We start from the raw sequence: 144,179 nt of genomic DNA, 5'->3' as shown, positions 1-144,179 counted from the left end.
GAAAATCAAATCAAATCAAATTGTATTTGTCACATACACATGGTTAGCAGATGTTAATGCGAGTGTAGCGAAATGCTTGTGCTTCTAGTTCCGACAATGCAGTAATAACCAACAAGTAATCTAACCTAACAATTCCACAACTACTACCTTATATACACAAGTGTAAAGGGATAAAGAATATGTACATAAAGATATATGAATGAGTGATGGTACAGAACGGCATAGGCAAGATGCATTAGATGGTATAGAGTACAGTATATACATATGAGATGAGTAATGTAGGGTATGTAAACATAAAGTGGCATAGTTTAAAGTGGCTAGTGATACATGTATTACATAAAGATGGCAAGATGCAGTAGATGATATAGAGTACAGTATATACATATACATATGAGATGAGTAATGTAGGGTATGTAAACATTATATTAAGTGGCATTGTTTAAAGTGGCTAGTGGTACATTTTTACATAATTTCCATCAATTCCCATTATTAAAGTGGCTGGAGTTGAGTCAGTATGTTGGCAGCGGCCACTAAATGTTAGTGGTGGCTGTTTAACAGTCTGATGGCCTTGAGATAGAAGCTGTTTTTCAGTCTCTCGGTCCCTGCTTTGATGCACCTGTACTGACCTCGCCTTCTGTATGATAGCGGGGTGAACAGGCAGTGGCTTGGGTGGTTGTTGTCCTTGATGATCTTTATGGCCTTCCTGTGACATCGGGTGGTGTAGGTGTCCTGGAGGGCAGGTAGTTTGCCCCCGGTGATGCGTTGTGCAGACCTCACTACCCTCTGGAGAGCCTTACGGTTGTGGGCGGAGCAGGTGCCGTACCAGGCGGTGAGACAGCCCGACAGGATGCTCTCGATTGTGCATCTGTAGAAGTTTGTGAGTGCTTTTGGTGACAAGCTGAATTTCTTCAGCCTCCTGAGGTTGAAGAGGCGCTGCTGCGCTTTCTTCACAACGCTGTCTGTGTGGGTGGACCAATTCAGTTTGTCCGTGATGTGTACACCGAGGAACTTAAAACTTTCCACCTTCTCCACTACTGTCCCGTCGATGTGGATAGGGGGGTGCTCCCTCTGCTGTTTCCTGAAGTCCACAATCATCTCCTTTGTTTTGTTGACGTTGAGTGTGAGGTTATTTTCCTGACACCACACTCCGAGGGCCCTCACCTCCTCCCTGTAGGCCGTCTCGTCGTTGTTGGTAATCAAGCCTACCACTGTAGTGTCGTCCGCAAACTTGATGATTGGGTTGGAGGCGTGCATGGCCACGCAGTCGTGGGTGAACAGGGAGTACAGGAGAGGGCTCAGAACGCACCCTTGTGGGGCCCCAGTGTTGAGGATCAGCGGGGTGGAGATGTTGTTACCTACCCTCACCACCTGGGGGCGGCCCGTCAGGAAGTCCAGGACCCAGTTGCACAGGGCGGGGTCGAGACCCAGGGTCTCGAGCTTGATGACGAGTTTGGAGGGTACTATGGTGTTAAATGCTGAGCTGTAGTCGATGAACAGCATTCTCACATAGGTATTCCTCTTGTCCAGATGGGTTAGGGCAGTGTGCAGTGTGGTTGCGATTGCGTCGTCTGTGAACCTATTGGGTCGGTAAGCAAATTGGAGTGGGTCTAGGGTGTCCGGTAGGGTGGAGGTGATATGGTCCTTGACTAGTCTCTCAAAGCACTTCATGATGACGGAAGTGAGTGCTACGGGGCGGTAGTCGTTTAGCTCAGTTACCTTAGCTTTCTTGGGAACAGGAACAATGGTGGCCCTCTTGAAGCATGTGGGAACAGCAGACTGGGATAAGGATTGATTGAATATGTCCGTAAACACACCAGCCAGCTGGTCTGCACATACATAAATGTATGTGTTTATGCAACAAATGTTGTGCAACGTATCGCATCAATTCGTTCTCTAATCAAACCAAAGTGTTTCAAATAAACCTTTCATTGCTGTATTGTATCGGAGCACATCCCTAGGGGACCAAATACATAAAGTGCTTTCATTTCTAAAGGGTAAACATATGTATGAATTTTTTTTATTTTTAAGGTGACATTATTTACTGTCTCTTCATATGATCCCGAATCCAAAATGCCGGAGTATACTATAGAGCAAAATTAAACATTTTGGCCTCACTGTCCAAATAAATACTAAGCACACACCATGCCTGGTAAAACATGGACTTATCCCCTCCCCTTATTTTGAGGGCTGAGGACATCTGACAAACTTTTATTTTGGAGTGTCCGTTTAAAACTAGCTACTTTCTTTGACACAATTTGATCAGCTTACCTGATATGGTGGTTCCAAACTGCACCCTGACTAACAAAATGGTTATGATGAATATAATCTGGGTCACCTACACAAAAGATTAGGAAATGTCATTTCATTATTAGTTAGCTACAGAACGAAATGTGTTTTCACATGCCAAAATCTAGGTTTAGGACACATTGGGAGTCTGTACCTACACAGAGGGCTTCCTTTAGCCAGTAATAACAGGCGTTCGTCCGATAATTTAAAAAAAATGCCAATAAATAAAAGTGGCACCGTACAATTGTCCAGGAGAAGAAAAAATCAAATTTCTAAATTTGCCTATTAGCTTTTTAGCCTATTCATTGATGGATTCACCAGTCTACGTACATACATTTGACTGATCATGCTTAATTTGCATAATTTTGTGGAATTAAATTGGTGCATGTGTACACTATATTCCTTATGTATCTTTTTTTTATCACACACGTACAGAGCCATTGAGTGGAAAATATGTCAGACTCTGCAAGAGCTACTGCTGCAGCATCTTGCTGTGCTTTCAAGACAACTGGGAACTCAGAAAAATATGAGGTCATTTCATGACGTCAGTGATCTTCAGGTCGTAAAGTCAGTGCTCTACAGGCCCCAGTTAGATGACGTTCAATTTTTTTTTCCCCAGGCAGGCTTCATCAACGTGTCAAACATCACTTTGCAACGAGCTGGAGGGTCATTTTTAAAAACATTTATTTTGAACATGTATCATGTATTTTGAAAACATACTTAACTGTTTAAAACCAGAACGTTTTAATACATTTTACGAGGCATGTTTTACCTTGCTTCAGATTAGCCTATTAGATCTCCTCTTTCTACATTTCTAACGGATATTTTCATCTGTCACATGAAACCGCTTGACTGTGCAGTGCCCTCTCGACAATGGTGTTTTCCCGCCAATTGCATTATGGAACGAACATTCCTGCGTAGCCTACTTACTGCCCTGTGTGCATTACTGCGCTTATAATCTTAAGAAATAATAGTTTATCAAAGCTAAGCTAAATGTTCTGATCTGTTGCATCAGACTCATTGCTTTTTAACGTCTTTGTTTTATGTAGCCTAGGCCTTCTGGCCTACTGGTTGAACTTGGGATCTATCTTCCCACAAATGTCCAGACTCTGGAATAGACGATCTTTCTCGACAAGCTGACCAATATAATAGGTAACCTAAACTTTTCTACTATAGTAGATTCACATAGGATAGTGATTTTGCTGTTCATTAACTTACTCATTTTGTTGGCTGAGGAAAAGTAAATGTCGACAGTTATTCTAACATGTTCAAAGTGCACATCAGAATTTGGTAAGATTTGGCCGCATTTTCCTAACATAAACCCTGCTACACAGACTCGCGATGTTGTGTCCCAAACTAACGTTAAGCAAGCAAAAATCAAACCGCTATGCAAGCTAACTACGTAGCTAGCACGATATTTACCTTGATTGAAGGTCGATTCATCTTCATAGTGTAGTATACTATGCTGTTACTAAGCAGTGATGTAGTACGACAGTGTTACGTTACTACACCTAATAGGAAATGCACATGCGCACTAGTGTGCCCGGGAACTGTAGAGCATGAGAGGTTTTGACTAAACGAAAACTAACTGTACTCCCGTCTCCTGCCTGGTCATTTCTCCACAACACAAATATTACACATAGTTTGTCGCCCTACAGAGCTAGCAATTTTGCAGAGTCGTTGTTACTGTAATTTATGTTATGTTTCAGTCAACTAGCTAAACATTTACAACTTTTTGTATATATATTTTGCGACACTAGATGATTGACTAGTAAGCCTTCAGGGTTGTTACTAGCTACCGACTGCTAACACGGAATTCTGGGATTTGTAGTGCAGACAAACTACAACCAGAGATATTAGCAAAAATAGAATAATGAGCCAGATTCAGTTTCTACAGGAAGCTCAGGGACCGGCAGTGGTAATTTACTCATCGATTAAAAATGTAATCTCAATACAGTTTTCTGTTCCCAAAACTAGAATATGTTACGAACAGAGTAGATTAAGTTATGTAGACTTTACCTTTTTAGAAACTGTAGGAGTTATTGTTACATATGGAGGTAGATATCACACTATTAAACAATAGACAGGTGTACATTAGAAAATAGTATAAGAAGGCAGACATGAGTGCATTTGCCATTCTGGTAAATACAGGAAACCAAAGATTAGCAGATGGCCAAAGCCATACGTGCCTTGAAGTGCATTTATGGAAAGAGCAGGACACTATTATGAAGATAAAATAGAGAGGAAATGCCATAAGTGCTTAGGGTAAAGGCCATAAGTGCTTAGGGTAAGATAGACATATATTAATTTTAGGAGACAAGAGGGTCCTGCCTCCATTATAATCTAATCAAGAGCGGATACAGGCGTTATTGGGCGTAAACAAGCAGGAAGCCTGAAATGAAGGATAATGGTGGCAGATGACCTAAGAGAAGTAATTTAATTAATGTATGTAATGATCTCATGTGTGTGTATTGGTATAAAGAGAGAGCCAGTGCTCTGGGAAGCTTGTGATACATTGTATTAAAAGTCTTTATTGATTTTACAAGTTCTTATACGAGTGTTATATTTCTGAGACGATTATCCACGACATATTTGGCGAGCTTAGCCAGGAGGGACAGGGACTACGGAATGGCGTTCGGGGCTGGTGATAGTTTCTTTGGACAATCTTGCAAACAATGTGGCCACAACTATAAAAAGGTAAGCTTGTTCTTACATAGTTGAAATGTTTGTATGGATTGCTTCAGAGATCCTGTCTCAGCGAGAAGGGCGCCACGTAAGTCTCTCTTTCAAATTTCCTAAAAAGAAACCAGTAAATACTAAAGAACTTTTGAATTCAATGAATTTGCATGTATGTGTAATTTGGGGAATTGTATTAAATATAAATGTATGCGCATGTGTAGAAACTTAGTGATTAGAAGCTGTGAACTTTGCGGGTGTCAGGCGTTTAGCGGAGCGGGCATGCACTCGTTCTGATCGGACCGTTCGAATGTATGGCTTAAATGATGCGGTTGTTTGCGCCATCTGGCTGAGATGCCTGGCTATAATGTGGGACAGCCCATACGGTCAAAACAGATAATGTAGGTCGAAAATCCTGTAATACCTCTTCAATAAAATTAGTAGAAGGAACGCTTGGACAGGTTACTTATGGATGTGGCTCTAAAAAGAGAGAGCTGCATAAATAAGTAGTTAGGAAGCCACGATACCGCCCTTTAAAAAGGAACATTTTAGAAAGGGGTCTGCTTGGGTGGGATATTCATGGCAGGAGGGTCTGTGGGTGAATATTTAGGACGCAGGAAGAACGCTGGCCTGATTGTGCGGGGTTCAACTGCAAAAGAAATCCTGCGGATAAGAAACGCTCCGTCTAGCTAAACGGGGGTGGAAAATCGGTAGGTCACGCCACGATATTGCTCTAATACGGAATAGAGATCAGTATTGGGTGGGTGAATAGGATATGAAGACAGGCTGGCCCGATTAGGTAGTAGTCTCGTCATATCGTAAAAATCCCATAAGTATAATTCCGGTTTATGTTGAGGAAGTGAATTAAATTAGTAGGAATAACTATGGGTTGTTTTAAGTAAAAACGAAGAGTATGCGTGAATAAGATGAATGAGAATTCTTTGTGATGAATGAGCAGATTAGGAAAAAATTGGAAAATAGTGTGTGTGTGTCTGTGACCAACTGCTGGTAGGAAGAGGAATGCGCAAGCCTCTCTGACAGTTAACTGAGTGTAATTTGAGAAGGAGAGTGCATTTAACTCTCACAGGGAAGAGGAACAGCAAGAGATCAGCTGCTCTGTACCCACAGAGACTGCAGTCTAAAAATAGCCTGAAGGACAGAGAGGGGTGTAAAAATACTGAGGCTTGTTTCACTAAAACCATGAATCAGGAATTATATAGTAAAATAAGTTAAATGACAATGGAAAGAAAGTGTAGACATTATAACTAGCTAAATTATAAGGAAACATTTATTAAATTGTATTTAATACACTGAATAAAGTTAAAGTGATAAAATAAGCAAATTAATAAAATGAATAAATAATGATATCTGTAAAGGAAAAAACACAGAGATATTTGAAGTACTGTACTAGAATAAGACATTAAGTCATCTGTAGTATTCAGAAATAATGTCTGTACTATATATAGAGTAGGCTTTGATAGGAGAAATTAAGTGATGTGACAAATGAATTATTATCTGGGAAAGGGGATTAGCTCTACCTTGGAAAAGTAGTAAATAAAAGGTGTATAACAGAAGTGGAGTATTTAGGAAAAATAAATAGTGGCATGAAAACAAAAGGACTGTTTCTCCCTAGCATAGAGAGATGAGGGATTTAAAAAAGCCATGGAGTCATTGAAAGAAGCGCACCTTAGTTCTACCGAATTCGGATTGAATATGAAAAAACTGGAAAATGGAGGACGCCATTACCCGGTAACATTATATAATCAGAAAATACATTACGATGAATGACAAATATGGTTCCGCTCGTCCTCGCAGACGTGCGGGTGATTAGCAGAACTATTGACAATATCTAAGAACCAATAAGAAAATAGCTCCCTGTTTTGCATATGGTGATATCGCGTATGGGGAAAATGAGTGTACGGTGACACTGGAACTTAGTGCGGTAGCAGGAAATGCCGCTATACAAGAGTTTGTATCCTTGTCAAAATAACAAACAACTAATCGGTTTGAGGTTAGTAAGAATGGAATTTTCACTTGGCGGTGTATAGTCTCTGATCGAACAATGAGTGGTTCATAGAGATTACAGTTTATATGTGGTCAAGAAGAAGTATTAGATCACGTTTGATTTGACATCTAGTAGAGTACAGATGGAATTTTAATTGTTAGACATTCTATACCGTCATTCTCTGAAACTGTTAAGACGCTTATAGAATAAAATCTATGTATAAGTAATACTATTGGTTTGCTGATTAAAAGGTAACATTGTGAATATTAACGATATGGGTTTAATCTTCTCTGGTCAAAATGTCATTGGAGACTGCATTACTGTGGAAAACAGTTAGTTAAAGTCAGCCGCTTTAAAAATAAAAATATCTGGATAAGGCTAAAAATGGAGTTCTGGATAAGTGAGTCCAGTCCCTTTGTGTTCTTGGCCTATGGTTCACTAGTAAGTACACCATGTACCGGGAATGAATATGCATTAGTGGATATATTGGAAGGGTTTTTTCCAATTCAGTTTCAAATTGGGTATGCAGAAGGATGGAAATGTTTTTTGAAAAATGTATTTAAGTTGTTTCTAAAGAAAGGGGAGCGGAACATTTTTAATGGTGTCAAAATGCCCTGAATCCTAAGAATTTCCTGTGAAAGACTGATCACCTTCACTAGAAATTGTTGGAACAGGTGGGATTTAATTATAAAATGATTAAGAAACACCAGTCTCTATTCAAAGTGTATAATTACTTTGAAAATCTATTATTTCCCTGGGGAAATTATGAAAAGTTGTACTCTTAAATTGACTAAGGTATTCAAATAGGTTTATTTTTTGATATAACATGGGTTCATAGGTAAAATTATCAGTTCCCTGGGGTTATGGTCTTTGGGTAAATACACAAATGTGCTTTGTTCATTCTGCATATAAAAAGTGATGAAAGTTACTCCAAAGGGTTTATTGGAGTGTGGGTCTCTGAGGGTTATGTTGATAACTACATAATCTGTAATTCGTCTGAGAGATCACCAGTAGAATAAGGGAGTTATCATGGAAGGTGACGTCAGAATGCTTTAAGGCATGGGAGAGAATATCACCACAACAAGTGGGTGTGGAGCTCAAACCCACCCTAACCGACTGAATAGTGAGGGAAAACTGTGTCTGATGACCTGTGAACTGTATCTAAAAATAGACATGCTGAAATGATATGGGCCAGGGAGAAGAAAGACTAAAAGGAATTGGGGTACTGACCTTTTATTACCAGGCCACTCATGAGAGAAAAACTGAGACAAAAGGGCTATTTGGAAAATAGATATTACTGGTAATGAAAGTGTTTAGTATAAATGTTAATTATTAAAGGGATGATGTGTATTGAATAGATAAGGTCAAATTTGAGTTAAAGTAAACACTAAGGACTGTTATCCTGAATATTGGGTTGGAAAATGTATTTTAAAAAGAACGGTTTAGTTATTTGGATATAGAACTGTTTAAATTTAATAGGCCTAGGGAAGCTCTGGAAACTAATCCTGAGACAAGGTGGTTGACAAAACTTACAGAATATTAGATTAAAGGTTTTTTGTTTCTTTTGTTTTATAATGCCATTGGAATTGTAATGATAAAATGTAATAATATAAGTAATTGAATAAAAAGGTAGTCTGTTGTGCGATGATACCCATGGATGAAGAAGAAGGCCCCGTGTGGCTCAGTTGGTAGAGCATGGCGCTTGCAACGCCAGGGTTGTGGGTTCGATTCCCACGGGGGGGCAGTACAAAAAAAAAAAGTATGAATGTATGTACTTGTAAGTCGCTCTGGATAAGAGCGTCTGCTAAATGACTTAAATGTAAATGTAAGAAAGAGACCAACAATAACATTGGCATAGAATGAAACGGATGGACGTGTTCCCCAGGTTTTAATTACATTACAAATAGTGGTAATTTATTGCAAATGAGCAGTTATTATAATTTATTTCTCTTTTTCTCGTTTGGTCAATTTATTTTTGTTTTGAGGAACATAAGGTTGTGTATATGTTCCTGAGGAGGGAATGATATAAAATTGATTAAAATTGATTTGAGAATGTTTTAAGTATGTATCAAACAATGGCTGTTATGGGTTAGAAAAACTGTGACTACATTGGAGATATGAGGGGGCTCATAAATGAAGGTTATGGTAGTTGAAGGGGTGTTATTTCTAGAAACTATGTATATTTTTAGAGGAGATAGCTGGCTGTGTAAAATATAGGGACAATTCTAAAGTAAATAGAACAATTCACATACCTAAATTATAGTAAAAGTAATAAGTGGTGACATTTTGAACACTAGAGCAAAAGTTTAAGAAACTTATGACTTAGTTTTGTTAGGATTGGATATTCTTTCAACTGGAAGACACTTGACTGATTACATGTTATTTTATAGCAGTTGCTGTAGGGACCATCATTTGACTATCATTATGAATATTTCTGTGGCAGGAGGCCAGGTATTTGAGGCAGAATGTTTACATAGGGCTGTTATTTAAAAATTAAGATTTAGTGATCTTGCTATAAGAAGAAAGTCTGTTGTCAGGAAATAACCCATGTGTTAGTGTGTATGTCCTCAGGAAAAAACAGCCAGAAATGGAAGGGCTTGGGCTGAATTCTGGAGACTGAGTGTACATCAAGATACACCAGGCTGGGGGTATACTTCTTACAACACTGCAGTGGTAAAGATCTTCATGTCTCTCTTTGATGGGTGCATAAGTCTCACGAGAAGTGAGGTCCAGCTGAATAATGGGTGAGCTTGAAAACACCATGACAGAGGACGTGGAACCAGAGAGAGAGAGAGAGAGAGAAAGACTAGATTCCACTATAGACATACTGGGTTGAGTTTGGGGGCTACTTGTTTTATTTTTTTAATGCATCATGTGAAAAATAATAGATGATAGGATATTGTACTCTAAACAAACATGTTAAAGGCATTGATGTGAAAGCATGTACAGTGTTGAATTACGTCAAGAAGAGATAATGTTGATTAAGGTTATGCACATGATTATCAGTTGAAATGGAGCAGATGGGAAACGAAGTAAAAAATGACATGACTTGGGAACACCTCTTAGAACCTGGGGCCGAAAGGGGAAGACTGGGTGGAAGCATGAGGAAGCTTTTTAGGGCTTTTATTTTTGTGGAGTCCAGCAGAAAAGTATCCTGGAGGCATAGACAGGTAAAGAGAGAGTGGGAATTGTCATGGTCTCAGATTTCAGTTTTCATGAATATATTTATGCATAACACATAACATTGTCAATGCTGTTATGTTTTGTCTTTTGCTTTCCAAGTCTTATGTTTAGGAAACCAGAAGGAGAGGAGTTTGCCAGCTTTAGCTGGAATGTCTGTTGTGATGAGTGATGGAAGTAAGAGGATGTATTGTGTAATCATAGAACAGAGGCCATAAGTCTCTAAGTCTGAATGCCTCACAGAAAGAAGGCAGAAACCTGAACCAGGACGAGAGGTTCCGCGTCTGATGATCCAAGGGGACCAGAAGGACCTCTCCCAGTGACACCAGGAGATCTAGTCTATGTTCGAGTGTTCCGAAGGAAGTGGGATCAACCGAGGAGAGAAGGACCCTATGAGGTGGCCAAAGCAACAAGAACGGCCGTCCAAGTGAAAGGAAGCCAGACGTGGTACCATCTGAACCACTGCACCTGAGTCCCAACAGAGAGAAGGACACAACCATATAGAGATGAGGACACAGAGGATGCTGATTCACCAGGAGGGAGCCCGGAGGGAGCAGGAGCAGCGGAAGCGATCGAGACGCCAGGGAGGAGCCAAGAAAACAGCAAATCAAGTGAAAGCCAAAATGCGACAAGTGCACCGACTAATGCACCCAGAAGAGGAGGAGAGGCCTCACAAGGAACAGAATGAGAACATCTCTTCCCTAAAATTGAAACCCTTCCAGATGGAAGCCAGTCCGGCCTGAGGAGGGAGCCTCAGGGGAAGAAAGAGGAAGAGAAACCTCACGAGAAACAGAAGGGGATTTCCCCACAATTGACTTTTCAACTCTTGAAGAGTCTCCTTTACAGACAATTGAAGTTAGAACAACAAAAGAATAATGACATTGACATAACAGAAGTAACAGTGAGTGCTAGTTTAGAAACAACAGACTCATGCACAATCAAGATGTATGGCGGAAGCAGGAAGAGAAGAGAGGAACCAGCCAAACAATCCAAAAAGACTGACAAGGTTAGAATCTCTGTTCCACCTCAACTCATAACAGAAGCAGGAGAACAGAAGTCTATCTCAATCATAAGGATCAAACCCTTACCGGAGATTGCACTCTGTGGATGGACACATCACCAAACAAAGGGAGAAGTCGTTTGGGACCCGAAAGGATGTGACCTGACATTAATCAAAGAAAAAGACGAGTAGGTGCTCATCATGAACAAGATTGAACCAGTGGAAGGTGAAGACCTACCCCTGCACCTGAACAGGAAGAACCTGTGACAACGACAACAACAAGGGTGGCGGCTGCTGTGACGACCACAGTAGCTACCACTAAGATGACATCGACTGCCCTTACCAAGCAGACCACCGTACCCACAAAGCAACCTGAGACATCAGAGTCAGGAGAGTTTTTTAATGACATTTGGAACTTTCTGATAAACTCTAATGATCTACCTCAAGATAAGAACATTGTAAAAGCGACAGAACTAGATGTATCAGAATCAGAACCACTCAAGGACAGCACACGAGAAGAAGTAGTGAAGAACGAGTTGTACGAATGGGCTAAGTATATGGCAAACAAACACAGAATGGACAATTGTATTTTGTGTAGAAAATCACCTTTGTCTGATCTTTTAATAGTCTCTGAACCGGCATCATTTAAAAACTGTAAGTTGGAAAAATGACCATTGTACCAATAGAAAGTATTCTATTCCCTTGTGTGACATAGAATGTAGGATTGCTCTGGGTAAGCACTAGGGGTAAAAATATGTTGAATGAGACCATGCTGGGAGACAATGATTGTGCTGCCTATAACATTAGAACTGAATTAAATGGACCTCAATTAGACAGAAGTACCGTGGTTAAAGGAAAATATGAATGTTTTTACAGACACCACACCGAAGGAATTGATGTAGGAAACACCACTGTAGAATGTGATACTATTTGGGTGTTAGAGAATGCGGGAGTTCGTAAAAGTAATGATAAAGGGTTGATTATGAATAGAAAAGGGTTGTGTGGTCACATAACTCAGGTTGCGCCATCTCTTACTATGTTGAAAAATCAAGACGGGTATTGCTGATAGTTTCTGGATGTGTGGAAAAAACAAACTGTTGAATGTAGTGCCTGATGGATGGATTGGTCTTTGTGCCTTAGTTAAAGAAATTAAACAGGATACTATTATTAAATCACCCCATGATGACTATGTTAAACCTAGAGTTAAAAGGGCTTATGAGAAGGATCCTGAGGTATACCTTGATGCAATTGGACAGCTTAGAGGTGTACCTCGGGATTTCAAGGCCAGAGATGAGGTTAAATCAGGATTTGAATCTATATTCTTGTGGATAACACCAAATAAGAACTTAGAGTGGATTCATTAACTATACTGACTCGGGGAACAGGTACAGGCTACCAGTAAAATGACATGGCAAAATAGACAGGCTCTCAATTGGCTCTTAGCGGAGAAGGGTGGAGTTTGTGTCATGTTTGGGGATGACTGTTGCACCTTTATTCCCAATATTGCTATGGCCAAACTCAAAGGATTACGAGCAGAAGTAAAGGCTAATGCTGGTTTAGACTCTCATGTATGGGATTGGTTGGACCTAGCATTAGGAAAGTGGGGAGCCATGTTTGCTAGGATGGCCATCATGTTGGGAGGAGGGTTGTTGGCTTTGGGTATTGTATTTTGTTGTGTTTTACCCCTAGTAAAGTCAATTGTGGTTCAGACAACAGTTAAACAGATGTCTGTAAGGAGAGATGACCCTCCTGTGGTGATTGATCCTGTACCGGGAAGCCCAGGCAATTATACCAATAAGTATGGAAAGCCTTGCAATGCGGTTGGAGGACCTCTTGACTGCCCCTTTGGTAACCCTAACTATCTCTATGAAGTGATTGGGGGGGGTGGTCATGCGTGTCACGGCTCCCTGTATATGTTCAATTACCCAGTTCAGATGAATGTTTACTCATACATGTCCACAAAAAGTGTCATTTGCGTCACAAATGCAAGTGGTGTACAAAAATTAATGAGGATGGTCATTATCATCACCCAGAACCTTTTTTCTGTGCAAAGTGTCAAAGAGGAGATTGTCTTAGTTGTAAGGATGAGGACTGTGCTCCTAGATAATGGGGTTTTAGCATATCTATTTTGCCTAATGCTTTGTGTTCTTTGTATGTTTGTTTGAATTTTTAGATATATATCGATGAACATATATATTTTCTTTTAATTAAAGTTAGTTTTGCCTTCTAAAAATAGGATCATGTTAAAGTATAATGGTTGATTATAAGTGTTTTTTATTAACTAGATCTTTCACTCCTATTTTATGTTATTAATTGGAGATGTTTGGTCTAGTTGGGTTTTGTAAGTGTATTATGTTTCAAATTGGATTTTTTATTCCTGTCTGTGTTTATGTATTGGAGATGTTTGGTCCAAGTGATTTGTAAGCTTTATTTTGATAATGTTTTAGTCAATTGTTGGTATTGATATCTACTCTCTATATGTCATTTTAGTGTAGTTTTTGAGGCTAATTACCCTCAAGAGGGGGGATTATGTAGGAGTTATTGTTACATATGTAGGTAGATATCACACTATTAAACAATAGACAGGTGTACATTAGAAAATAGTATAAGAAGGCAGACATGAGTGCATTTGCCATTCTGGTAAATACAGGAAACCAAAGATTAGCAGATGGCCAAAGCCATACGTGCCTTGAAGTGCATTTATGGAAAGAGCAGGACACTATTATGAAGATAAAATAGAGAGGAAAGGCCATAAGTGCTTAGGGTAAAGGCCATAAGTGCTTAGGGTAAGATAGACATATATTAATTTTAGGAGACAAGAGGGTCCTGCCTCCATTATAATCTAATCAAGAGTGGATACAGGCGTTATTGGGCGTAAACAAGCAGGAAGCCTGAAATGAAGGATAATGGTGGCAGATGACCTAAGAGAAGTAATTTAATTAATGTATGTAATGATCTCATGTGTGTGTATTGGTATAAAGAGAGAGCCAGTGCTCTGGGAAGGGGTGTGATCTGCGGATCACCCCCTTGTGATACATTGTATTAAAAGTCTTTATTGATTTTACAAGTTCTTATACGAGTGTTATATTTCTGAGACGATTATCCACGACAAAACTTTGGTAAAAGTGCGTTGTTTAGATGCGCATTTCAGAGTAAGCGTTCCATAACGGAAAAACGCAAATATATTCAAAAACGCCCCAATAGGATCTCACTATCTCGTGCTTGTCCTGCCGAATATGATTAATTTGCTTATTTTGTGAATGGGTGGAAGAAGGTCACCTAGCTGTTAGTGTTGGACTAGTAACCCAGCCGACAAGGTTGATTTGCCCTTGAGCAAGGCACTTAACCTTAATTTGCTCCAGGTGTGCTGTACTGCCATGGCAGACCCTATAAAGCACCACATTTCACTGTACATATCCTGTGCATGTGACAACAATTAAACATCTTATTTAAAATCTTTGATAAAGGCTAGAGTACCCACATGGACCTTTCTCCAACAGCTTCTGCTATAACTGCATCCCACATTTAATTTAAGTGCATGTTTCACTTTCAATCACTTCTAACCTGACAACACATATTTACTTTTCTATTTGTTTAATGTAATGTTAAGAATGTAGTCCTGACAAAATAGAAATATATCCAGAATGCACCCTAAGTTATAAAGATCTGTGTGAGTTGGTTAGGTGAGCATTATTCTCTTCCGCCCGACATTTCACTTGAACCATATTGAGCAGGAAAACAACAAGAACGCTATTGTCCTTTCATGGAGTTGGGGAGATAGTCAAAACCACTTTCAAAAGTACTCATTCCTAAAATATGTCCTTGCTATATATAAAACACTTGTCTTATTATATTCTCAGAATCTATCTAAACCCCTACTCACTCTAGCCTGGTCCTATACTGCATGTGTCACAAAGAGTTGGTTAAAGAACATTCAGCACGGGACCAGGCTACCACCCCACCAACCCAAGCCTTGTCCCATTTTGTATTATATGTGCTGTAGCCAACTCTTCCACACAGAGAGGAGTTGGCTACAGCACAAAAAGGCTAATCCTACCCCAACCCACCCGTTCTTATGCAATTCAAACAGCTAGGGTTCAGTGATCATATTCAGTTGTTATTGTGTCCATTTGTATAATCACAGAGGCCTTTCCCAGCCCTGTTTGGCAGTATGACAGTCAGTGCCTGTAGCCATCTCTCTATCAGTCTCCCTGAGAGGGTCCCTGCTACTGATCCAAAGGGTTCAGTTGGAGAGACGTTCTAGAATGCTTGATTTGATATGAAGTTCGTCATCTCATCAGACAAGGCCTGTATTCATGAAATATCTCAAAATAGGAGTTCTGATCTAGGATAAGTTTAGCCTTTTAGATCATTATGCATAAGATTACATATGGGGGGGTGGGCTGATCCTAGACCAGCACTCCTACTCTGAGATGCTTTATGAATACATGCTCTGGACTGCATATGTATAATTGGTCTCGTCGTCGTATCCAATCCCTCAGTTCTTCATCTAGTTTAGTCCTCTGCCTTGGCCTCCATCTCTCCATCCTCGTCATCTCCGTCCACCTCAGCGTTCTCTCTCTCCAGTTGCTCCAGCTGGCGGGCCAGCTCTGTCTCATCTATGTCGGTCACAACCTTCGCCTGGAGGGGAGGAAAACATATAAGACATTAACACATGGACATTGAAAGCGCAATGTCCTGAACATTGTTGCTGCTTTTAATACTGTTTTAATGTGAGATCTCTGGCGAGTAAGACTTCCAAAGCATGTATTACATATGGCAGGAGTTACAATTTTCTGTTTTACATGAAACTTCTACCACCCCACCTTGGACTTTCCATTGTCCCCCTCTTCCTAGTGTATTAAAATACAGCAAACATATGATTTTATGTAAATTGTGACAATAAGGTTATTGTACTGACCTCCATCTGGATGTTAAACACTCCTCGCTTCTCCTCAATCTTCTCTTTGATGGCAGCCATGGCCTGGTTGAGGACAGAGAGACCCTCTGTGCGCTCCAGTGTGGTGGTGGTCATGACGTAGCGCGGCGGCGCTATCAGATTAATCTGTCAGAGACCCAAAGAGACACAATGTTGTGATGCATATAGCCTTTTCCCTGACACAGATATTGGACTAAAAGTCACTTTCAGTGGATGCTTTTGTCTTTTTTAATAAAAAAAATGTATGTAAATACAGTACAAGTCAAGAGTTTGGACACACCTACTCATTCAAGGGTTTTTCTTTATTTTTAACATTTTCTACATTGTAGAATAATAGTGAAGATATCAAAACTATGAAATAACCAATATGGAATCAGCTAACCAAAAAATATATTTTATATTTGAGACTATTCAAAGTAGCCATCCTTTGCCTTGATGACAGCTTCGCACACCATTGGCATTCTCTCAACCAGCTTCATGAGGTTGTCACCTGGAATGCATTTCAATTAACAGGTGTGCCTTGTTAAAAGTTAATTTGTGCAATTAATGTGTTGTGACAAGGTAGGGGTGGTATACAGAAGACAGCACTATTTGGTAAAAGACCAAGTCCATATTATGGCAAGAACACCTCAAATAAGCAATGAGAAACGACAGTCCATCATTACTTTCAGAAATGAAGTTCAGTCAATGCGGAAAATTTCAAGAACTTTGAAAGTTTCTTCAAGTGCAGCCGCAAAAACCATCAAGCGCTATGAAACTAGCTCTCATGAGGACCGCCACAGGAATGTCCCAGAGTTACCTCTGCTGCAGAGGATAAATTCATTAGAGTTACCAGCCTCAGAAATTGCAGCCCAAATAAATGCTTCACAGAGTTCAAGTAACAGACATCTCAACATCAACTGTTCAGAGGAGACTGTCTGAATCAGGCTTCATGGTCGAAGTGCTGCAAAGAATCCACTACTAAAGGACATCAATAAGAAGAAGAGACTTGTTTGGGCCAAGAAACACAAGCAATGGACATTAGACCAGTGGAAATCTGTGCTTTGGTCTGATGAGTCCAAATTCGAGATTTTTGGTTCCAACCGCAGTGTCTTTGTAAGACGCAGAGTAGGTGAACGGATGATCTCCACATGTGTGGTTTCCACCGTGAAGCATGGAGGAGTACAGGGTCTGAATACTTACGTAAATGTGATATTATAGTTTTTTTTTTTAAATATACATTTGCTAAAATGTCTAAAAACCTGTTTTTGCTTTTTCATTATGGGGTATTGTGTGTAGATTAGAAGCATATCAGAAGCTTCTAAAGCCATGACATCATTTTATGGAATTTTCCAAGCTGTTTAAAGGCACAGTCAACTTAGTGTATGTAAACTTCTGACCCACTGGAATTGTGATACAGTGAATTATAAGTGAAATAATCTGTCTGTAAACAATTGTTGAAAAATTGACTTGTGTCATGCACAAAGTAGATGTCCTAACCGACTTGCCAAAATTATAGTTTGTTAACAAGAAATTTGTGGAGTGGTTGAAAAACGAGTTTTAATGACTCCAACCTAAGTGTATGTAAACTTCCGACTTCAACTGTATACACACACACTACCGTTCAAAAGTTTGGGGTCACTTAGAAATGTCATTGTTTTCTATGAAAACATACATGAAATTAGTTGCAAAATTAACAGGAAATATAGTCAAGATGTTGACAAGGTTATAAATAATGATTTTTAACTGAAATAATTGCTTTCGTCAAAGAATCCTCCATTTGCAGCAATTACAGCCTTGCACACCTTTGGCATTCTAGTTGTCAATTTGTTGAGGTAATCTGAAGAGATTTCACGCCGTGCTTCCTGAAGCACCTCCCACAAGTTGGATTGGCTTGATGGGCCGTTCTTAGGTACCATACGGTCAAGCTGCTCCCATAGCTCAATAGGGTTGAGATCCGGTGACTGTGCTGGCCACACCATTATAGACAGAATACCAGCTGACTGCTTCTTCTCTACATTTACATTTAAGTCATTTAGCAGACGCTCTTATCCAGAGCGACTTACAAATTGGAAAGTTCATACATATTCATCCTGGTCCCCCCGTGGGGAATGAACCCACAACCCTGGCGTTGCAAGCGCCATGCTCTACCAACTGAGCTACACGGGACCGTGTAGTTCTTGCATAGTTTGGAGCTGTGCTTTGGCTCATTGTCCTGTTGTAGGAGGGTATGGCATAGCGTTGCAAAATTGAGCGATAGCCTTCCTTCTTCAAGATCCCTTTTACCCTGTACAAATCTACCACTTTACCACCACCAAAGCACCCCCAGACCATCACATTGCCTCCACCATGCTTGACAGATGGCGTCAAGCACTCCTCCAGCATCTTTTCATTTTTTCTGCGTCTCACGGATGTTCTTCTTTGGGATCCGAACACCTCAAACTTAGATTAGGCTGTCCATAACACTTTTTTCCAATCTTCCCCTGTTCAGTGTCTGTGTTCTTTTGCCCATATTAATCTTTTCTTTTTACTGGCCAGTCTGAGATATGGATTTTTCTTAGCAACTCTGCCTAGAAGGCCAGCATCCCGGAGTCGCCTCTTCGCTGGTAACGTTGAGACTGGTGTTTTGCGGGTACTATTTAATGAAGCTGCCAGTTGAGGACTTGTGAGGCGTCTGTTTCTCAAACTAGACACTTCAATATACTTGAGCTCTTGCTCAGTTGTGCACCGGGGCCTCCCACACTTTCTATTCTGGTTAGAGCCAGTTTGCGCTGATGGATGCTGATAATGGACCTCTGTACGCCTACGTAGATATTCCATTCCAAATCAGCCATTTCCAAATACAATAGTCATTTACAACATTAACAATGTCTACACTGTATTTCTGATCAATTTGATGTTATTTTAATGGACAAAAAAATGTGCTTTTCTTTCAAATACAAGAACATTTCTAAGTGACCCCAAACTTTTGAACGGTAGTGTGTGTGTGAACTTGTTTTCCTCCAGTGTTTGTAAACATTGTAAATGTAAACAAACACTGTATAGCCTCATAACATGGTTAAAACAATGTGTGTCCAAAAATGGATGTAGCACCTACCCCTTTTTTAATTTTTTATTCTATCAAATGTGTGCGAGTTTGAGCATGTGTCCATTAGGCCTATGGATTCTAATGTACTTGTCCTCTTGCTCAGTTGTGCACCGGGGCCTCCCACTCTTCTTTCTATTCTGGTTAGAGACAGTTTGCGCTGTTCTGTGAAGGGAGTAGTACACAGCGTTGTACGAGATCTTCAGTTTCTTGGCAATTTCTCGCATGGAATAGCCTTCATTTCTCAGAACAAGAATAGACTGCCGAGTTTCAGAAGAAAGTTCTTTGTTTCTGGCCATTTTGAACCTGTAATCGAACCCACAAATGCTGATGCTCCAGATACTCAACTAGTCTAAAGAAGGCCCGTTTTATTGCTTCTTTAATCAGAACAACAGTTTTCAGCTGTGCTAACATAATTGCAAAAGGGTTTTCTAATGATCAATTAGCCTTTTAAAATTATAAACTTGGATTAGCTAACACAACGTGCCATTGGAACACATGAGTGATGGTTGGTGATAATGGGCATCTGTACGCCTATGTAGATATTCCATAAAAAATCTGCCGTTTCCAGCTACAATGGTCATTTACAACATTAACAATTTCTACACTGTATTTCTGATCAATTTGATGTTATTTTGATGGACAAAAAATGTGCTTTACTTTCAAAAACAAGGACATTACTAAGTGACCCCAAACTTTTGAACGGCGGTGTATGTCAGAGCGGCATTGGACGAAGATACAGTGGCATAGTATAGAATACAGTATATACATATGAGATGGGTGATGCAGTATGTAAACACAATTAAAGTGACTACGATACCGTAGAATAGTGTGGAGTGCAGTTTACATATTGTGATGACCCTCCTGCTCTGTCTGCCGTATTCTTTCGCTTTGCTCTTGTTTTCCTTATTAGGATGTTGGCGGGCAGGGCTGGGAGGGTCGTCAGCGACATGGGACACACCTGGGCCAGGGTGTGTTCCCGGATAAATGCACCAATTCCCCATTCATTGGGGAGACTCTCCATGCAGACACATTTATAGATTTTTGGTTGTGGCATTTTTGTGGCCGTTTGGTTGCTTTGGCACCTTTCAACACCCCTCATTATCACATTTATGCACACAAACACTCACACTACTGATTACTGACTACACACACCATTGTTAATTGTATTTAGTTTACTTCAGTTAAGGAATAACAAAATATATTTTTGTTATCTCCACGAGCCGGTTTGTGATGAGAAATGCTAGATATGGAAACATTACTAAAGTGGCTAGTGATCCATTTCTAAAATTGGCAGTGATTCCAAATCTTTGTCTATAGGCAGCCGCCTCTGATGTGCTAGTGATGTTTCACAGTCTGATGGCCTTGAGATCGAGAGACTGAAAAGCAGCTTCTGTCTACAGACCCTGGTTCGATTCCAGGCTGTATCACAACCAGCTGTGATTGGGAGTCCCATAGGGAAGCGCACAATTGTCCCAGCGTTGTCTGGGTTTAGGGTTTAGGCCGTCATTGTATATAAGAAATTATTTTTAACTGACTTGCCTAGATAAAGGTCAAATCAAAACATGTCATTAAATAAATTGTCTTTGTTATAGGACTGTAATTTGTTGCAATGCTTTTTTGTCATTTTATTGGCAATGACATGTGACTTGGATCATTACCGTCATTGAGGGTCCTCCCAAATGTGAGTAAAATGATGTCCTCTGTTTAATGGGGTGATTGTAGTCTATTCGGGTGGGAGTGGCTACTATTTTGATAACAGGTGAAACAAAAACAACTGGATCGCCAACCCTTAGCTTCGTCCAGCAACTACGCATTTGTATTAACATTTATTTGATCAATTCTGACTTTTACAGGTTAATATAAACGTAGTTTATAGCCTATCCTGGAAATGTGAGTCCTATCTATCCTCTCTGTTTGTTTTGGTACCCAGTGCCTGAAAAACAATGAACGTGTGCTTTTAATGTATCATAATAAATCTGCGATTGTCAGATAGTCAGATAGTCCAATTGAATGGAGAAATCGAATGGGATATTGCGCTCACTTGTCAGTAAACTTGTGGACTGTTTAGTTCTATCCAACAAAGACGTGATAAACCCGAATCAGAACGTATATTGTGACACAATAAGACGCTTTTATTATGCGTTCTGGTTTCATGTCCTTGCTCTTATTTCTGACATTGTCTGCCCAGATTTTGATATTTGCCTCTACGATCAACATCCTGCGAATTGTTCCAGCCTTGGATTTGCTGACGTTTAGTCTTCATCTGCTCATGCTCGAGCAGAACCAGCCAGCCCAATTGCCAACATGGCTGTAAATATTTATTATGTATACATTTTTATTTTATGTATTCATAATTTCATACCCAAAGCCGCAGTCGAAAGGAGCTTCTCCGACTTCAAAAGATGTGCAGCCGAGGAATGCAGTGGTAAGTACTTGGCGCTAAACTCAAGCGAACTTTCAGGATGCTTCCATCTTTCCATAGCTAGCTAGCTTGACCGGCGTTGTCATTTCAAAGGGATAAACTCGGCTAACCTAGCGCAACTGTCGTTAACGTTAGTTGTAAATACTGTAATGAAACAGTTAGTTAGCAGGTCTCGAACCCTCGACCTTCTAGCCCGAAGTCCAGCGCGCTATCGACTGTGCCGCAAAAGCATGCTCGTGCGGCAGAGTCGATTTCCGCGCTTATAACCCCAGGGTCGTTACACTACTCCCTCCTTTCAAAGAGCGCGCCCTCGCGCTAGCTTGCGACTTACGTCTTACAGGAACGCGCTCACCGGCCAAGCGCACACACACTGTCGTGGATGCAAGGTCCGATCACTTCTGACACCAATGTAATGAAACAGTGTGGAGCAGGTCTCGAACCCTCGAACTCCTTGCCCAAGGTCCGGCGCGCTATCGACTGTGCCGCAAAAGCATGCTCGTGCGGCAGAGTCGATTTCCGCGCTTATAAAGCCAGGGTCGTCACACTACCAATGCATAATAACCTAAGCTTGCTTAGTTGTAGCCGAAGCGAAGTCTCAGCCTGTGTTGGCTACTGCCTGACTAGTTGCCAAATTCTGAAACTATATTAACTGTGTTTCTGTAGTAACTACGTTAGTAGCTTGCACAAGCTTTCGGCCTATATATTTTCTTGAACCCAAAGGCAAAGCCACACAAGGGCCCATAGCTAATCCAAACTTGTGAACATTGACTAACTAACTACATGACAACTTGCCAATTGATCTGACAGTCTTCTTAGTTAACTAACTAGCTAGCTACACACAATAATAGAGATGTGAGCTTAATTGTAATCAACTACTATAGTTACTTACTAAACTGACCATAAATATATCATACTTCTGTGTTAGCTTAGGAAGCAAATTGCAAGATGATGTATAGGCCTGGTTAGCTATAAAGCTAGCTATTGTTGACATAAAATACTGGCATGTCATTAACCCCTCTGCTTGCAAGTTCTTCTCTTTTTACATCTACCTTATCAAGGCAAAAATAATATTCTATTTAGCCTTAATGCTTGGCTTTCCTTTTGGATACTCTGGCTCTGTAAATGGAGAAGCAGATAAAACAAGGCTTACTTTAGTGATGTGTATTCTATTCACGCCCTGATTGTGCATGGGGCACATAGGGTGGACGCTGAGGTAATGGGCTGGAATCTTTGGTAGGCGTGAAACAACTGATCTTTGAATCATTCCTCTCCACAGTGCTCCTGTGTCGGGGCAAAGCTTTCAACAATTTCACTGGACCAGACTGTCGGTTTCTGTCATTTAAAAAAGGAGAGACTAATTATGTCTACTATAAACTCTCAGGCCAAAGGACAAATATATGTGCAGGGAATGTAAGTATGAATTAATATTAAATTAGAGTACCTGTCAAAAGTTTGGACACACCTACTCATTCAAGGGTTTTACTTCACTATTATTCTACAATGTAGAAAATAGTAAAGACATCAAAACTTTGGAAAACACATGGAATCATGTAGCAACCAAAAAAGTGTTAAACAAATCAAATATATTTCAGATTCTTCAAAGTAGCCACCCATTGTCTTGATGACTGCTTTGCACAGACTTGGCATTCTGTCAACCAGCTTCATGAGGTAGTCACCTGGAATGCATTTCAATTAACAGGTGTGCCTTCTTAAAATGTTATTTGTGGAATTTATTTCCTTCTTAATGCGTTTGTGCCAGTTGTGTTGTGACAAGGTTGGGGTGGTATACAGAAGATTTGGTAAAAGACCAAGTCCATATTATGGCAAGAACAGTGCAGTCGCAAAAACCATCAAGCGCTATGATGAAACTGGCTCTTATGAGGACTGCCACACGAAAGGAAGACCCAGCGCTACCTCTGCTGCGAGTTAACTGCACCTCATATTGAAGCCCAAGTAAATGCTTCACAGAGTTCAAGTAACAGACATAGCCCAACATCAACTGATCAGAGGAGACTGCGTGAATCAGGCCTTCATTGTTGAATTGCTGCAAAGAAACCACTACTGAAGGACCCTAATAAGAAGAAGAGACTTGCTTGGGCCTAGACACACGAGCAATGGACATTAGACTGGTGGAAATCTGTCCTTTGGTCTGATGAGTACAAATTTGAGAGTTTTGGTTCCAACCTTCGTGTCTTTCTGAGATGCAGAGTAGGTGAACAAATTATCTCCGCATGGGTGGTTCCCACCGTGAAGCATGGAAGAGGTGTGGGGGTGCTTTGCTGGTGACACTGTCTGTGATTTATTTAGAATTCAAGGCTCACTTAACCGGCATTCTGCAGTGATATGCCATCCCATGTGGTTTGTGCTTAGTGGGACAATTATTTGTTTTTCAGCGGGACAATGACCCAACACACCTCCAGGCTGTGTAAGGGCTTTTTCACCACATTCACCCGACCTCAACCCAATGGAGATGGTTTGGGATGAATTGGACCACAGAGTGAAGGAAAAGCAGCCAACAAGAGCTCAACATATGTGGGAACTCCTTCAAGACTGTTGGAAAAGCATTCCTGTTTCAACAACACAACAAGCATTTTGCTACACCCGCAATTACATCTGCTAAACACGTGTATGTGACCAATAAAATTTGATTTGATTTGGGCTTCTTTGAAGAATATCAAATATATTTACATATTTTTTGGTACACTTTTTTGGGGTTACTACATGATTCCATATGTGTTATTTCATAGTTTTGATGTCTTCACTATTATTCTACAATGTAGAAAATAAAGAAAAACCCTTGAATGAGTCGGTGTGTCCAAACTTTTTACTGGTACTGTATGTGATTACATTGCAGTCGAGAAGGAATGTTGAAGCTTTTTCTGTTTTGTTAACATGTTTCATTCTCTGTTTTGTTTCCATTTATTACAATGGGCTGGTAACCATTTTGGTTACTTCAATAAGGACCAACTCGTAATCAATCACATATACACTGAAAAAGAATTGGAGATTCCTGCTGAGGTAAGTCAATAAATAGATGTAGGCCTAGTTCACTACTGCCAATGCATCATCATTTAAAACATTGTCTGGAATGACTGAACTTCTTTCTGAAATAGGTAGTATGACTCAAACAATGTTTTTTTTTTCTTTTCAGGAAACCGACATTGTTTGCTTTGACACTGGACACGATAAGTTTGACAGTTATGCCATTGATTCACTGTTAGGTTCCTCTTTATTGTTAACAGACAAGGAGGAATCTGTGCAAGTAACCACAGAGACTTTGTACCTAAACAAAAGTGCTGAGAGCACCACGGTGGAAGTGGATGAGCCTCCACCTGAAGTGACACTGTTAGAAAATGATGAGATTGATAGGGATGTACCTGAGGACATTGATAAGGTTGTAGAGGTTCCAGATAATGATGATCTGAGACATTTTGAGGCTTTAGAGTCCTCTCTGCCTCAGCCTGAAACTCTTGACACAAAGGGAGTGGAATCTAACACTGTACTTGAGACCACAGCTGAGAGGATCAAAAATTGCCTTCAGAAAGATCAGCAGAGGACAGAGGACTCTGTGCCATACAGTGTTGTTGAACCAGAGGAAGGTGAGATCAAAGAAACCCCCTCAGAACCTGAATCCAAAGATGATCCTGAGTTAGAAAATGCACCTGATGGTTTTTCAGAAGTCAGACCTATTCCTGAGTTAAACACCACACTAGGAATAACTTTTGATGCTGTCACTTCCAATGATAAGGACACTTGGAAGGTGACTCCATATGACGACAAAAGTGACAAGACTGAATATCAGCAGGATGAGGAAAGTGATTATCATCTCAGGGAAACTCCATTGCTGGCTTTTTCTGAAGAAAGTTCTAATTTGGAACACGAGAACATTCCGGAATCTGATCAGACAGATGAGGAAGACAGTCTATCAGAGGTACCTCATACACAGAAACAGGACTCCAAGGACAATAACCTGTGGTCTGCATTTGGTGATACCGTTTTTAACATTGTCAGTGGTGGGGAAAGAATAGCTTATGTTGCCGGTTCAGAGGAAGATGACGAGGAGGATGATGATGAAGGTGAGATTACACCAGAGGAGCCTCCCAAAATTGAAGAACCCAAGGAGTCATTTGGCTGTTCTACTTCCTCTGAGCTAATCTTTGAGGAACCTGCGGACTCTAATTTCAGTGAGGATGCTGTCAAAGTACCTGATGAGGATTCTCAGACGTTGCAGTTTGAGGATGAATCTGAAGAAGGTGACATCGAACCTTCAACACCTCCTGCTGATGAGGCGAGTCCCTTTGAACACACTGAGGCTTTAGCAGAGAATCTTACAGAAGATGACAGCCCAGTCCCTAAACAGCTCTCACAGACAGACATGCTCTCAGACTTTGATAGTAAAATTAACGAATCAGAGCAGAAACAAGCTGTTGAAGAACTCCCCATACAAAAAGAGGAGTCAATAGATTTTTCACAAGTAGAGAATACATTTAAACAAGGTGGTACAAAGCTTTTCAGACTATTTCAAGAACCATACCAGAAGGTCCCAGATCCAAGTAAAAACACAATGGTGAAAGAGAGCCATCAAGAACTCCCCATAGAGGAGGAGGATTCAATACACCTAGAGGGGGAAGAGATTGAGGAAGAGTTGCTAGAGGATGAAAATGCAGTATTGTCTTCATCCAAAACTGAGCACACTGATGAAAATGACACAGAAAGTCTATCTGAATTTGGGTCAGAGCAACCCAATAATTATACACAAACCGATGTTGTATCCAGTGATGTGTTGGATGTGGTCCAACACGACGAGGCTATTGACATAGAACCTGAGGTGCATGAGACTGAAAATGATGCTGAAAGCCCCACACCCTCACTTAAAGATAAAGTTCTGGATCCCCTTCCAAACAAAGAGGCGGAATACAGTGACAATGTGTTGAGGCTGACACTATTGCGAGACCGCTGCAAGGAGGAGGATATGGAGCGCCTCCAAAAGATTCTAGGTCCTCAGAACCTCTTTAGGTTGGAGTTCCTTTTTTTTGACCTGGAGCTGAAGGCTGCCCGGCGGTCCCAGACAAACGTCAGTGAGGACATTGAAACGGTGCTGGAAGCCATTTTGGAAGCCTCTGAAACCCCAATCCTGGATGAGATTGAGAGGATCCTGGATGCCCATGAGAATGCTGACCTGCAGCAGGAGGCTGGTGAGTTTCTTGAAGAAGCTTCCATCTTGGACGACTTCCAGGAATTGGTGTTCACCCTGCGTCAGAAGTACTCAACGGCCAGAAACAGTGTTCCCATGGCAGTGGGCAGTCAACTACACCCTGACACAGGTAATAATGCTTTTTTTTCAGTTTATGTTCAAGTCAGAGTATAGGAGGATTAAAACCTTTTGTTAAATAAATATTTGGAAAGTCTCATACATTGCTAATGACATGATAATAATGCCTGGAGATGTGGTTTGCAGAATAAGCTGTATTTAAGAAATGCCCAAGAAGTACAACAAAGTAAATAGTAATCTGTTGACAGAACAAATACACTTCCTGACAATGCCAGTTAGATTGCAATGCATGAACATTTACTCACTGTTTGAACCTCTCTGAATGTTTCAAAAGATGGGGATATGTCTGAAAATACCTTGGACATGGTACTTAGCGTAGACATGGATCACCCTCCCTCAGGTAGGTGTTCATTATACTTCCCTACTTTTGAAATTGTGGTGAGATGTAAACTTATGCATTAACCTAATTTGCTTGTGCTGTATTTCCAGGATCTCTGGAGTCACCTCCTGTCACTGATTTCCATGAAGATGAGCAGAGTGGTTCATCATTTGTATCAGTGCTAATTTTATCTGGTCGTCTCGTCACCCTGTTTTATGAGTATCTTGGAATATATGGTGTTATGGTAAGTGACTTCATGTATTTCTCTCTTGTGAATGGGCTTTCCTTCCTATTGTAATTGACTAATTGCCTGCATGTAGTGCTTAGGACTCAAGTATTCATACTTATTTTATTATTGCTGGGACAATGCATGTATTATTTTTATTTGGGGGGCGGCATTTGCCATGCTGACAGCGTTACCCAACCTTTCCCCTTTTTTCAACTGGTAGTTGAGTACAGCACCGTTTCCGTTAAATTAAACGTTCCAGAACGTAAAAACGTACTAATTGCAGCCCAGGTTCAGTGATCCTTTCCCATTTTTTTGTTGACTTGTTCTAGTGAAGTGTAGACTGAAGTTAAGTGTCCACCGCCAGTGTTTTGCTTATTGAGTGGGATATAAATGATACCCCCGCTCGTTTTACCAGGCTTTGTGCGTTTTGCTTAGAAAGTAATCACGTTCAGAACTCTAAAAGGAGGCTAGTAGACATGTTGTTGGCGAAGCAGAGCCAGCATTGGCAAGCTGACCTTCAAGTTTAGGTTATAGTAGCTAGAAAGATAGGTACATATTGTCCTCTCCTGGGTAAAGAGAACCACGATGAAGGATCCTCTCCAGTAGTTGACTACGTTGATCAGTTGGTGAAAAGAGGATTTTCGGGTTTAAGCAAACGAGTTGCATTGCAGGTCACAAGCCAAACTAACTAGATAGCCAGCTCAACTGTCAAAGTAACGTACAGTAGCGATGGATTCGGAAGAAACAACCCCTTTACCCACTTTGCCCCTGACGACAGAATCTGATCAACTGTCTGTCTTGTACTGTCTTGTACTTCGATATGTAAGTAGTTGGCTACAATGTAGCTAGCTGGCTAGTCAAGTCTTAGGCCGCCACATGGCTGGCTGGCTAGCTACATTGAAACTGAATCTTGTTGGCAACTTCATTTGGCCTGTCCTCTTCCTCATTTAAAAAATGTCTCACTTTCCAGACTAGCAGTATCCGTTCTTCCTATATCTGGGTCTAAGATCGAGAGGTGCCTTCAAGTTGTTGAATTTTGCTTTGACAACTTCCCCTTACATAACTATCACTTGAGGTTACATACCATTAAAATCTACATGTGGCTCATGTCTAGTGATATGTTATGTAATCATCTGTTTTGTTTATTGGCCATTTTACAGGGTGACAGGCTACATGATGCAATCTTTTGCACTCTAAATCCACATAGGCCTAAGGCTTGTTAGTTAGATCCACTCTGTGGTGATTAATTTAGCCAATCCCTGAATTTCACTGAGCGACTGCGATGGAAGTTCTTAATTGTGCAAAGGTCACCATGGTTGGACAGTGGTAGGGCCCCAGTCCAATCCAATCCCCATTAATTACATAAGGTCAAGGCAAATCCTCTCTCTATTGATTTTGATCAACAACTAGGTTATAGGCTACGTCTATTTCTAAACCCACCTTGATTTGATCTGAAGATATGCCTCTGCATTGACTGAGAGGGTGCTCAGTGGGATAACCATTAGCCATGCTTGTAAACAGAACACTGGAATTCCTGATGGTTTAGTTCAATGTTTTTAACATCACTTATTTTCTTCTGTCATCTCAGCCCAGCTATTACCCAACTTATTTGCTCAGCCTGACATGTGCTGTAGTAACACTGATTGGACCTGTCTCTCCCCGGATGGTCACCAGCCTGCCAGAGCACTGGAAGCCAGGTCCAGACTTCTACGGCGTGTCCTGTGAACCCATGCTGGTCACTGCAGGTGCCGGGGTCATCGGCTTCCTCTTCTGGAGGAGCATTCTATCTGTAAGTCGTTGTTGCACAGTTACTGCTTTCATAATTTCATTATCTGATTGCTTTATGTTATTCTATGATGTATTGTATGCTACCGTTGAGAAGGCTGTTTGCTGCCACTTTTCTTTTCCTTTTCACAGGTCAAAAGCAAGTCATATCTAAGTAAGTTCTTCTCTCAGGCTATTTAGGGTGCATAGTGAATCCTCATTCATATTGCTTACAGGCTGGTGTTCTTGTCATGTGTAAACCATGTCTGATTTCATACTCTTGTCATGGTTTTTATTCGCTACTGAAAAAGAGATGGTGGACAGGATGAAAAAGCTTGAACAAGAGAAGAAGGAGATACTCCAAAAGGTCGCTGAACTGCAGCAACAGGTAAGTTGCAGAGACTTTTCACTGACTAAGATCCAGACTTTTGAGTTCAATGTGAATTAAGGGACATAATGTTTTGACAGTATATTTCTACTGGGTTCCCCTCAGGGTGAAGAACTTAAAGAAAAGCAAAAGCTGTCTGAAAAATCTGCCACTTTATCTCTGGAGAAGATCCAGGAATTGGAGGTGTGGAGCCGTCTTCATCGACCTGGCCAAGGCTTTCGACTCTGTCAATCACCATATTCTTATCGGCAGACTCAATAGCCTTGGTTTCTCAAATGACTGCCTCGCCTGGTTCACCAACTACTTCGCAGACAGAGTTCAGTGTGTCAAATTGGAGGGCCTGTTGTCCGGACCTCTGGCAGTCTCTATGGGGGTACCACAGGGTTCAATTCTCAAGCCGACTCTTTTCTCTGTATATATCAACGATGTCACTCTTGCTGCGTGTGATTCCCTGATCCCCCTCTACGCAGACGACACCATTCTGTATACATCTGGCCCTTCTTTGGACACTGTTAACTAACATCCAAACGAGCTTCAATGCCATACAACGCTCCTTCCCTGGCCTCCAACTGCTCTTAAACGCTAGTAAAACCAAATGCATGATTTTCAACCGTTTGCTGCCCGCTCCCGCCCGCCCAGCATCACTACTCTGGACGGTTCTGACCTAGAATACGTGGACAACTACAAATACCTAGGTGTCTGGCTAGACTGTAAACTCTCCTTCCAGACTCATATTAAACATCTCCAATCCAAATTCAAATCTAGAATCGGCTTTCTATTTCGCAACAAAGCCTCCTTCACTCACGCCGCCAAACTTACCCTAGTAAAACTGACTATCCTACCAATCCTCGACTTCGGCGATGTCATCTACAAAATAGCTTCCAACACTCTACTCAGACTGCATCCAGTTTGCTATCACAGTGCCATCCGTTTTGTTACCAAAGCCCCTTATACCACCCACCACTGCGACCTGTATGCTCTTGTCGGCTGGCCCTCGCTACATATTCGTCGCCAGACCCACTGGCTCTAGGTCATCTATAAGTCTATGCTAGGTAAAGCTTCGCCTTATCTCAGTTCACTGGTCACGATAACAACACCCACCAGTAGCACGTCCTCCAGCATGTATATCTCACTGGTCATCCCCAAAGCCAACACCTCTTTTGGCCGCCTTTCCTTCCAGTTCTCTGCTGCCAGTGACTGGAACCAATTGCAAAAATCGCTGAAGTTGGAGACTTTGATTTCCCTCACCAACTTTAAACATCAACTATCTGAGCAGCTAACCGATCGCTGCAGCTGTACATAGTCCATCTGTAAATAGCCCACCCAATCTACCTACCTCATCCCCATATTGTTTTTATTTTATTTACTTTTCTGCTCTTTTGCACACCAGTATCTCTACTTGCACATTATCTGCTCATTTATCACTCCAGTGTTAATCTGCTAAATTGTAATTATTCGCTCCTATGACCTATTTATTGCCTACCTCCTCATGCCTTTTGCACACAATGTATATAGACGTTATTTTTTTCTACTTTGTCATTGACTTGTTTATTGTGTTATTGGCTTGTTTATTGTTTATCCCATGTGTAACTCTGTGTTGTTCTCTGTGTCACACTGCTTTGCTTTATCTTGACCAGGTCGCAGTTGCAAATGAGAACTTGTTCTCAACTAGCCTACCTGGTTAAATAAATGTGAAATAAATAAAAAATATGGTGTAATTTGAGACTCTACCTTCAATGCACCATGTAAAGTGTTGGTCCCATGTTTCATGAGCTGAAAAAAGATCACAGAGATGTTCCATAGGCACAAAAAGCTTTCTTCTCTTAAAATTAGTGCACACACATGTATTTACATCCCCATTTCTCCTTTGCCACGATAATTCACCCACCTGACAGTTGTGGCATAACAAGAAGCTGATTAAACAGTATGATCAATACACATGTGCATCTTGTGCTGGGGACAATAAAAGACTACTGTACAGTGATGTTACACAACACAATGCCACAGATTAGATTAGCGCCTAATGAATTTTTTTAAATTGACTGATTTCCTTATATGAACTGTAATTCAGTAAAATCTTTGAAATGTGAAATGTCTGTTCAGTGTATATGGAAAGATTATCTGAGCTATATGCTACTACTGCTACTGCCGGTGTGTTTGTGTGTATAGAGCAGTTGGCCTATGATGTCATGTCCTGTCTGTCACTCTTCGGAACATTCTAGAACACACACACTCACCCACCACATCACATCAAGGAATAAAAATAAGAATCCTTGCATCACATCACTCTGCAGTGTTCCGGACTCACATTAACCAACTGACTAGATCAATGATCCAAACTGATACATTGAGAAGATTGAAATATTGTTAACCTAAACATTTTCATCCGCATGCTACCTAGCAGTAGCCACCACAGCTATTTTGAAATGGCCGTGTCAGCCAATCAGCTCCGTTGTTGCTCAAACGGGGACATGCCATTCCATAATGGCTGCTTTGTCTACTGCTAGCTAGCATGAGGACGGAAAGGGCATGTTGCCGGAAAACGAGCAGTATTTCAATCTTTTCGATGTATCAGTTTGGATAAAAGTAACATTTGGAGAACAGTGTTATATCCCATCACTGCACTGAGGCAGCAGGTGGCCTAGTGGTTAGAGTGTTGGGCCAGTTACCAAAAGGTTGCTAGATCAAATCTCTGAGCTGACAAGGTAAAAATCTGTTGTTTCTCCCCTGATCAAGGCAGTTAACCCACTATTCTTAGTCTGTCATTGTAAATAAGAGTTTGTTCTTAACTGACTCGCCTAGTTAGACAAAATGGAGGTACTTTTTCAGACCCATATCTCACACCAGCTCCGCAGGGTCTTAATCTAACCATGATGGCGTTCCCTCTCATTTTGTCCGGCACTGAGCAAATTTCAGTCCTAGTACTTTCCCAAACTAACTGATCTTAGAAGTCTGGATAGTTGAAGGGAATATGGAGGTAACTACACCGAGCAGAATGGAAGGCCATATTGCTTTCACCCATTCATGCATCAGTGTCCTTGTATCCAACTGGGACAGAGGCTAGGATTCAATCCAAAAAGCTAGCTCGCTGCCCTCTATATACGTTTTTACTCACCTAGACCAAGGTTAGTGACACAAGTATAGACAATATGGTTCTAGCTCTATCTAGCCAATAGAGAATGATAGAGATCTTTATATATACTGAATATACAAAAAGTTAAGAATACCTGCTCTTTCCATGACATAGACTGACCAGGTAAATCCAGATGAAAGCTATGATCACTTACTGATGTCACTTGTTAAATCCACTTCATCAGTATAGATTTAGGGGAGGAGACAGGTTAAAGGATTTTTAAGCCTCGAGACAATTGAGACATGGATTTTGTATGTGTTACATTCAGAGAGTGAATGGGCAAGACAAAACATTTACATGCCTATAAAACGGGGTATGTTATTAAGTGGCGGTTTCCCGTGTGTATCAAGAATGTCCACCACCCAAAGGACATCCAGCCATCCTGACACAGCTGTGGAAAGCAATGGAGTCAACATGGGCCAGTATCCCATGCCCCGATGAATTTAGGCTTTTCTGAGGACAAAAGGGGGGGATGGGGTGGGACTTCCTATAGGTTAAGGTAAGATCACAGAATTCCATACAGGTCACCAGGGGGGATCAGCCAATGAATTATGCTCATGAGAAAACATTCCATATCTGCAGCTGGCAGTAAACCACCAACCTTGGCTTTATACCTGTTCAAACACACTCTTGTTGGCAGTGTGCACTCTTTCAGTTTGTTTGCCAACTCATAGACGTAGTAGAAGAAGAAAATGGACTACTTAAAAATGGAGATGGCCTCAATGGCGCTGCCCGTGCTCTTGCAGACACCATAATGGGCCAGATACAATGATACGATGTCTATCTAAGTATATGGTTACGGAGAATAGTCCCATATGAGATTGTTAGGTCACGTCATCCCCTTTCGTGTTGTCGTCGTGGCAACAGGTCGGGAACAGCTCCTGAGTGAAGGCAAGGCATGCAGCCGTGTCTGCCCGTCTCCGTAGTTCGTCAGTTTTCCATCCTCGTAGTCCAGCAGCATTCTGATGCGGGAGTGGTGACAGTGGCCAGCCACCGCTTCCAGGTGTAACAGTATAACTTTAGTCCGTCCCCTCGCCCCGGGCGCGAACCAGGGACCCTCTGCACACATCAACAACAGTCACCCATGAAGCATCGTTACCCATCGCTCCACAAAAGCCGCGGCCCTTGCAGAGCAAGGGGAACCACTACTTCAAGGTTTCAGAGCAAGTGACGTCACCGACTGAAAGGCTGCTAGCGCGCACCACCGCTACCTAGCTAGCCATTTCACATCGGTTACACAGGCACCCATTGTGCCAGGTGCTCAGCTGGCGCTCATCCAGCTGGAGGCTCTAGGGAAGATCGTTCATTCCCACCATACACCGTTTCCCCTTTTCCTTCCTGGGGATGCCCTCGTACGTTCTCCTGGGAGAGGAGCAGGTGATCGTTGGCCGTGCAAGGGTCAAAGGTCAGAGTGCAGCGGTCTGAGGAGGAGGGCGAAGGGAACATGTGAGAAGACAATTAGGTGTACATAATATCTATGATAGTTTTATGTTAAAGTAAGGAACAACCACATACATTCGCTGAGGTCCTGCTTCCCAGCTAGGTTACATGGAGCAGCTGGACTGGGGATCACAGCCAGGATGGTGCACTTATCCTGGGCTGAACCTACTGAAGTGGGTTGGGGGAGGGGAAGAGAAGGGAGATTGGTGGAGAGACACAGAGACATATTTTAAAAGATTGGAGATTACTATCCCTAACAATAAAATCCTTCATACATTGAGGTTAGGTTACCATGCTTGTCCTGCCCCACAGCTGTAGACACAGCCTCCTCCAGGTCCTCAGACACTAGCTGGAGATCCCTTACAGGATGTCTGTCACCCCACTGAGCCCCTCCTACAGTTTAGGGGTCACACCCACTTGAATGTCCTTCATATGACGAACCTCCTACAGAGCAAATGAGGAAAATATGATATATTATGATTTATGTTAGTAACAATACAATATGGGAATTTTATCCCAAAGCTACCTACAGCTAACATATATATTTATGTATGTGATCTATGTAAATAAAGGAATATAACACAGCTGTAATGTAAGACCTGTGATGTAAGACCTGTGATGGTCTATTTCTATCTGAATGTAACACCTCAATCAAGCATGTTAATTGATCGTTAAGTCATGTTTGTCAGGTAAACGGTCATTAGTGGCCTATATAAGCCTCATACAGGCCATGTGTAGACATTACCTGTTGATAAGACAGACTATTTTCATGATCATGGGAGGTGTGAGAGAATTCCTGCTCTTTGTGTTGACTGTGGGGGTTGTGAAAGGTTGGTTCACTAATGTTTTATTTGGATTGAAGGGATTTGTTTGGGAAATATGCTCAACTTTATCAGTGTGAGATTAAAATTTGACTGTCTGTTTGTTCCGCATTAGTCATCTGCTATTATTAATATATGTAGCTATTTTGTGTCAACTCAACTTCTGTCAACACTTTCTCCTCAGTTTCTTGTTACCCTGTTGGAAAGTCCCAGAAGCAAGATCAAGTCTCTCTGCAGAGGAGACTTGGAGGTAAGTGTTTCTTTCCACAACCCTTCTAGCTTTGTACTGTGTCTATGGTGCTGCTGTGTTTGACACTCATTCAACACCATAGAGTAACTCAGTTGTCTAAATAATGTTGTCAAACCCTTTGATTTGGTCATTTTGCTTGTGTACCTTAACCTACGTTTTTCAGAGCTGTCATCAAATGACGTCTCCATTGTGCATGCCCTGGCCTTGCTCCGATCCATAGGGTCTGACGCTAAACAAGACAGAGAAGGTACGGCCTGAAACATAAACTTTTAAATCTGTGTTGGGTTCATGTTGCTCAACATTCGAATGGCAATTTGGCCTAGACCGTGTTGAACAGCTGTGTTGCTGTAGAATACCCAACTGTTCCTTTATGTTTTCTCTCTAGAGTATTTCGAGACTAATGAAGTAGAATCCCAAGCTTCTCCAAACCATGGTAGCTCTCCGGCAAATGATGCCCTGTCCTCTGACGACGCTACCTCTGAAGCTGCCACTGGCCCGTCCTCTGACGACGCTACCTCTGAAGCTGCCACTGGCCCGTCTGACGACGCTGACGCTGCCACTGGCCCGTCTGACGACGCTACCTCTGACGCTGCCACTGCCCCGTCTGACGACGCTACCTCTGACGCTGCCACTGGCCCGTCTGACGACGCTACCTCTGAAGCTGCCACTGGCCCGTCTGACGACGCTACCTCTGACGCTGCCACTGGCCCGTCTGACGACGCTGCCTCTGACGCTGCCACTGGCCCGTCTGACGACGCTACCTCTGACGCTGCCACTGGCCCGTCTGACGACGCTACCTCTGAAGCTGCCACTGGCCCGTCTGACGACGCTACCTCTGACGCTGCCACTGGCCCGTCTGACGACGCTACCTCTGACGCTGCCACTGGCCCGTCTGACGACGCTACCTCTGACGCTGCCACTGGCCCGTCTGACGACGCTACCTCTGAAGCTGCCACTGGCCCGTCTGACGACGCTACCTCTGACGCTGCCACTGGCCCGTCTGACGACGCTACCTCTGACGCTGCCACTGGCCCGTCTGACGACGCTACCTCTGACGCTGCCACTGGCCCGTCTGACGACGCTACCTCTGAAGCTGCCACTGGCCCGTCTGACGACGCTGCCACTGGCCCGTCTGACGACGCTACCTCTGACGTTGCCACTGGCCTGTCTGACGACGCTACCTCTGACGTTGCCACTGGCCCGTCTGACGACGCTACCTCTGAAGCTGCCACTGGCACGTCTGACGACGCTACCTCTGAAGCTGCCACTGGCCCGTCTGACGACGCTACCTCTGACGCTGCCACTGGCCCGTCTGACGACGCTACCTCTGACGCTGCCACTGGCCCGTCTGACGACGCTACCTCTGAAGCTGCCACTGGCCCGTCTGACGACGCTACCTCTGACGCTGCCACTGGCCCGTCTGACGACGCTACCTCTGACGTTGCCACTGGCCCGTCTGACGACGCTACCTCTGACGCTGCCACTGGCCCGTCTGACGACGCTACCTCTGACGCTGCCACTGGCCCGTCTGACGACGCTACCTCTGAAGCTGCCACTGGCCCGTCTGACGACGCTACCTCTGACGCTGCCACTGGCCCGTCTGACGACGCTACCTCTGAAGCTGCCACTGGCCCGTCTGACGACGCTACCTCTGAAGCTGCCACTGGCCCGTCTGACGACGCTACCTCTGAAGCTGCCACTGGCCCGTCTGACGACGCTACCTCTGACGCTGCCACTGGCCCGTCTGACGACGCTACCTCTGACGCTGCCACTGGCCCGTCTGACGACGCCACCTCTGACGCTGCCACTGGCCCGTCTGACGACGCTACCTCTGACGCTGCCACTGGCCCGTCTGACGACGCTACCTCTGACGCTGCCACTGGCCCGTCTGACGACGCTACCTCTGACGCTGCCACTGGCCCGTCTGACGACGCTACCTCTGAAGCTGCCACTGGCCCGTCTGACGACGCTACCTCTGACGCTGCCACTGGCCCGTCTGACGACGCTACCTCTGACGCTGCCACTGGCCCGTCTGACGACGCTACCTCTGAAGCTGCCACTGGCCCGTCTGACGACGCTACCTCGGCAGCTGCGACCGGCCATTCTGACCATGCCATTGAGGAACTGTTCTCTTCTGCATCTGAGCCCCCGTTGACCACAAACATGGATATCTGATGTGGGACATGGTGCTCGGGGTCCATGCAAGAGTTCATGGGTATTCTAGTCCAGGTTGTTTGTGTGTAACTGCATTATCTTGTTTTGGCTCAATTAAACGCTAACTGTAATACTTGTGTCCTCAGTATTGTTTTGACGGTTCCTACTTGGAGTTGAGGAATATGACCTGACATGAGTAACTGGTGATGGCAACATTTATGTTGCATTATAACCATGCTTTGGCATCAGATATGTTTACTTTGACCCCTGTGCTTAAATCACCATTTGCCTTAAGCTACATTTGGTCAAATTATGCTAGTAGCAGCACATGATGTGGAATGGGTTCTAGTTCATTTAAACTTGATGGTTTTGGAACTGAGGGTTGGTACATATGAGGCTGCTAGAATCGGGGTCAATGGTGTCAGTGCTAACTAATATCACGGTTGTCAACTTGCATTTAAATGACTCTGCTGGGTGTCTTCTCTCGTAACTGACTTGGTTTCCTATTAGTGAATGCTTACATGTTAAACCAGCTCTCGTATCATTAGCCCATCGTTTTGGCGGTGTGTCTTCATATCCCAGTGCCAATCCAAACTTTCAGGTTTAAATAAGTCAATGCTAACCTGTCTTAGCTGGCAGGCTGCTATCAGGTCCAGGCTCTCCCAGAGTTGCTTGTAGCGCCGCTAACCTAGGGTTTGAGGGCAGGAACAGTTTGACCAGAATTTCCCACCCACTCCGATTTACATGGGATAAACCATTGGAAGAAACCGGTAAATTTCTATGAGAAGCGTGAGGAAGTCTGTTCATACAGGCCATCTCTAGCCGCATGATGAACGCTCAGGGTGTGCGTCGTAGCAAACCGTACTTAGTCGCCATGAATTCAAAAAGCACGTACACGCAACCTTTAAATGCAGTTAATACAGCAACAAAATTGGCTCCAACGTTTGAGCTACCGGTAGGTATCTGCTGTAATTCAAACATTTCTGTGGCACTGCTTTACTCATTTATGCCAACCAAATCCAGATAGCAAATGTTCTGAAAGATGTGTGGTATTATGTGGTATTTCATACTTTTGATGTTCTACAATGTAGAAAATTGTAAAAAATAAAACCCTGGAATGAGTAGGTGTGTCCAAACTTTTAAATGGGACTGTATATATTGTAACAGTGTAATAAAATACCCAAGAATAAAGCTATATACAAGGAGTTCCAGATCAGTGTGCAGGGGTACGAGGTATTTGAGGTAGATATGTACATGAAGGCAGGGTAAAGTGACTAGGCATCAGGAGAGATAATAAGAGCAAAATAAAGAACAGTGTAGCAGCAGCATATGAGTGTGAAGGTGTTTGTTTGTGAGCGTGTGTAATGTGTACGCATGTGTGTTTGGGTTGTGTCGGTTTGTGTGTGTGGGTTTTGTGTGGGAGTGTGAATGTAGTGTGTGTGTGTGCATATGGTTTGTATACAGTCTAGTGATTGTGGGTAGGGTCAGAGCAAGACCCTTTAACAGCCCTGTTGATGTGGATGGGGACTTGCTCTCCCCTCTTGCTCCTATAGTCCACGATCAGCTCCTTGGTCTTACTGACATTGAGGGAGAGGTTGTCCTGGCACCACAATGCCAAGTCTCTGACCTCTCATCGCCTTCGTGTCGTCAGCAAACTTGATGATGGTGTTGGAGTCGTGTGGCCACACAGTCATGGGTGAACAGGGAGTACAAGAGGGGACTAAGCACGCATCCCTGAGGGCCTCCCGTGTTGAAGGTCAGTGTGGCAGAGGTGTTCTTGCCTATCCTCACCACCTGGGGCCGGCCCGTCAGAAAGTCCAGCATCCAGTTGCAGAAGGAGGTCTTCAGTCCCAAGGTCCCTAGCTTGGAGGTGGAGATGGTGTTGAACGCTGGGCTGTAGTCAATGAACAGCATTCTCACATAGTTATTTCCCCTCTTAATTGAGATTGCTTAATCTGTGGATCTGTTGGGGAGATATGCAAATTGGAGTGGGTACAGGGTGTCTGGGATGATTGTGTTGATGTGGTCATGACCAGACTTTCAAAGCACAGATGTGAGTGCTACAGACAGGTTACCTTGGAGTTCTTGGGAACACGGACAATGGTAGTCAGCTTGAAATATGTCGGGATTACAGACTGTCCTGTGAGGATCCAAATAGGTCAGATCAGGTTTGCAATGAATGACTTCAACAAGATCCCTTCTTTTTTAACCTTTATTTAACTAGGTAAGTCAGTTAATGAACAAATTCTTATGTTCAATGACGGCCTACTGGGGAACAGTGGGTTAACTGCCTTGTTCAGGGGCAGAACGACAGGTTTGTACCTTGTCAGCTCGGGGATTCGATCTTGCAACCTTTCAGTTACTAGTCCAACGCTCTAACCACTAGGCTACGCTGCCGCCCCCTCTCTCCCGCAGAGGGGGGAGGAGGGAACTGGTGGGGGTTAACAACTCACGCCCTTTTGCTTTGTTTCAAGAATACTTTTTCCCGACGAAATTCTAACACGTTCAGAAGCAACTACTGGAACAATATATCTAACATAAAACGTGGGGAATGGTCAGAGGTGATCTAAAGAACACTAATGTTGTTTTGTTAGTTATGTAGTCATTATAAATGTTATAAAGGAAATACTGTAACATGGAAAGTACACCCACTACATATGTGAAGTGTCCCTCCAATGTGTTGTGCATGAAATGGAGAAGAACAACAGTAGAAGACTTGTTGGACGATGACTGTTAAGAATGATGATATGAGAGGGACTTCCGCCAATGGCGAAGCTCTAACAAGACGCATCTGCGTAGTGTTCTCGAACTTTCAAACAGTTTTAAGGCATTTTGACATTGTTTAACTGTTCGTTAATAGTGAGTTGGAAGTTAAAACATTTATTGTATCGCCAAAACAAAATATGCCAAATATGTCAAAGCCTCAGACGAGGCATGGAAAAATGCCCCTCTCTGACAGCCCTTCATCGGCCTCGGCGGATGCTAGCTCGGGAAGAAGCACCAGCATGGTTCAGAATGGAGATGGACAAGGGTATAACAAAAATAAATCCAAGAGACACTTTCTGAACCCCTCAGCAAAATTGATGTACTGGTCGATAAACTCCACGAAGACCATAAAGTCACAAAGGGACGAGTGACAAAGTTAGAAAAAGACCATGCTGACCACCAGGCTGCCATCCTGGACGTCCGTGAGGAAGTGGACCAAAAATACAAGAAGTTGGAAGACTCCATCGCTAAACTCGAGGAGAAATTTGATTATTATGAACATTTCCAAAGGCACTCGAATTTGAGACTTCAAGGTTTCCCGGAGGTCATGGAGGGAAGAGACGCGATCTCCTTTCTACAGGATTCCCAAAATTCTGGATCTACCCCCTCCCGCGCACCCACTGGAGATTGGAGATACTGGAGATACTCGGCCTTGTCTCAGGATAGTAAGTTGGTGGTTGAAGATATCCCTCTAGTGGTGTGGGGGCTGTGCTTTGGCAAAGTGGGTGGGGTTATATGCTGCCTGTTTGGCCCTGTCTGGGGGTATCGTCGGATGGGGCCACAGTGTTTCCCGACCCCTCCTGTCTCAGCCTCCAGTATTTATACTGCAGTAGTTTATGTGTCGGGGGGCTAGGGTCAGTCTGTTATATCTGGTGTATTTCTCCTGTCTTATCCGGTGCCCTGTGTGAATTTAAGTATGCTCTCTAATTCTCTCTGTTTCTCTCTCTCTCTCTCTCTCTCTCTCTCTCTCTCGGAGGACATGCCTCAAGACTACCTGGCCTGATGACTCCTTGCTGTCCCCAGCCCACCTGGCCGTGCTGCTGCTCCAGTCTCAACTGTTCTGCCTGCGGCTATGGAACCCCGACCTGTTCACTGGACGTGCTACCTTATCCCAGACCTGCTGTTTTCAACTCTCTAGAGACAGCAGAAGCGGTAGAGATACTCTGAATGATCGGCTATGAAAAGCCAACTGACATTTACTCCTGAGGTGCTGACCTGTTTCACCCTCTACAACCACTGTGATTATTATTATCTGACCCTGCTGGTCATCTATGAACATTTGAACATCTTGCTCATGTTCTGTTATAATCTCCACCCGGCACAGCCAGAAGAGGACTGGCCACCCCTCATAGCCTGGTTCCTCTCTAGGTTTCTTCCTAGGGAGTTTGTCCTAGCTACCGTGGTTCTACACCTGCATTGCTTGCTGTTTGGGGTTTTAGGCTGGGTTTCTGTACAGCACTTTGTGACATCAGTTGATGTAAGAAGGGCTTTATAAATACATTTGATTGATTGACAGTGATGAGCTTTGAGTGCACTATGGTGTTGAACGCTGAGCTGTAGTCAATGAATAGTATTCTCACATAGGTGTTCCTTTTGTCCAGGTGTGAAAGGGCAGTGTGGAGTGCCATAGAGATTGCATCATCTGTGGATCTTTTGGGGCGGTATGCAAATTGGAGTAGGTTTAGGGTTTCTAGGATAATGGTATTGATGTGAGCCATGACCAGCCTTTCAAAAACACAGACGTGAGTGCTACGGGTCGGTAGTTATTTAGGCAGGTTACCTTAGTCTTCTTGGGCACAGGGACTATGGTGCAATGCTTGAAACATGTTGGTATTACAGACTCAGACAGGGAGAGGTTGAAAATGTCAGTGAAGATGCTTGCCAGTTGGTCAGCGCATGCTCGGGTACACATCCTGGTAATCCGTTTGGCCCTGTGGCCTTGTGAATGTTGACCTGTTTAAAGGTCTTACTCTCATCAGCTGCGGAGAATGTGATCACACAGTAGTCCGGAACAGCTGGTGCTCTCATGCATGTTACAGTGTTACTTGCTTCGAAGCGAGCATATAAATAATTTAGCTCGTCTGGTAGGCTCGTGTCACTGGGCTGCTCTCGGCTGTGCTTCCCTTTGTAGTCTGTAATAGTTTGCAAGCCCTGCCACATCCGACCAGCATCGGAGCCGGTGTAGTATGATGTGATCTTTGTCCTGTATTGACGCTTTGCCTGGTTGATGGTTCGTCGGAGGGCATAGCGGGATTTCTTATAAGCTTCCAGGTTAGAGTCTCGCTCCTTGAAAGCGGCAGCTCTACCCTTTTAGCTCAGGTCGGATTTTGCCTGTAATCCATGACTTCTGGTTGGGTTATGTACGTATAGTCACTGTGGGGATGACGTCATCGATGCACTTATTGATGAAGCCAGTGACTGATGTGGTGTAATCCTCAATGCCATCGGAAGAATCCCGGAAAATATTCCAGTTTGTGCTAGCAAAACAGTCCTGTAGTTTAGCATCTGCCTCATCTAACCACTTTTTTATTGATCTAGTCACTGGTGCTTCCTGCTTTAATTGTTGCTTGTAAGCAGGAATCCGGAGGATAGAAATATGGTCAGATTAGCCAAATGGAGAGCGAGGGAGAGCTTTGTATGCATCTTTGAATATGGAGTAAAGGTGGTCCAGAGTTTATTTTCCTCTGGTTGCACATTTAACATGTTGATAGAGAGAGAGACAATACATTCCTGATCAGGTCACTTGGTTAGGAAAAACCCCTGACCCAACACACTGTGTCCCGACACACTGGGTCCCAACCCACTGGCTCCAACCTCCTGGATCCAACCCTCTGGATCCAATCTCCATCTCTTCATTACTTGGTTATGAAAACCCCCTGGTCCCAACCCCCTGGTCCCAACCCAATGGTCCCAACACACTGGTCCCAACCCCCTGGTCCCAACACACTTGTCCCAACCCACTGGTCCCAACCCACTGATCCCAACCCCCTGGCCCAACCTCCATCTCTTCATTACTTGAAGGAAATCATTCTCGAACACACTAAAGCTCTGTCTTTTCGTGGAGTTGTAATTGAACAGTGACTACACAGTTGAATGTGGGAAGGTGTATGTATGCATTGACTCACATCCACCCCAAGGTCCAGGAGGTACTTGACCATGCTGATCATGCCGCTGGAGGCTGCAGAGTGGAGAGGGGTGTAGGCCTTCTTGTCTTTACAGGACACCTCTGATCCATGAGAGGCCAGCAGTTTCACCACCTCAATGTGCCCTATGGGGGGGAAAAGAGAGACAAAGAGAGAAACAGAGATGGAGAGAGAGACAGACAGATGGAGAGAGACAGAGAGATAGTCAGAGATATAGAGGGAGAGAGAGGTTAGTTTACAGTGGTACACAGCACCATTAGCAATACCTACATCGTGTTAGTACAATTGAAAACCTACATCTTATCAACATACTCAGTCCATCATTCTGACATAATAAAACACCAGAGGTGGACCATACAGCTGAGCTGTGAGGCTAACACACAGCCAATTCATTCACTCACTGGGATAAGGACATTAGTCAGAATGTAAATGTGTGGTCAACTCATTACCCATGTAAGCAGCCCAGTGGATTGCTCGGCGGTCCTTCTTGTCAAAAGCATTCATGTTGGCTCCTCTGGAGAGAAGCAGCATCACCATCTAACAGGAAAAGGAGAGAGAAACAAAACACAGGCTGAGGAAAACTAAAGCAAGATCTGCTAAAATCTGGCGTCAAAGCCTCTCTTGAACAAACTCAAGCATACAACTAGGGCTGTGACGGTCATGGGACTTCCGGTGTCGGTGATTGACATGCGGTATGTACACAGTCATCGACATAACTGACAGCCGACGGACGGACGGGGGAAACATTAGCAAAGGAAAACATTAGAGTGTTTAGGCCTAACTGTCTTGCTCATAGGCGCGCGAGTCTCAAATTAATGGGAAGCTCATTTTCACCATAAAAAAATATATAAAGCATTCTATGCATCTTCACATTTACAGACTTTTGTAAGATAGCTGACTATTGCTAATGCGATTAGTAAATTGGATAGTCATCATTTAGGCTAATAATATAACTCAATCACTGTTCGCAAAAAAACGGCTGTTCAATGAAACGCGTGGTGGAGTAAGCCTAGGCTAGGCTGTATCAGATATGGTTCTCTTTACAGGATTTTTTTTTTCCCTTGTTAAAATATTTTTTATCATGCAATTCTACTACACTTTATATGACTATAGAGATTAGCAGAATCTTTTTCAATATGACTTTAAAGTGGCACTGACCCAGGGATAAAGAAAGTGAATATGCACACTCACCGGGGATATAGCCAATGGCAAAAATACTGTTCGCTCAATTAAGTTGAGAATTTTGATAACTAAAAGACAGATTAGTCTTTTCATTGTCTTCTCTTTGAAGCAATAGCCAATTGCTTTCCAAACTATGTTAGCTTGAGATAGTGTTCAGTCTTTCGTGAGATGCACTGTCAGGCTCATGTAAGAAGTCATATTTACACTTGACCACGTCTGTGATCAGTGCAAAAAAAATGGACATCCTTTAGCTCTGGTCTGAACCTCCCCCTTCACCTTGAAAAAGAAAGGTTTGGGAAACCCTGCTTTAACAGGCTAAAACTATTTTAAACCGGTCTTATTTTGAGACTAAGTCTGCTCCAGCCTATAAGAACGAGGAGGAATGTCATAAAGTAAGTAGAACCAGATCATGAACTACAGTACTGTAAAGTGACAGATACTGAACAAGGTGCATACGGCTGATGGAAGGAGGCATCTGTTCTTAAATTGCTGGAGCACAGAAAGGATGTGTCCAAAACACATCCTACCTTTCCCAATGATGAGTAAAGGTCGTTTGGCCTACCTTTCCCAATGATGAGAAAAGGCCGTTTGGCCTACCTTTCCCAATGATGAGTAAAGGCCGTTTGGCCTACCTTTCCCAATGATGAGTAAAGGTCGTTTGGCCACCCTTTCCCAATGATAAGTAAAGGCCGTTTGGCCTACCTTTCCCAATGATGAGTAAAGGTCGTTTGGCCTACCTTTCCCAATGATGATTAAAGGCCGTTTGGCCTACCTTTCCCAATGATGAGTAAAGGTCGTTTGGCCTACCTTTCCCAATGATGAGTAAAGGTCGTTTGGCCTACCTTTCCCAATGATGAGTAAAGGTCGTTTGGCCTACCTTTCCCAATGATAAGTAAAGACCGTTTGGCCTACCTTTCCCAATGATAAGTAAAGACCGTTTGGCATACCTTTCCCAATGATGAGTAAAGGCCGTTTGGCCTAACTTTCCCAATGATGAGTAAAGGCCGTTTGGCCTACCTTTCCCAATGATGAGTAAAGGCCTTTTGGCCTACCTTTCCCAATGATGAGTAAAGGCCGTTTGGCCTACCTTTCCCAATGATGAGTAAAGGCCTTTTGGCCTACCTTTCCCACTGATGAGTAAAGGTCGTTTGGCCTACCTTTCCCAATGATGAGTAAAGACCGTTTGGCCTACCTTTCCCAATGATGAGTAAAGGCCGTTTGGCCTAACTTTCCCAATGATGAGTAAAGGCCGTTTGGCCTACCTTTCCCAATGATGAGTAAAGGCCGTTTGGCCTACCTTTCCCAATGATGAGTAAAGGTCGTTTGGCCTACCTTTCCCAATGATAAGTAAAGACCGTTTGGCCTACCTTTCCCAATGATGAGTAAAGGTCGTTTGGCCTACCTTTCCCAATGATGAGTAAAGGTCGTTTGGCCTACCTTTCCCAATGATGAGTAAAGGTCGTTTGGCCTACCTTTCCCAATGATAAGTAAAGGCCTTTTGGCCTACCTTTCCCAATGATAAGTAAAGGCCGTTTGGCCTACCTTTCCCAATGATGAGTAAAGGTCGTTTGGCCTACCTTTCCCAATGATGAGTAAAGGCCGTTTGGTCTAACTTTCCCAATGATGAGTAAAGGTCGTTTGGCCTACCTTTCCCAATGATAAGTAAAGGCCGTTTGGCCTACCTTTCCCAATGATGAGTAAAGGCCTTTTGGCCTACCTTTCCCAATGATGAGTAAAGGTCGTTAGGCCTACCTTTCCCAATGATGAGTAAAGGTCGTTAGGGCTACCTTTCCCAATGATGAGTAAAGGTCGTTTGGCCTACCTTTCCCAATGATGAGTAAAGGTTGTTTGGCCTACCTTTCCCAATGATGAGTAAAGGTCGTTTGGCCTACCTTTCCCAATGATGAGTAAACTTGAGTGTATGCATTATAGATATGGGCTTCATAGAAAGTGTTACAAAGTGTTCTCTGTTCATCTTATCCATCCAGGTTCTGCCGGGGTAGGCCGTCATTGTAAATAATAATTTGTTCTTAACTGACTTGCCTAGTTAAATGAAGGATAAATAAAATAAAACATATATGAAGTGCTTCACTATAAATATGTTTGACTATGTGGTTTGAAGTACTTTACCATTATCTTGCACAAACAGTAAGACTACTATAGACAGAAATCAATGCAGTAATGTTTTATTAAATAAAGGCTCTGATTAAAATAGTAATAAAATCAGGCATTTGGCTAATTCTTCTTCCCAAAAGCTCCTCTGAATGGTTTGGAGACGGCTCTGGAGATAGCTCGTAACACCCTGACTATGAGAGGGCGTTTACGGGACTGGGACTCCTGGGGAGCAGGGGCCAGTGTGGTTGTCAGGTCCTCCTTGGGTGGGGAAGTGGATGGAACCTCTGGAACCTCACACTCAGCATCTGTGATAAGAATATTTCATAATCAGAAAATGAACGTGTGTGTTTGTCTGTCTGTCTGTCTGCCTGCCTGTCTATCCGTCTGTCTGTCCGCCTGTATCTGTAGTCACTCTTTTAACAAGCTGGCCATAGGGTGATACATCAATATGACATTATCGATGCTTATCACTTACTCTGTGAAATACGAGTCTCTCTGAGACATTTGGTAGGCAGCGCATCCTGTTCAGGGTGGCTCTTCGGTTCCCCTTTTGTCTTGAACAGCTGTTGACAAAACACATCAGGACAACTGAGCCTGTGTAAAATATATGGTATGCATCCCTAAATGCACCCTATTGGCTACGTAAGGCACTACTTTTGACAAGGGCCCATAGTGCTCTGGTCAAAAGTAGTGCACTATATAGGGAATAGGGTGCAATTTGGGACACAGCCATTGACTCTCTCCCATGTGTATTAGGATTGTATTACAGCGGCCTCACTCAACCTCCTAAAGACAATGACAACAGCATTGTTCTAATGCTGAGAGACATTAGGTTTAGTTTAGTGAATCTGTAGGGTACATTTCAGCCCTGCCTTACAGAGGTAATCTCCAAACACTGAGCCCCCTACCTTCATCCTGATCTTTGGAATCTTGCCAATTTTGGGTAGGAAGCGCCACTTCCTGTTCTTCTTAGTCTCTTCCCCTCTGGCAGAGGGAAGGCGGGCCATGCCGTCAGCCTTTACATCAGCCGGGCTAAGGCCCCTGGCGGGGAATTCCTCAGTAGCATTAAGGTCAGCCACAACGCCATGAGTGATGTCACTTGCGGCATTGCTGGTGTCTAAATAAGAAGAGCAAGCTGGTGTGACTGACCTGGGTACAATAACTGGGAGAAGAGGACGCAACAATGGAAAGCAGTCACTGCGTTCCAAAAGGCATTCTCTTCCCTTTATAGTGCACAACTTTTGAACAGGGCCCATAGGGTCTGGCTCTGGTCAAAAGTAGTGCACTAAACATGGAAGAAGGTGCCATTTTGGACACAACCAGCAAAGTTCACATCATAAAACGCAATGTATTGAGCATCATGTTACAATGAAGTCCTATGCAGATGAAAAGAGGTACTTTCACTTACCACCCTCCATTGCAGACTTGGACAGATCAGTCAGACTGTCCATCACCATGTCTGTCATCAACTTGATGACCTGATCCAAAACCCTGTCAGCAGTGGGTGGCATAGGCCTACCCAAACACTGCCCCAGGAGTCTGCTAACAGAAGTGTGGGCAAAGCTGTAAACGAGCTCTGACGCATCGTCCTTTGACAGCTTCCTCAGTGCTGGATTTGGCAGCGCTGGTTGAGAGAGGCTTCTGTGGCCAGTCATGGATTGAAGCTGGCGTCTTATGGTTATCTCCTGAATGAGACCATGGACCTTTGCGATCAGGTTGCCAGACGCATCTTGAAGGGCTTCAATTGACAGAAGCCTATCCAGATTTTCTTCTGCTGAAGTCATCTCTGGGTCGTCTGTCTTCAATGTGTCCATTATAGTTTTCACTATGATACCGGTGTCAGATATGTTCATTTCTTGTTGGCTCACAAGCGCTGACTGTGAACCTGTCTTGTCCATTGCGTTAGAGGTATGGCATTCTGTCCTTGTGATCTCATCGGCAGTGCTCATGTCAGGCAACAGGTCAAGGCTCTCCAGTAGAGAGTCTAACATGTTAGTGGCTATCAGACACTCCTCACTTGCATTCTTCCCAACAGATGAACTCTCAGAGTTGGCCAATCTGCACTTGATCACATTTAGGATCAAGCTGAGTGTCTTCTTTGCAGTTTTGCTAAAGCCTTCTTGGCTGAATGCCACTGTTCCATCTTGTAGAGCCATAAGAGGTTCACAACTTTCACTCAATCCACAACCATGGAGAGGAGAGGCTCTCTTCAAACTGGTGTCGCTCACAACTGACATACTCCTGGTGGGCAGACTGACATCCTCACTGCATGTGTCAATTACATGGTGGTCTGTGGAGGAGCCACTCGAAGACACAAGGGCTTTAAACCTTTTAGTCAAACTGACTTTTGAAAATGGCTTCTCACTTCTCACAGACGGCGGGCGGCTCCTGTCCTTAACAAGAGCAGTGTCAGGGGACTTCGAACATCTGAGTGTCTCCACAGGGGTGAAGTCCAGCACATCTTTGGCTGTGGTGACTGACACGGGTGGAAAAGACAAAAAGACGTTCAGTCTATCCTTTACTCTGTGGTACATGATTTGAGCAGCAAAAAATGAGTTGTCAAAGACAACTCTGGGATTGAGTTGGGACTGCAGCTTTTTCTCTCCTAGTGGGAAGGAGTCTGCGTCCTCCACTGTGTACTGGGATACACTTTCAAGGTCTTGCATGACCATATTCACTATATCTTCAGTTGTAGAAACCACATGGTGTGAGAAGGTGATGCTAGGCATGCTCTGTGGCAAAGAACAGTTGGCTTCGCTAGCAGCTCTGAGAATGGCCTCACGTCGGCTGACGTCACGTCACTCAAAATGCTGAGGTCCTCCAATTTCGAAATTATCGAGTCCAACTTCTGGTTGAAGTCGAAGGACGCATTTGACGTGTTCTCCCCAACGGAAGCGAAGCGGTCTTCCTTTGAATTCTCCAACCTCAGCACCGAGATCACCTGTTTGATGACCCCTTTAGTGCAGGTGTCGAGGGTGAGCTGGTGGGCTGAGGCTGAGGACATAGAAGAGGTATTACTGTCTGTCTTCTGTACAGGAGATACCTCCACAGTGGTCTCAGTTACAAGTAGTCCAGTGTCATAGAGCTCAATTTGCACAGGAGTATTTTTTCCGTCAGTGAGAAGGTGAGAGGTGAAAAGCTTCCTCAGTTTGTCCAGGGTTTTGGTATAAATCTTCTGGGAACCTGAACTCACTTCCACCCAGAACATTTTGCGACCTGATTTCGTACGCATGGAGGCCTTATTGACCTCAGATACCTCATGCAGGTCGGAAATAATTCCACCAAATAGATCAGAGGATGCTTCCTCAATATTCTCCGCGGAAACACAGACAGACAGAACTTCCGACAGTTTCCCACAAGTGTCGGTTTTATCCAGCACGCCAGTATATGTGACAGCTGCATCCTGAATGACCTGAGTGATGCATTGCTCAGCTTTGACGATATACTCCTCCACTGGTTGACCATGGAGGATGTCAACTTTATCAGCAGGGAGCACCTTCTGAATACTCACATTCTCCTCTGATGGGCGTGGACTGTTGAAGATAATGCTCTCAGTGACCATGTTAGAGGAGGCGAGAGATGAGTCGAGAAGCAAAGACCTGTATATTATCGAGGTGGACATCTCTGGGTGCTTTATCATAGCAGCCTCCTCCAAAATGGCCGACGGGCCCTGGAGGACGTCAGAGATATCCATGTCCTCAATGGTCTCTACCAGAGACGATAGTAGGTCTCTGGCTGACAGGTTGGTAGGTCTCTGGCTCTCGAGCTCCGTTTTGATTGCTTGACAGACAGTTGCTGCAGCAACAGCAGAGCTACAACACAACTGCTTCAAGGTGGAGTCAGAAATAGATGATGACAGATCTGTCATGGACATGGTGGAGAGTTGAACTAGACAGGTTTCACTTGGACCTTGACCAAAGAGTTCTGCCATTTTGAGCAGAACTGATCTTAAGACCTTTGACTTGGAAATGTTCAGCAGTGGGTCGTTGTTGGACAGTCTGGTGGACGGTCTACTAGCCGATCTCTGAACAACTAGGCTTTGTACTTCTGCCGAAATGGCAGTGAGAAAATAGGTAAAGGGGCTGGTCGCTCGCCCCTTGTTTCCTCCGTTGGCTTTAGCCTTGAAGATGCTATCTATGATGATGACTATAACCTGTCCAGCCAGAGGACCCAATATGGCCTCAAGCTCCCTCTCTAACTCAAGGGGAGACTTGTTGCCGTGCGCAATATGCTCTATGGCATGGGAATACATCTTAGCAGACACCATGCTTAGCATCTCTTGGGCAAACTGCTGACTTGCTGAGATACTACCAGACAGCGGACCTAGAGTTCCCTGACTGAGACTTCGCATTAGCTCAGCCAATCTGGAGTTGAGAAGGTTCATAACCAACTCTACAATACCCATCATAAACCTGGTGTCCGTTGGTTTTTTGACAGGTCTGTATTTCTCCCGTCTACTCCAACTGGACGACAGTACGATGTCACTCTGCGACTGGCCGCTCTGGACCATGTTGAAGACAGAATCCTCAGTGATTCCAAACACATATCTCAGTGGTGCTGAGTGGGGTCTGTGTCTCATCTCTCTATCACCACCCTCAGGTGAGGAGACATATCGCTCTTCGTCCTCACTCAGCAAAGAGGTCATGGACCTGTAGAATGCACAACAGAAATGAATAGTACATGGTAACAAAATACAAAATATGATCCAAGAATTTGGAAGTATCTAAGTAGTATTTCTCACTAAGTGGATCTGGAATGGATATTTGTACTTATAACAAGGGACATGGGAATAATGTTTTTAGAAAGACCTACAAGAAGAGGAGGGGAAAGGGGTAAGTACCTATGAGAGGAGGGGAAAGGGGTAAGTACCTATGAGAGGAGGGGATAGGGGTAAGTACCTGTGAGAGGAGGGGATAGGGGTAGGTACCTGTGAGAGGAGGGGATATGGGTAGGTACCTGTGAGAGGAGGGAAAAGGGGTAGGTACCTGTGAGAGGAGGGAAAAGGGGTAGGTACCTGTGAGAGGAGGGAAAAGGGGTAGGTACCTGTGAGAGGAAGGGCTAGGGGTAGGTACCTATGAGAGAAGATGATAGGGGTAAGTACCTGTGAGAGGAGGGGAAAGGGGTGGGAGTTCGTGTGCTGCAAGTGGTTCTAGAACTGGTGCGCCTACTGGGTCCTCCACTAAAGCTGAATCTGACGCTGCGGCCAAGAGAGGTCACTTCTCTTGCCTCATTACTATAAATAAAGGTACACAATTAAACTACATGACATTACCTCTATTCTCTTAGATTACGTTATGGATGGACCTCTACGGAACTAGGCCACATCCAAACATCCCTGATTGGTCATTTGGTCAGTTGAGTCCCTTGTATTTGTCCGAGACTCATCATCTCCTTCTCAAAACCCATTGGACGAGAAGGTCAAAAGGGAGGGCTTTCTCATCCAATGGGTTTTGAGAAGGAGGCGAGAAGAGAGTATGCAATTGAGATTGTCCCTATGAGTGCGTCCCAAATGGCCCCTATTCCTTAAATACTGAACTATTGTTGACCAAGGCTCTAATAGGGAACATATCTAGGGGATGCATGGGGAAGCCAAAGAGCAACTTACTCATCCTTCATGTCCTGCACAAAGGTGTGTAGGTCTGGGTAGCTTCTCTTTCCCCTGCTGAAGGTGAGGCTGGTCTGGGAGGCTGCAGCCTTGCGGGTCACGCTAGTGGTCACCACTGCAGCCTGATGGGGACGACAGAAAGCAGACTTAGGCTGGAATTCAATCAAATTCGCCATAGCACTGTTAATGCAATGTCTGTTTACGAACTACTGTCTGCATGCACAAACAGAAATGTACACACACACTGTTATCTGGAAGCATTTACCTTTGCCACTCGTTCAGTCTCCTGGGATTGAGATGTCCCGGCTGTTTGTAGATCATCACTCTCCTGCATCACACTCTCTCCTTCGACCTCCAGTGTCAGAGTTGATGTGGCTGTCTTCAGATCAACCTGCTTCAACTCACTCTCACCTTTGGCCTCCTAGATTAGAAGACCTTTACTAGCTCAAGCTTTGAAAATTCATTTGTCATTTTAATCTTCAATGCGTCATTAAAACACAAAACACAATACATCATACCTCCTGTGACTGAGATGGGATGACAACGGCCTCGTCCAACTCACTCTCTCCTTCAACCTCCTGTGACTGAGGTGGGATGGCAACAGCATCGTCCAACTCAATCTCTCCTTCAACCTTCTGTGACTGAGACGTGCCATCTGTCTTCAGATCAGCCTCCTGCATCTCAATCTCTCCTTCAGCCTCTAGTGACAGAGTTTGGATATCTGTCTCTAGAACAGCCTCTTCCAACGTGGTCTGTCTCTCAACCTCTCTGTGATCTTTATCAGATCTAGATACAGAAAAAGGAATCTCTCTAAGGTCACTATAATGTGCTATAATGTGAGTGTGAGGATGTGTTCCAATTATAGAATTAGAATCATAGAAGTAGAATGAATCATTCTAGAATTAGAATAGAATCACTCGAATTATATGGTTCCAATACTCTGAGATGACTCGGCCTATCCAGAGGTATATACAGTATTTAGAGAATTTGGCAAACTTTTAGAAAGGACTCCATGTTAGCGCCTTTGAGCCTTTCATTTACCCAATAAGTTAATTATAAAATAGATGTTCAGTTACATATTATTGTTTAAAATGTCAATATTGCGCATGGGGAGCCAGCTCTCATATGGATATCTTTGATTATACTGTGTCATATAATGTATACATATTGATGTAAATGCAACATAATGCAGATAGATGTCCCATCTCTCTAAATACATGGCTCTGGGCCTACCTCTCCATAGGACCTTTGACCTACTACAGAATCTGTATTTGTAGGCCTATGTGATCCTGTAACCAGTCACAAATGTGTCATTAGTGTAAATCACTTACCTGTCTTCCTTCATAATATCACCGTCATTGATGGGGTCATCCAGGTCTATGAGGGTGAGGTCATTCCCACTGACCTCTGACTCCTGAAAGACAGCACAAAGTCATGTTTGGATGTCACCTACTGTGTCGCCTTTAGCCGTGTTGAAAACAACTGGGAACTCTCTGACTTCCGACTTCAGTGCGTTCAAGACAACCGGGGGAAAAAAACTAACTCCGACAGGGAAAAATTGTTTTCAACAGTCATCCAACTTGGATTTCCAAGTCAGAAGCAGCGCGGCTTGGCGTGTCATGTTTCGGAGGACTCCTGACTCGACCTTTACCTCTCCCGAGCCCGTTGGGAAGTTGCAGCGATGAGACTAGATCGTAACTACCAATTGGATATCACAAACAAATTACTAAAAATTAAATTAAATAAAGTCGGAAACTCTGGCATCTTTTTAGAGCTCCAACTTTCCGACCTAAAGACCATGGAAGTCATGATTTGACCAAGATCACTTGCCTTGAAAGCACCATTAACCCAACACTCCATGTCACATGATAATGCATCATATGCATAGAAATAGAATCACCAGAACATCATGTCAGCTGGGTTCGCGCCCAGGCTCTGTCGCAGCCGGCTGCGACCGGGAGGTCCGTGGGGCGACGCACAATTGGCATAGCGTCGTCCGGGTTAGGGAGGGTTTGGCCGGCAGGGATATCCTTGTCTCATCGCGCTCCAGCGACTCCTGTGGCGGGCCGGGCGCAGTGCGCGCTAACCGAGGGGGGCGGGTGCACGGTGTTTCCTCCGACACATTGGTGTGGCTGGCTTCCGGGTTGGAGGCGCGCTGTGTTAAGAAGCAGTGCGGCTTGGTTGGGTTGTGCTTCGGAGGACGCATGGCTTTCGACCTTCGTCTCTCCCGAGCCCGTACGGGAGTTGTAGCGATGAGACAAGATTGTAATTACTAGCGATTGGATACCACGAAAATTGGGGAGAAAATGGGATAAAATTTAAAATAAAATAAAAAAATAATAAAAAAGAACATCATGTCAGGTGTACAGTTCAGTTTACCAGTCAAATTGCCATGGTCAGAGGCTCTATCCTTTCTAGTTATTCTATTTCTACGGTCACATCATAATGCATCATATCTATGCTTGTGTCCGAAATAGCACCCTATTTCCAATATAATGCACTTCTTTTGGCCGGAGCTCTATATAGTGCCACAGTAATGAGTCAAAATCCCCATAAAACCTAGTAGTCAAACAGGGAAATGGTTCCAATCGTTTTCCCACCATACATTTTTCCCATAGTGGATTTTAGAAACACTTAAAATAAGGGCTGTGTTTCAGGTAGGCTTACCATTTTGATAACTGTGTAAATCTCTCTAGGACAAGGTGACTTTTATCAATATATTCGCCTGTATTTACCCCCCCAAAATGAAATGCTAATTAGCTGCTAATGTGGCTATCATAAAGAATTTCAAATGCCACGATGATCATGCTGATCGAGGCAAAGGTAAGAATCTCTTGACTAACTATCTAATGTTAGCTAAATGTAGTAATTAATAAATTGGCTACATTTCTTTAAATTGACAATTCTGTGAACTGTTTAGTGCAAGTTTTAAATTGACACAATACCTGTTAGCAAAGGTGTCAGCTAGAAATGACGTTTAGGAGCTTGCAGGGATTTGTAGTTTTGCATGTCTACTTTGATGCTAATTAGAAATTTCGAATCTGAGAGTAAATAGAGCCAAATGTATTGCTAAAAGTCACCTTGTCCATGAGAGCTTTACATGGTTATAAAAATGTCACACCACGGTAAACCCACATGAAACACAGCCCTTATTTTATGTGTTTCTAAAATCGCCTATGGGAAAAATTTATGGTGGAAAAACGATTGGAACCATTTCCCTCCCTGTTTGACCGCTAGGTTTTATGGGTATTATGACACCTCCACTGTGGGGCTATATAGACGGGTTGGTTGTTTAGCAACAACACTGGCAAGTAACTGTGGGTAAAATAGACAGGGTAAATAGACAGGGTTCGCTTAGAATGTTGACAACATGTAAACTATATTTAGTCTCTAAATGTTAATTGCAAACAAATACATTTGCATAATGAGCACTTGCTAGCTGAGGTTTAGAGTCATAACAAGATACACGCATTCCGGCCATTGATGAGCACGCATGTTTTTCGTGACGTCAGCCAACCAGTGTATGTATCTTGGTCAAAAGTAGTGCACTAGCCTACAAAGGGAACAGGGTGCCATTTAGGACGGAAATGTGAAGGTGGTGTCATAATAACCTTTGACCCTAGTCCCCCATTTGACCCACAACAGATTCTACTGTACCTTTAGCCAACTCTCATGACTAACCGGCCATAGACTTTGTAGTTTGATATTACAGAATGAATAGCACATAATTTTATTTATTTAACAATATTTAATCCACAGTAATTAATATAAATGGGGATTTAAAAATAATTATAAACTGGGTGGATCGAGACCTGAATGCTGATTGGCTGAAAGCCATGGTATATCAGACTGTATACCATGGGTATGACAAAACGTGTATTTTTTACTGCTCTAATTATGTTGGTAACCAGTTATAATAAATAGCAATAAGGCACCTCTGGGATTCGTGATATATGGCCAATATACCACATGGCTACGGGCTGTGTCCTAGCACTTCGGGTTGCGTCGTGCGTAAGAACAGCCTCTAGCCGTGGTATATTGACCATATACCACAACCCCTTGGGCCTTATTGCTTAAATAACATGCCTACCTTGAACTCTTTATTCTCCATGTCCTTGCAAAATCAGTACATTTCCTTGCCAAAATGAACCCTCCTCCAGCACTAGCGAGAATCACTGAACTGCTCCCGCGCGTTCTCATCAGTTTCAACGTATATCAGTGATGACGTAACAATGCTGTACAGATTTGACGCACTTCCAATCTCGTGCTGATGCAACGCTCTGTGCGGTTGTAAATTCACGCATGGAAATCCTGCGAGTTGTAAACAAATGTAGGCTACTATTATTGCCTTTAACAATGTAATGTTGTGGACGCAATGCAAAATAAAATAGAATACATAACCCACACCGATAACCCAGAGTTCATCATTAAATAACATTTATTACTCATAAAATATACAGCAAACTTCAGATACTGAAAGAATTCATGGGAGTTTCGAATTCAGTCACTATTTCATATGTACGTGCTAGTTTCATCCGTTTAAAATAATGATAATGACACGAAAAAACCTGTGAACCTCTTGTTGCTGATTTGGTGAACATAGCAAATGTATTGCACATATTTCCAGTTAAAATGATTTTCAAAAAGAGACAGAAACTGGGATTTGAACATGCAATCACATACAAGGATTAAGTGGTTTCATTTAAAAAAACATTGATTATAAGACCAAAGACAAATAATATAGATATTTATTTTCCAACAGAAGAAAATCTAATTGCTGCTGTCCTACTATTGGTTTACAGTGTTTCTCCTCTCCAAGGGAGACATGTTTTCCACCTCACATGCCTCGGGATAGTATCGGTGCTTTTCACAAACGTTGTAGTACTTAGTGTGCATCATTGTTTTCGCTCATACAGGTGCCCCTACTCTCCTAACCACCCCTCAGTAACTAACGAAGGCACAAAATTATGACATAAATATCACAAGAAAGAACACATGAATTAATCATTTACTTTCAAAAATACTTTCTAGAGGCCAAAGGACAGGTAGGTTTAATAACACAAATGTAATATGTCCCATCAAAAAGTCCTGTTGCTCACATACCGGTATGCAGAACCAGCATCCCAAATGGCACCCTATTTCCTTTAGAGTGCACTGCTTTTGACCAGAACTCTATGGGCCCTGTTCAACAGTAGTGTACTATTCAGTATAGGGAATAGGGTTCCATTTGGGATGCATTAAATCTTTACAATTACTCATGAGAGCAAATACTACGATTTGTTGATTCCCACAGAGCTTAAGACATGAATGATTTAAAAAAAAATGTTTGTTCATAGAAAATGTATGATTTCCCCTCCTCCCACATGGATTACAGACAAGAGGCTAGGTGCGTTCTGACTGTCTTAGTGTGCGGATAAACAAGACAATCACTCTCATGAAACTTAAATGAAACAGCCCAAACACTCAGCCCAATATCTACAGTCAAAACAGGTTTTGAAAATGCTTCTTCCACATCTTTTGATCCCTGTCTGTTTTGCTCTCAGTGAAGTGCTACTATCCCCTTGGACTACAGGTTATTGCCATCATAAGGTGTCTGTCTGTTGGCCGGACACTTTCTACCGTTTAGGACCTTTGTGGGTAAAGGTAAAGATGGGGTATAGAAGCAGCAGTTCCTCTGAAGTCCAGTATCTGCTGGAAGGACACCTGGTGGTACGAGAGGATGAGTGTGGGCCAGCCAGCCTGTTGTTCCTCCCCCTCTCCCTCCCCCCTTTTCTCTCTCTCTCAGTCTGAGGGACTTTTAAGGCTCCTGTGCGGACTGTCTCGGTTCGTGCCCTCCCGAAGCTGGTTGTGGTGATTTAAGACACGCTATATTTATGTGTGTATTTGTTTGTGGCCTCGGGCTCACTTCGCTGTCCCTCTGTCCAGTACGTACCGTTGTAGCAGGCCCAGTGTAGTGGCGTGTAGCCCTGGTTGTATGTGATGACGGGGAGGGTCCACACTGACTGGGCGGTGTGTAGGTGCCACCCCAGCACCACGATGTGTCCGGACGTCGCCACCAGGTGGACAGGGCTCCGCCCCTTACCTTTCCGAACCAGGAAGCTGGCGCTGTGCTGCACTCCTCGTGACCCGTCACCGCCTAGGAGGAAGGGAGGGGAGACAAGAATGGATTTGAATAATTCATAATCTATTAAATAATAAGGAATCATAATAGGTATATTTGGGCATAATTTATATTCCATGCTAGATCCCACACCAAAGCCATCACTAGTAGTTCAATGGCCCCATCCCTAGATCAGAACAAGCCTCCCCCTCTCTTTCTGTGTGTGAGCGCGTACAGCCAGCTCTCCTCACTACCCTTCTGTGTAGAGCTGTTCTGTGCCATTTGTCTCTGGCTCCCTTGTTGAGCAATGAGTACACACAGTCTGTGTGTCCGCTCAGCACCGACAGCATCAGAGGGGTTCTGATACACAAGACAATAGGTCATATTACAAACTGGTAATAACCAGGCTGAGTCCCAAATGGCAACCTATTCCCTATATCGTACACTACTGTTGACCTGAGCCCATAGGACTTTGGTTTAAAGTAGTGCATCAAGTAGGGTATAGGTTGCCATTTGGGATGAAGCCCTAGTGTCAAAATCTCTTTATTTCAGGAATTGTATCCGAAACCCAAATGAGTTACTGTCTATTCCCGTCTTGAACATCCACTGCACTCTGGAGGTCAGCATTTCCAATCAGCAAACGCAAACACTCCGAATAACCGTTGTTAGCTAGAGGAAGATAAACAGAGAGGATATAAGAATGTCAGATGATTGACCGTTGGTAGCTAGAGGAAGATAAAAAGAGAGGATATAAGAATGTCAGATGATTGACCGTTGGTAGCTAGAGGAGGATAAACAGAGAGGATATAAGAATGTCAGATGATTGACCGTTGGTAGCTGGAGGAGGATAAACAGAGAGGATATAAGAATGTCAGATGACTGACCGTTGGTAGCTAGAGGAGGATAAACAAGTGTGTGCGAGCAAGGAGGCCTACAAACCTGACTCAGTTACACCAGCTCTGTCAGGAGGAATGGTCCAAAATTCACCCAACTTATTGTGGGAAGCTTGTGGAAGGCTACCCAAAACGTTTGACCCAAGTTAGACAATTTGACAACATGGTAGCAACACAACATGGTAGCAGCACAAAACATGGTACACACATTATTGTGCACAGACAACAGCACAAAGGGCAAGAAGGCAGACACAACAGTACATCACGCAAAGCAGCCACAACTGTCAGTAAGAGTGTCCATGATTGAGTCTTTGAATGAAGAGATTGAGATAAAACTGTCCAGTTTGAGTGTTTGTTGCTGCTCGTTCCAATCGCTAGCTGCAGCGAACTGAAAAGACGAGCGACCCAGAGATGTGTGTGCTTTCGGGACCTTTAACAGAATGTGACTGGCAGAACGGGTGTTAAGAGGGTTTTATAGATAAGCATCAACCAGTGGGCCTTTCAACGGGCATACAGAGATTACTAGTTTACAGATGAGTATAGAGTGCAGTGATGTGTCCTATGAGGAGCATTGGTGTCAAATCTGATGGCCGAATGGTAAAGAACATCTAGCCGCTCGAGAGCAACCTTCCCTGCCGATCTATAACTGATGTCTCCGTAATCTAGCATGGGTAGGATGGCCATCTGAATCAGGGTTAGTTTGGCAGCTGGGGTGAAAGAGGAGCGATTACGATAGAGGAAACCAGGTCTAGATTTAACTTTAGCCTGCAGCTTTAATATGTACTGAGAGATGGACAGTGTACCATCTAACCATACTCCCAAGTACTTGTATGAGATGACTACCTCAAGCTCTAAACCCTCACACGAAACCCTCAGAGGTAGTAATCACACCTGTGGGGTGTCATTGAAATTGCAAGATTATGTTATTTACATTTACATTTACATTTACATTTAAGTCATTTAGCAGACGCTCTTATCCAGAGCGACTTACAAATTGGTGCATTCACCTTATGATATCCAGTGGAACAACCACTTTACAATAGTGCATCTAACTCTTTTAAGGGGGGGGGGGGTTAGAAGGATTACTTTATCCTATCCTAGGTATTCCTTAAAGAGGTGGGGTTTCAGGTGTCTCCGGAAGGTGGTGATTGACTCCGCTGACCTGGCGTCGTGAGGGAGTTTGTTCCACCATTGGGGTGCCAGGGCAGCGAACAGTTTTGACTGGGCTGAGCGGGAACTGTACTTCCTCAGAGGTAGGGAGGCGAGCAGGCCAGAGGTGGATGAACGCAGTGCCCTTGTTTGGGTGTAGGGCCTGATCAGAGCCTGATCAGAGCCTGAAGGTACGGAGGTCCCGTTCCCCTCACAGCTCCGTAGGCAAGCACCATGGTCTTGTAGCGGATGCGAGCTTCAACTGGAAGCCAGTGGAGAGAGCGGAGGAGCGGGGTGACGTGAGAGAACTTGGGAAGGTTGAACACCAGACGGGCTGCGGCGTTCTGGATGAGTTGTAGGGGTTTAATAGCACAGGCAGGGAGCCCAGCCAACAGCGAGTTGCAGTAATCCAGACGGGAGATGACAAGTGCCTGGATTAGGACCTGCGCCGCTTCCTGTGTGAGGCAGGGTCGTACTCTGCGAATGTTGTAGAGCATGAACCTACAGGAACGGGTCACCGCCTTGATGTGAGTTGAGAACGACAGGGTGTTGTCCAGGATCACGCCAAGGTTCTTAGCACTCTGGGAGGAGGACACAATGGAGTTGTCAACCGTGATGGCGAGATCATGGAACGGGCAGTCCTTCCCCGGGAGGAAGAGCAGCTCCGTCTTGCCGAGGCAAGCATGTTATAATGCTTGTATTGCATTATAATGGTTGTTTTATTCGACAGAATAGTGTTCTGTTAACTATTGTGTGTGTGTTCTACTGAGGATGGGCCTCTATGAGATAACACTGACAGAGGAGATGTACGATGTCTTTGGGTGATAAAACCTAAAGAGCATTCCAGATAACATGAGGTAATGGTTCTGTGCTATGAAGTACCAGGAATGAGATTATAACCTCGTTTTAGGGACCAAACTGAACGATAATTTATAGCAAATGCTATCCTGCTACGGGATACTCCTTTCCATTTATAAAATCTTATTTTGTGAATTGTTCCTAGTATCTGTTGTTTGTTATGTCAACTAGGGGGATGTATCTTTGCTATAAAAGATCTCAGTAGCCACTGGGTTGTCACTTTCAATAGTTCATTAGAAATGGTGCATCATTGAAAGTCATTGCTATTGCAAAGCTCTTATTATTAAAGATGTCGTTTAAGTATAACTCTGACTCGTGTGTTACGTTTAACTCTCCTCATTTGGTAGTACAGAAATTAACCACCACATGGGAGAGGGGCATTCTTTTTACCAAACCACTGTCACGGTTTTCTAAAATAGAACCCAGAAGCAGACCAGGACAAGGAGAGTAGGACGAAGGTGAGTATTTATTTACAAGTGTAAACGTAGAGGTAGATAGATCCAGGTGGCGGAGCGGGCAGCGGAGGTGAGTTGATGGGAGTGAATAGGCAGATCCAAGGGAGTAACAGAAGCCACCGACGACCAGGCAGGGATGGGGTGAGTGTTCCGGGTGAATGACTGTAGACAGAACAAACGGAGGTAAGTTCAAGGCAAGCAAGACGTACAAAACAACAAAACAAACTCTATCAAACTGGAGGCTGATACGCTGGCACAACATACTGTTCATGGCTAACGATCCGGCAGGGAATGGATGTCAGGTCCGAGCTTATGAAGTGGAGAGGTGATGATCAGGACCAGGTGTGCAGATAGCTGATGGGATACAGGTGCGGGTAATCAGAGATCTCCCAACTAGCTACGTCGCCCGGCAACCAGACAGGGTGCGTTCCAGGACACTGGAAAAACACTCCAGGACAGAACACAGGCAAAAACAGACTCAGGAAGCGGGATTCGTGACAACCACATGACCTTTGTTTGGAGGTGTTCAGAACAACAACAAGAATGACCCTCCTGCCGCATGATAGGTTCCTCCTGTTCTTTTCATGACTGTATTTTAAATATTACTGAGCTACAATTAACGTTGAAAAGAAGATATCACCCCTCATTAGAGTAACAGTAAGGTAGTATTAGCTGGAACAGGCTAAATGAACGGACACCAAGAGTAGTCAGAACATTTAATGATGTGGATAACCAGTTACATTTTTGAGTATTAGAAGTCATCAAGTCAAACAAATGGTAGATGGGCATGGTACAGCATTGTTAGATGGAACAGCATTGTTAGATGGTACATCATTGTTTTAGATTTTCATTGAGTATTGCACCGTTCTGCCGTATAGCTGTTAGTTCTCTCAGCTTTCTCTCTAGCCTCATGTTCAAGTTTGTTTTCCTTCCGTTTATTCATCATCTCTTCTTTCTCTCTCAGGATCCTGTTCTTCTCCTCTTCAATCGCTCTCTCAGCCTCCTGGAACATCTCAGTGGTGTAGTGGCTTCCTCCATTCCTCATGACCATCTTGTTTATCTTCTGAAGCAGCTCGGGGACCTGGTTGCTATTCTTAGCTTTGTTGTTGAAAACATGATATCCCCCATTGCATTGGGAAATGAATGTTTTCAGATCTGGATTTTCAATCAGGAAGTCTTCAATTGTTACATCATCATCAAGACTCTCTCCATGTGTGAAGAGAACCATGGTGTATTTTGATGCTTCATCACCAAAGAATCTCTGAATCATCTCCACAGTGTTCCGCTCCTCTTCAGTGAATCTTCCCAGCCTGATCACAACCAGGAACACATGGGGACCAGGAGCAGAGAGAGAGATGCACAGAGCAATCTTTCTCAGTCCCTCCTCATTGGACAATGTAGTATCAAACAACCCTGGGGTGTCGATAACAGCTACACTTTGCTCACCCACCTTCCCTCTTGTCTTGTCACAGTTTTTTGTCAGAGAAATAGAGGAAAACCTTGACCTGAAAGGTTTTTTCTTTGTCCCCACAATGGTGTTTCCCGCTGCACTTTTCCCAGATCCAGCCTTCCCGACCAGAACAATCCGGAGCTCCTCATTTTGTGTCGGCAGTCGGAATCCTGTTGGATAAGAAAGACACTTGTTACCCTTTAAAGAGGTCTAGACTGCATTTACCACTTGTTAGTACATTTCAAGGAACAGCTAAATGTTTCAGTTTCACACTTCTTCTTGACACAAAGCAGTACTTCATGGTGTGCACAAAACAATCTGTGAGCATCGCCTGTACAGATGTAGGATCTCAATTTGAGTGCATGGGCCAACCATGAAGGGATTTTGCTTTACCATGTCATCAGAATCTTAATGTTAAAGCACATCAATACATATGGCTTGCTGGATGGTAGAGTACATTTAATTATGTAAAAGGCTCACAATCTGTGTCTTGCTTTGACACCAAAGGATGAAGGAGAATGGCATGGAGACAAGCATCCCATTGTAATAGAACAGAACGGATGGACAGTTTTATCCCCAATCTCATTCGCATCAAGGGTGGTGTGAAATTATTAAACATGTTATTTCTCTCTTCCCTGTTCAAGTAAATATGTTTTTTAGGTGTCGTGGAACATAACATCTTCTGTTGCCAGCAAGCTGGTTAGCAAGCTGCCCACCAGTTCTGGTTTGTATGGAAGCAACCAAGTCAATAAGTATTATGTAGAGTTAAGGGTTTAGCCAAACTCTTTTTCTTTTGCAAAGGAGGCAACAGCCAAAATAGTCAGTATGCTGGCAGAGCTTAAATGCTCCAAAGCCACAGGCCTGGATAATATTCCTGCAAGGTTTCTTATAGATTCTGCTGAGCAAATTGGCCCTTGTATTGCGCATATCGTTAATCTCTCTCTTGAACAAGGTACCTTTCCCAGGGACATGAAACAAGCTAAAGTTATACCTCTGTATAAGAAGGGGATAAAGTCTGACCCTGGGAATTATAGGCCTGTATCTATCATCTGTGTAACATCAAAGATCCTGGAGAGAGTTGCACATGAGCAAATGTATGAATATGTTAACAAACAGGGTCTAATGTACGATTTTTCATGAATCCACTGATTCATGTCTACTTTACTTGACTGACTTCATCAGGAAAGAGATTGATGAGGGAAATCTGTGTGGAATGGTACTGCTTGACCTACAGAAGGCCTTTGATACAGTTAACCACTGTCTCCTAATCTCCAAACTGGAGGCACTGGGGTTAAGCAGTATCCCTCTAGGCTGGGTATTTATCAGGAAGGGAGCATGTAGTATAGGTTAATGGTTCACTGTCTCAGGCAAAACAAATGAGTTGTGGCATTCCGCAGGGGAGCGTGCTTGGGCCTCTGCTGTTTTTATTGTATATTAACGATATGAAAGATGCTTGTTCTTGCCATTTTTTCTTTATGCGGATGACTCTACACTTCTGGTGTCTAACAAAAGTAAAACTATGCTGGAGAGCATACTTAGCACAGAGCTTACTAACATTAGCAAATGGCTTGGAGATAACAATCTATCTCTGCACTTAGGGAAAACTGAAGCAATTATTTTTGGATCCAGACCTAAATTGTATAGGTCGTCTGAAATCAGAGTGGAGTTAGAGGGTGAGGTGCTGACTACTAAAACCTCTGTTAGCTACTTGGGATGTATCCTTGATGGAAGCTTGGGAGGTGTGAGCATGGCCAATAAAGTGCTAGGGAAGATTAATGCCAGGACTAAGTTTTTGGCTAGAAAGTCCAAGATGCTTGACATTCAATTCCATTTTGACTATGCTAGTACTTCCTAATTTGGGGGCTTATCTAAACTTATGAAGTGGAAGCTCCAAATATCCCAGAATAAGCTGATCAGGGTAGTATTGAAGGTAAGTCCACATACTCACATTGGCAGGAGCTGCTTTTAGGAACTAAACTGGCTGCCTGTTGAGGCTAAGGTGTCCCGGATTAGACTAGGTTTGGTTTACAGGAGTATTTATGGTCCTGTGCCCAGATATCTAAGTGATTACTTTCCTCGTGTTAGGGATGCACATAATCACAGCACCAGATCAGGTGTTGCTGATGTGTGTGCATACAGGTTCAGGAGTAATGCTGGGAAAGGTACTTTCTTGTATACTGGAGCCTCAGAATGGAATGAGTTGCCTCTGCCCATAAAAACATCCTCCTCTCTGGGCAGCTTTAAAAATCAAGTAAAAATATGTTTGATGTCTTCTGTGCCCCTATGATGTAACTAGAATGATGAGATGTTCTTCCTCTCTGTATTTGTTTTATTATTTCACTGCCATACTGTGTTTAACTGTGTTTGATCTTGTCTAGCCATCTTGTCTCAAGAGGACCACAATGGAAATAAGTCCCAGACTTTATTGTGTGTTATCCTCGATGATTTTATTCATGTGCATGTATGGCTTTTTCAAGTTTTGTGTGCTTGTTTTTTTAAATGGTCAAATTAATAAACTAAACAAACTAAAAGAGTGATCATTGTTCCTGAGGAGGGATTGTTGGAAATTGACTAATTGACTTGAGAATGTGTTAGTATGTTTATAACTAAGTGGATTAGTAGTAGTGATTAATGTGTTTTGGGTTAGATGGAATGTGACTGGAGCAGGATAGAATGTGACTGGGGCGGAGATTTGTGTGGCTAATAAATTAAGGAAGTGGTTAATAAAGTCCCTGGGGAATGATACCACTGTTCTATGTATATTGTTAGCTGTCCTCCCTCTCGTAGGAGACTGTGCACAATATAGAGACTACTGTGAAGTTGAATTGAACATCCCACATACCCAGATCATGGTGAGAGTAGCAGAGATAGTGTTGTCATTTCAGACACTATTGTCAACTTTCAATGAGGAGTTCGTTAAAGAAGGTACACTTGAAGGAATAGCCACAGATCACCGGAAGGGAATTTCACTATAATAATAGCATCACATCTCCTGAAGAGTGTGATTAAGAAACATGTGACTCAGAGTTTTGTTAGGTTGAATACTCTTCCAACGCCACCACAGGACTCACTCCACAGGAAATGGTAACGGGTGCTGTTAGTCACATCACAAATTAGTGATCTGGCAATAATGGGAGAGTCTATGTTGTTCTATCATCTGGAAATGACCTATGTGTTGCAGTGTGTACAGAGCAGGAGATAACTGAGAGCACGGGCTGAATCCTGGAGATCGAGTGGGCTGAAATAAATAATTCTCTCAACTATTATTCTGACATCTCACAATCTTAAAAAAAAGTGGTGATCCTAACTGACCTAAGACAGGGAATTTTTACTGGGAATAAATGTCAGGAATTGAGATAAACTGAGTTTAAATGTATTTGACTAAGATGTATGTAAATGTCCGACTTCAACTGTATATTAAGATGATTAATTTCAGCACCAATCTGCATTGTGAGAAGTGGAGAATTTACCATCAAATATATTTCTCATCAGGTAAGATACTGTACCTTCAAATCCCCTCCTCACACATCCACTGTGATTAGTTTATAGAATCAATAAGAATGATAACTAGTTAAGGTTTAATAAACTTTGACACCAGAGATAATACTTAAGTAGGGTAATTCCTTACTTGTGGTGAGGGTTGTTGACACCAGTTGACTTTGCTTTCCATTTTCCAGCACAGTGCAGACAGTGACAGAGTACTGAGTACCACGTTGCAGGTCAGAGAGAGTGATGCTGTGTGAAGATGTGGTAGTGATGTGTGGTTCTGTCCCTGGACAGTGGTAGGAGATCTGGTAATGATGTTGGCTTTGGTCCAATCCTGGTGGCTGGCTCCAGCTAACAGCAGCTGATGTGGTGTCCACTGAGTCAACAGTCAGCTGGTCTGGAGCAGGAAGTACTAAGGGAAAATACATTATTGTCAGGGCTACAGTTTAACTCTAGAAATATACTACAGGAGAAAAAGTAGAATAGTAGTTGAAAAATAGAAAAGGTCAGCTTGCAATTCCTTTTGATATGTGAAGAAATAAGCTAAAGCAGAAGTCACACAACAGAGGTTAGATATGTCATGTAAAAAAATTAACAAATCCAATGGTACAACCTAGAAGTTTGTACACAATTGCTAAAAGGCTTTAAAAGTACTAAATCAACCGGCGTGACGTTGGGACTCATTGGGTTATAGCAAGAAAGCAGACGATTCAGGGCCACTTGCCGCAGGTGTTTGGCACTGCTGGCTTTGCCTCGACAGCTGCCAGTTCTATGTGGGCCAACAGTGTGCCAAATACGACAATTGGTTTCTATATTCATTATGGCAGGCCAAATGTTGGCCGATTGTGGCTTGCGATATAATGCCAACATATATTTCTTCTTGCTCTCAATATTTTTCCTCTCATATCTACATGTAACCTTTATTTAACAAGGCAAGTCAGTTAAGAATAAATTCTTCTTTACAATGATGTCATACACATGGCCAAACATATCAATTTCACTGTTTTATTTAATTTATTTTAACTCCCTGTTTGCACATTTTCTGTGCCCTATGGTCAATTTTTATTAATCTTTTAGATTGTGTATCAATCAATATATGTTGTACTTGCTGTTGTTGCCCTACATGTAAGTAAGCATTGCATTGTAAGTTGTTACTCTAGTTCTTGCATATGACAATAAACAGACTTGACAATGGATTGCAACTAACCCCCTTTTTTTGGTGCTATATAAAGTTGAACCTATTTAACTTCTTATGGCTGCAGGGGCAGTATTGAGTAGCTTGGATAAAAGGTGCCCATTTCAAACGGCCTCGTACTCAATTCTTGCTCGTACAATATGCATATTATTATTACTATTGGATAGAAAACACTCTCAAGTTTCTAAAACCGTTTGAATTATATCTGTGAGTAAAACAGAACTCATTTTGCAGCAAACTTCCTGTCAGAAAGTGAAAAATCTGAAATCGAGGCTCTGTTCCAGGGCCTCCCTAATCATTTGCTTGAAATCTATTAGTATACATGCACTTCATACGCCTTCCACTAGATGTCAATAGGCAGTGAGAGAAGAAATGGAGTGTATAGCTATATCTATGGTCAAAAGAGAGGTCTTGGAATGACATGACCCCAATTTCCTTTGTTCAGGAAGGCGCGGGTAGGACATCAGCATTGGCTTCTGAAAAGCTTTCGTTATGGACGGCTAATATCTCCGGCTTTGATTTTATTTGATAAATGTGACAATATCATCGTAAAGTATGTTTTTTCAATATAGTTTTATCAGATTATTGAAAGTTTTTCGGGAGTTTTGGCGTGTTCCGTTCTCTGCGTTTGGTGGTGATGGACAGCTTCGCGCCACTTGGCTAGCTTTGGTTGCTAAATTGACAGACGAAGAGGACATTCTAAATCCAAACAACGATTGTTCTGGACAAAGGACCCCTTGTACAAGATTCTGATGGAAGCTCACCAAAAGTAGGACCCATTTATGATGTTATTTCGTATTTCTGTCGAAAATGTTTACTATTATATTCCGCCCAGATTTTGGGCGCTGTCTTGCTATAACGTAAGCTGTATGTCGTACTAAAGTTATTTTTTGAATTCTAACACGGCGATTGCATTAAGAACTAGTGTATCTATCATTTGCTGTACAACAAGTATTTTTTAGTAAAGTTTAGGATTAGTTATTTGGTCAGAATAGGTGAGTGTCAGAAATATATCCGGAGATTCTGGAAAATAGTTGCTACGTTTTCACAATGTATAACCACGGATTTCAGCTCTAAATATGCACATTTTCGAACAAAACATAAGTGTATTGTATAACCTGATGTTATAGGACTGTCATCTGATGAAGTTTGTCCAGGTTAGTGAAAAATTATATATCTTTTGCTGTTTTTTTGCGATCGCTAACTTTTGCTGCTGATAAATGGGTTGTGTTTTTGGCTATTGTGGTAAGCTAATATAATGCTATATTGTGTTTTCGCTGTAAAACACTTAAAAAGTCTGAAATATTGGCTGGATTCACAAGATGTTTGTCTTTCATTTGCTGTACACCATGTATTTTTCATAAATGTTTTATGATGAGTATTTAGGTATTTCACGTTGGTCTCTGTAATTGTTCTAGCTGCTTCGGTGCTATTTCTGATTGTAGCTGCAATGTACAACTATGATTTATACCTGAAATATGCAAATTTTTCGAACAAAACATAGATTTATTGTATAACATGTTATAAGACTGTCATCTGATGAAGTTGTTTCTTGGTTAGTGACTAATTCTATCTCTATTTGGTCGGTTTTGTGCAAGCTACCTGTGCTGTGAAAGAAATGTCTGTGCTTTTTTGTATTTGGTGGTGAGCTAACATAAATATACGTGGTGTTTTCGCTGTAAAACATTAAAGAAATCGGACATGTTGGCTGGATTCACAAGATGTTTGTCTTTCATTTGCTGTATTGGACTTGTTAATGTGTGAAAGTTAAATATTTCAAAAAAATATATTTTGAATTTCGCGCCCTGCACTTGGACTGGCTGTTGTCATATTGAGCCCGACTTAGGGCTTGCAGCCATAAGAAGTTTTTAACTACCGTTTGATATGTGTGCTTGGCTAGTGTTATATTATAGCTAGTTACCTAGCTAAATAATGTGTGTTAGCTTGGCAAACATTAGCATGTAGCTGATGTTAATGTATAGAAGAGAAGGTAGGAAGAGTTTCTGCCATTTGCCATTTTTAAGGTAAAGTCTCCCTCTTTTTATTTTGTTGTTCCAAATCTTAGTATCACAAACATAACTGTTTAAGTAGGGCATGTCATAATAATGTTGTATGCCATTCCCCTGTTGACCCTCCTTCTGACAGTTGGATATGCTCCTCTCTATTACCCAACATACAGCCCACAGTGATGGAGAGCTGAAGGCCAGCAGAGAGTTTAGGCAAAAGATGGTGAGATCTCTTTTTGTATTTCCACCTCCTGACCTAGTCAGCAATTATAATTATGCTTTAAAAGTTTGTGGTATTATTAGCTGAGACATAACCAAATATCGAGATCTGTATGGAGCCTTAGTTATCCAAAACTGAGATAGTGTTTGTGTTTTTGATATTGGAAAAAAACTGTTACTAGTTTTCAAGTGGCTATTCAAATTAGGTGAATTGGTTAATATTGACATACAATATGGATATTGTATGTCCAGGGGCGGCGGCAGGTAGCCTTGGGGCCTTGGTGGATCGAATCCCCGAGCTGCCAATTTTAAAATCTGTTGTTCTGCCCCTGAATAAGGCAGTTAACCCATTGTTCCTAGGGCCGTCATTGAAAATAAGAATTTGTTCTTAACTGACTTGCCTAGTTAGATAAAGGTAAAAAACAAATGATATGTTATGGTCACTTTTCGGTTGTCTATGTGGTTACAGATTGACTATTTGGGATTGGAAGGTGGCTGTGATGTGAAAGAGTGTGTGGCGGATCATGGCACACACCATGAACTGGAGGGTAATCAATGAAAACGTGCCCTTCAGCCCTTCAGACCTGCAGCTCAAAGAGATAGTTAATTGTAAGTTAATGTTCCCTTTTGGGATCCCTAATAAATACAAATACAAAATATTTGACATGCATGCGCAAAGGTTAATGTTTGCACATGATTGTGCCAAGTTTAAAATGACACAATTTAAGTTACTACAACTACAGACCTTGCGCCATGATAATGAGATCTTTCCAGCTTGTAAAATAATTTCTGTGTGAGTTAATTTTTTTCTTGTTGCCAACTTGCATCAAAATTCCATAAGATGCTCAGGAGACGAACGCTGCTTCAGGTAAGTTACTCAACCAAGTGATAATATATATATTTTTAAGTGTCTTCACCATTCTATAACATGGCATATACAGTTGAAGTCAGAAGTTTACATACGCCTTAGCCAAATACATTTAAACTCAGTTTTTCACAATTCCTGACCTTTAATCCAAGTAAAAATTCCCTGTCTTAGGTCAGTTAGGATCACCACTTTATTTTAAGAATGTGAAATGTCAGAATAATAGAGAGAATGATTTATTTCAGCTTTTATTTTTTTGGGCCCATTCCTCCTGACATAGCTGGTGTATCTGAGTCAGGTTTGTAGGCCTCTGCTCGCACATGCTTTTTCAGGTCTGCCCACACGTTTTCTATAGGATTGAGGTCAGGGCTTTGTGATGGCCACTCCAATACCTTGACTTTGTTGTCTTTAAGGTATATTATGTCCGTTCGGTTGTCATCTGGCACATTCTCATCAATGATAGAATGACATAAACTCTACTGTGGAAAGTCTACACATCAGAGTTATCGGATTCACATGGAATTGTTGTTCAATTCAAATGTTTGAATATGAAATTATTCGTGATGGGATGAAATGTGATTTTAGCTTAAAAAATTTGAGAATTGGGTTTTCATGAGTGAATTAGGCCCAACTCAGTGGCCCGCCCACGTGAAGAGACCTAGGTTGTAAATTATGAAACACACCCCTTTTCTCCCTCCACTATATAAACCCTTGACGAAAATGTAACCTCCTGTTCCGAGGATGTGAGGACGACGGTCCGATGTCAGAATGGTTCAGATAATAACTACAGAACGAAGCCAACATCAGCATGAGCTTTGGATGCGAATGGTATGATCTTTGAACTCTTATTCACTACAGAAGTGATAACTCCTAGACGTTGAGTTAGCAACAGCAGCTGCAAATGTAAATTAGGGAAGAACAGACAAAGTATCCCGATTACCACCCAACGACGTTACTACAACGTATTCAATTTACCAGCAGAGTCAAAGGACAAAGGACCCGGTTGGGCAACATTGCCATCCATCTACCACCAACCTACCGAAGCGCAGCTCAAAGTAAATATTTATTGCATTTTCCTTTTCCAAACGGGCGGTAATTTAGAATGGATAAGATATTGTATTTACGATAGCACAGCTTCGCCCTTTGTTCCTCAGTCTTCCCGCTCTTTCACTCAAACCCAGCCCCTTTTCTTTTGTGTAACAAGCAGTCATATCTGTTCCGCCCGCTAGGGACGTTTTCGATTTAGCCAAAACTAAATACGAGGTAGTCCACTCCAAACTAGATAAATCTGTTGAGTTATCTACAAACAGGAGCGCGCAATTTGATAACATGCAGGCAGTTTTGTTGAATGTTACTCAGAGTAACAATGTTCTACTCCAAATTCTGCAGACCAAAGACGATCAGTTGATGAACACAATGACGAAGTTGGATGGCAAATCAGCAGAACTCATTGAAATCGCTGACCAAATGAATGATGAGAGAACTCGGGTGATGAAGATGGAAATCTTGATTTCTAAGCAAGCGGAAGAAATCTCATCACTGAATCTCTAGCTATGTCCTCAAGACCTCTATCTGCAAGCCATGACACTAAGTTTGAGACCGAAAGGAGCAAGTGCAACACTCACATGTCCAAAATCAGTACTCTAAGCGCTCAAGTGGACTCTGCAATGCAGCAGAATATCACCCTTAGGTACCATCTGGAGGAAGTCCAGAATGGCCACTATCCATCCAAGCAACCGGAGCCCGGTACTCAAAGGAGTGAAGACGATAGGTTTAAGACATTGCCTCCATCATGTGTCCCTCAGTCTTCTCCTCTTGGCCATTCGGCACTGAGTAATATGGCGCCTCTTGGCCAACAAAGCCAAAGCTTGGCTTCTCCTCTTGGCCTTTCGGCCCCACTTTCCCCACAGGATGAAGCCAACCCTCTCCGCCCGCTTGACGCGGAATACCTTGAAAAACTCGTCAAGAATTTCCCCACCTTTGACCCCGTTCCAGGTCAGCCAAACGATACTGAGCCGTTCCTAGCTGACATAGAGGACGTGTTGGATGGCTACCCGAACGCTACGGGTTCTGACAGGGTTTACCTGTTTAAGAGAACGTCGAATAGACATGTGACAAGGTTCATTCACCTACAACAGCAACACGTGCTAAATGACTACTCTAAACTTGCCACAGCTTTGAAATTAGAATTCAGTGGTTCTGCGACTCACAAACACGATAGCTCACTGACTAACACGGTCAAACAAGCTCGGAACGAACACCCACAAGCTTACTATTATAGACTTCGTTCAGCTTACTTTGGCCTACTCACTGAAACAGGCATGGAAGACCTGTTACCATTTAAACAAATGTTCCTGTCGAACATGTATCCTACCTTCATTACCTACTTAGGCCCTGCAGCCCACGTTGGCTTGCCTATCTTACAACTCAGAGAGCTTGCAAGCACAGCTTTTGAGGCATCAAAAGTTAACAACGCTAAGAGCCCTGACCACTCGGTTTTGAAGTTTGACCAGGAGCACTCACTCCAGCTAGAGGGTGCATTATCAGGTATTGGAGCGTTGAGAGATGACGCACAACAACAGTTTCTACCACGAAACCATAATTCCAATAACCTCCGCGGTCTAAATAACTGTAAAGTACGTCGCAATCAACATGACTACCGCTACAATCGACCTGTTCGCTACGTTCCTGCACCCAACCCACAAAAAGTGTCAGAGCACAAGGGTAACAAAGGGTTGAAGGACAATCAAAACGTAGACCAATGTTCTCCAGAAGTACACTACGTGAAGAACTAAAGCGAGAAACATTTAAGAAAAGGGTAAAAGATAAGTCACAAGGACTAGACAGGGAATTACTGGACACCAGGTCCGCAGGAATTAACACCCATAGCAAGGACGTTAAAATTCAAATCTCTCCCGCTCTCACTCAAGACCCTATCCAGGGCACGCTTGATCAAGAAACAAGCCCACGGGCTTTGTCTATAGACTCTGATACAAAGGTTGCGAAGAAAAAGATCAAACGCTTCGTTAAAGCCAAGCCCACTCAAAATCTGAAAAGTCGATCTGCTTCCACCTTGAACAGAATTGACACATTACGTCGTTGCGATCGACCACTACACTTTGTGGGGAATATGTCCACTAAACACGAATCGAAATGACCATACCTGGAAACAGTCCTGGAGGACTGCTTAACTTGTCACGCGCTAATTGATTCGGGTGCGACAATATCACTCATCTCTCAAACATTGTTTGATGATCTAAAAAGGGCTTAGAAACATTGGTTAAAAGTGGAACGATGCGACACTACACTTCGAGGGGTCACTCAGACTACCTTGCCTCTCACATTGAGAGTCATGCTGAAACTACACTTCAAGGACGTATCGCTCGTCCACCCTGTGTATGTTACCAGCCTTGAAACTGTACCCCTGCTACTTGGAGCAGACTTGATGGATCGGTTACTCCCATTGATGGATTGGAAAACCAACCAGGTATGGTCACAGGCTACCGTGCCTTCTCCACCGACCACACTCTTTCCCTAACGCTAGCTGCAACGCAGTCATTCACGAGGGGTATCTGCCAAAAGCACCCCTTGGGAAAAAGACGTTTAGAAAACACTTGGTGCAGAATCCGATCCAAGGAGATATTACGATATCTCGACACATTCCATCAGCCAATCTGATTGACAATTCTTGTCATGATTTCGAGGCAGCTGTCTCTGGGAATGAGCAACTTCCCTCCTCCTTGCAGTCATGCAATACGGTAGTTGAGATGAACTTCTCTTGCCCTTCGGACACTTCCGCAAGCACTGCGGCTGTCTCAGCAAGAAAAACATTGATGCGCAGAGTATACTCTGCTTCCGATGACACACCTTCCACTTTGTGGGGGACTGTCAACCCTAAAAATGACACTAATGGCGTCAGTCCAGCAACTAACCCGATGACTCCCACTGGTGAAACACTTTGCGATATCACAGACCGATATCCTCGTCTCGGTTTGCAGGTACTGAAGAGGTTGCCACACGCGGACGCAGTGGTGACTGACAGACCTCGACAGCCACTGAGGGTGTTGAAGCACAAACACCAGGAGATTTGGTTGAAAGGTTACAGCCATTCTCATAATAACGCGGCCACTGACAACTCGTACATAGGGTCTGAACCTTTCGTTTGCGCCTCGGATACCAACACCACATGCTGGTGAGGGGGTCCCGAGACACAAAGGGGGGGAATAGTAGCCCAGACCCATGATGAGCTTTTTCGAGGCCGGTGGGGGGGGTCAAGACTACGGACAACACCGTACGAGGCCGCCAGAGCATAAATCAAATCTAGTTGTAAACTCCCCTTTGAGAACAGTGAGGAGCAGACAGGCCCCTAGACGGGGATTATCTTAGAACACATCTAAGATATTATTGAGGTGTACCACACTGGTCGTAAAGGAAGTCCTTGTCCACCTCCAAAACAAATGGCAACAATAATCATTCCTTGCCATGTGTAGTAGTCACTACAAGACAACTAGTAAAATGCTCTAATCATGTATTCCTGTAGGATAACATTTCAGAATAAATCGGTAGGACAACTGGCCCCCTTGAGTATCAGTAGCAATACCACAGTCAGTCCAGCAACACTCAGTAAGAGGATTAGTAACCTCACAATTAAATTGCTATTGATAATAGCAACATAGGAGTCACTCAGAGTGCAGCACTGGGAAGGGAATCTCCATTGCACTCTTTCAATGGTTATACATGCCACTAATAAATAGAACCCTCCGTTCAGGAGAAAAGTTATTAGAAGTCATGAACCACGATCACACCACGTAAGACTGGTCTAATACTTAGAGTACTTCCATCATGAGGTTAGCTCCTCCGTGGATAACATAGCTATGAAGTATACTTCTTCATACCTACCGCCACTACAATAGTGGAAGACCGTGACTGGTAGTAAAACCACTACAGGCTCCCTCGACACCAATTCTGACTGACCTCCAGGCATTGACCTGAAAATTACCTGACTACGTCAGACTCATTCTGAACAAGTTGTAATCTGCCAAGATACTTGGTTTCCTTCCCTTGACATGTGTGCTTGCGTAAGCATAAACTCACATGCACAACGGAACATCCAATTAGGATTTATGCTAGGATCACTTAAGGGTCCGAGCAAAATACCAGCCTTAGTAAAGTTGAACATTTATTTTGAGGCCTTTAACTCTACAGCTACAGCACTCACCAGTTTTCTTCTCAGAAGTCCATAGGTCATCCCTGTAGACTGCCCAAAACTAGTGCCTTACAGCTGTAGACTTATCATATAGTTATCAACTTAGGATAGTACCCTAACCAACACCCCGCAAATTAGAAGAGCCCTAGATATGACATTAGACAATGCCATGATAGGGTCATTTTGCCAAGACCATGGACGTAGATAGAATACAGTCCAATTAGATGGTTAGGGTGGCATAACTATATTTTGTTTTGTTTATGCTTTCATTCATTCTGTTTCATTTTCTTTGGCACGTAGAAAGTGATAGAGCCATAAACAACTTCCCCATACAACCACAACGCCACTCATTTGCCACAGCGCCGCTCATTTGGGGGAAATGTAATGATATATTTCATGAGTGTGTGTGCGTTGTTAACATCTGCCTAAGTTACTGCCCAGATCTTCCAGTCTGGACGACCAGACGACGGGTCCGGAACAGCAATCCCAATCCGGACATCTGCTACCCAGCCATGGAGCAGACTTCTTCATTTGCAGACACCCTACCCGGGTTGACCACCAGAGAGGGGACTGCAACGGCGATCCCAATATGGACATCTGCTGTCCAGCGATGGAGCGGACTTCATTCGCAGAAACCCTACCCGGGTCGACCACCAGATGGGGACCACAAGATGGTCCACAACCAGGACAACCCACGGTCATTTTTATGTTGGTTTGCAACATGCAGGTTAATCACAAGATCGAACCCAACATGGGGGGACTGTCATGACGTTGGCCTGGGGGTAGGTTTATGACAGTCATAAATACCTCTTCCCCCCTTTTTCCTCTCTCTACCTTACTGATGTGACATTAGAAAATCCCTTGGTTAACATAGAGATTCTGGGAACATCAGAAGTTGGGGGGAAATTAACTATATTCTGGTAATCCGACCAACTGAACATATGCAGTGGTACTTAAGGTATATTATGTCAGTTCGGTTGTCATCTGGCACATTCTCATCAATGATAGAATGACAAACTCTACTGTGGAAAGTCTACACATCAGAGTTATCGGATTCACATGGAATTGTTGTTCAATTCAAATGTTTGAATATGAAATTATTCGTGATGGGATGAAATGTGATTTTAGCTTCTAAATTGTAAGAATTGGGTTTTCATGAGTGAATTTGGCCCGACTCAGTGGCCCGCCCACATGAAGAGACCTAGGTTGTAAATTATGAAACACACCCCTTTTTTCCCTCCACTGTATAAACCCTTGACGAAAATGTAACCTCCTGTTCCGAGGATGTGAGGACGACGGTCCGATGTCAGAATGGTTCAGATAATAACTACAGAACGAAGCCAACATCAGCATGAGCTGTGGTTGCGAATGGTATGATCTTTGAACTCTTATTCACTACAGAATTGATAACTCCTAGACGTTGAGTTAGCAACAGCAGCTGCAAATGTAAATTAGGGAAGAACAGACAAAGTATCCCGTCTACCACCCAACGACGTTACTACAACGTATTCAATTTACCAGCAGAGACAAAGGACAAAGGACCCTTTGGTCGAATTTGTGATAGCTACCTATGCGGTAAAACAATGGTGAAAATATGCGGTTGAGTCTTTTGTTATCGTGGTTAGCTAATAGAAATACATATTGTGTTTTCGCTGTAAAACATCTAAAAAATCGGAAATGATGGCTGGATTCACAAGATGTGTATCTTGGACTTGTGATTTCATGATATTTAGATGCTAGTATTTACTTGTGGCGCTATGCTAGGCTATGCTACTCAGCTTTTTTACTGATGAGGGTGCTCCCGGATCCGGGATGGTGACTCGTGAGAAGTTAATGTGCTAACTACTGTACTATACAAATTAAAAGACAATTTCAGTATTTAGGACACTAATCATATAAATATTTTATATATTATCTTTTGCTTGTGAATAAAATGTACAAATCACAGTCCAACCCTGTCTTTATTGTTGTGTATTTCTTTCACAAGGGCATCTAGCACAGAGAAGGTGTCTCTTGGATTTTGCGGCAAAAATGACGCTTTATTATGGCAGACCTCCGGTTTCTTTATGGCAGTACGGCCTTGTTCTGGCTAGAATAAGGGAACCTTTGCTGAGTTTTGGGCTAAAATGTCTTTACAAGGTGGGTCGATTCTGTCTGAGGCACTGCTGCCGCATCTGGGCCACTGCAGGGCCCTAATTCCAAACCACATCTTGGCCACACAAAAGTGGACGATGGGGGCCAGGTAGGGCCCAGATACATTTTGCTGACTGAGAGGCACACCAAGTCCTTGACATAATTACTCACAGGAGTGGAAGAAACAATGAACTCAGACATCATTATAATTTTTTTTTTTTAAATCATTAATTTCAGCACCAAACTGCATTGTGAAAACTGGGGAATTGAACTTCATATATTTCTCATCAGAGAAGAAACTGACACAATCATTTTGATTAGTTTATAGAATAATTTTGACAACTAATTAAGACTGTATCATCTGCATATAAATGGTTAAGAGAGCTTCCTACTGCCTGAGCTATGTTTTTGATGTAAATTGAGAAGACCGTGGGGCCTAGGATTGAGCCTTGGGACACTCCTTGGTGACAGGCAGTGGCTGAGACAGCAGATGTTCTGACTTTATACAGTGCAGTCTTTGAAAGAGGTAGTTAGAAAATCAGGCCAAAGACCCCTCAGAGACAACAATACTCCTTAGCCCGCCCACAAGAATGGAATGGTCTACCGAATCAAATCTTTGGCAAAGTCAATAAAAATACCAGCACAACATTGCATCTTAGCAGCACAACATCTTTGAGGACCTTTAAGGTTGCAGTGACACATCCATAACCTGAGCGGAATCCAGATGACATACCAGAGAGAACACTATAGACATCAAGAAAGCCAGTCAATTGATTTTTTAAAGTTTTTCCAACACTTTTGATAAACAGGGCAAAATATAAATAGGCCTATAACAGTTAGGATCAGCTTGATCTCCCCCTTTAAAATAAAGGACGAACCGTGGCTGCCTTCCAAGCAATGGGAACCAACCCAGAGATGAGAGACAGGTTAAAAGTGTCAGCGAAAGGCTTGGCGATGATAGTAGCACCAACCTTAAAGTAGAAAGGGTCTAAACTATTTGACTCAGAGTGTTTTTTGGGGTCAAGTTTAAGGAGCTCCTTTAGCACCTCGGACTCAGTGGCCGCCGGCAGGGAGAAACTTTGTAGCGGGGCAGGGGAAAAAGAGGGAGGAGCATCGGGGCTAGTCGCATTAGAAGGGGTGGGAGATGAGGAAATGTTGAACGGGCAAGGAGGCATGGCTGAGTTAAATAGGAATTCTGACTTAATTGAAGTGGTGATTAAAGAGTTCAGCCATTTGCTTCTTGTCAGTAACAACCACATCATCAAGTTGATGGGACATGGGCAGCTTTGAGGAAGAGGGTTTATTCTCCAGGTCTTTAACCGTTTTCCAGAACTTCTTGAGGTTAGACCCACAGAGAGACAACTGCTCCTTAAAGTAACTAACTTTGGCCTTCCGGATAGCCTGAGTGTGCTTATTTCTTATTTGCCTGAACAAGAGCCAGTCAGCCTAAGAATGTGTATGCCAAGCCTTTCGCCAAATGGAATTCTTGAGGTGGAGTAACTTTCAGGATTATTTGTGAGGATAACATCGAGGACAGTAGCCTTTTCTGGGTGTTGAGTCATAGCTTGTGGGATTGGTAATAATCTGAGAAAGATTTAGGCAGTCCCGTTGCTTTCGGACTTGGTTAGGAGGTTTAAGCATGTCCCAGTTTAGGTCACCTAGCAGGACAAATTCAGACTTAATGTAAGGGGACAGGAGAGAGCTTTGGGCAGGTAGGGTACAGGCCGGTGCTGTTGGAGGACGATAGCACCCAGCAGCAGTCAACAAAGAGCCATTTGAAAGTTTAATGCTTAAAACGAGCAAATCAAAATGTTCGGGGACAGACTTGGTGGAGACAACCGAGCACTGAAGGTGATCCATGGTAAAGATTGCCACTCCCCACCTTTGGAAGATATGTCTTGCCGAAAAAGGTTATAACCAGAAAGGTTAACATCAGTATTCAAAAAACTCTTCCTTAACCACGTCTCAGTAATGACCAACACACCTGATTTGGAGCTGTGAACCCATACTTTTAATTGATCCATTTAGGTATAAAGCTTCTAGTGTTAAAGTGAGGAAAACCCAGGCTTTTACGAGAACAGAAATCAGTGAAGCCGATATCAGAGCACAAGACAGATTTGAGGCTAGCAACAGTAGATGGGCCAGGGTGTACATGCACACTTCCAGATATCATCAACAGTAATACAATCAAGGCACGGCAGAGGACAGGTAGAGCTCAGCAGTGTTGATTTATGACAATTGAATGTGTATTAGATGGCAACAAGATCATATTGTACAGCAATTTCATCAGGTAACATGAATACAAAGCAGACTGGAGGTGGTTAGAACAGGATGGGAGGACAAAAGTCTGTGTAACAAATAAAGAGTCAGAGTCCCGAATGTGGTAACAAACATAATCTGTCCCACGGTTGGGTAAACAAGAACGTTAATAGTTAATAGAGTCATTTTGATAACTAACTAAGGTTTAATAAACATTGACACCAGAGATAATACTTAAGTAGGGCAATTCCTTACTTGTGGTGAGGGTTGTTGACGTCAGTTGACTTTGCTTTCCATTTTCCAGCACAGTGCAGACAGTGACAGAGTACTGAGTACCACATTGCAGGTCAGAGAGAGTGATGCTGTGTGAAGATGTGGTAGTGATGTGTGGTTCTGTCCCTGGACAGTGGTAGGTGATCTGATAATGATGTTGGCTTTGGTCCAATCCTGGTGGCTGGCTCCAGCTAACAGCAGCTGATGTGGTGTCCACTGAGTCAACAGTCAGCTGGTCTGCAGCAGGGATTACTAAGAGAAAAATACATTATCGTCAGGGCTATGGTTGAACTCCAGAAATATATTACAAGAGGAAAAGTGGAATAGTGTTGAAAAATAGAAAAGGCAGACTTGGAATTCCTTTTGATATGTGAAGTGTAACGGTTTTCTTCCAGGGGTGAAGGAGAGGACCAAAGTGCAGCGCGGCTAGTGTTAAACATGTTTAATAACGAACAAGTGAAACACTACAAACAACAATACAAAATAACAAATGTGCAAAAACCGAGACAGACCTATCTGGTGCAGACAATCACAGAGACAGGAAACAAACACCCACAAAATCCCAACACAAAACATGCCTCCTATATATGATTCTCAATCAGGGACAACGATTACCATCTGCCTCTGATTGAGAACCATATTAGGCTGGACATAGAAACAGACAAACTAGACACACAACATAGAATTCCCACCCAGCTCACGTCCTGACCAACACTAAACAAGCAAAACACATAATAACTCTGGTCAGGACGTTACAGTACCCCCCTCCTGAGGTGCGGACTCCGAACGCACCCCTACAACTCAAGAGGAGGGTCTGGGTGGGCATCTGTCCGCGGTGGCGGCTCCGGCGGTGGACGAGGACACCACTCCACCACTGTCTTTGTCCCCCTCCTTAGCGTCCTTTGAGTGGCGACCCTCGCCCACGACCTTGGCCTAAGAATCCTCCCCAAGGCCCCCACATGATTTTGGAGGTAGCTCAGGACAGAGAGGTAGCTCAGGACAGAGGGGTAGCTCAGGACAGAGGGGTAGCTCAGGACAGAGGGGTAGCTCAGGACAGAGGGGTAGCTCAGGACAGAGGGGTAGCTCAGGACAGAGGGGTAGCTCAGGACAGAGGGGCAGCTCCGGACTGAGAGGCAGCTCCGGACAGAGGGGAAGCGCTCATGACTGAGGGGCAGCTCATGACTGAGGGGCAGCTCATGACTGAGGGGCAGCTCATGACTGAGGGGCAGCTCATGACTGAGGGGCAGCTCATGACTGTGGGGCAGCTCATGACTGTGGGGCAGCTCATGACTGTAGGGCAGCTCATGACTGTAGGGCAGCTCATGACTGTAGGGCAGCTCATGACTGTAGGGCAGCTCATGACTGTAGGGCAGCTCATGACTGTAGGGCAGCTCATGACTGGCTGACGGCTCTGGACGCTCATGGCTGGCTGACGGCTCCGGCAGATCCTGTCTGGTTGGCGGCTCTGGCAGATCCTGTCTGGTTGGCGGCCCTGGCAGATCCTGACTGACGAATGGCTCTAGCGGCTCCTGACTGACGAACGGCTCTGACGGCTCGGGACAGACGGGCGGCTCTAACGGCTCGGGACAGACGGATGGCTCTAACGGCGCTGGGGAGACGGATGGCTCAGACGGCGCTGGGGAGACGGATGGCTCAGACGGCGCTGTGGAGACGGATGGCTCAAATGGCGCTAGGGAGACGGATGGCTCAGATGGCGCTGGGGAGACGGATGGCTCCGATGGCGCTTGGCAGACGGCCGGCTCAGACGGCGTTGGGCAGACGGACAGTTCAGACGGCGTTGGGCAGACGGGCAGTTCAGACGGCGTTGGGCAGACGGGCAGTTCAGGCGCCGCTGGGCAGACGGGCAGTTCAGGCACCGCTGGGCATCCGGCAGACTCTGGCCGGCTGAGACGCACTATAGGCCTGATGCGTGGTGCCGGAACTGGAGGTACCGGGCTGAAGGCACGCACCTCAGGGCGAGTGCGGGGAGAAGGAACAGTGCGTACAGGGCTCTGGAGACGCACAGGAGGCTTGGTGCGTGGTGTAGGCACTGGTGGTACTGCGCTGGGGTGGGAAGGTGGCGCCGGATATACCGGACCGTGAAGGAGGACACGTGCTCTTGAGCACCGAGCCTCCCCAACCTTACCAGGTTGAATGGTCCCCGTAGCCCTGCCAGTGCGGCGAGGTGGAATAGCCCGCACTGGGCTATGCAGGCGAACCGGGGACACCACCTGTAAGGCTGGTGCCATGTACGCCGGCCCGAGGAGACGTACTGGAGGCCAGATATGTAGGGCCGGCTTCATGGCACTCGGCTCGATGCCCAACCTAGCCCTCCCAGTGCGGCAAGGTGGAATAGCCCGCACTGGGCTAAGCACGCGTACTGGGGACACCGTGCGCTCCACCGCATAACACGGTGTCTGACCAGTACGACGCCCTCTCACTCCACGGTAAGCCCGGGGAGTTGGCTCAGGTATCCAACCCGGCTTCGCCACACTCCCCTTTAGCCACCCCCCAAGAAATGTTTGGGTGAGCCTCTCGGGCTTCCGTGCTAGTCGCGTACCCTCATACCTCCGGTTCCTCTCTCCGGTTGCCTCTGCTCTCCTCGTTGCCTCCAGCTGTTCCCATGGGAGGCGATCCTTTCCAGCCAGGATCTCCTCCCATGTGTAGCAACCCTTGCCGTTTAAGACATCTTCCCATGTCCATTCCTCTGTCTGTCTCTGCTGCTGTCGCTGCCCGTTGCCACGCTGCTTGGTCCGGGTTTGGTGGGTGTTTCTGTAACGGCTTTCCTCCATCTCTTCATTCGAAGAGGAGTAGCAAGGATTGGACCAAAGTGCAGCGCGGCTAGTGTTCAACATGTTTAATAAAGAACAAGTGAAACACTACAAACATACAAAAATAACAAAATGTGCAAAAACCGAGACAGACCTATCTGGTGCAGACAATAACAGAGAAAGGAAACAAACACCCACAAAATCCCAACACAAAACAAGCCTCCTATATATGATTCTCAATCAGGGACAACGATTACCATCTGCCTCTGATTGAGAACCATATTAGGCTGGACATAGAAACAGACAAACTAGACACACAACATAGAATCCCCACCCAGCTCACGTCCTGACCAACTAAACACATACAAAACAACAGAAAACAGGTCAGGAACGTGACATGAAGAAATAAGTTAAAGCAGAAGTCACACAACATAGGTTAGATATGTCATGTAACAAAAATATAGAGTTTCTGCTATATTCATTAACTCATATAAATGAAAAGAATGCTGTGATTATAAATCCTCTCCACAATAACAAGTGTTTTATACTGTAGTGCTGATAAAGATAAAGCAAGCAGAGGCAGATCAACTCCTTGACATAATGACTCACAGGAATGGAAGAAAGCATGAATTCAGATATTATTAAAACATTTATTGATTTCAGCACCAAACTGCATTATGAGATCTGGGGAATTCACATATAGTCATTTTAATAACCAGACATCATACTTAAGTAGGGTACTTCCTTACCTGTGGTGAGGGTTGTTGACACCAGTTGACTTTGCTTTCCATTTTCCAGCACAGTGCAGACAGTGACAGAGTACTGAGTACCATATTGCAGGTCAGAGAGAGTGATGCTGTGTGAAGACGTGGTAGTGATGTGTGGTTCTGTCCCTGGACAGTGGTAGGAGATCTGGTAATGATGTTGGGTTTGGTCCAATCCTGGTGGCTGGTTCCAGCTAACAGCAGCTGATGTGGTGTCCACTGAGTCAACAGTCAGCTGGTCTGGAGCAGGAAGTACTAAGGGAAAATACATAATTGTCAGTGTTACAGTTTAACTCCAGAAATATACTACAGGAGGAAAAGTAGAATAAGTCCAGGGATAAACATGTCTGTAATTGCTTTTGATTTGGGAAGAAATAAGTTTAAAAAAAACAGAAGTCACAACAGAAGTTAATTTGTAATATAACAAAATGTCTGTTCTGGTTACTGGTAAAGAGATGAGCTGTAACAAGGTGAGGTAGATCTCTTACTAGTGCAGATGGTTGTAGAGACAGGTTCACTCTGTTCCCCATTCTTCAGCACAGTAGAGATGCTGACAGTGTACTCAGTACCAGGTTGCAGGTTTGAGAATGTTGTGTGGCAGTCTTTAGTATTCTCTGCATGGAGGTCTGTTACTGAGCTGTAGTAGGATATGAGGAAGCGCTGTGGGACTTTCTCCATCCCTTCAGCCTTGGACCAGTGGAGAGTGAAGGAGGTATCTTTCAAATTGTCTACCTTTAAATCTCTGGGTGGGACCACTGGAACAAAAATCATGTTTTAACAAGATCCATAACAATATCTCTCTTAAAAAACAACAAAGTACGTCAGTACAACATGATTAAAACCAAACTCTGGGCTCCCGAATGGCGGAGCAGTCTAAGGCACTGCATCTCAGTGCTAGAGGCGTCACTTCAGACATCCTGGTTCAATTCCAGGCTGTATCACAACCGGCCGTGATTGGGAGTCTCATAGGGCGGCGCACAATTGGCCCAGCGTCATCCGGGTTTGGCCGGTGTAGGCCGTCATTGTAAATAAGAATTTGTTCTTAACTGACTTGCCTAGTTAAATAAAGGTTAAATAAAAAATGTTTGTTTAAATACCAGTAAATACAGATGCTGAGACCCATCTGCTTTGTCTGCCATCTTCTCCCTCTGTAGCCACACTGAACTGGTACTTTTTACCAGGCTGGAGACTGCTTATTTTAAGATGATACACATCTTTCACTCTTGTTGAGCTTGTTTCACCATCACACCCCCAGGTCACTCTGAATGTCTGTGGTCCTGTCAGCCCCTGAGGAGAACTCCAGCTCAGAGACACAGAATCTAATGTCAGCAACAGCACCTGGATATCACCAGGAGGGGGCAGCACTGGTGAATGAATAATGAGAGAAAAAGAAAACAGACTTTATTGACAAAATTACAAACACAAATGTGTACTATTCATTACCAGTAGTTAAGGGACAACAATTGATATCTTACTAAATGTATACTCTTAAATTAAGATTTAAATTGAAAAATATTGTTTGGGTGTATTCTGTTTTCACATATACCTACCATCATCTGAGGTCAACGTTGTGTGTTGGTCTCCATCAAAACTCTTAGGCTGTGAAGAGTCAATCATTTCTATGAAACATGTTGTTTTGATTTTGACATATAAACCCCTCTTTATCCAACAAATACTGTACATCAGGCAATGAAGAGAATGAAAACAACCCAGTAGCTACCTGTCTTCCAGCTTTCTTTATTTTAAGGAGAGTGGTATCATGTCCTTTGTGGTTTGTCTCTGCACACTGACTGCAGATCAGCATCTGGTCTGTCCTGCAGAACACGTCCAGAGGACTGTAGACATGTTGGCAGAGTTTCCCCTCCAAGTCTCCATTCACATCCACCAGTGTGTGTTTCTGTAGTTTAGGTACTGTATAGTGCTGTCTGATGTGGGTCCCACAGTAGGACACACTGCAGGTCAGACAGAACTTCACCGCTTGGACCTCAGAGCAGATATCACAGACCACCTCTCCTGTCCTGGTGGGAATTAGATAATAACATTTATCAAATACATTGATAAAAAGAACCTGATCCATTCAGTTTAACACAAAATGGCCTGATAATATAACACATGGTAACCTACCTATAACTGGCTGTTATCATGATAATATAACACATGGTAACCTACCTATAACTGGCTGTTATCATGATAATATAACACATGGTAACCTACTGTACCTATAACAATCTGTTATCATGATAATATAACACATGGTAACCTACCTATAACTATCTGTTATCATGATAATATAACACATGGTAACCTACCTATAACTGGCTGTTATCATGATAATATAACACATGGTAACCTACTGTACCTATAACAATCTGTTATCATGATAATATAACACATTGTAACCTACCTATAACTATCTGTTATCATGATACTATAACACATGGTAACCTACCTATAACTGTCTGTTATCATGATAATATAACACATGGTAACCTACCTATAACTATCTGTTATCATGATAATATAACACATGGTAACCTTCCTATAACTCTATGCTATCATGATAATATAACACATGGTAACCTTCCTATAACTCTATGCTATCATGATAATATAACACATGGTAACCTACCTATAACCATCTGTTATCATGATAATATAACACATGGTAACCTAGTCATCATATCTTCTGTGCATTTTTGTCTCACCTTCAGTCACAAATAATTACGTTTTTTTTCTATTACGACATAGGCTCAAAGGAGTATGGAAAATATTACCCTTTGAAATGAAAAGGGTGATCCATGGATTGGTCACTCTTCATTGATAAATAACCAGATGAAACAGACTCTGCCATCTCTGATTGGGCGCTGCGAGTAGAAGAAGAGAGTCATGCAACTTAATAAAACGTTAGTTAAACTCATTTCTACAGACGTAAAATGATTTTGATCCTTTATCCATTTATCAAATATATTGTTGAACAGATTATTTTCTCTGATGTTTACTCTGCACTGCAACATTAAGATGAAAAAGTAAACCATGTGATAACTGAAGATATAGATTTATAGTTGGTTATTACTAAATTATACAACGGGTGGGTGTATTCCTAAATGCCAATTGGTTTAAATCGCATTCCAGTCGGTGTCTATTCTATAAGTTACCACCGGCTAAATCTATTATGTTAAAATGCCTATTTACTCTGTTCCATCTGACTGCACAATCCACTGTCTCATCAGCACAGGCAGGGAAGTTATAAACTTGATCTCCACTATAAAAAGCATCTAGACATTAACTCACATTTCTTTTAGACTAACATTTCGTTTTCAACAGCAGATATTTGTATAAACCTTGCTGTCTGTCTCCGACATTCGCAACATTGTTTCAATATTGAAATTCGATATCCTGCTATCCCATAGTAATGAACATGTAGGGGTCAGGATGAGACAGACAGGCAGTGTTGAAATCATGAATCAGCTGGCATAATTTTTATGGATAGCCAGTTGAAATCATGAATCAACTGGCATCATTTTTATGGATATATACAAAGAAATGTCAATTGAAAAAAGGTAAAACGAAACAAAATGCAGCTAGTTTAGTCTTTCCAGCTTCAATTTGAAGTGATTGTGTTAGCTGTGTTGTTGGCTAGCTCCTCTGAACAACAGTGTCCTGACAAGAGAGCACATTTTCTATGCCAGGCGAAATCGCTTCTCATTAGCTCATTGTTATGGGTGTATCCAAATAAATGTCACTAGAAAACAGTTTAAACAAATTAAAATGCAGCTACTGTTGTTATTCTCGCTGCACTGTTTGACGTGACTGTACGTTAGCCGTAGTTGGCTAGCTGGAAAGCATGGGATAAGAGCGTTACCAGCCAGTATGGCAATGAAACATTTTGAACGAACGACTGGGTCACGTCTCTGGCAACCGAACCAATAGAACGAACAACGACTACACAAGGCAGGTAGCCTAGTGGTTAGAGCGTTGGACTAGTAACCGGAAGGTTGCAAGAATGAATCCCTGAGCTGACAAGGTAAAAATCTGTCGTTCTGCCCCTGAACAAGACAGTTAACCCACTGTTCCTAGGCCGTCATTGAAAATAAGAATTTGTTCTTAACTGACTTGCCTAGTTAAATAAAGGGTAAAAAAATACAAATAAAAAAACAGCCGGCTTGGGTAGCAACCCTAGATTTGTGTCGGGACTATATCTTGTGGAAGAAAGAAATAGTATGAATAAATTAATCAAAATAAAGTTTTTAATGAAAATATGTAAATCATTATTTGAATATGTTGTTGTTAACCCGCTAACCAAATATTTTATATTTTCTGTTAAATGTACCGTGCAGTAACTCTGTATCCTTCTAAAAATACATTACTTATAAAAAAGGATACAGATCTAAGTCTTCAACGAGCACTTGTGCGCACACACACACACACACACACACACACACACACACACACACACACACACACACACACACACACACACACACACACACACACACACACACACACACACACACACACACCTCTTCATATCAGGGTCCATGGTCTCATCAAGATCCTTGTTTGGTGACCCATCCTTATGTCTTTCTTTAGGGATGGCTCCACCCTCAGCCCCCTGATGATAACTCATTATAACTCTCAGAGAGGAGGTCTCACAATCCTGAAGAGGACTGGTCTGGTCCCATATCAATCTGTAAATAAGAAGAGTAAACAGCATTATATTAAAACGTTTAAATACAAAAGCAGAGTAGGCCTACTGTTGGCCTGCTGTGCTGGGGATTTAAATTGACGTTATAATGGCATTCTGTAAAGCATTTGCTACAGAATGCAATTGTGAAAAATGCAAAAGGCAGAAAAAGTGTTTATGAATAATATCATTATGTAAAAAAATATATACAGTTGAAATCGGAAGTTTATATACACTTAGGTTGGAGACATTAAAACTCGTTTTTCAACCACTCCACAAATTTCTTGTTAAACCTCTCTAGGGTACGTGGGACGCTAACGTCCCACCTGACCAACATCCAGTGAAAGTGCAGGGCGCCAAATTTAAACAACAGAACAACATCTCATAATTGAAATTCCTCAAACATACAAGTATTATACACCATTTTAAAGATACACTTCTCCTTAATCCAACCACATGTCCGATTTCAAAAAGGCTTTACGGTGAAAGCATACCATGCGATTATGTTAGGTCAGCACCTAGTTACAAAAACATACAGCCATTTTCCAGCCAAAGAGAGGAGTCACAAAAAGCAGAAATAGTAATAAAATTAATCACTAACCTTTGATGATCTTCATCAGATGGCACCCATAGGACTTCATGTTACACAATACATGTATGTTTTGTTCGATAAAGTTCATATTTATATCCAAAAACCTCAGTTTACATTGGCGCGTTATGTTCAGAAATACATTGTCTCAAACAAACATCCGGTGAAAGTGCAGAGAGCCACATCAAATTACAGAAATACTCATTATAAATGTTGATGAAAATACAAGTGTTATACATGAAATTAAAGATATACTTCAGCAACCGCTGTGTCAGATTTCAAAAAAGCTTTACAGCGAAAGCATACCCTGCGATAATCTGAGTACAGCGCTCAGACACCAAATCAAGCCATACAGATACCTGTCATGTTGTGGAGTCAACAAAAGTCAGAAAGAGCATTATAAATATTCACTTACCTTTGATGTTCTTCATCGGAATGCACTCCCAGGAATCCCAGTACCACAATAAATGTTAGTTTTGTTCGATAAAGTCCATCATTTATGTCCAAATACCTCCTTTTTGTTCGGGCGTTTAGTCCAGTAATCCAAATGTGCAGGCACTAGGTCCAGACAAAGTCAAAAAAGTAGTATTACAGTTCGTAGAAACATGTCAAATTATGTACAGTGGGGAGAACAAGTATTTGATACACTGACGATTTTGCAGGTTTTCCTACTTACAAAGCATGTAGAGGTCTGTAATTTTTATCATAGGTACACTTCAACTGTGAGAGACGGAATCTAAAACAAAAATCCAGAAAATCACATTGTATGATTTTTAAGTAAAAAATTTGCATTTTATTGCATGACATAAGTATTTGATACATCAGCAAAGCAGAACTTAATATTTGGTACAGAAACCTTTGTTTGCAATTACAGAGATCATATGTTTCCTGTAGTTCTTGACCAGGTTTGCACACACTGCAGCAGGGATTTTGGCCCATTCCTCCATACAGACCTTCTCCAGATCCTTCAGGACAATTCCTTTGTCTTTAGAAATGAAAGGGAACGGAGTGACGAAACTAAAGGATTTCAACCAGACACCTGGTTCAAACAGCTCTTATTCGCTCCCCCTTCACAGTAGAAGCCTGAAACAACGTTCTAAAGACTGTTGACTTCTAGTGGAAGCCGTAGGAAGTGCATTCTGACCCCATAGACACTGTATATTCGATAGGAAATTACTTGAAAAACTACAAACCTCAGATTTCCCACTTTCTGGTTGGATTTTTCTCAGGTTTTCGCCTGCCATAAGAGTGCTGTTATACTCACAGACATCATTCAAACTGTTTTAGAAACTTCAGAGTGTTTTCTATCCAAATCTACTAATTATATGCATAGCCAAGCATCTGGGCCTGAGTAGCAGGCAGTTTACTCTGGGCACGCTTTTCATCCGGAAGTGAAAATACTGCCCCCTACCCCAAAGAAGTTTTAACAACCTATAGTTTTGGCAAATCGGTTAGGACAGCAATTTTTCCAACAATTGTTTACAGACAGATTATTTCACTGTATCACAATTCCAGTGGGTCAGAAATCTACATACACAAAGTTGACTGTGCCTTTAACAGCTTGGAAAATTCCAGAAAATTATGTAATGGCTTTAGAAGCTTCTGATAGCTTACCGACATCATTTGACGCAATTGGAGGTGTACCTGTGGATGTATTTCAAGGCCTACCTTCAAACTCAGTGCCTCTTTCCTTGACATCATGGGAAAATCAAAAGAAATCAGCCAAGACCTCAGAAAAAAAATTGTAGACCTCCACAAGTCTGGTTCATCCTTGGGAGCAATTTCCAAACGCCTGAAGGTACCACGTTCATCTGTACAAACAATAGTGCTCAAGTATAAACACCATGGGACCACGCAGCCGTCACACCGCTCAGGAAGAAGACGCATTCTGTCTCCTAGAGATGAACGTACTTTGGTGCGAAAAGTGCAAATCCATCCCAGAACAACAGCAAAGGACCTTGTGAAGATGCTGGAGGAAACAGGTACAAAAGTATCTATATCCACAGTAAAACGAGTTCTATATCGACCTAACCTGAAAGGCCGCTCAGCAAGGAAGAGGCCAATGCTCCAAAACCGCCATAAAAAAGCCAGACTACGGTTTGCAACTGCACATGGGGACAAAGATCGTACTTTTTGGAGAAATGTCCTCTGGTCTGATGAAACAAAAATAGAACTGTTTTGCCATAATGACCATCGTTATGTTTGGAGGAAAAAGGGGGAGGCTTGCAAGCAAAAGAACACCATGCCAACCATGAAGCACGGGGTTGGCAGCATCATGTTGTGGGGGTGCTTTGCTGCAGGAGGGACTGGTGCACTTCACAAAATAGATGGCATCATGAGGCTGGAAAATTATGTGGAAATATTGAAGCAACATCTTAAGACATCAGTCAGGAAGTTAAAGCTTGGTCGCAAATGGGTCTTCCAAATGGACAATGACCTCAAGCATACTTCCAAAGTTGTGGCAAAATGGCTTAAGGACAACAAAGTCAAGGTATTGGAGTGGCCATCACAAAGCCCTGACCTCAATCCTATAGAAAATGTGTGGGCAGAACTGAAAAAGTGTGTGTGAGCAAGGAGGCCTACAAACCTGACTCCGTTACACCAGCTCTGTCAGGAGGAATGGGCCAAAATTCACCCAACTTATTGTGGGAAGCTTGTGGAAGGCTACCCGAAACTTTTTACCCAAGTTAATCAATTTAAAGGCAATGCTACCAAATACTAATTGTGTATATGTAAACTTCTGACCCACTGGGGATGTGATGAAAAAAATAAAAGCGGAAATAAATAATTCTCTACTATTATTCTAACATTTCACATTCTTAAAATAAAGTGGTGATCCTAACTGACCTAAGACAGGGAATTCTTACAAGGATTAAATGTCAGGAATTGGGAAAAACTGAGTTTAAATGTATTTGGCTAAGGTGTATGTCAACCTCCGACTTCAACTGTATATATTTAACCTAGAAATATAGACTACGTTATCTGGTAATTGTTTAGCTCACTTTCTATGCATAATTATAGTCCAATATATAATTTGGTTATTTTGTTGTCTTTTTTGTGTCGTCATCTTTTAGAAGAGTGTATTAGCCTAGGCTGTGTCAGGTTTTGGCCAGGACTGTTTGGTTTTGGTCACTAGATGTCCCCATTGCACCTTTTTTGTACCTTTTGTTTTTTCCTTGCTCTTTTATTGTTTGCACCTGTGTGTCATTCCCTTGTTAGTATTTAAACCCTGTGTGTTCCTTAGTTCCTTGCTCAGTGTTTGTATGTTAGCACCCAGCCCCAGCCTTTGTGAACATTTTTCTCTTGTTGGATTTTCCAGAGGTTCTCTGGTTTTGTTCTCGTGTATTTTTGGATTGGTCTTTTGAGGTTTGTTTTTTCCCTTGCTGTTTTTACCACTTTGTGGATTTTTCTTTGTATTTTGGAAGATATCTATTTTTTATTAAACCACCATCTCTAGTACTGCTGTGTCTGCCTCATCTTCTGGGTTCTGCCAATTATTAGTGACTGTTTCTCGCACCGGGTCATGACAGAAACACTGAGCCCATAATATGAACCCAGAGGCAGCCAGTACCCAGGACTTTTTTCCCATGCTGTCCCACCACGAGGGCACTGTCCAACGTCACGAAGCTGCTCTGGTTCAGCAAGAGGCCTTACTGGCTGGACATTCTCAACTTCTGTCGGAGATGATGACTTCCATAAAGCAGATTTCTGATCAACTTTCTCCTGCAACCGCTTCTGCTCCAGTTCATCAGATTCAAGTGCCCGTGGCAGTTAACCCCCTGGCTGAACCTCGTCTGCCGCCTCCCCAACGGTTCTCAGGTGATCCGAGTGTTTGTAAGGGGTTTTTCACCCAATGTTCTCTCTCCTTCGAGCTGCAACCCTCGTCGTTTCCCACCGACCGGTCCAAGATAGCATATATCATCACCCTGCTGTCGGAAAAAGCCCTAGCCTGGGCTACTGCTGTGTGGGATGCCCAAAGTCCCTGCTGTGCCAGCTACTCTACCTTTGCTGAAGAATTCAAGCGAGTGTTTCAAGGTCCTACCAGCGGTCCTGACTCAGCCAAACAGCTCCTGACTCTCCGCCAAGGTCGGCGCAGCGTGACGGACTATGCCATCCAGTTCCACACGGTGGCAGCAGCGAGTGGCTGGAACGACGAGGCGCTCACAGTGTGCTTTTTGAAGGGTCTTTCCGACACCATCCAAGATGAACTGGCCACTCGGGAACCACCAGACAACCTCGAGTCCCTGATCAAGTTTGCTTCACGCATAGACCAGCGTCTGAGAGAGAGAGAGCTCAACCGTAGATCTCTCACCCTAGCTCCTATCGGTCCCAGCTCCGAGTCTCCACCTTTATCCTCGCTGACTCCACCGGAACCCATGCAGGTTGGACGCATCTCCCAGGCTGAGAGAGACCGCCGGATGAGGGAGCGATGCTGTCTATATTGCGGCAAACCGGGCCATTTCCTCTCCACGTGTCCCGGGCTCCAGGGAAAACGCACTCTCCCGTGCAGGCCTGGGAGGACTGTAACGGGAAACATAACCTCCTCCCATCCATCCAACTCCCGCCTGCTCATTCCAGTTACCCTTTCCTGGGACAACCACGAGCTTCCCCTTCAAGCCTTGGTAGACTCTGGAGCCGCAGGTAACTTCATGGATGGTGTCTGGGCGAAGGAAAATGGCGTTCCCTCTGAACCTCTAAGTGACCCCATAAGGGTTACTACGTTGGATGGAAGCCCTTTGGGATCTGGACTTGTCACTCGTGTCACTACCCCCTTGCGACTTTCAGTTTCCCAACACCAGGAAGTGATGAACTTTCATCTGACCTCGTGTTCCGAGTTCCCTCTCGTCCTTGGATACCCCTGGCTTCACAGCCATAACCCTCACATCGACTGGTCTGTGGGCACTATCAAGCAGTGGGGTCCTACGTGCCAAGCCACTTGTATCTTCCCAAGTTCCCCGAGTTCCCCTCCCGAGTCTCTAGAATCCATCGACCTGTCCCGAGTTCCCGAGTGTTACCATGACCTCAAACCGGTATTTAGCAAACAGAGGGCCACCAAACTACCACCCCATAGACCTTACGATTGCTCCATCGACCTGTTTCCGGGCACCTGCCCCCCCAGGGGTCGGATCTTTTCCCTATCTCCTCCCGAACGAGCTGCTATGGATACCTACATCAAGGACTCTCTGGCAGCAGGCCTCATGCGTCCATCCACCTCGCCGGCGGGAGCAGGGTTTTTCTTTGTGGCCAAAAAAGACGGGGGATTACGTCCTTGCATCGACTACCGGGGACTTAATGCCATAACCGTCCGTAACCGCTACCCGCTACCCCTTATGGCCACAGCCTTTGAGCTGCTCCAGGAAGCAGTGGTCTTCACTAAGCTTGACCTGCGGAACGCATACCATCTTGTGCGGATCAAACCCGGTGACGAGTGGAAGACCGCTTTCAACACGCCTACTGGTCACTACGAATACTTGGTGATGCCCTTCGGCCTGACCAACGCCCCGGCTGTGTTCCAAGCGCTCATAAACGATGTGCTTAGGGATATGCTTAACATTTTCGTGTTTGTTTACTTGGATGACATCCTCATCTTTTCGAGCTCCCTTCAAGAACACACTAAGCATGTCAGACAAGTGCTCAAACGCCTTCTAGACAGCCATTTGTACGTTAAGCCTGAAAAGTGTGAATTCCATTCCTCTCGAGTACAATTCCTGGGATTTGTAGTGGAACCCGGTCGAGTCCAGATGGATCCCAAGAAGGTAGGGGCGGTAGCAGATTGGGCCACCCCCAAGTCCGTTAAGGAAGTTCAGCGTTTCCTGGGCTTCACTAACTTCTACCGCAAGTTCATCAAGAACTTCAGCTCGGTGGCAGCCCCTCTCTCAGCGTTAACCAAGGGTGGCAACACAAGGTTTCTGTGGGGAAGAGAAGCTGAGACGGCCTTCCAAGGACTCAAGCAGCGCATCCTCTCTGCTCCCATCCTGACACTACCGACGGCGGATGAACCTTTTGTGGTGGAGGTAGACGCATCAGAGGTTGGTGTTGGAGCTGTCCTGTCTCAGAGGGGTGAAGACAAGAGGCTTCATCCTTGCGCCTTCTTCTCTCACCGGCTTACCCCGGCCGAGAGGAATTACGATGTGGGGGATCGTGAGCTCCTAGCGGTTAAGATGGCATTGAAGGAATGGAGACACTGGCTCGAGGGGGCTTCTCAACCGTTTCAAGTGCTTACGGACCACAAAAATCTGGAGTATATCCAGCAGGCGAAGCGGTTGAACTCCAGACAAGCTCGATGGTCTCTTTTCTTCAGCCGATTCCAGTTTATTCTCACCTATAGACCCGGGTCGAAGAATCTCAAACCGGATGCCTTGTCACGAGTCTACTCTCCTGCCATTCGAGAAGATACTGACATGACTGTTCTTCCTGCCGCTAAGATCGTGGCTCCAATCTCGTGGCAAGTTGAGGATACCGTGAGACAAGCTCAAGCCATCGAACCGGGTCCTAAAGGAGGTCCTGCCAATCGGTTGTTTGTTCCCAAGGCAGCAAGATCCCAAGTCCTTCTGTGGGGGCACTCCTCTCGCCTCACCTGTCATCCGGGCGTAGGTCGCACCTTGGAGTTCATTCAGCGTAAGTTCTGGCAAATCTTCTCACCTCCGGCCTCAAGGACTCCTTCACCCTTTATCTATTCCCCACCGACCCTGGTCCCATATCTCGTTGGACTTTATTACTGGCCTTCCTCCGTCCCATGGTAATACTACTATCCTAGTCATCATCGACAGGTTTTCTAAGGCGGCCAGGTTTGTTCCCTTGACCAAATTACCTTCTGCCAAGGAAACAGCTGAGTTGGTGATTAACCATGTGTTCCGAGTCTTTGGTATCCCGCAAGATATGGTTTCCGACAGAGGTCCCCAGTTCGCCTCAAGGTTTTGGAAGGCCTTCTGCCAACTCATAGGGGCCACGGCCAGTTTATCTTCAGGGTACCTTCCGGAGTCCAACGGCCAAACTGAGAGGATGAATCAGGAGCTGGAAACCACCCTCAGATGTATGGTTTCCAACAACCCGTCCACATGGTCATCCTTCATTGTTTGGGCCGAGTACGCGCACAACACCTTGTGCTCCTCCTCCACTGGTATGTCTCCGCATGAGTGTCAGTTTGGCTATGCTCCGCTATTGTTCCCGGACCAGGAGGCAGAAGTCAGAGTGCCTTCAGCCTTGAGGTTCATCAGACGCTGTCGGCTTACGTGGAAGAAGGCCCGTCTTAATCTTCTGCGTTCCTCACAGCAGTACCAGCGACAAGCCAACAGACGTCGCCGTCCCGGTCCTACCCTGTACCCCGGCCAGAGAGTATGGCTCTCAACAAAAGACTTACCGCTAAGGGTGGAGTCTCGCAAGCTGTCCCAGAGATTCATCGGTCCCTTTAAGATTGCCAGGAGAGTCAATCCCGTTACTTTTCGCCTGCACTTACCCAGATCCCTTAAAATCAATCCCACATTTCACATTTCTTTATTAAAACCTGTTGTTTTTTCTCCCCTTATCCCGGCAGGCAGACCTCCCCCTCCGCCCCGTGTCATCGGAGGCCAGTCGGCTTATACCGTCCACCGGATACTGGATTCCCGCCGGGTGCAGCGGTCCTGGCAGTATCTGGTGGACTGGGAAGGCTACGGTCCCGAGGAGCGCTCCTGGGTTCCTGCCAAGGACATACTGGACCCTGACCTCATTCGTCAGTTCAGGGTCCTCCACCCTGAGAAGGCTGGTAGGAACGTCAGGAGCCGTTCCTAGGGGGGGGATTCTGTCAGGTTTTGGCCAGGACTGTTTGGTTTTGTTCACTAGATGTCCCCATTGCACCTTTTTTGTACCTTTTGTTTTTTCCTTGCTCTTTTATTGTTTGCACCTGTGTGTCATTCCCTTGTTAGTATTTAAACCCTGTGTGTTCCTTAGTTCCTTGCTCAGTGTTTGTATGTTAGCACCCAGCCCCAGCCTTTGTGAACATTTTTCTCTTGTTGGATTTTCCAGAGGTTCTCTGGTTTTGTTCTCGTGTATTTTTGGATTGGTCTTTTGAGGTTTGTTTTTCCCCTTGCTGTTTTTACCACTTTGTGGATTTTTCTTTGTATTTTGGAAGATATCTATTTTTTATTAAACCACCATCTCTAGTACTGCTGTGTCTGCCTCATCTTCTGGGTTCTGCCAATTATTAGTGACTGTTTCTCGCACCGGGTCATGACAGGCTGGACACGATCCACCACAACCTGGTCATACAGTTTATGTCAAATTGACTTTTTATTTTCTCTCTTTTTGCATTTTAGTTAACCCTAACACTTTTCCTAACCTTAACCAATTTCGATGAGGCTCTCTTGCTCAGATATCGCTAAGTGAACTGAAGGCAGGGCATGAAAGGGATAATCCAGTTGTTAGTGTTGTCCGTTTCAGGAAAGTACCTGTGTAATTGCGCACCCAGATCACTCAGGTGCTTTGCTATATCACATTTGACATTGTCTGTAGGCTTGAGTTAATTTGCACACAAAAAAATCATACAATGATGGAAAGACCTGTGTGTTGTCCTTGTTAATACAGACAGAAAAGAGCTCCAACTTCTTAATCATAGCCTCAATTTTGTCCCGCACATTGAATATAGTTGCGGAGAGTCCCTGTAATCATAGATTCAGATCATTCAGGCGAGAAAAAACATCACCCAGATAGGCCAGTCTTGTGAGAAACTCGTCATCATGCAAGCGGTCAGACAAGTGAACTTTAAGCTCGTCTCTCACTTTTATGAAAAAGTGTTAATACTTGCCGCTTGATAACCAGCGCACTTCTGTATGTTGTAAAAGCATTACATGGTCGCTGCCCATATCATTGCATAGTGCAGAAAATACACGAGAGTTCAGGGGCGTTGCTTTAACAAATTTAACAATTTTCACTGTAGTGTCCAAAACGTCTTTCAAGCTGTCAGGCATTCCCTTGGCAGCAAGAGCCTCTCGGTGGATGCTGCAGTGTACCCAAGTGGCTTTGGGAGCAACCGCTTGCATGTGCATTACCACTCCACTATGTCTCCCTGTCATGGCTTTTGCGCCATCAGTACAGATACCAACACATCTTGACCACCAAAGTCCATTTGATGTCACAAAGCTGTCCAGTACTTTAAAAATATCCTCTCATGTTGTCCTGGTTTCCAGTGGTTTGCAGAAGAGGATGTCTTCCTTAATTGACCCTCATCAATGTAACAGACATACCAGGAGCTGTGCCAGGCCCGCCACGTCTGTTGACTCATCCAGCTGTAACGCATAGAATTCACTGGCTTGTATGCGAAGCAGTAATTGTTTCAAAACATCTCCTGCCATGTCACTGATGCGTCGTGAAACAGTGTTGTTTGATGAAGGCATTGTCTGTATAGTTTTTTTGGCCTTTTCCCCCAGCATTGTCCCAGCCATATCCGCAGCAGCAGGAAGAATTAAGACCACCACAATAGTATGGCGCTTGCCTGTCCTAGCCACTCAGTAGCTCACCATATAAGACGCTTCTAGACACTTCTAATTAATGTTATCTGTTGCTTTTATACATGTCTTACTACTCGAAAGTCATCTTTATCTTAGATCAAAAAACTCCCATGGCTTATTTTTCAAATTGTCATGTTTCGTTTCAAAATGTCTGCGCAAGAGTGAAGGTTTCCCGTGAGAGAGTACCGGTTAATCAAATCAAATCAAATCAAAGTTTATTTGTCACGTGCGCTGAATACAACAGGTGTAGACCTTACAGTGAAATGCTTACTTACAGGCTCTAACCAATAGTGCGAAAAAAAGATGTGTGTGTGTGTGTGTAGGTAAGTAAAGAAATAAAACAACAGTAAAAAGACATTTGAAAATAAGAGTAGCAAGGCTATATACAGATACCGGTTAGTCAGGCTTATTGAGGTAGTATGTACATGTAGATATGGTTAAAGTGACTATGCATATACGATGAACAGAGAATAGCAGAAGCGTAAAAAGAGGGGTTGGTGGGTGGTGGGACACAATGCAGATAGCCCGGTTAGCCAATGTGCGGGAGCACTGGTTGGTCGGGCCATTTGAGGTAGTATGTACCTGAATGTATAGTTAAAGTGACTATGCATATATGATAAACAGAGAGTAGCAGCAGCGTAAAAGAGGGGTTGGGGGGGGGGGCACACGATGCAAATAGTCCGGGTAACCATCTGGTTACCTGTTCAGGAGTCTTATGGCTTGGGGGTAGAAACTGTTGAGAAGCCTTTTTGTCCTAGACTTGGCACTCCGGTACCGCTTGCCATGCGGTAGTAGAGAACAGTCTATGACTGGGGTGGCTGGGGTCTTTGACAATTTTTATGGCCTTCCTCTGACACCGCCTGGTGTAGAGGTCCTGGATTGCAGGCAGCTTTGCCCCAGTGATGTACTGGGCCGTACGCACTACCCTCTGAAGTGCCTTGCGGTCGCCGAGCAATTGCCGTACCAGGCAGTGATGCAACCGGTCAGGATGCTGTCGATGTTGCAGCTGTAGAACCTTTTGAGGATCTCAGGACTCATGCCAAATCTTTTTAGTTTCCTGAGGGGGAATAGGGTTTGTCGTGCCCTCTTCGCGACAAATGTGATTGGATGTGATATGATCGCAGTGAAACGAGGCTACTCAGGGGAGAAAAAAACCTCACCCAAATGTATAGCCCCTTTGGAAAATATAAATGTACCATTTGAAAACACCTCTGGGTGAGCAGTTTCCTGTTTGCTTATTTCCTTATATAGCTGACTGAGTGCAGTCTTAGTGCCAGCATCTGTTTGTGGTGGTAAATAAACAGCCACGAAAAATATAGATGAAAACTCTCTTGGCAAATAGCGTGGTCTGCAGGTTATCATAAGATACTCTATAGAGACTTCCTTAGATTTCGTGCACAAGCTGTTGTTTACAAATATATACAGACCCCCCCCCCCCCCCCCCTTGTCTTACCGGAGTGTGCTGTTCCATCTAGCCGGTGCAGCGTATATCCCGCTAGCTGAATATCCATTTCGTCATTCAGCCACGATTCGGTAAAACATAAGATATTACAGTTTTTGATGTCCCGTTGGTAGGATATTGGTTATCGTACATCGTCTAATTTATTGTCCAATGATCATACGTTGGCAAGTAATACTTATGGTGAAGGCAGATTTCCCACTTGCCGTCGGCGGATCCTTACAAGGACACATTTCAGTTGAATGCATTCAGTTGTACAACTGACTAGGTATCCTTTCCCTTGAACAGTTCTTGAACAGACTTTGAGGTATGTTTGCTCCCATTTGGTTGGTGTGGAGAGGTGTGGCTTGAAGCAACGACTGACGTATTTAAAGGGCAGTGGCCATGCTGTCAGCGTTCCCTAACCCACATGACCAATGACATAAGCCCACAACCCAAACTCTCCCCGTTTTTCAACTGGACATTCAGTACAGCACCGGTTCTGTGCAACTGAACATTCCAGAACGCAAAAACGTACTGAACGCAGCCCTGGCTTCCTACCTGGCAGCTGCATGGTTTTGTCATCACATGACCATTTGTTCCTTCCCATGGTTTTATTTAAAGTAGGATAGCAGCTTACAGACGGTAGGCAATTAAGGTCACAGTTATGAAAACATAGGACACTAAAGAGGCCTTTCTACTGACTCTGAAAAACTCAAAAAGAAAGATGCCCAGGGTCCCTGCTCATCTGCGTGAATGTGCCTTAGGCAGGTCCTCACCAGACATCACCGTCAACAACTTTCCCTATGGGCACAAACCCACCATCGCTGGACCAGACAGGACTGGCAAAAAGTGCTCTTCACTGACGAGTCGCGGTTTTGTCTCACCCGGGGTGATGGTCGGATTCGCGTTGATCGTCGAAGGAATGAGCCTTACACCGAGGCCTGTACTCTGGAACGGGATCGATTTGGAGGTGGAGGGTCCGTCGTGGTCTGGGGCAGCATCTCAATGCTGTACGTTACAGGGAAGACATCTTCCTCCCTCATGTGGTACCCTTCCTGCAGGCTCATCCTGACATGACCCTCCAGCCTGACAATACCACCAGCCATACTGCTCGTTCTGTGCGTGATTCCCTGCAAGACAGGAAAGTCAGTGTTCTGCATGGCGAGCGAAGAGCCCGGATCTCAATCCCATTGAGCACGTCTGGGACCTGTTGGATCGGAGGGTGAGGGCTAGGGCCATTCCCCCCATAAATGTCCGGGAACTTGCAGGTGCCTTGGTCAAAGAGTGGGGTAACATCTCACAGCAAGAACTGGCAAATCTGATGCATTCCATGAGGAGGAGATGCACTGCAGTACTTAATGCAGCTGGTGGCCACACCAGATACTGACTGTTACTTTGATTTTGACCCCCCCTTTGTTCAGGGACACATTATTCCATTTCTGTTAGTCACATGTCTGTGGAACTTGTTCAATTGATGTCTCAGTTGTTGAATCTTGTTGTGTAAATATTTGTATGAACGTACCCCAGTTTGGGAATACCAGTCCTAACCTACTACGTTAATTATCCTAACCTGTTGTGTAATTTCTCCTAACCTTCTACAAAGAGTTACTCCTGGTCAATTCTGACATAAACTGTATCCCTTCTAGACACCACGCCCAAACCTGACACAACTACAGCAGTGCTAAGATGGCGCCGGAGAAGATGGCTGACGTTTTATGTGCTCCTAACCAAATATGTTTTTTAAAATGTTTTGCGTTGTTTGTAATTTGTACATAATTTTGCTGCTATCGTCTCTTATGACCGAAAATAACTTCTGGACATCAGAACAGCGATTACTCACCACGAACTGGCAGAAGCTTTTTTTCCCCTTTGAGTCTGACGAGCCCGACGTGAACGACATAATGCTTTCCCGGGAACAGGCCCAAATCCCATTAATTTGCGTGAAGAGAAGACGGAGAAAAAGAGGGCGGAGGCCGGGCTGCCTTCTGAGAATTCATAGACAATCGAATAAACCCATTCTGCCTTCCGTTCTACTAGCTAACGTGCAATCATTGGAAAATAAAATTGATTACCTAAGAGGAAGATTTAACTATCAATGGGACATTAAAAACTGTAATATCTTATGCTTCACGGAGTCGTGGCAAAACGACGACATTATCAACATACAGCTGACTACATACAGGATAGAACAGCTGCGTCTGGTAAGACAAGGGGTGGCGGACTATGCATATTTGTAAACAGCTGTTGCACGATATGTAAGGACGTCTCTAGGTTTTGCTCACCTGAGGTAGAATATCTCATTAAAGATGTAGACCACTCTATCTACCTAGAGAGTTTCCATCTTGTATTTTTCGTAGCTGTCTACATACTACCACAGACCAATGCTGGCACTAAGACCGCACTCAATGAGCTGTATTCCGCCATAAGCAAACAGTCCCGGTTCAAGAAGCTTCTGAACAGCTTCTACCCCCAAGCCATAAGACTCCGGAACATCTAATCAAATGGCTACCCAGACTATTTTCATTGCCCCTCCTCTTTTACACCGCTGCTACTCTCTGTTATCTATGCATAGTCACTTGAATAACTCTACCTACATGTACATATTACCTCAATTACCTCAACTAACCGGTGCCCCCGCACATTGACTCTGTACCGGTACCCCCTTTATATAGTCTTGTTATTGTTATTTTAATGCTGCTCTTTACTAACTTGTTACTTTTATTTCTTATTCTTATATTTTTTAAACTGCATTGTTGGTTAGGGGCTTGTAAGTAAGCATTTCACTGTAAGGTCTACACCTGTTCTATTCGGCGCATGTGACTAATACGATTTGATTTGATAGAGGCCTCTAGAAGCCAAAAGGATGCATTAGCATGGGCAGCACCATTGAGGGCTTCCACCATTTTAATGTAGTCAACTGGGTGGGAACAACTTCATTGGCTGATCCCTCCTGTTGACCCTGTTGGAGTCATGTCCAATCGGATCATCAGGAGGGATCAGCCAACTGACTACGTCAATATGGAGATTGCCTTCAACAACTCTAGACCATCCGCTCCCCATCCGACCTGACAAAGCTTGAGAGGATCTGAAGAGAAGAGTGGGAGAAACTCCCCAAATACAGGTGTGCCAAGCTTGTAGCATCATACCCAAGAAGAAGACTAAGTGCTGTAATTACTGCCAAAGGTGCTTCAACAAAGTACTGAGTAAAGGGTCTGAATACTTATGAAAATGTAATATTTCAGTTTTTATTTGTAATAAATTCAACAACAAAAAATCGAAAAACCTGTTTTTGCTTCGTCAATGTGGGGTATTGTGTGTAGATTGATGAGGGGAAAACAACTATTTAATCAATTTTAGAATAAGGCTGGAACGTAACAAAATTAGGAAAAAGTGAAGGGGTCTGAATAATTTCCGAATACACTGTATATAGACAGGCGTGTGCCTTTCCGAATCAGGTCCAATCAATTGAATTTGCCACAGGTCGACTCCAATCAAGTTGTAGAAACACCTCAAGGATGATCAATGGAAACAGGATGCAACTGAGCTCAATTTCGAATCTCATAGCAAAGGGTCTGAATACTTATGTAAATGTGATATTTCTGTTTTGTAGTTTTAATAAATGTGCAAAACTTTCAAATAAACAGTTTTCACTTTGTCATTGTGGGGTATTGTTTGTAGAATGTATTTAATCAATTGTAGAATAAGACTGTAACGTAACAAAATGTGGAAAAAGTCAAGGGATCTGAATACTTTCCGAATGCACTGCATGTAAGAATGCTGTTAATTGACTACAGCTCAGCCTTCAACACCATAGTACCCTCCAAGCTCATCATAATGCTTGGGGCCCTGGGTCTGAATCCTACCCTGTGCACCTGGGTACTGGATTTCCTGACTGGCCGCATCACAGGTGGTGAAGGTAGGCAACAATACCTCCACCACACTGATCAACACAGGGGGCACGCTCAGACCCCTCCTGAACTCCCTGTTCACCCATGGAATTTGTGTGTATTGTTGTATATTGTTAGATATTACTGCACTGTTGGAGCTAGGAACACAAGCATTTCGCTACACCCCGCAATAACATCTGCTAAATATGTGTATGTGACCAATAACATTTTATTTGATACTTGATTTGAATGGCGTTGCTAGAAACGATCCAGCTTTTGTCAAATTGCCATCAGATTTGACTTTTCGTAGCAGGTTAGGAGAATTAACATAGCAGGTTATAATAATTAGGTTACTGTTTGAAAAAGGGTTAGCTAAAAATAGGACAGATACAAAATTGAGTCCTCTATCTATCTCTATGTCCCCAACGCTATTTACGCATCTATTTTGTCAGGTTTGACGGGGAGCGGCTTCGACAGGAAGTCGTAGGCCTCGTCCGAAATCCATATTGCCTACTACTTACTAAAACGACATAATGGGTACTACTAATCGTACTATATAATATTTAGAAATGTACTGTTTACAGCAAATGTATGCTGTAAGCAACACATACCAACATACTAGACTCACCGTTCATTTGGGTACAGTGCGTCCTTCCTCAAAAGTGTGCAGCGAATTATAGCCGAAATGGGTATAACAACCTGGCATTATTAAAGCATACTCGATTTTCCAGATTTCACATATTAAACGATTGTATATTGTTTCTTTCTACATAAGTATGTCTTATTTTAGGATAAATAAATGAATATATCTGCTAAATAGCTTAAATCTCAGCGTCAGGTAGCTGTGTAAAAGAGAACACTTGTCGTGGTCTTCCTTGTGCGCACTCCGCCATTATGCTAGTGGGGTCCTAGATTTTTTACTTGCCATTTAATAGAAAGAAGATGAAAAATCGGGTCTTTATTAAAAGCAAATTTCGTTGAGTTAAATATTAATTTACTACCAAATAATCTTACACCTGACTTTCATAATAAAAACATGAACCTACCATTTATCCTGCTGTCTTGCAAGTCGAACAACCTTGGTGGAGCCACAGAAAGAAGAAAAGTTGTCGAATTTACTTTCAGTTTCTAACAGGAAAGAACTTCGACAAACAACTCCCGCTTAGAAAACGTAGACCTGTTTTTTTATAAAGGCAGAATATGTAGTTCTAATATTTGAAATGTTTGTGGTGTCAAAATATTGATAGGGTCAAATGTATTAAAAACATCTGGAAATAACAGAACACATCTGATACATATTTGTATTTGCATACGTCGCAAACGCTAAAAGAAAATATTTATTGTCCATAAAAATTATTTGATAATGTGGGAATGTGTCTTCAGCTCGTAGTTATTAAATGCAGTGAAAATACAAACAAACGTAATCAGAAAGCATTATACACTATTCGTATCAGATTTTTGTCGTTCCTGTGGTCGTTGTAATTACTCCTTTGTTTCTCTAGGTGGCGACATAGGACTTTGTAGTGCTGATGGGTCCTGAGACATAGCAGAGACAGCAGAAATGAAAGGAGTGAAGGGACGCTTTCAGAGGTACAGAGACCATAGCCACGAGAAGTAGTTTGGGGTGGGGGTGCTGTGATGTTTCCACTGGTGGGTGGGGGGAGTGGTTTACAGGAATAGACACAAAGAAACTGAATAAAATATGGAATTTAGTTATTTAAGAACCGTCATTCAACATACATTAATTTTATATTGTTGAGGTTGGTTTATACTTCCTCTAAAGTGTGTAAACCATTAGAATGTGTCCATTAGATAGTCCTTAGACAAACTGTAAATCAACCAACCAACCAGTCAAAACAATGACAGATGGTAATGTTACAGACTCTCATTGTACACAGCATTCACCTTGTTTTACTACTTCCCTCTCTCAGCCTCTTGAAACATCTCACTGGTGTAATGGCTTGTTCTAAAGCGTTACATTTAAAAAATAATATTTAACCTTTATTTAACTAGCATTAAACAGGAACAGGCAAAGCAGAGACACAAATCAAAGTCAGAACATTGACTGATATACAGTGTACAAAACATTAAGGACACCTTCCTAATATTGAGTTGCCCCCCCAGCCTCAATTCATCTGGGCATGGTGCTGAAAGCATTCCACAGGGAAGCTGGCCCATGTTGACTCCAATGCTTCCCACAGTTGTGTCAAGTTGGCTGGATGTCCTTTGGATAGTGGATCATTCTTGATACACACGGGAAACTGTTTAGCATAAATAACTTGACACAAACCGGTGCACCTCGCATCTGCAACCATACCCTGTTCAAAGGCACTTAAATATTTTGTCTTGCCCATTCACCCTCTGAATGGCACACATACTTAATCCATGTCTCAATTGTCTCAAGCCTAAACCTGTCTCCTCCCCTTCATCTACACTGATTGAAGTGGATTTAACAAGTGATATCATTAAGGGATCATAGCTTTCACCTGGATTCACCTGGTTAGTCTATGTCATGGAAAGAGCAGGTGTCATTAATGTTTTGTACACTCAGTGTTTATAGTCTATAGATATCTAGTAATGAAGCCAAACAACTTGTAGAATTAAGGCACTGTTAACTATGGAGTCTCATTGAGTCCTGCATCTATTTACTACTGCCTCCACTGTAATTCCCTCTACTGCCTCCACTGTAGTTCCCTCTACTGCCTCCACTGTAGTTCCCTCTACTGCCTCCACTGTAGTTCCCTCTACTGCCTCCACTGTAATTCCCTCTACTGCTTCCACTGTAGTTCCCTCTACTGCCTCCATTGTAATTCCCTCTACTGCCTCCACTGTAATTCTCTCTACTGTCTCCACTGTAATTCCCTCTACTGCCTCCACTGTAATTCCCTCTACTGCTTCCACTGTAATTCCCTCTACAGCCTCCACTGTAATTCCCTCTACTGCCTCCACTGTTTTTCCCTCTACTGCCTCCACTGTAATGCCCTCTACTGCCTCCACTGTAGTTCCCTCTACTGCCTCCATTGTAATTCCCTCTACTGCCTCCACTGTAATTCTCTCTACTGCCTCCACTGTAATTCCCTCTACTGCCTCCACTGTAATTCCCTCTACTGCTTCCACTGTAATTCCCTCTACAGCCTCCACTGTAATTCCCTCTACTGCCTCCAGTGTAATTCCCTCTACAGCCTCCACTGTCATTCCCTCTACTGCCTCCACTGTAATTCCCTCTACTGCCTCCACTGTAGTTCCCTCTACTGCCTCCACTGTAGTTCCCTCTACTGCCTCCACTGTAATTCCCTCTACAGCCTCCACTGTAATTCCCTCTACTGCCTCCACTGTAATTCCCTCTACTGCCTCCACTGTAATTCCCTCTACTGCCTCCACTGTAATTCCCTCTACTGCCTCCACTGTAATTCCCTCTACTGCATCCAGTGTAATTCCCTCTACTTCCTCCACTGTAATTCTCTCTACTGCCTCCACTGTAGTTCCCTCTACTGCCTCCACTGTAGTTCCCTCTACTGCCTCCACTGTAGTTCCCTCTACTGCCTCCACTGTCATTCCCTCTACTGCCTCCACCCTCTACTGCCTCCACTGTAATTCCCTCTACTGCCATTACAACTGTACTTTCAACACCAAATCTATCCCTTGGACGCTCTCTTTCAAATGCTTCCATCCCTCTCTCTCTCTCAGGATCCCTTCTTCCTCCTCTTCATTCTCTCTCAGGATCCCTTCTTCCTCCTCTTCATTCTCTCTCAGGATCCCTTCTTCCTCCTCTTCATTCTCTCTCAGGATCCCTTCTTCCTCCTCTTCATTCTCTCTCAGGATCCCTTCTTCCTCCTCTTCATTCTCTCTCAGGATCCCTTCTTCCTCCTCTTCATTCTCTCTCAGGATCCCTTCTTCCCCCTCTTCATTCTCTCTCAGAATCCTCTCTTGCTCTTCTTCAATCTCTCAGGATCCTCTCTTCCTCTCTTCTTCAATCTCTCTCTCTGCCTCCTGGAACATCTCATTGGTGTAGTATCTACCTTCATTCATCATGACTACGTTGTTTATCTTCTCAAGTAGCTCAGTGACCTGAGAGGGATTCTGATCTCTTATTTCTGAGTAAAATGCTGAAGAGCTGAATGATAATTATCCAGAATGTATAAACGCAACATGTAAAGTGTTGGTCCTATGTTTCATGAGTTCAAATAAAATGAGCATATCAAGAAGCTGATTAAACAGCATGATCATTACACAGGTGCACTTTGTGCTGGGACAATAAAATGTGCAGTTTTGGCACACAACACAATGCCACATGTGTCTCAAGTTGAGACAGTACAACTGAATGCATTCAACTGAAATGTGTCTTCTGCATTTAACCCAACCCCTCTGAATCAGAGAGGTGTGGGGGGGCTGCCATAATCGACATCCACGTCTTCGGGCCGGGGAACAGTGGGCCTTGCTCAGGGGCAAAATTACAGATTTGTACCTTGTCAGCTCCGGGATTCAATCCAGCAAGCTTTTGGTTACTGGCCCAACGCTCTAACCACTAGGCTACCTGCCGTCCCTGGGAGCAAGCAATTGGCATGCTGACTCCAGATAATTTAATGTTAATTTCTCTACCATAAGCCTTCTCTAATGTTGTTTTAGAGAATTTGGCAGTGCGCCCAACCTGCATCACAACCGCAGACTACATGTAACCACGCCAGCACAGGACCTCCACATCCGGCTTCTTCACCTACAGGGATAGTCAGAGACCAGCCACCCGGACAGCTGATGAAACTGAGGAGTATTTCTGTCTGTAATAAAGCCCTTTTGTGGGGAAAAACTCATTCTGATTGGCTGGGCCGAGCTTCCCAGTGGGTGGGCCTGGCTCCCAAGTGGGAGGTCCTATGCCCTCCCAGGCCCACCCATGGATGTGCCCCTGCCAAATCATGTGAAATCCATAGATTAGGGCCTAAGTTATTTATTTCAATTGACTGATTTCCTTATATGAACTGTAACTCAATAAAATTGTTGAAATTGTGCATGTAGCATTTATATATTTGTTCAGTATATAACAGCTAAACTTTGCCCATCCAGCTCTCCTTTGGCCTTTTCACAGCCTGATGTAACACATGATGTAAAACTGCATTTGATTCAAAAGCTTTCCTCCCCAGAATGGTGTTTCCTAATAAACTCTTTCCAACTCCAGTCTTCCCCACCAGAACAATCCGGACCTCATGTTCTGTTGGATGAGTATAACCTTGATGTTCTTCCTGTTAGCACATTTACAAACAGAATTTTTCTGTTAAATATTTTGGATATGGAACAAGGGATGGTGGAACAAGGGATGGTATCAGTTCACGGTGTGAACAGACGAGAGAATGTGTTTCAGTTAAATAGTTTTAGGAAAATAGTTTTCCCTCCAGAAAATAAAATAATGTGACATCACAACATGAGAACTGTGAGGACTCAAGGTCTGCTACTGAACTGACGAAGATGATGCAGATCTCTTACTACTGCAGATAGTTGAATGAGGGCCATGCTTTAACGCTGGTAGAAAAACAGAACCACATGATCAGTTCAGGGTCAGATAATGCTTAATGCTATGGAGCGCCGATTGGGTCTTAAAGCACGTGGTCAAAACGTGATCTTTCTAATGCCACGCGTGTAAAGTAAGCAGGTTCATATAACACAGTGTTATATGATTAGAGTTAATGTTACACAAATTATTATTTTCAATGACGGCCTAGGAACAGTGGGTTAACTGCCTTGTTCAGGGGCAGAACAACAGATTTTTACCTTGTCAGCTCGGGGATTCTATCTAGCAACCTTTCGGTTACAGGTTCAACGCTCTAACAACTAGGCTACCTGCCTCCCCATTAGGGTTACACAGTGTTGTAGGTTTAGGGTTACACAGTGTTATAGGATTAGGGTTACACAGTGTTATAGGATTAGGTTTACACAGTGTTATAGGATTAGGGTTACACACAGTGTTACAGGATTAAGGTTACACACAGTGTTATAGGATTAGGGTTACACACAGTGTTACAGGATTAAGGTTACACACAGTGTTACAGGATTAGGGTTACACAGTGTTACAGGATTAGGGTTACACAGTGTTATAGGATTAGGGTTACACACAGTGTTACAGGATTAGGTTTACACACAGTGTTATAGGATTAGGGTTCCACACAGTGTTACAGGATTAAGGTTACACACAGTGTTATAGGATTAGGGTTACACAGTGTTATAGGATTAGGGTTACACACAGTGTTACAGGATTAGGGTTCCACAGTGTTATAGGATTAGGGTTCCACAGAGTGTTACAGGATTAGGGTTACACACAGTGTTACAGGATTAGGGTTCCACAGTGTTATATGATTAAGGTTACACACAGTGTTACAGGATTAGGGTTCCACAGTGTTATAGGATTAGGGTTCCACAGAGTGTTACAGGATTAGGGTTACACACAGTGTTACAGGATTAGGGTTACACACAGTGTTGTAGGATTAGGGTTACACACAGTGTTATAGGATTAGGGTTACACACAGTGTTATAGGTTTAGGGTTACACACAGTGTTGTAGGATTAGGGTTACACAGTGTTATAGGATTAGGGTTACACACAGTGTTACAGGATTAGGGTTACACACAGTGTTGTAGGATTAGGGTTACACAGTGTTACAGGATTAGGGTTACACAGTGTTATAGGATTAGGGTTCCACACAGTGTTGTAGGATTAGGGTTACACAGTGTTACAGGATTAGGGTTACACAGTGTTACAGGATTAGGGTTACACAGTGTTTTAGGGTTACATAGTGTTATAGGTTTAGGATTACACAGTGTTATAGATTTAGGGTTACACAGTATTATAGATTTAGGGTTACACAGTGTTATAGGATTAGGGTTACACAGTGTTGTAGGTTTAGGGTTACACAGTGTTATAGGATTAGGGTTACACAGTGTTATAGGATTACGGTTACACAGTGTTGTAGGATTAGGGTTACACACAGTGTTACAGGATTAGGGTTACACACAGTGTTATAGGATTAGGGTTACACAGTGTTGTAGGATTAGGGTTACACAGTGTTACAGGATTAGGGTTACACAGTGTTACAGGATTAGGGTTACACAGTGTTATAGGATTAGGGTTACACATGGTGTTACAGGATTAGGGTTACACACAGTGTTGTAGGATTAGGGTTACACAGTGTTACAGGATTAGGGTTACACAGTGTTATAGGATTAGGGTTACACAGTGTTATAGGATTAGGGTTACACAGTGTTATAGGATTAGGGTTCCACACAGTGTTGTAGGATTAGGGTTACACAGTGTTACAGGATTAGGGTTACACACAGTGTTACAGGATTAGGGTTACACATAGGGTAACACAGTTAGGCTACCAATACAGTCAATATCCACCAATCAGCATGTGTTAAATTCCCATGTCCAAATCATCCCAAAATGTCTAAAATTGATTATGTAGCTCAATCAAGTAACTTTAAGATGACTTATTAAAACATTCTTATTTAGGGGATATTGACTTAGGCCTAGGTATGTTTTGTTCCCGAGTGAAGACCCAAGACCCAGCCAGGTGATGACCTGAGGAATACTGACTAACCAGCTGTTATTCATGGATACAGCCAGGTGATGACCTGAGGAATACTGACTAATCAGATGTTATTCATAGATACAGCCAGGTGATGACCTGAGGAATACTGACTAATCAGCTGGTATTCATAGATACAGCCAGGTGATGACCTGAGGAATACTGACTAATCAGCTGGTATTCATAGATACAGCCAGGTGATGACCTGAGGAATACTGACTAATCAGCTGTTATTCATAGATACAGCCAGGTGATGACCTGAGGAATACTGACCAATCAGCTGTTATTCATAGATACAGCCAGGTGATGACCTGAGGAATACTGACTAATCAGATGTTGTTCATAGATACAGCCAGGTGATGACCTGAGGAATACTGACTAATCAGCTGTTATTCATAGATACAGCCAGGTGATGACCTGAGGAATACTGACCAATCAGCTGTTATTCATAGATACAGCCAGGTGATGACCTGAGGAATACTGACCAATCAGATGTTATTCATAGATACAGCCAGGTGATGACCTGAGGAATACTGACTAATCAGCTGTTATTCATAGATACAGCCAGGTGATGACCTGAGGAATACTGACTAATCAGCTGTTATTCATAGATACAGCCAGGTGATGACCTGAGGAATACTGACTAATCAGCTGTTATTCATAGATACAGCCAGGTGATGACCTGAGGAATACTGACCAATCAGCTGTTATTCATAGATACAGCCAGGTGATGACCTGAGGAAAACTGACTAACCAGCTGTTATTCATAGATACAGCCAGGTGATGACCTGAGGAATACTGACTAATCAGCTGTTATTCATAGATACAGCCAGGTGATGACCTGAGGAATACTCTGCTTTACACCTCTGAAGCCCCCCAGTTATGTGACATACTGTGTGTGTATTAATATTCATTATGGATCCCCATTAGCTCTTGCCAAAGCAGTAGCTAATCTTCCTGGGGTCCTGTTTAAATGAAGGCATTGAATACAATTTAAAACATTAAAATACATTTTACAACACACCAAATGTGTGCTCTCAGGTCACCACTCTACCACAGCACAAAGTCCATATGTACGTGTGTGTATAGTGTGTATGTTATCATGTGTATGTGTGTATGCTTGTTTGTACCTGTGTGTGTGTCTCTTCACGGTCCCAAATACACATAAGGTGTATTTTTATATGTTATTTCTATCTAATTCTACTGCCTGCATCAGTTACCTGATGTGGGATAGAGTTCCATGTAGTCATGGCTTTATGTAATACTGTGCGCCTCCAATAGTCTGTTCTGGACTTGGGGACAGTGAAGAGACCTCTGGTGGCATGTCTTGCATGGGTGTCCAAGCTGTGTGCTAGTAGGTTAAACAGACAGCTTGGTGCATTCAACATGGCAATACTTCTTTGAAAAATAAGTAATGATGAGGTCAATCTCTCCTCCACTTCGAGCCAGGAGAGATTGACCGCAAATTATGTTGGCTCTCAGTGTATATTTAATGGCCAGCTGTGCTGTCCCGTTCTAAACCAATTGTAATTGTACAAGGTTAAATAACAGTTCACAAGTTACATTTCAAGCCCAATTATCTCAAAATATACTTGTTTAAAGTCCTCTTCTTTACACCTCTGAAGCCCTCCCATGTCATGGTATATTTTCATAGAACTGTATGCGCAGAGGAGGCTGGTGGGATGAGCTATGGGAGGATGGGCTCATTGTAATGGCTAGAATGAAATTAATGGAATGGAGTCAAACATTTGGTTTCCATTCGTTTTATGTGTTTTATACCGTTCCATTTATTCCATTCCAGTCCATCCTCCTATAGCTCCTCCCACCAGCCTCCTCTGGTACGGTGTCATTGAATATCCTTTACTGAATCAAAGTGTATCGATGTGAACAATCCCTCTGTAAATATTGATGTACATTTTTACTTTCTGCATTTCTTTTTACCGTTTATGTTGATATTTTTACTGGGAAAAAGGTAGATATTCACAACTACATAGCCTCTATAGCTCATGAAGCATTGTGGAGATACATAGACACATTGTAGACCAACTAGTGCATAAATAAAACATGGAATGGAATCCTGAGTGTGTCAGTTATCAGTATAATGAAACCACGGACTGGACTTCTGTAATGATCACTGTAGACTACACTACAGTAGTTATCAGTATAATGAAACCATGGACTGGACTTATGTAATGATCATTGTAGACTACACTACAGTAGTTATCAGTATAATGAAAACATGGACTGGACTTATGTAATGATCATTGTAGACTACACTACAGTAGTTATCAGTATAATGAAAACATGGACTGGACTTATGTAATGATCATTGTAGACTACACTACAGTAGTTATCAGTATAATGAAAACATGGACTGTACTTCAGTAGTGTTCACTAGAAGGATACACTACAGTACACACATAAATAAGAGTGTCTTGACAAATCAAGGTATCTGTCCAGCACTGCCTCTATACTCTCATAATATAATGCTGATGGCTGCTGTATTATGCTAGCATGCGGACTGGGATATGTTCCGGGTAGCTTCCGAGAATAATATTGACGAATATACTGAGACGGTGACTGTGTTTATAAAGAAGTGTATAGGAGATGTTGTACCCACTGTGACTATTAAAACCTACCCTAACCAGAAACCGTGGATAGATGGCAGCATTCGAGGAAAACTGAAAGGTACACCATCATCATGTGATTTAGTTGATCATTTTCTTGTCAGTCATTTTTAAATGAAATTATAGTTAACAATTGTAGAATTGAGTTCATTTCAGACAGTCTATAGACTGTAGTATACACCGCTCCACCATTTTAGGCCATATGTATCTGACGGAGAACAGTGATTCATCAACCTCACAAGTAGCCTAGTAATTCATAAACACTTGACCCATTTAATCAAGAACAAGTGGTGTTTCAGATCCTCTTGATTTTACAGTTACGGTACGAACTTATCAGATCTCACAACGCCTGTAGAAGTATTTATTACGTCAGGAAACCCATTTATGTAACATAGCAATCTTGGTAACGCTTCATTTTAAGGGGTCCATATTATAGTATAATTATATATGTGATTACACTAACAAGTATTGTCATTAATTGTAATAATTAATAGTTACACTGTAATAACAACATGCAACTGGTTGTAATTGCAGTCTGTAGGTACAGGGATGTAACAATGAATGCTTCTTACAAGGGTTGTTATGGTGACCATATTACAGCCACACTGGAGGTCACGAGTCATGATGCCAGTCAGAGTCCACGTGATCGTTTAGTCACGGTAATTAGGCTTCTCTAAGCTCTGATGCTGCAAATGGTCATTAGTAGCCTACCGAACTTGCTAACTGCCTGGTACTCCGCACTCTATTGTCCCTCTAATCACTCTGACATCAATGCAAATTTAATCGAAAATCTAAGAAAAACCACTTGATGAGCCCATGAGCTCAACATTTCTATATGCTATGCAATTGCGTGAGAAAACAGTGATGTTAAAAGAGGAGATCCCATCAGTTTTCTATAGGCTAGGCTTACTATATTTATTTCTCAACTTGCCTAATATTAAGCAAATGAAGTTGGAAGCGACTTATGGTAGAGAAATGAACATTCAATTCTCTGGCAGCAGCTCTGGTTGACATTCCTGCAGTCCGCATACCAATTGCACAATCCCTCAGAACTTCAGACGTCTGTGGCATTGTGTTGTGACAAATATGCACATTTTAGTGGCCTTTTGTCCCCAGCAAAAGGTGCACCTGTGTAATGATCATGCTAGTTAATCAGTTTCTTGATATGGTGCACCTTTCAATGTGGATAGATTATCTTGGCAATGGAGAAATGCTCACTTTTTTTGTTGTTGGGGCATACAGAACATTTCCCGGGACCTTTAACTTCAGCTCATGAAACATGGGACCAACCTTTTACATGTTGCGAATTTTTGTTCAGTATAGTTTATTACAAATATAGCCGTATACAGTCCTCCAGATATCTGTTGACAAGGACATACATCACTGTGTATTTGTTACACTGTACATACAAAAATGGCCAAACATTTTTTTGTTTGTTGCCATTTTCCATTGTTACTAACTTGTACTGGTTGAAAGTATGATTAAAGAAGAAGAAAAATGTGTATTTTTTGCAAACCATGTTTAGTACTTCTAAAAGAGACAATGACAAATTCATGGTTCAACAAGATATTATAGTCATCAAATGGCAGAATTTTAGCATTGATATACTTATGATACAGTACTTTACAGCTTTGATTGGTCACAGAATATATGACATGAAGGGGTGATGTAATTATCTGAATTACTGTAGATTATGGTTATAGGTCCAATGGGTGTTGTTCATATACCACTCTGACTCAAAATCAATATATTAGATACATACTATTTATCAGCATATTGACAGATTATTGCTATCAACTGCTGGTTGCAAGTTATTTTACCCTGTTTGTTTCTTTTGGAACAATGGCAATTAAGTTGATTAAATTTAAGAATAGATAGATGGGCTACCACTGGTGTCACAGGCATCACAGGTCTTGACCACCATGTTGCGATGCTTCTTTAGGATCACGTTGTTGTTGTCAGCGTAGAAGAGTACAGAGATGGGACTGAGCTTGGTGGTTGTGCAGCACGCTTTGGGAACCTCATCCGGCTTCAGAAGGTGAACCTGCCATTGAAAACGGTAAATCAGACTCATTCATACATGCACTTTCATATAGTCAATGATAATATCCTGTTATAAAAGAGATATGGGTTATTTAAGCAGTAAGGCCCAAGGAGGGGTGGTATATTGGCGATATACTACAAACCTCAGTGGTGCCTTATTGCTATTATAACACCTACTCATTCAAGGGTTTTTCTTTATTTTGACTATTTATTTAACCTTTATTTAACCAGTAAGGGCTCATTGAGATTTAAAATCTCCTTTTCAAGAGCGTCCTGGCCAAGATAGGCAGCACCAAGTCATTACAAAAATACAGACAAACAACATGAAAAACTACAAGTAATCTAGTAGAAACCATTGAATTCACAAGAGTATAACAAAAATCAAAAACAGCAAATTAAAAACATTGACAGGTCAGGGAATCAGTCTCAAGATCATTCATCAGTGATTTAAAAATACCAATCGGGACAAGTTCTTCCAGTTTAAAAGTATTTTGTAAGGCGTTCCAAGACGATGGCGCAGGTATCATTTCTGAACAATAAAAATGCCCAAATAAAAAGGTAGTAAACCCAAAATGGCTTAATAAATCAAAGTATACCAGTGACTGAGCCTACGAGTGACTAGAGAAGGTCAGCCAACCCTGGTATACAAAGTGCAGTGGTGCATAAGGGTTTTGCAGTTTTGCAAAATACATGTCAAAGTACCATGGTAAAGGGTGTCAATTGATCTCAAACACTGAGCGGAAGCATTCATATATAAAATATCCCCAGTCTAGTAAAGGCATAAATGTAGCTGATACTAGCCTCCTTCTGGCTTCAAAAGAAAAACAGGCCTTATTCCTAAAATAAAATCCCAATTTCAGCTTCAATTTTTTTGTAAGTTGTTGAATATGCAATTAAAATTCCAAGATATTTATATGAGGTTACAACCTCAATCTCCTTGCCCTGACAGGTAGTAATAGGTGAAAGGTTCAGAGGTCTATTTCTTGCTTTAGAAAACACCATTAGTTTAGTTTTGTCAGTATTGAGGATAAGCTTCAATTGACACAAGGTATGTTGAACAGTATAAAAAGCAGTTTGCAAGTTCTGGAAAGCTTTTGTAAGAGACGAGGCACAACTGTAAATAACAGTATCATCAGCATAAAAATGAAGTTGCGCATTTTGGACATTTTTGTCTAAATCATTTATATAAATAGTGAATAAGAGAGGACCAAGTACAGAGCCTTGGGGCACACCATTAAAAACAGACAATTTAACAGACATAAGCCCATCAAATTGAGTGCACTGAGTTCTATCAGATAGATAGTTAGCAAACCATGCAACTGCATGCTCTGAAAGACCTACACTCGACAATCTCTGCCTTAGTATAGCATGATCAACTGTATCCTTAGAGAGATCAATAAAAAGTGAGAGACAGTGTTTTTTGTCAAGGGCTTCAGTGATATCATTTAAAAGCTTCATGGCTGCTGTAATTGTGCTATGCTTCTTCCTGAAGCCCAATTGGTACATTGATGAAATAGAGTTAGTAAATAAAAAACTATTTTAGCTGTTCACTCACAAGGGTTTTAAGTAATTTCACCAGGGGTGACAGCTTTGAGATTGGCCTATAATTATTTAAAAGAGTTGGATCTCCCACTTTTAAAAGTGGTAGGACTGTCACGGTTTTCTAAAGTTGAACCCAGAAGCAGACCAGGACAAGGAGAGTAAGACGAAGGTGAGTATTTATTTACAAGTTTGAATGTAGTGATAGAAAAATCCAAGTGACGGAGCGGGCAGCGGAGGTGAGTTGATGGGATTGAATAGGCAGATCCAATGAAGTAACTGAAGTCACCGACGACCAGGTAGGGATGAGATGAGTGTTCCGGGTGAATGACTGTAGACAGAAAAAACGGAAGTGAGTTCAAGGCAAGCAAAACGTACAAAACAACAAAACAAACTCTATCAAACTGGAGGCTGATACACTGGCACAACATACTGTTCATGGCTAACGATCCGGCAGGGAATGGATGTCAGGTCAGTGCTTATGAAGTGGAGGGGTGATGATCAGGACCAGGTGTGCAGATAGTGGATTGGAAACAGGTGCGGTAAATCAGAGATCTCCCAACCAGCTACGTCGCCCGGCAACCAGACAGGGTGCGTTCCAGGACACCGGAAAAAACACTCCAGGACAGAACACAGGCAAAAACAGACTCAGGAAGCGGGATTCGTGACAAGGACAAATGCTAATTTCCAGATTTTCGGAATATCATTACATTCCAGGGTTAGATTGAACCGATATGTAAGTGGTTCAGCTATGAAATCAGCTGCCAGATTTAAAAAGCAGGGATCCAAATGATCAAGACCTGCAGGCTTTCTCTGATCTAAGGATTTCAGGGCTTTATGTACCACCTGCACTGAGAATGGCAAAAAGCAAAAAGTTTGACCAGCTCTCACTGGTTCATCCACACAGGGTTGTACAGAGACAGAGGACACTGGTTCATCCACACAGGGTTGTACAGAGACAGAGCACACTGAATCAAACAGCCTACCAGATGATACAAAGTGCTCATTGAAACAATTCAGCATTTCAGTTTTGTCATATACAGCAAGAGAGTCCTTCAAAACACATGACGGTAATTCATTAACATTACTGTTACCAGACATAGACTTAATAGCCTTCCAAAACTTTCTAGGGTCATTCAGGTTATCAGTGGAAACAGACATAAAATATTCAGACTTGACCTTCCTGAGAAGAAAAGAACACTTGTTTCGTAACTGCCTAAAAATAAGCCAATCAGCATCAGAACATGATTTCCTTGCTTTAGCCCAGGCTAGATTACGGTAGTGAATAATACAAGACAGCTCAGAAGAAAACCATGGATTATCCCGCCCTTTAACCCTGAACCTGCGGAATGGGGCATGTGTGTTTACTATTTGGAAAAAAACATCATTAAAGAATATCCAGGCAGTTTCCACATCAGGGATAAACTCAATCTTGCTCCAGTCAAAATAAAACAAATCATGAAAGAAAGCCTGCTCATTACAACACTTCAAATTTCTCTTACGAATAAAACATGGGTTTGTCTTAGGAACCTTAGTATTTCTAACAGCATAATGGTCACTTAAATCATTACAAAAAACACCAACCGCAGAATATTTATGTGGAACATTTGTTAATATCAAATCAATCAGGGTAGATTTATCTGGGCATTTAAGATTTGGGCGAGTGGGTGAAACATTTTTAAATCATCAGACACCGGTTTTAACCAACACCAATTGAGATCACCAATCAAGAACATTTCACTGTAAAGAAGTTTAGACATAAAGTGCGTCAAAGAAGAAAATGCTATTTTCTACATTGTTGAATAATAGTGTAGACATCAAAACTATGAAATAACACAAATGGAATCATGTAGTAACCAAAAAAGTGTGAAACATATCAAAACATATCATACTGTATATTTGAGATTCTTCAAATAGCCACCCTTTGCCTTGATGACAGCTTTGCACACTCTTGGCATTCTCTCACCCAACTTCACGTGGAATGCTTTTCCAACAGTCTTGAAGGAGTTCCCACATATGCTGAGCACTTGTTGGCTGTTTTTCCTTTACTCTGCGGTCCTACTCATCTCAAAACATCTCAATTTGGTTGAGGTCGGGGGATTGTGGAGGCCAGGTCATCTGATGCAGCACTCCGTCACTCTCCTTCTTGGGAAAATAGCCCTTACACAGCCTGGAGGTGTGTTGGGTCATTGTCCTGTTGAAAAACAAATGAATTCTCCTGAGTAGCGCAGTGGTCTAAGGTAAGCTGTGCAGTTAGAGATCCTGGTTGGAGTCCAGGCTCTGTCGCAGCCGGGCCGCGACCGGGAGACCCATGGGGCGGCACACAATTGGCCCAGCGTTGTCCGGGTTAGGGGAGGGTTTGGCCGGCAGGGATGTTCTTGTCCCATCGAGCTCTAGCGACTCCTGTGGCGAGCCGGGCGCAATGCACACTGACAGCGTTGCCAGGTGTATGGTGTTTCCTCCGACCCATTGGTGCGCCTGGCTTCCGGGTTAAGCAGGCATTGTGTCAAGAAGCAGTGCGGCTTGGCTGGGTTGTGTTTTGGAGGACGCACGGCTCTCGACCTTCGCCTCTCCCGAGTCCATACGGGAGTTGCAGCGATGAGACAAGACTGTAACTACCAATTGGATACCACGAAAAAGGTGTAAAAGTAACAAACAATTGTTTTTATTTTTTTATAATAATTTATTTAAACAAATGATAGTCCCACTAAGCCCAAACCAGATGGGATGACGTATAGCTGCAGAATGCTGTTGTAGCCATATTGGTTAAGTGTGAATTCTAAATAAATCACAGACAGTGTCAACAGCAAAGCACCCCCACACCATATACCCTCCTCCTCAATGCTTTATGGTAGGAAATACACATGCAGAGATCATCTGTTCACCCACACCGCATCTCACAAAGACATGGCAGTTGGAACCAAAAATCTCAAATTTGGGCTCCAGACCAAAGGACAAATTGATTGTGTTTCATGGCCCAAGTAAGTCTCTTCTTCTTATTGGTGTCCTTTTAATAGTGGTTTCTTTGCAGCAATTCAACTATAAAGGCCTGATTCACACAGTCTCCTCTGAACAGTTGATGTTGAGATGTGTCAGTTACTTGAACTCTGTGAAGCATTTATTTGGGCAGCAATATCTGAGGCTGGTAACTCTAATGAACTTATCCTCGGCAGCAGAGGTAACTCTGGGTCTTCCATTGCTGTGGTGATCCTCATGAGAGCCAGTTTCATCATAGTGCTTGATTGTTTTTGCAACTACACTTGAAATATTCCATATTGACTGACCTTCATGTCATAAAATAATGATTTCTCTTTGCTTATTTGAGCTGTTCTTGCCATAATATGGACTTGGTATTTTGCCAAATAGGGCTATCTTCTGTATACCCCCCCACCTTGTCACAACACAATTGATTGTGTCAAACGCATTAAAAAGGAAAGAAATTCCACTTTTAAGAAGGCACACCTGTTAATTGAAATGCATTCCAGGTGACTTTCTCATGAAGCTGGTTGAGAGAATATCAAGAGTGTGCAAAGCTGTCATCAAGGCAAAGGGTGGCTACTTTGAAGAATCTAAAATATATTTGCTTTTGTTTAACACTTTTTTGGTTACTACATGATTCCATATGTGTTATTTCATTGTTTTGATGTCTTCACTATTTTTCTAAAATGTAGAAAATAGTAAAAATAAAGAAAACCCCTTGAATGAGTAGGTGTTCTAAAACTTTTGACCGGTAGTGTAGAGCCTTCAGTGCTTTTTTTCCGTGGGCTGTGGCCCCCTCTTGTCTGAATTTGGTCAATATGTCCTCCAAAAGACTTTATAGCCCACTGTGGAAAAGACTATACTTTCAGGAGTTAAACAACACAATAAAAAATCACCTTGTTTGTCTCATTCTTCCAATCTAGCTAGTGACTTTATAAAACACAATATTTGGTATTTGTATTTTATATTATACCAACAATATAGGAAAGTATCTGGTGGCAAAATAGCCAAAAACATAAAATTAGTAATTCATTCAAGGTTATCAATAGAACATTATGTCAGAAAATAATAATCTAAACCCAATGTCTCTACCATATATGGTTGAAAAGTTACCGATGATTTACTCTGAGATTTAACTTCACAACACCAAATATGGAACACATACAACCAAGTGCGGTGCAGTCTAAACTAGTAATGGTCACAGCAAATGATCATTATTATTTCATCAACACTGTCAAGTACAAGTATATGAATGTTATAATATTGTAGATAACAAGCTAATGATTAATTCTATGTAATTTCTAATGACATCAGGCAAAGAAAACGATGTTTGGACATTAATTTCGTAGCTCCCTCTTGAATTGACCCTTTTTCTCTCTACATTGTATAGCAAGTAAGTGACTATATAAAAATAATATATGTCATTCATCAGACTTTTATCCAAAGCGACTTACAATAAAACCTGCTGTCGTTTATGTATGGGTGGTGACGGGAATCGAACCCACTACCCTGGCTTTGCAAGCGTCATGCTCTATCATGGTCATGGGTGCACCTCAGCCACGTTTAAGGTCCTAAACGATATCTTAACCGCCATCGATAAGAAACAATACTGTGCAGCCGTATTCATTGACCTGGCCAAGGCTTTTGACTCTGTCAATCACCACATCCTTACCGACAGACTCAACAGCCTTGGTTTCTCAAATGATTGCCTCGCCTGGTTCATTAACTAATTCTCCGATAGAGTTCAGTGTGTAAAATCGGCTTCCTGTAGCCTGGGCCTCTGGCAGTCTCTATGGGGGTGCCATAGGGTTCAATTCTTGGGCCGACTCTTCTCTGTATACATCAATGATGTCGCTCTTGCTGCTGGTGAGTCTCTGATCCACCTCTACGCAGATGACACCATTCTGTATACTTCTGGCCCTTCTTTGGACACTGTGTTAACTACCCTCCAGACGAGCTTCAATGCCATACAACTCTCCTTCCGTGGCCTTCGATTGCTCTTAAATACAAGTAAAACTAAATGTATGCTCATTGGTCACTGATTTTGAATGCTTGTTTTGTTGTCGTAGGGTTGGGAGGAGGACATGCTGCCTGAGGAGAGGGAGGTTCCTCTGGTAAAGTGAGTTCCTCTAAATGTCTGTGTAGTCTGGGCTTGTCAGATGCTGAAGGATAGTGGTCATAATGCTGCTATCCCCCATTGACTCTAATGGTTGACATGCTCCAATCCCTCCCTTTCACAGCCTCTACCTTACCACCAAGAGAGTGGAGGACATCGCCCTGAGGCTCGTCTCCCTGCGCCAGGCCATCACTGTGAGTGGACACACTTTTCTTTTTCTCTCTGTGACTTCTTGTTCTCTCCTAGAGGAAGATGTCTCACCCTAACTCTTCCCTCTCCCCTAGACCCTGCTTGGTTCCACCCTGAGCAGGAACCATCTGTTTGTGGCGGGAAAGGTCCTCCTGGGCGCACTGGTTCAGGCCAACCACATGGTAACTCACTAACGCATTCTCTGTCAAGGGAAAGAGAGCACCCCTGAGGTGAAATGTGTTCTGTTCACTAAGATGCTCTTTTCTTTGTCATAGGACGAGGCCAAGTTCATCCGTACTTATAACGACTTTGTGGACTACCTGAGTGACCCCTCCAAGCGGAATGACATTGAGAGGGAGCTGGCTGAGGCAAAGGTGAGTTCATTAACTCTTTCAAGTCTCACTGAGTTCTTCCACATGCATGTCTTCTATACATCACAGTAGCTGATCTATATGAAATCATTCCTATTTTCTCCAAACGTGTTTTCTTGTCCTAGATCCATCATGTGAACATGATAGATGTCCTCTTTGAGCTGGTGCTGTTTGGGATGATGACAGCTCAGAAGTCCCTGATGGTCGTAAGTAGCATCTCACTGGTACATGTTTTGATATCTCTCTATTAGCAGTTTCACTTAAATTCCTCTTCTCTTCTATTCTCTCCTCTTTTCTCCTCCTTTGTTTCCTTTAGCACGCCGGTGGGTTTGTGGAGCATCTGTACGCTCTCCTGTACTCCTTCCTGCCTACTGCTGCCAACATGGAGCCAGAGGCTGACAGATACCTGCTGCTGCTCAATGTAAGAGTCAAGAGGTTACTTCCTGTTTACTTCCATATTCTTAGTGTACTTCCTTTTTACTTCCTTATTCATGGTTAACCAGGTTCCAATGTCATTTTAGGGGGAGTATTTCTAATTGTCTCTCTCCTCTTGATAAGCTAGTAACTCAGAGCCATTTTCTATGTGTTGTGTGGTGTTCTCTTCAGGGCGGGCTGATGGCTCTGCTAGATGACATGTTTCTGGCCTGGTACTTTAACCCAGAGTCTCTGGTCACGGAGCTCTCCAGCCTCCTGGAGTACCACTTGGAGAACCTCATGGCCAGCATGTAGTCCTACTGCAGGGACCATACTCCTTTCTCCTTCTCTCTCTCTTTTGAAGGATTTGAGGACTTGAAGTGCTTTATTGAACCCTGATTAGTTAACACCCATTAATTTAATGTATTCTCTTGTTTTCTCTCCCCACAGGATTCTTGTGACACTTTGCCACCCAAGAGGGATCTAGACACCAATGCACTACATTACTTTGCACTGAATTTGAAATGTTTAAATAGTCTGTCATGGAAAGAGCAGGTGTCCTCAATGTTTTGTATTATCAGTGTGTGTAGTAACCTGGTACAGTATAAAGTTTACCACTAGAGGGGGTAATTGCTTCAGTCTTGAATGTTACTTCTCACTATCCCTACTCTACATTAACAGTCGGCAATTGTAGACTCCGGTAACTTGGGTATCTTAGTTTTTTATATTTGCCATTAATGTCTGAACCATTTACCATCTTTCCCACTGAAACCAGTAATGTTAGCGTTCATGTGAGAGAGGGTGTAGTAGTTCATACTGACCACTAGTTGGATCCACTAATTGTGGACGACATCCTTGTCTATAGTCGAAGCAAAGAGGAGCACGACCGAAACCTCCGCGCGATGCTGCAAAGGTCCCGCGAGAGAGGAGTCCGGCTCAACCCGAGAAGAGCACAGTCGGCGCTACAGAGGTCAGCTACTTCGGACATCTTCTCACAGCGACTGGAATCAAGCCAGATCCACAGAAGATCTCAACCATAAAAGAAATGGAGCCACCAAAGAACCGTGCAGAGCTGGAAACAGTGCTTGGCATGGTCAACTACTTAGCCAAGTTCGCACCCAGCCTCTCCAATGCTAATGCACCCCTGCATCAACTGCTAAAGCAGTCCAGTGAGTTTCTCTGGGACAAGCAACACGACATTGCTTTCCAGAAATGTGAAAGACTTGATCACGAGAGAACCAGGACCAATCCTTGCCTACTACGACCCCGACAAAGAGCTCAGACTCCAAGTAGACGCATCGAAGTATGGACTAGGTGCAGTGCTACTGTAAGAAGGAAAGCCCATCGGCTACGCTTCCAAATCTCTCACAGATTGTGAAATCAACTACGCTCAAATTGAAAAGGAGCTCTATGCCATTCTGTTCGGATGTAAACGTTTCCATCAGTACGTATATGGACGACAAGTCATTGTGGAATCCGATATGTCTTGAACGACGCCCCTCAAACACCAAAGAGCCAATGTTACCTCACTGTATCCCAGACCGACCCTGGCAGGTCGTGGCAACCGATCTGTTCACCTGGAACAACGAGAACTACATCGTAACAGTTGACTACTACAGCAGATACTTCGAACTCGACAAGCTTCACAGCACCACATCTGCAGCTGTGATACACAAGCTGAAAGCAGCCTTTGCCAGGCATGGCATTGTAGAGACTTTAATATCTGACAATGGGCCCTGTTACAAATCAAATGAGTTTGAATCCTTCACAAAAGCATGGGAGTTTACACGTCACCACAAGCCCACATTACCCTCAAAGTAATGGCCTTGCTGAAAAATCAGTGCAGATTGCTAAATCACTCATGGATAAAGCAAAAGCAGACAAGAGAGACCCCTACCTCAGTATCCTTGAATACCGCAACACTCCAGATGACAACTTAAAATCACCAGCCCAGCTGTTGATGAGCCGCAGACTTCGCTCAATCCTTCCCAGCACCAACCAGCAGCTACAACCTGAGGTCGTCAGCTACAAGGAAATGCATGAAAAACGTGCACAGAGACAACAACAACAAAAGCGATACTACGACAGGTCAGCTAGACCACTGCCACCACTGATCGACGGAGAGTCAGTTTGAATCCAGGAGCATGGCCTCTGGAAGCCAGCAGTCGTCATCCAGCCAGCTAACACTGAACGTTCATAGCACGTCCTCACCGCAGAAGGAGCGGTGTACCGCCGCAATCGTCGTCACCTACTGAACACAAAAGAACAACACACTGATGAGATGAACTGTTCCCCTGAAAGAGAACGTGATGAACTAAACACACACACATCACAACATACACCATACTTACCTGCAACACCACAAGAACTGTTGACTGACACAGAAGCATGCTCAGCATCATATCGCACAAGGTCAGGAAGAGAGGTCAAGCCCAGAGCTGTCCTAGACCTGTGAAATGTCAAAGGGTGTAGGCGGATCGCTTACCTAAAAGAGTTCCACACTGTAAACTTGTTATTGAAAGTTCACTTGAAATGCTTTGGTATTGTATTTGTTTGAAATGTTAAGATGTATTTCTACTGTGAAAGCTGAGTTGCTGAGAGTCCCTTGTTCGAAAAGTAACAGTATATTGGATCATTGTTTCAGAGTCTATGTTGATTCAGTTGGTGTAGTATGCAATATAAATGGTTACTTACCTTGAGTTCAAACTGCAGAGCATGTTTTCAAAAGAAACGCTTAGAATATGTAAACATTTTTCTTTTGTTTTAAAAGAAGGGGGATGTAATATTCATATGTGTAAACATACTGAGTTATAATTGGATGCATTTTACCGCCATATCATACTGTGCTATGATTGGTTAAGACAACCCAAATGGTTAGGTCATGGTCAGTTTGATGCTGGTTGGCGATACGTGAACATTCCAGTTATAGCTAGCTAATAAAGAGCTACTTTAAGAAATATCCTGTAGTACTGCATTTTATTATTTTGTACAAAGCGTGCCAAACAAGGCTGCAACTGGGACAACATTTCGTTTTTGCAGGGGGGTGTTGTAAGGGGCTTAATACAGTTGTATTCCAGCCACTAGGGGGTACTCTGGTGAAGCCCATGGGAAATAAAGAAATATAGTTTAAGTGAATTGGGAAGAGTACGAATGAAAAACTAAAGAAAGACTGTAAACGGCTGTTACCTGTGCTAACATGATTCAAAGTGAGGTAAACCGTAGTTTTCGCGTTGTAGTTTATATGATAAGCTCATTGGAAGGGTAACATACACAGGATGTACATAAATGAGCATAAACACGTGACACAGAAAATAAAATATTGACAATTAGAAATTCAAAATGCATCTAAATATATTTCGTTCTGTCTATGGAATACATTAAAAAAATTGGTAAAAAAAAAAATATATATGTATAAAATATACTTTGTACAGTAAGTAAATGAATCCTACAGACGAAGAACCATATATGTGACAATTTTTCCATTTTAAGATAATCAGTTATTTTTAAATTATTAATTGTGTGTACCACATTAGGTGTTTTATGGTTGACAAATAATTCACCATACCCATATCTTCCAACAACAATTGATATTTTTTTGTTATTTCAAAAAATAGTAGCACGCTTGTATGAAGGTGTGGTTATTTACAGGCAAATTGTTATATGCTATGGAGGTGCATTTGTTACTTTTTGTCAAAATAATTGTTCTGACAGCAATTTTTTCCCCGACAGAAAAGGAAGTCAAAGCGGACACCTACGAAGATGGCATCTCAGGTAAGCAGCACTGGGCTGTATTGACGTATCCTAAAAAAATGACATGTGCTGCTTTAGATATAACGGTCATATCTCAGTTATTGTTTTCTTTACTTTCAGAGAGCGAGCTGACCAAGGGGGTCGAAAATGTAGATATTGCCAGATGTTCACTGTGTGAGGACCAGGCCGTGGAAGCTTTATTGCTGGCAAAGTGTCCCTAACCAGAGGTAATTAAACTGTTCTGTGTTATTTTTCTCCATCTCTGCCTGTCTTGTTGTACATGGAATCTGTCTCACATGCATGAATTTTTTTTTTAAACTTAAGATGTCAGCTGCTAATTTTCAGATTTACAGCCATTTTCACTGGACTATCTGTTGCTGCTAAGTCATGGGTTAGCCTTGCAATAATCAAGTGGTGAGACACCTATTGGCATTATCTTCTATTGTTTGTCCTCATGGGTCTGTTTTTCAGCTTAAAGTACTCTGTAGCCACTCACGTCAACCCTCTCCCCCTAAATCCTCTAGGTTATATCAGCTGTTTTGTTGAACCTCTCCCGCATCTGAACTGGCTGACAGAGGGCACAGCCTGATCATAGGTGAGATGTCACTTGGTTGAGTCAACAGGAAGTATTATTAAAGAGATGCTTTACATTGAAACCCCAGAGTTAATGATCCAAGGTCAGTTTTGCATTTCACCTTCTGATTTAAGATGACTGACCGTGTTTGACAAAAAAAGAGGCTTAATCATGCTCTCTCGTCTGCAGGTATGTTTTGATGTGAGAGGAATCCAGTCCCGACAGCGCAATTGTGATGAACTGAGAGAATATTAGGGTAGCACTGTCATTCATGAATCATATGCTATCTGCCGCTGTTCTTACCTCTCTACCCACCTCATCTTCTAATGCACACCATATGTGCATTGAAGTACAGATTTGCCTACCATTTTTTTTTTTAACTATGCAAGTCAGATAAGAATGACGGCCTAAGAACTGCCTTGTTCAGGGGCAGAAGGACAGATTTTTACCTTGTCGGCTCGGGGATTCGATCTCGCAACCTTCCGGTTACTAGTCCACCTGCCCGCCCAAGATTGAACTTGTATTTATAATATTACAATTAAAATGCACTTCTTGGGCCTCCCGGGTGGCGCAGTGGTCTAGGGCACTGCATCGCAGTGCTAACTGCACCACCAGAGTCTCTGGGTTCGCGCCCAGGCTCTGTCGCAGCCGGCCGCGACCGGGAGGTCCGTGGGGCGACGCACAATTGGCATAGCGTCGTCCGGGTTAGGGAGGGTTTGGCCGGTAGGGATATCCTTGTCTCATCGCGCTCCAGCGACTCCTGTGGCGGGCCGGGCGCAGTGCGCGCTAACCAAGGGGGCCAGGTACACGGTGTTTCCTCCGACACATTGGTGCGGCTGGCTTCCGGGTTGGAGGCGCGCTGTGTTAAGAAGCAGTGCGGCTTGGTTGGGTTGTGCTTCGGAGGACGCATGGCTTTCGACCTTCGTCTCTCCCGTGCCCGTAAGGGAGTTGTAGCGATGAGACAAGATAGTAATTACTAGCGATTGGATACCACGAAAATGGGGAGAAAATGGGATAAAATTTAAAAGAAAAAAGAAAAAAAAGAAAGAAAAAAAAATGCACTTCTTTCAATAAAGCGTTTCACATTCTCCACTGGTTGAAATACTATCCTGTGTCCGTCCTCAGATTAATGGAGTTAAATGTTCATAGGTTTTTCTCTCTATGAATTACAGATCAATCATGTTTATTCTATTGTATAGTTACAATGTGTAATCATTGATATCCCAGGAGCAGTAAACACTAAAGTGTATAATTGTAATGCATGCAGACACCGCATCATTTAAATAATGGCGTTTGATATGACTGAAAAATGCCATATCTGAACCGCACCTTTATTTGCCAAGGAAGAGTACATGATCGGTGAATATATTCAATGTACAGGCTACAATGTGGTAACTACAGTACATGTGTATATAGGACTTGCATCCTTGGCACATTAAAGTAATATTCTACTCTTGGCTTCATTAATGCCATTCAGACTTGAGGTTCATTGATTGGTATGAATATTAGTTCAGAACTTTACGTTTTAGGGTCCATACCCAGATCGGCTACATAGTTATTTTTAACCCGACACAATAAGCAAGTAAATAGTTAGCTATGTTACTTCAGCTGCATTGCAAGGCAAGCTTACACAATTGTGCAGTCAATGCGTTTGTCTCTACATTAACACATTCCTCTCAAATTGTACATTTGCTTGACTCGTTAAGACGTCAGCCATCTTCGTTGAGCGCCACAAGGCAAGGGTGGCTCGCGTCAAAATTCGTCATCACAAAGCCTTGGGACCCAAATGCATTATGAGTGCTGTCGTGGCAATTCCCTGTATTACCAAATGAGGAGAGTTACAAACCACACACACACGTCAGAGTTATACTTAAACTTAATCTTTAATAATATGAGCTTTACCAAAGCCCTGTGACTTTCAACAATTCACTATCTATTAATTGTTGAGAGTTCCAACAATGGCAATTGAGATTTTTTATAGCAAAGATACACCCCTCTCAACTTACATGACAAACCACAGATCTTAGGAAAACTTCACAAAGGGCCTTTAACTTGAGAAAGGAGTATCCCTTAGCCAGATTGCATTCGCTATAAATTATCGCTCAGTTTGGTCTCTAAAACTACTTCGTAGTACCAAAACATTACCTCATCCAAGGCATAACTTAATTGGCAACTCTATATACTAAGGAGCATCAAAAGTCGTGCTATAAATTCTCAGACAACACAAAGATTCCTTGATGCCCTTCCAGACTCCCTCTGCCTACCCAAGGACAAAAATCAGTTAACCACCTAACTGAGGAACTCAATTTAACCTTGCGCAATACCCTAGATGCAGTTGCACCCCTAAAAACTAAAAACTTTTGTCATAAGAAACTAGCTCCCTGGTATACAGAAAATACCCGAGCTCTGAAGCAAGCTTCCAGAAAATTGGAACGGAAATGGCGCCACACCAAACTGGAAGTCTTCCGACTAGCTTGGAAAGACAGTACCGTGCAGTATCGAAGAGCCCTCACTGCTGCTCGATCATTCTATTTTTCCAACTTAATTGAGGAAAATAAGAACAATCCTACATTTATTTTTGATACTGTCGCAAAGCTAACTAAAAAGCAGCATTCCCCAAGTGAGGATGGCTTTCACTTCAGCAGTAATAAATTCATGAACTTCTTTGAGGAAAAGATTATGATCATTAGAAAGCAAATTACGGACTCCTCTTTAAATCTGCGTATTCCTCCAAAGCTCAGCTGTCCTGAGTCTGCACAACTCTGCCAGGACTTAGGATCAAGAGAGACACTTAAGTGTTTTAGTACTATATCTCTTGACACAATGATGAAAATAATCATGGCCTCTAAACCTTCAAGCTGCATACTGGACCCTATTCCAACTAAACTACTGAAAGAGCTGCTTCCTGTGCTCGGCCCTCCTATGTTGAACATAATAAACGGCTCTCTATCCACCGGATGCGTACCAAACTCACTAAAAGTGGCAGTAATAAAGCCTCTCTTGAAAAAGCCAAACCTTGACCCAGAAAATATAAAAAACTATTGGCCTATATCGAATCTTCCATTCCTCTCAATTTTAGAAAGCTGTTGCGCAGCAACTCACTGCCTTCCTGAAGACAATGTATTCGAAATGCTTTAGTCTGGTTTTAGACCCCATCATAGCACTGAGACTGCACTTGTGAAGGTGGTAAATGACCTTTTATTGGCGCAGTGGTAAATGACCTTTTATTGGCGCAGACCGAGGCTCTGCATCTGTCCTTGTGCTCCTAGACCTTAGTGCTGCCTTTGATACCATCGATCACCACGTTCTTTTGGAGAGATTGGATACCCAAATTGGTCTACACGGACAAGTTCTAGCCTGGTTTAGATCTTATCTGTCGGAAAGATATCAGTTTGTCTCATGTTAATGGTTTGTCCTCTGACAAATCAACTGTACATTTCGGTGTTCCTCAATGTTCCGTTTTGGGACCACTATTGTTTTCACTATATATTTTACCTCTTGGGGATGTCATTCGAAAGCATAATGTTAACTTTCACTGCTATGCGGATGACACACAGCTGTACATTTCAATGAAACATGGTGAAGCCCCAAAATTGCCCTCACTAGAAGCCTATGTTTCAGACATAAGGAAGTGGATGGCTGCAAACTTTCTACTTTTAAACTCGGACAAAACAGAGATGCTTGTTCTAGGTCCCAAGAAACAAAGAGATCTTCTGTTGAATCTGACAATTAATCTTGATGGTTGTAAAGTCGTCTCAAATAAAACTGTGAAGGACCTCGGCGTTACTCTGGACCCTGATCTCTCTTTTGACGAACATATCAAGACTGTTTCAAGGACAGCTTTTTTCCCATCTACGTAACATTGCAAAAATCAGAAACTTTCTGTCCAAAAATGATGCAGAAAAAGTAATCCATGCTTTTGTTACTTCTAGGTTAGACTACTGCAATGCTCTACTTTCCGGCTACCTGGATAAAGCACAAAATAAACTTCAGTTAGTGCTAAATACGGCTGCTAGAATCCTGACTAGAACCCAAAATTGTTATCATATTACTCCAGTGCTAGCCTCCCTACACTGGCTTCCTGTTAAGGCAAGGGCTAATTTCAAGGTTTTACTGCTAACCTATAAAACATTACATGGGCTTGTTCCTACCCCTCTTTCCGATTTGGTCCTGCCGTACATACCTACACATACGCTACGGTCACAAGACGCAGGCCTCCTTATTGTCCCTAGAATTTCTAAACAAACAGCTGGAGGCAGGGCTTTCTCCTATAGAGCTCAATTTTTATGGAATGGTCTGCCTACCCATATGAGAGACGCAGACTCGATCTCAACTTTTAAGTCTTTACTGAAGACTCATCTCTTCAGTGGGTCATATGATTGAGTGTAGTCTGGCCCAGGAGTGTGAAGGTGAACGGAAAGGCTCTGGAGCAACGAACCGCCCTTGCCGTCTCTGCCTGGCCGGTTCCCCTCTCTCCACTGGGATTCTCTGCCTCTAACCCTATTACAGGGGCTGAGTCACTGGCTTACTGGTGCTCTTTCATGCCGTCCCTAGGAGGGGTGAGTCACTGACGTGATCTTCCTGTCTGGGTTGGCGCCCCCCCTTGGGTTGTGCCGTGGCGGAGATCTTTGTGGGCTATACTCGGCCTTGTCTCAGGATGGTAAGTTGGTGGTTGAAGATATCCCTCTAGTGGTGTGGGGGCTGTGCTTTGGCAAAGTGGGTGGGGTTATATCCTTCCTGTTTGGCCCTGTCCGGGGGTATCTTCGGATGGGGCCACAGTGTCTCCTGACCCCTCCTGTCTCAGCCTCCAGTATTTATGCTGCAGTAGTTTATGTGTCGGGGGGCCAGGGTCAGTTTGTTATATCTGGAGTACTTCTCCTGTCTTAGCCGGTGTCCTGTGTGAATTTAAGTATGCTCTCTAATTCTCTTTCTCTCGCGGAGGACCTGAGCCCTAGGACCATGCCTCAGGACTACCTTGCATGATGACTCCTTGCTGTCCCCAGTCCACCTGCCCGTGCTGCTGCTCCAGTTTTAACTGTTCTGCCTGCGGCTATGGAACCCTGACCTGTTCAACGGACGTGCTACCTGTCCCAGACCTGCTGTTTTCAACTCTCTAGAGACTGCAGGAGCGGTAGAGATACTCTTAATGATCGGCTATGAAAAGCCAACTGACATTTACTCTTGAGGTGAGGACTTCCTGCACCCTCGATAACTACTGTGATTATTATTTGACCATGCTGATAATTTATGACATCTTGGCCATGTTTTGTTATAATCTCCACCAGCACAGCCAGAAGAGGACTGGCCACCCCCCAGCCTGGTTCCTCTAGGTTTTGGCCTTTCTAGGGAGTTTTTCCTAGCCACGGTGCTTCTACACCTGCATTGCTTGCCGTTTGGGGTTTTAGGCTGGGTTTCTGTACAGCACTAAGATATCAGCTAATGTAAGAAGAGCTATATAAATAAATCTGATCCCATCTCAAGTAAACCTCTTCTCCCCACTCCTGGACAAGCTCACTGAGGGTAGTGACTTGCGCACAGACATTGTTGAGCCAAGAGATAATTGGTTCCCCCTTAATCACGCCATCCCTTCACATATGAAGACAATGTTCCATTCTGACGTCTCCCCTCTCTGGGCCCCAAGTGACTGAGCCCTAGCTGAGAAGGGAAACGTGCAACTGCCAACAGTATAGTCCAAAGGGACACATTCTAATGACAACTCTCACATAAGCATATTATGTAAATTAAACATCCTATTTATCTATGTTACCCAACTAATTCATCCTCCAGTGCGCCAACTCCCCCTTGTGGTCTGAACTCCCCCTTGTGGTCCCTTGGTCTTTCAAGGGAAAGAGAGCGCCCCTGAGGTGAAATGTGTTCTTTTCACTAAGATGCTCTTTTCTTTGTCATAGGACGAGGCCAAGTTCATCCGTACTTATAACGACTTTGTGGACTACCTGAGTGACCCCTCCAAGCGGAATGATATTGAGAGGGAGCTTGCTGAGGCAAAGGTGAGTTCATTAACTCTTTCAAGTCTCACTGAGTTCTTCCACATGCATGTCTTTTATACATCACAGTAGCTGATCTATATGAAATCATTCCTATTTTCTCCAAACGTGTTTTCTTGTCCTAGATCCATCATGTGAACATGATAGATGTCCTCTTTGAGCTGGTGCTGTTTGGGATGATGACAGCTCAGAAGTCCATGATGGTGGTAAGTAGCATCTCACTGGTACATGTTTTGATATCTCTCTATTAGCAGTTTCACTTAAATTCCTCTTCTCTTCTATTCTCTCCTCTTTTCTCCTCCTTTGTTTCCTTTAGCACGCCGGTGGGTTTGTGGAGCATCTGTACGCTCTCCTGTACTCCTTCCTGCCCACTGCTGCCAACATGGAGCCAGAGGCTGACAGATACCTGCTGCTGCTCAATGTAAGAGTCAAGAGGTTACTTCCTGTTTACTTCCATATTCTTAGTGTACTTCCTTTTTACTTCCTTATTCATGGTTAACCAGGTTCCAATGTCATTTTAGGGGGAGTATTTCTAATTGTCTCTCTCCTCTTGATAAGCTAGTAACTCAGAGCCATTTTCTATGTGTTGTGTGGTGTTCTCTTCAGGGCGGGCTGATGGCTCTGCTAGATGACATGTTTGGCCAGCAGCTGGCCTGGTACTTTAACCCAGAGTCTCTGTTCACGGAGCTCTCCAGCCTCCTGGAGTACCACTTGGAGAACCTCATGGCCAGCATGTAGTCCTACTGCAGGGACCATACTCCTTTCTCCTTCTCTCTCTCTTTTGAAGGATTTGAGGACTTGAAGTGCTTTGTTGAACCCTGATTAGTTAACACCCATTAATTTAATGTATTCTCTTGTTTTCTCTCCCCACAGGATTCTTGTGACACTTTGCCACCCAAGAGGGATCTAGACACCAATGCACTACATTACTTTGCACTGAATTTGAAATGTTTAAATAGTCTGTGATGGAAAGAGCAGGTGTCCTCAATGTTTTGTATTATCAGTGTGTGTAGTAACCTGGTACAGTATAAAGTTTACCACTAGAGGGGGTAATTGCTTCAGTCTTGAATGTTACTTCTCACTATCCCTACTCTACATTAACAGTCGGCAATTGTAGACTCCGGTAACTTGGGTATCTTAGTTTTTTTATATTTGCCATTAATGTCTGAACCATTTACCATCTTTCCCACTGAAACCAGTAATGTTAGCGTTCATGTGAGAGAGGGTGTAGTAGTGCATACTGACCACTAGTTGGATCCACTAATTGTGGATGACATCCTTGTCTATAGTCGAAGCAAAGAGGAGCACGACCGAAACCTCCGCGCGATGCTGCAAAGGTCCCGCGAGAGAGGAGTCCGGCTCAACCCGAGAAGAGCACAGTCGGCGCTACAGAGGTCAGCTACTTCGGACATCTTCTCACAGCGACTGGAATCAAGCCAGATCCACAGAAGATCTCAACCATAAAAGAAATTTAGCCACCAAAGAACCGTGCAGAGCTGGAAACAGTGCTTGGCATGGTCAACTACTTAGCAAAGTTCGCACCCAGCCTCTCCAATGCTAATGCACCCCTGCATCAACTGCTAAAGCAGTCCAGTGAGTTTCTCTGGGACAAGCAACACGACATTGCTTTCCAGAAATGTGAAAGACTTGATCACGAGAGAACCAGGACCAATCCTTGCCTACTACGACCCCGACAAAGAGCTCAGACTCCAAGTAGACGCGTCGAAGTATGGACTAGGTGCAGTGCTACTGCAAGAAGGAAAGCCCATCGGCTACGCTTCCAAATCTCTCACAGACTGTGAAATCAACTACGCTCAAATTGAAAAGGAGCTCTATGCCATTCTGTTCGGATGTAAACGTTTCCATCAGTACGTATATGGACGACAAGTCATTGTGGAATCCGACCACAAGCCCCTTGAGTCAATCATGAGGAAACCACTAGCCGCAGCCCCGCCAAGGCTACAGAGAATGATTCTTCAACTACAAAAATACGACTTCACAATCACTCACCGTCCAGGCAAAGACATCCCTGTCGCAGACACACTCTCCAGGAAGTTTCTTACCTATAAGGACAGCAGCCTCAGTGAAGGCATGGACATGCAAGTGCACACTGTGTACAGCAACTTACCAGTTAGTGACACAAAACTGAAGGAGATCCAAGCAGAAACAGAAAAGGACTCACAACTCGCACAGCTGAGGAAAGTCATACAGGATGGACGGCCTGAGGAGAGGAGAAAATGCCCTCAGAGCGTCTCAGAATTCTGGAACCATCCTGATGAACTATCACAGATCAACGGAATTATTTTCAAAGGAGAGAAAATCATCATTCCTACCAGTCTCAGGAAGAGATTTTGACAAAGATCCATGCTGGACACATGGGCATGGAAAAGTGCAAACAGAGAGCACGGGACATTTTGTTTTGGCCCGGAATGTGCAAACAAATAGAGGACATTGTTGGTAAATGCGCCATATGTCTTGAACGACGCCCCTCAAACACCAAAGAGCCAATGTTACCTCACTGTATCCCAGACCGACCCTGGCAGGTCGTGGCAACCGATCTGTTCACCTGGAACAACGAGAACTACATCGTAACAGTTGACTACTACAGCAGATACTTCGAACTCGACAAGCTTCACAGCACCACATCTGCAGCTGTGATACACAAGCTGAAAGCAGCCTTTGCCAGGCATGGCATTGTAGAGACTTTAATATCTGACAATGGGCCCTGTTACAAATCAAATGAGTTTGAATCCTTCACAAAAGCATGGGAGTTTACACATCACCACAAGCCCACATTACCCTCAAAGTAATGGCCTTGCTGAAAAATCAGTGCAGATTGCTAAATCACTCATGGACAAAGCAAAAGCAGACAAGAGAGACCCCTACCTCAGTCTCCTTGAATACCGCAACACTCCAGTTGACAACTTCAAATCACCAGCCCAGCTGTTGATGAGCCGCGGACTTCGCTCAATCCTTCCCAGCACCAACCAGCAGCTACAACCTGAGGTCGTCAGCTACAAGGAAATGCATGAAAAACGTGCACAGAGACAACAACAACAAAAGCGATACTACGACAGGTCAGCTAGACCACTGCCACCACTGATCGACGGAGAGTCAGTTTGAATCCAGGAGCATGGCCTCTGGAAGCCAGCAGTCGTCATCCAGCCAGCTAACACTGAACGTTCATAGCACGTCCTCACCGCAGAAGGAGCGGTGTACCGCCGCAATCGTCGTCACCTACTGAACACAAAAGAACAACACACTGATGAGATGAACTGTTCCCCTGAAAGAGAACGTGATGGACTAAACACACACACACACACACACACATCAAAACATACACCATATACTTACCTGCAACACCACAAGAACTGTTGACTGACACAGAAGCATGCTCAGCATCATATCGCACAAGGTCAGGAAGAGAGGTCAAGCCCAGAGCTGTCCTAGACCTGTGAAATGTCAAAGGGTGTAAGCGGATCGCTTACCTAAAAGAGTTCCACACTGTAAACTTGTTATTGAAAGTTCACTTGAAATGCTTTGGTATTGTATTTGTTTGAAATGTTAAGATGTATTTCTACTGTGAAAGCTGAGTTGCTGAGAGTCCCTTGTTCGAAAAGTAACAGTATATTGGATCATTGTTTCAGAGTCTATGTTGATTCAGTTGGTGTAGTATGCAATATAAATGGTTACTTACCTTGAGTTCAAACTGCAGAGCATGTTTTCAAAAGAAACGCTTAGAATATGTAAACATTTTTATTTTGTTTTAAAAGAAGGGGGATGTAATATTCATATGTGTAAACATACTGAATTATAATTGGATGCATTTTACCGCCATATCATACTGTGCTATGATTGGTTAAGACCACCCAAATGGTTAGGTCATGGTCAGTTTGATGCTGGTTGGCGATACGTGAACATTCCAGTTATAGCTAGCTAATAAAGAGCTACTTATGACAATATCCTGTAGTACTGCATTTTATTATTTTGTACAAAGCGTGCCAAACAAGGCTGCAAATGGGACAACATTCTCGTTTCTTTGTCAGGGAGGGTGTTGTAAGGGGCTTAATACAGTTGTATTCCAGTCCACTAACGGGGTACTCTGGTGAAGCCCCATGGGAAAATAATAAATATAGTTTAAGTGAATTGGAAGAGTACGAATGAAAACTAAAGAAAGACTGTAAACGGCTGTTACCTTGTGCTAACATGATTCAAATGAGGTAAACCTAAGTTTTTCGCGTTGTAGTTTATATGATAAGCTCATTGGAACGGGTAACATACACAGGATGTACATAAATGGCTATAAACACGTGACACCAGAAAAATAAAATATTGACAATTAGAAATTCAAAATGCATCTAAATATATATTGTCGTTCTGTCTATGGAATACATTAAAACAAATGCGTAAAAAAAAAAATCATATATGTATAAAATATACTTTCTGTACAGTAAGTAAATGAATCCTACAGACGAAGAACCATATATGCTGACCATTTTTCCATTTTAAGATAATCAGTTATTTTTATATTATTAATCTGTGTGTACCACATTAGTTGTTTTATGCGTTGAAAAATAATTTCACCATACCATATCTTCCAACAACCAATGATATTTTTTTTGTATTTCAAAAAATAGTAGCACGCTTGTATGAAGGTGTGGTTATTTACAGGCAAATTGTTATATGCTATGGAGGTGCATTTGTTACTTTTTGTCAAAATAATTGTTCTGACAGCAATTTTTTCCCCGACAGAAAAGGAAGTCAAAGCGGACACCTACGAAGATGGCATCTCAGGTAAGCAGCACTGGGCTGTATTGACGTATCCTAAAAAAATGACATGTGCTGCTTTAGATATAACGGTCATATCTCAGTTATTGTTTTCTTTACTTTCAGAGAGCGAGCTGACCAAGGGGGTCGAAAATGTAGATATTGCCAGATGTTCACTGTGTGAGGACCAGGCCGTGGAAGCTTTATTGCTGGCAAAGTGTCCCTAACCAGAGGTAATTAAACTGTTCTGTGTTATTTTTCTCCATCTCTGCCTGTCTTGTTGTACATGGAATCTGTCTCACATGCATGAATTTTTTTTTTAAACTTAAGATGTCAGCTGCTAATTTTCAGATTTACAGCTATTTTCACTGGACTATCTGTTGCTGCTAAGTCATGGGTTAGCCTTGCAATAATCAAGTGGTGAGACACCTATTGGCATTATCTTCTATTGTTTGTCCTCATGGGTCTGTTTTTCAGCTTAAAGTACTCTGTAGCCACTCACGTCAACCCTCTCCCCCTAAATCCTCTAGGTTATATCAGCTGTTTTGTTGAACCTCTCCTGCATCTGAACTGGCTGACAGAGGGCACAGCCTGATCATAGGTGAGATGTCACTTGGTTGAGTCAACAGGAAGTATTATTAAAGAGATGCTTTACATTGAAACCCCAGAGTTAATGATCCAAGGTCAGTTTTGCATTTCACCTTCTGATTTAAGATGACTGACCGTGTTAGACAAAAAAAGAGGCTTAATCATGCTCTCTCGTCTGCAGGTATGTTTTGATGTGAGAGGAATCCAGTCCCGACAGCGCAATTGTGATGAACTGAGAGAATATTAGGGTAGCACTGTCATTCATGAATCATATGCTATCTGCCGCTGTTCTTACCTCTCTACCCACCTCATCTTCTAATGCACACCATATGTGCATTGAAGTACAGATTTGCCTACCATTTTTTTTTTTAACTATGCAAGTCAGATAAGAATGACGGCCTAAGAACTGCCTTGTTCAGGGGCAGAAGGACAGATTTTTACCTTGTCGGCTCGGGGATTCGATCTTGCAACCTTCCGGTTACTAGTCCACCTGCCCGCCCAAGATTGAACTTGTATTTATAATATTACAATTAAATTGCACTTCTTTCAATAAAGCGTTTCACATTCTCCACTGGTTGAAATACTATCCTGTGTCCGTCCTCAGATTAATGGAGTTAAATGTTCATATGTTTTTCTCTCTATGAATTACAGATCAATCATGTTTAGTCTATTGTATAGTTACAATGTGTAATCATTGATGTCCCAGGAGCAGTAAACACTAAAGTGTATAATTGTAATGCATGCAGACACCGCATCATTTAAATAATGGCGTTTGATATGACTGAAAAATACTGTCTGCCATACCTGAACCGCACCTTTATTTGCCAAGGAAGAGTACATGATCGGTGAATATATTCAATGTACAGGCTACAATGTGGTAACTACAGTACATGTGTATATAGGACTTGCATCCTTGGCACATTAAAGTAATATTCTACTCTTGGCTTCATTAATGCCATTCAGACTTGAGGTTCATAGATTGGTATGAATATTAGTTCAGAACTTTACGTTTTAGGGTCCATACCCAGATCGGCTACATAGTTATTTTTAACCCGACACAATAAGCAAGTAAATAGTTAGCTATGTTACTTCAGCTGCATTGCAAGGCAAGCTTACACAATTGTGCAGTCAATGCGTTTGTCTCTACATTAACACATTCCTCTCAAATTGTACATTTGCTTGACTCGTTAAGACGTCAGCCATCTTTGTTGAGCGCCACAAGGCAAGGGTGGCTCGCGTCAAAATTCGTCATCACAAAGCCTTGGGACCCAAATGCATTATGAGTGCTGTCGTGGCAATTTCCTGTATTACCAAATGAGGAGAGTTACAAACCACACACACGTCAGAGTTATACTTAAACTTCATCTTTAATAATATGAGCTTTACCAAAGCCCTGTGACTTTCAACAATTCACTATCTATTAATTGTTGAGAGTTCCAACAATGGCAATTGAGATTTTTTATAGCAAAGATACACCCCTCTCAACTTACATGACAAACCACAGATCTTAGGAAAACTTCACAAAGGGCCTTTAACTTGAGAAAGGAGTATCCCTTAGCCAGATTGCATTCGCTATAAATTATCGCTCAGTTTGGTCTCTAAAACTACTTCGTAGTACCAAAACATTACCTCATCCAAGGCATAACTTAATTGTCAACTCTATATACTAAGGAGCATCAAAAGTCGTGCTATAAATTCTCAGACAACACAAAGATTCCTTGATGCCCTTCCAGACTCCCTCTGCCTACCCAAGGACAAAAATCAGTTAACCACCTAACTGAGGAACTCAATTTAACCTTGCACAATACCCTAGATGCAGTTGCACCCCTAAAAACTAAAAACTTTTGTCATAAGAAACTAGCTCCCTGGTATACAGAAAATACCCGAGCTCTGAAGCAAGCTTCCAGAAAATTGGAACGGAAATGGCGCCACACCAAACTGGAAGTCTTCCGACTAGCTTGGAAAGACAGTACCGTGCAGTATCGAAGAGCCCTCACTGCTGCTCGATCATTCTATTTTTCCAACTTAATTGAGGAAAATAAGAACAATCCTACATTTATTTTTGATACTGTCGCAAAGCTAACTAAAAAGCAGCATTCCCCAAGTGAGGATGGCTTTCACTTCAGCAGTAATAAATTCATGAACTTCTTTGAGGAAAAGATCATGATCATTAGAAAGCAAATTACGGACTCCTCTTTAAATCTGCGTATTCCTCCAAAGCTCAGCTGTCCTGAGTCTGCACAACTCTGCCAGGACTTAGGATCAAGAGAGACACTTAAGTGTTTTAGTACTATATCTCTTGACACAATGATGAAAATAATCATGGCCTCTAAACCTTCAAGCTGCATACTGGACGCTATTCCAACTAAACTACTGAAAGAGCTGCTTCCCGTGCTCGGCCCTCCTATGTTGAACATAATAAACGGCTCTCTATCCACCGGATGCGTACCAAACTCACTAAAAGTGGCAGTAATAAAGCCTCTCTTGAAAAAGCCAAACCTTGACCCAGAAAATATAAAAAACTATGGCCTATATCGAATCTTCCATTCCTCTCAATTTTAGAAAGCTGTTGCGCAGCAACTCACTGCCTTCCTGAAGACAAACAATGTATTCGAAATGCTTTAGCCTGGTTTTAGACCCCATCATAGCACTGAGACTGCACTTGTGAAGGTGGTAAATGACCTTTTATTGGCGCAGTGGTAAAGGACCTTTTATTGGCGCAGACCGAGGCTCTGCATCTGTCCTTGTGCTCCTAGACCTTAGTGCTGCCTTTGATACCATCGATCACCACGTTCTTTTGGAGAGATTGGATACCCAAATTGGTCTACACGGACACGGTCTCATGTTAATGGTTTGTCCTCTGACAAATCAACTGTACATTTCGGTGTTCCTCAATGTTCCGTTTTGGGACCACTATTGTTTTCACTATATATTTTACCTCTTGGGGATGTTATTCGAAAACATAATGTTAACTTTCACTGCTATGCGGATGACACACAGCTGTACATTTCAATGAAACATGGTGAAGCCCCAACATTGCCCTCACTAGAAGCCTATGTTTCAGACATAATGAAGTGGATGGCTGCAAACTTTCTACTTTTAAACTCGGACAAAACAGAGATGCTTGTTCTAGGTCCCAAGAAACAAAGAGATCTTCTGTTGAATCTGACAATTAATCTTGATGGTTGTAAAGTCGTCTCAAATAAAACTGTGAAGGACCTCGGCGTTACTCTGGACCCTGATCTCTCTTTTGACGAACATATCAAGACTGTTTCAAGGACAGCTTTTTTCCGTCTACGTAACATTGCAAAAATCAGAAACTTTCTGTCCAAAAATGATGCAGAAAAAGTAATCCATGCTTTTGTTACTTCTAGGTTAGACTACTGCAATGCTCTACTTTCCGGCTACCTGGATAAAGCACAAAATAAACTTCAGTTAGTGCTAAATACGGCTGCTAGAATCCTGACTAGAACCCAAAATTGTTATCATATTACTCCAGTGCAAGGCCTCCCTACACTGGCTTCCTGTTAGGGCTAATTTCAAGGTTTTACTGCTAACCTATAAAACATTACATGGGCTTGTTCCTACCCCTCTTTCCGATTTGGTCCTGCCGTACATACCTACACATACGCTACGGTCACAAGACGCAGGCCTCCTTATTGTCCCTAGAATTTCTAAACAAACAGCTGGAGGCAGGGCTTTCTCCTATAGAGCTCAATTTTTTGGATCTCTCTATGAGAGACGCAGACTCGATCTCAACTTTTAAGTCTTTACTGAAGACTCATCTCTTCAGTGGGTCATATGATTGAGTGTAGTCTGGCCCAGGAGTGTGAAGGTGAACGGAAAGGCTCTGGAGCAACGAACCGTCCTTGCCGTCTCTGCCTGGCCGGTTCCCCTCTCTCCACTGGGATTCTCTGCCTCTAACCCTATTACAGGGGCTGAGTCACTGGCTTACTGGTGCTCTTTCATGCCGTCCCTAGGAGGGGTGAGTCACTGACGTGATCTTCCTGTCTGGGTTGGCGCCCCCCCTTGGGTTGTGCCGTGGCGGAGATCTTTGTGGGCTATACTCGGCCTTGTCTCAGGATGGTAAGTTGGTGGTTGAAGATATCCCTCTAGTGGTGTGGGGGCTGTGCTTTGGCAAAGTGGGTGGGGTTATATCCTTCCTGTTTGGCCCTGTCCGGGGGTATCTTCGGATGGGGCCACAGTGTCTCGTGACCCCTCCGTCTCAGCCTCCAGTATTTATGCTGCAGTAGTTTGTGTCGGG

General features: G+C 43.1%; 4 protein-coding genes and 4 long non-coding RNA genes across 11 annotated transcripts; 2 read left to right on the top strand and 6 right to left on the bottom strand.

Annotated features, from left to right (window-relative positions):
• Window positions 1-15,260: 15,260 nt before the first annotated feature.
• Window positions 15,261-16,207, bottom strand: LOC120042553 (eukaryotic translation initiation factor 2 subunit 1-like). Its single transcript, XM_038987385.1, has 2 exons — window positions 16,069-16,207; window positions 15,261-15,788 (listed from the first exon to the last, which is right to left on the bottom strand). Exons 1-2 carry the CDS (start codon window positions 16,180-16,182, stop codon window positions 15,663-15,665), a joined length of 240 nt encoding a protein of 79 aa, XP_038843313.1. The 5' UTR covers window positions 16,183-16,207; the 3' UTR covers window positions 15,261-15,662.
• Window positions 16,208-46,666: 30,459 nt separating this feature from the next.
• LOC120042536 lies at window positions 46,667-51,254 on the bottom strand. 2 transcript variants are annotated; one of them, XM_038987376.1, is made up of 4 exons: window positions 48,020-51,242; window positions 47,520-47,728; window positions 47,087-47,174; window positions 46,667-46,916 (listed from the first exon to the last, which is right to left on the bottom strand). In XM_038987376.1, the coding sequence occupies exons 1-4, from the start codon at window positions 49,338-49,340 to the stop codon at window positions 46,732-46,734; spliced, it is 1,803 nt and encodes a 600-aa protein (XP_038843304.1). In that variant the 5' UTR covers window positions 49,341-51,242; the 3' UTR covers window positions 46,667-46,731. The 2 variants fall into 2 exon arrangements, 1 of the variants encoding a protein (XP_038843304.1); XR_005476124.1 differs by having other exon boundaries at window positions 47,520-51,254.
• A 958-nt stretch (window positions 51,255-52,212) lies between these two features.
• On the bottom strand, window positions 52,213-56,419 carry LOC120042545. Its single transcript, XM_038987381.1, has 5 exons — window positions 56,307-56,419; window positions 53,548-53,630; window positions 52,735-53,002; window positions 52,482-52,637; window positions 52,213-52,338 (listed from the first exon to the last, which is right to left on the bottom strand). Exons 1-5 carry the CDS (start codon window positions 56,325-56,327, stop codon window positions 52,213-52,215), a joined length of 654 nt encoding a protein of 217 aa, XP_038843309.1. The 5' UTR covers window positions 56,328-56,419.
• Window positions 56,420-56,636: 217 nt separating this feature from the next.
• Window positions 56,637-61,739, bottom strand: LOC120042562. The gene is made up of 2 exons (XR_005476147.1): window positions 61,691-61,739; window positions 56,637-58,352 (listed from the first exon to the last, which is right to left on the bottom strand). It is a non-coding gene; the product is annotated as an uncharacterized LOC120042562 (long non-coding RNA).
• A 634-nt stretch (window positions 61,740-62,373) lies between these two features.
• LOC120042558 (fibronectin-like) lies at window positions 62,374-86,182 on the bottom strand. Of its 2 annotated transcripts, XM_038987386.1 has the most exons (6): window positions 86,019-86,182; window positions 85,849-85,897; window positions 85,396-85,662; window positions 84,284-84,553; window positions 66,750-67,019; window positions 62,374-63,291 (listed from the first exon to the last, which is right to left on the bottom strand). In XM_038987386.1, the coding sequence occupies exons 1-6, from the start codon at window positions 86,100-86,102 to the stop codon at window positions 62,519-62,521; spliced, it is 1,713 nt and encodes a 570-aa protein (XP_038843314.1). In that variant the 5' UTR covers window positions 86,103-86,182; the 3' UTR covers window positions 62,374-62,518. The 2 variants fall into 2 exon arrangements, with proteins under 2 accessions (XP_038843314.1, XP_038843315.1); XM_038987387.1 differs by lacking the exons at window positions 85,396-85,662; window positions 85,849-85,897; window positions 86,019-86,182 and adding an exon at window positions 84,787-85,050.
• A 31-nt stretch (window positions 86,183-86,213) lies between these two features.
• Window positions 86,214-105,550, bottom strand: LOC120042557. The gene is made up of 3 exons (XR_005476143.1): window positions 105,431-105,550; window positions 88,819-88,986; window positions 86,214-86,316 (listed from the first exon to the last, which is right to left on the bottom strand). It is a non-coding gene; the product is annotated as an uncharacterized LOC120042557 (long non-coding RNA).
• A 10,971-nt stretch (window positions 105,551-116,521) lies between these two features.
• Window positions 116,522-123,446, top strand: LOC120042552. 2 transcript variants are annotated; one of them, XR_005476137.1, is made up of 3 exons: window positions 116,522-116,639; window positions 123,211-123,260; window positions 123,382-123,446. It is a non-coding gene; the product is annotated as an uncharacterized LOC120042552 (long non-coding RNA). The 2 variants fall into 2 exon arrangements; XR_005476138.1 differs by having other exon boundaries at window positions 123,211-123,255; window positions 123,382-123,444.
• A 95-nt stretch (window positions 123,447-123,541) lies between these two features.
• LOC120042556 lies at window positions 123,542-124,015 on the top strand. The gene is made up of 3 exons (XR_005476142.1): window positions 123,542-123,628; window positions 123,722-123,820; window positions 123,943-124,015. It is a non-coding gene; the product is annotated as an uncharacterized LOC120042556 (long non-coding RNA).
• The last annotated feature ends 20,164 nt before the right edge of the window (window positions 124,016-144,179 follow it).

This window comes from Salvelinus namaycush, unplaced genomic scaffold, assembly GCF_016432855.1.
Source record: "Salvelinus namaycush isolate Seneca unplaced genomic scaffold, SaNama_1.0 Scaffold71, whole genome shotgun sequence".
Taxonomy (NCBI): domain Eukaryota; kingdom Metazoa; phylum Chordata; class Actinopteri; order Salmoniformes; family Salmonidae; genus Salvelinus; species Salvelinus namaycush.
Note: the sequence above shows the minus strand (reverse complement) of the source record. Positions and strands in the feature narration are given on the sequence as shown.

Coding starts and splice junctions, on each gene's coding strand:
- LOC120042553 (XM_038987385.1), bottom strand. CDS start 16,182: ATGACCACCACCACACTGGAGCGCACAGAGGGTCTCTCTGTCCTCAAC. Junction 15,789..16,068: donor TGTTTAACATCCAGATGGAG/GTCAGTACAATA, acceptor CCTCCCCTCCAG/GCGAAGGTTGTGACCGACAT.
- LOC120042536 (XM_038987376.1), bottom strand. CDS start 49,340: ATGCCTAGCATCACCTTCTCACACCATGTGGTTTCTACAACTGAAGAT. Junction 47,175..47,519: donor TTCCAAAGATCAGGATGAAG/GTAGGGGGCTCA, acceptor TTTTGTCAACAG/CTGTTCAAGACAAAAGGGGA. Junction 46,917..47,086: donor AGAGACTCGTATTTCACAGA/GTAAGTGATAAG, acceptor TTCTTATCACAG/ATGCTGAGTGTGAGGTTCCA.
- LOC120042545 (XM_038987381.1), bottom strand. CDS start 56,327: ATGGAGAATAAAGAGTTCAAG. Junction 53,631..56,306: donor TGGAGAATAAAGAGTTCAAG/GTAGGCATGTTA, acceptor GCTGTCTTTCAG/GAGTCAGAGGTCAGTGGGAA. Junction 52,339..52,481: donor AGACTGAACGAGTGGCAAAG/GTAAATGCTTCC, acceptor CGTCCCCATCAG/GCTGCAGTGGTGACCACTAG.
- LOC120042558 (XM_038987386.1), bottom strand. CDS start 86,102: ATGCTGATCTGCAGTCAGTGTGCAGAGACAAACCACAAAGGACATGAT. Junction 85,663..85,848: donor AACGTTGACCTCAGATGATG/GTAGGTATATGT, acceptor TTCATTCACCAG/TGCTGCCCCCTCCTGGTGAT. Junction 67,020..84,283: donor GTCAACAACCCTCACCACAG/GTAAGGAAGTAC, acceptor ATTTTCCCTTAG/TACTTCCTGCTCCAGACCAG.